The sequence below is a fragment of the Anopheles coustani genome, chromosome 3 (assembly GCF_943734705.1).
Source record: "Anopheles coustani chromosome 3, idAnoCousDA_361_x.2, whole genome shotgun sequence".
NCBI lineage: Eukaryota > Metazoa > Arthropoda > Insecta > Diptera > Culicidae > Anopheles > Anopheles coustani.
Window position 1 is genome coordinate 1,580,144 of NC_071288.1, and position 138,715 is coordinate 1,718,858.

The window sequence follows — 138,715 nt, forward strand, 5'->3', positions numbered from 1 at the left end:
ATGAAATGTTCTTGATAAAAATGTTCTTGAGAGCAAATCCCTTTTCCCTATTCTCCCTTCATATTCCAAATGATCCGGAAAGTAAGCGCTTAGCTACAAGAAAACTCCTACAGCTTGGAATGTGTTTGATCCTGAAAGAGGAACAACAAACAACGGAAAATCGTACGAAACAAGAAACGAATCGTCTCGAAGCGGATTTAGAACTATAAGAAAATCTGTGTTGGTCCAGGGTTTTGCGTGACGCTTGGCTTTCTTTCGATTTTTCCGACGCGAGGAAAAAGAAGAAAGAAAAAAAAAACCCCAGCGAAAGATAATAATGCGCCATCCAACCTAACGGTGGGTTCGGAAATCTGATGGAAGTGGTCACTGCTTATCATTTTGGTCAACAGTAGGAACGGCAAGGAATATCAGATGGCCTTGCGTCGTTACTTTTTTTTTTGAGACAGATCAAAGCATCATACGGTAATCCTTGGTGATTTATTGTGGATCATAAATATTATTCATTAATACGATAGTAATAAGAGGGAAAAAACATGAAACAAACTTACGCTCATTTGGCTCCCGTGCTTCCCGGGCTTTCGGACCATCGGCTCGGATGCCGGGAAGGACTTATCGCAACCCCAAAAACACCGGAACCCAAATCTCGGCCATCGCCACCCACGCCATCGTGTCCATTAGAATCTCATTCGCTTTAATGAGTGATTTTATCTTCTTTCATCGCTCCGCTCCGGAACTCCAAACCATCGCCAAACCAAGCTGTTTTTGGCGGTTCCTGCCGGTGTTGGCAGGATTTATGAATAAAGAATCACCACTGCTTATGGACCGGATGCTGCACGTCCCGCCAGAGAGCGACTTTCCCATCACACACAATAATCATCACTAGCGGTGGCTATATTGGCTTAGCGTTTGGTTCCCCTTGATTGATTGAACGCAAAAGGTAGATTATAACGGCAATGGACGCTTTACTTTGAAATAAGAACTGTTCGCAACACAATCCCCATGCATTGGCACCTTCGTTCGTTGCTTTAAGAAAAAGATCTTGTGAACGCCGCAAGTCGAAAAAAATGTATCAAGAGGAAGCAAAAATGTCGACCAGAAAAATCCCAACAACAATGAGCTCCTAAATCAACAAAACCATCGTTAATTAAGTCAACCCCTTTAGCCAATATTGTGTCTCAAAACGGTCACCAAACAATACCGGCGAAGGTGCTCAGCCAAAGTAAAATTCAAGGAAGAAGTAAGACCAAACAGAGAAAAAACAGCCACCCGGAACGGAGCAGTTGAATCCCTAAACCGAAGGGATTCGCTAAGTAACGGAAATAAATTCAAAGAAAATTAGACAGATTGCATCTCCCATTTCGAGTTTTTACCCGCCTTTCACAGTTTGATAAGATGAATCGGTTGTGAGGGTGGCCGGCGAATAGAAAAAAAAACTGGCCACCGAGTTGCCCGAAAAAACAATCCATCCAAACGGACGGCAGTGTCCTTTTGCAGTCGCGATGTTTCAACCCGCACCCATGTTTTTAGCTCTGCGCAGGCAAATGAGTAAATATCTTCTATTTTTTAATTGAAATACGAACCGCCTTCCCGGGAATAGCACAGAGCCTTTCGCTCAACATTGACCCAAGCTCCCGCCCAGGTTCGATGGGTTTTCCGCCTCGGAGTAAGGGGTCGGTTTATTTTTTATTGTTTTCAAACGCCTTCTATCAACCTCTTGGAGCATTTTGTTGTTCTTTGATATCGTTTTCTTTTGCCTCTCAAACAAACGGTTTCTTATAAGTCATCTTTGTTTTTTTTTGTTGTTCATCGTCGAGGAGAGTTCTCCATTTCTTTTCGCATCAGGGGGTTCGCAGGAAACGGTATTGAAGCCACCATTGCGGAACAAACCCCTTCAAACAACAAACTTCTTCGATCAACATGCATATTTGAGGTGTTTCTTCCAACTTTTCCGACTGTTGCAACTTCCCTTTCGTACAAGCATAAAAAACAACTTATTCCAGTGGGTGTGGAAGTGTTAAAATTCACTCTGGTTTTCATTAAATGTAAAAAAAACAAATTTCAATGCAAATAAAAGAAAATCGATCATCCTTGTGAGGTTTCATAATGAAAGAAAAAGTTTCTCTATGCGAAACATTTAGCATCATTCGGACTGTCGCTGACTTATTGCTTGGAGAGTGGAATTTACGTGTTGATTTCGTATAAACATATTTCATTGATCGAATAGGACAGTGTTCAAATTAATTGGATCGGTTTCGATGTGTTTTGTTTTCATCAAAGCTAAAATTGATCAATTAAGTCTCCAATTGAACTAATAAACATAGCCGCAACAGCATGGCTTGGAACGAGGTATGTTTGCGATGATTTTATCTTACCAACAAACCACAGTCCCAAACCCTCCAAAATTCCACTCCGCCGAACGATGTACCAACACTGAACACGTAACCATAGATTACAAGCTTGCGGCATGTATTTAATGCAAATACAAATCAATTACCTTCCAAAATAACCCCAAGGTGTTCAATTTTCTGCTCCTCTTTACAATATCGTCGCCATGGATGGGATTTTGTTGTGAGATCGACGTGTTGCTGCACGATTAGAGGCTACGTTGCTTGGTGAGTGTACGGCCCAACCTTCGTTTCTTCGAAGCAAACTGTTGGGGTGTCCACACAGATACTATCGCTCAAACCATGCATTGCGAGCATTCGCTGGAAAAGCGTCCTCCCCATGAAGGTGCATCGTATCTCCCAACAGCGTTCACCTGATGTATGATAAGTCATAGTAAGGCGCATATGGGTACAATGTAATTGGTTTTAATAGCCATATTTCCCACACTCCACAAAACTGGACACGGAAATTCGATACGCGCAAGGACATCGTGTTTCCCTCCGGTTATTTTGGGGATGGGAACTCGCAAATCCTGGTCGATTTTCAGAACCAGACCGACACTGGTTTCGATACTAAAGTGATATTGGTACTTTACGTCCTTGTAGGGCCATGTGTTTTATTTGTTCGTTTGACTGTTGGATGAAACTTGTGAAAATAATAGTGACAGTAGAATTATTGGAGAATGGAACAAAAGTATTAGTTGATATTCCATTTAGCAAGGTATACTAATAACGTGTAAGTCGTGCTGTAACAATTTCCAATTGTAACTATGTGTTTACAGAAAGCACGCTTCACTTATCCACCTTCTTCTCTCTCCCAAATCGTAAAATCGATATTCATCGTAAAACAAAATCATAATATTTGCTCTTTTGGTCGTTAAAACCATTTATTTTCCTGTTTCAGTTCACGAATACATGAAGGAAAAAACGAACCGTGAAATACACCTGGGCGCACGACATGCTTTTAACCCTTCAATAAGAGTGACACGACCATTTTCCGCATCGAGGGCGCCCGAGGGCTGATGAAAACTCGCGCCCACACATCGCTAAACGCGATGACCAGCCAAATGTTTGTTGATATCAGGAAATGTCATCAACGATGACCGGGTCGTCAACCCCTTTTCCGGGGTGTGTGCGTGGAAAACAGCGGAGAGTGAAAGTGAAAACAAAGCGGACGCCCAGTGATCCATGAGCCGGCGTTTATTCGCGAGACCTACCTACCTTCACCCCTTTAAGTGAATACGCTCTGGTGCCCAGTGAGCATTTCACTATTCTGGTGTGGTCTATTGACCGCAATTTTGGATTCTTATCAATCAATACAAATACCAAGTAAAGTGTCGAGTCCTAACCGGAATCCTAACTCCTTTACTTTTCCACCTGTCGATTGATATGCTCTCATTATTCGTCTTATGAATCAAGCTCACTCTCTCTTGTTCCTCGCTGTTACTTTCTCTCATCTAATTAAATTGTTGGCAGCCTCCACGTGGCTCCTTCCTCCACGGTTGCATACTTTTTCTCACACTACATAATCATGAGCGAATTATGCAAAGCCACCGAAAGCGTGCGTCTCGTGCTCGTGCCGGCTAATAAACGACAGTCTCATCTTATTAAATCCACACTCTCCCTGTTGCTTGTGCTAGCTCTCCCGCTTTCTGCCAATTAAACCCGGTGTGCACCGGTTTCGTTGTTGCTCCGGTGTGGAAGGGTGAAGGGGAAAAGTTCCCCGTTCCCCACCCGGGGGTGGAAAGCCGAGAAAACCCATTCGCAAATTTTAACTCTCATCAAAAGCCAGCGCTAGTTGTCCTGTTCTAGGACGTCGCGGTGAGACATTTATCAACCACGCCTCCTTACCGTGAACGGAGGGAGACTGGGGCAGACTTTGAGTTTTGGAAAGCTGGCTACTCGAAGGAGCAAACGCATGCAACCCACATGGAAGACGTGATCGACCGAAACGCTACGATCAAAATGTCCGAGGGGAACCACTGTCGAATGATCGTTCCTTTCGGTATGGCCCGTAATCAATGGGTAGAAATTGAATAATCGACCACGCCGTTTACTACAAGGCGGGAATGATCAATATTTTGCTCCGTGCAGCTCGCAAGTTGCAAGCTTCTTTATGCGATCCGGCTTAACGAGCCATAATTTGACTCCAACGTGGTCTCCGATCTAGAGCAACCTCTTATGTGGGATTATCGTCGATCAGGTCGACCAGTTTCGCGTCTCAGATCGTTCCGGCAGCATCGCACTTTACCGCCTCCGTTTGTGCTGCTCGGCGTGGAGTAGGGTAGAGTCTCGATCTCCTGTTGTTCGCTGAGGAGCGCGTCCCAGCACCAAAGCATAAGAAACACACCATGCAGGATTAAAAAGTGTACTAGTTTTGTAAAAGTTCTGTTGATAGTTACACACTTTTCTTAGTAGTTTTATTACGCACTAAACACCAGAAAATTCACCAAAATGGCAGGGCTGAATGTCGACGATGTGAAGGTGTCGCTACAAAAGTTTGGACTGTACGACTATGTGGTGTTTGTGCTTATGCTACTGAGCTGTGTAATGATTGGCATCTATTTTGGCTTCATGAAAAAGAAAGCCAAAAAGGGTGAAGCGGAGGCAGATTACTTAGTGGGAAATCGGCAGATGAAAATCATTCCAGTGTCGTTATCGTTGATAGCAAGGTAAAGGATTCAAGGAATTCAGCAAGGAATATTTTTCCCAACACGTGAAATTTTATCATGTAATACTATTTCATGTACAGCTTCATCTCGGGCATAACACTTCTTGGTACACCGACCGAAATTTATCTCTACGGAGTTCAGTACATGTACATCGTTGGCGGAGTTATAACCATGGGTTTCATCATGATGTACTTCTACCTGCCCGTGTTTCACAACCTAAAGCTAACCTCAACCTATCAAGTAAGCAGCTAAGGTTTCGGAGAAACAAGCACGGTTTATAAAATTTCCAATGTTTCGCTTTTTTGCAGTACCTTCAAACCCGGTTCGACAAACGAATGCGTCTGTTCGGTTCAATTCTTTTTACCTTGGCCACGGTAAGTCCATCGCACCAGCTGTTATGGCTGCGTTGTTGTAACCGCTTACAAGGTCAGTTCTAAATCAGAACACCACAACAATGGAACGGTACATCAACAGCGCAGAATAGCCGGGGATTTAGTGCGTCGCAGTCGGAAAATGGCAATTTTTCAATTTATTCCAATTGAGCCGCCTCCCTCAGGCCGCAGTCACTGGCCTCCGAGTGCGAGTCAAAACATAACCATCTTGCCGGTGACTTTCGGCAATCCTTAAGCGGACCGCATGGGCCAACAGCTAATTGCATGCGATGTTCACTAGCCCTGATTGCGCATTTAGACAACTGGAGATCATTCCCCCAAAATTCCTTCTCGTTCTTTGGCTCTCCACCAGATGGCGTGGCTGCCCATAGTGATCTACGTGCCGGCTTTAGCGTTCAACCAGGTGACGGGCATCAACGTGCACCTCATCACGCCGATCGTGTGTGTCATCTGCATTTTCTACACCTGCGTCGGTGGGCTGAAGGCCGTCGTGTGGACCGATGTTATCCAGACCGTGCTCATGTTCGGTGCGATGCTGCTGATTATCGTCAAAGGGACGTATGACGTGGGCGGTTTGTCGGTGGTGATGGAACGAGCCACAGCCAGCGGACGAATCGAAGGTCCGGATCTACGCTTCGATATAACTACACGCCACAATATCTACTCTTGCGTGATCGGCGGTGTCGTGTACTGGCTTAAATCGAACGCCGTCAGTCAGAACATGATCCAACGTTACCTGTCACTGCCTTCGTTGGCGGCGGCGAAGAAAGCACTCTGGACGTTCATCTTTGGAACGCTGGTGCTGCTCTTCCTCTGCTGCTACAGTGGACTGCTGATCTACGCCAAGTACTACGACTGCGATCCGCTCACAACAAAGCTGGCAAAGGCCAAGGATCAGCTGCTTCCGCTGCTAGTCATGGACACACTGGGAGACTTTCCGGGTCTTCCGGGGCTGTTCGTAGCTGGAGTTTTCTCGGCCGCCCTAAGCTCACTTTCAACCGGTTTGAACTCCATGTCTGCCGTGGTGTTGGAGGACTTTTTCAAACCATTCTCGAATCGTCCGCTGACGGAAAAACAAACCTCGTAAGTTATGCTCTACTTGTAGTACTCTACTGTAGACAGTAATATCTACTCCCTTGTAGGATCATCATGCGAGCCGTTGTTGCCGTATTTGGAGCAATCTGTGTAGTTCTTGTGCTGGTTGTCGAAAAACTTGGCTCAGTTCTGCAACTCTCGATGAGCCTTGGAAGCGTCAGCAATGGTCCACTACTTGGCATATTCACCTTAGGCGTGCTAATTCCATGGGCAAATGGAACGGTAACTAGAACCCAACCTCAAACCTCTGTACAACCTGCAATCTCACGTGTTTTTGAATTTCAGGGTGCAATTGTCGGTGGAGCAGTCGGACTGGCTGTTATGATATGGATCTGTCTTAAGGCACAGCTGGCCATTGCCAGTGGAGAAATGGCATTTGAACTGAAACCAGTTGATACGCAGGGCTGCAGTTATCACTTTATCGCCAGTGAACCGATGAGCATGCTTGCAATCAATACGACTGCTCCATCAATCGATTCTACACCAATGTAAGAATAGTGTTATGACATATTTGTCGTTTTATTAATCCTGTCTATTTCTCATTCCAATAGTGAACCAGAGTTTGCAATCTACCACATATCCTACCTGTGGTACACGATGATAGGAGCTCTGGTGACAATCATTGTGGCGGTCATAGTTTCCTTCATCGTAGGGGCTAACAATCCGGACGACATGAATCCGAATCTCTTCTCACCGTTCATACAACGCATCCTGACCCGGCGTCGGATAGCCGCTCGGACAGACCTTCAACTGATGACGGGAGGCATCAAAGAGTTTAGCCAGTGATTGATTCATGGATTGCGCGAATTCAATCTGGCTCGAAAAATGGCGATGAATTTTTCATCCCGTCATGCCCGGCTTGCCGAGAAATTAAACCACTTTGAAAAGTATGCAATCATCCAGTTGAATTGGGGTTTTCTTTTCCATCCAAGGCCTCATTCTCCCACAAGAATCTTGACAGGATAAAATAATACAGCGGGAGGAATAAAAAATATTCTCCAATTCTCGATACTCCAAAGAGAGAGAACAACCCTTTTTTTGCTACTACCACCATTTTTATCCACTTGCTAAGCAACTGTAGTCCTAGGGTTGACGGCCATGGCTGATGGCGGCTAACCAGATGACGGCACAGACCGGTGGCCAAGGTTGGCAGAAAGTGACAGCAGGGAACAACATCGGGTCCGAAAAAAAACTCCACACCCAATGGATGAAACAGAAAAAAAACAGTATCGCAACCTAAATTATTGAAAGATTTACTGCCTTGGCTTCCCCGCGGCTGGTTTGGCATTTCTTAGTGTCAGGCCCGAGCGGCGCACGGAAGTTGCCATAAAAGGGTTACAGGCAAATGAAACAAAACAAGAAAAACCCAACAACTTATCCAAAACCTCGTCACAGACCGTATTCGAAGTGTTTTGCTCGAAGCCACCGGCAGAAAATTGCTTCCTGTATAATTCTACCCATTTTACTCGCATTTTATTTTTCTTTTCCGCCACTTGGGTGAACGGGTTGTAGTGGAAAAAACTCGGAATCGTAAAAAAACGTACCGCATTGCAACGAAAACGCAGGAAAATCAAGGAACGCCCAAACTCCTAGGGAACGGCGGAGTGCAATAGCGAGAGAAAAAAAAAGTTTGCGTGTCATGAAGGAAGAAAAAACGCGATCCGAATTAAAAGTAAATATTTGATATTTCTTCTTCAACTCCTCCGAGGTCGACCGGCCAAAGGGGGTAAACTCCTAACGTTCTGCCATCAGCGCCTTTCAGCGTTGGGATCGGTTTCTGGTAAGGTTTCCACAGGCGGGGGGGTGGGGGAGAAAAAAAAGGAGTTAAAAAATCCAAACTTCAAATGAATCAAAGGGAAGTCCTACCGTGGCTAACTAGAAGCTGGCTAGAAAAATTTGGCCTGCCGAATCGGGCTCGCGTGGGAATGGGGGTGCAGCGGTGGGGGATCAAGCAAAAGGGTTACTGTTTTCACTTCACTCCCCCGGATTTGTCTCATTTGGCCGCCACTTGCCCGAAGCGGACCTTCGTCACGGTGCCAAGATAAAGTGCGACCGAGCGAAGGGCGGAAGAAAAAACAAACTCCAAAAAGCAACCAGAAGTCCGATAAAAGAAGAAAAATGGTAAATTTGTGGATTTTTTAAATTAAATTTTTATGATTTATTGTTAATTTCATTAATTAATTTATGCCCTTTTACGCCACTACTGGACCACGGCACGGAAAGCCATGGTATCTCAGTTATCATTAGGTTTCACCCCCGCCCCACACCCACATCCGAGAGTCGAAGGGGTGGGTGAGAAGAGTTTCGGGAAAATATTTTCTTTTTGCGGTTACTTAAGCGACCACCGGAAGGCATAAATCACAATACAAGATCTGTGATATGGATCCCGTTTGTTTGGGCACGATTAATATCTCGAGTTTTTTTTCCCTTTTCTATTACTTTCTTTCGAAAACGGTTCAACTTTTAATTCAAAATCCATGGATCGATGTATTCAATCCTATTTAAATAAAAAAAAGCATCCCATACCCTCCAATCATTTGCAAAACTATCGCAAATCAGAGCCTACTTTCACCATCAGATGCTCAAAACCGACCAATTATTAAACCATTACCCTTCTTTGTCATTTCGAGTGATTCGAACATTGGTTTGGGGCTCTTTTCACTCACTTATGAAACGTCCATAATCCATTTATTCTCAATACCGAAAATCCAAAACCGAGAAACCCAAAAGGAACATGGGTTGATTCGACATCTCAAGAAAATATCCCAGAAAACACACAAGAAAAACGATTTCGACTTCGAAGCGTCCGGTCGTGCGACCAAAACAATACACTACCGAGACGCCTACCGGTTCTCGGACCGGAGCGTGATCGGGAAAAAGTGAGTGTGAGTTTTTGTACGTAACCGCAACCGAACAAAACCAGAAGACCCTTTTCAACCGAAAGAAGGTTGCTATGAGCCAAGATCCTTTCCCATCCGGTCCATACACTCAACCCCCTAGAAACGCGGTACAATCTCGAGCGCATTAAGGTGGAACCTGCACGCCGTAGGATAGGACCAAGGCCAGAAAGGAGCGTTGCGGGGAACGAGAAGAGAACCGGGGGGGTCGGAAAGGAAAACTTTGACAATAAAAACCAAAACCCACAAACTTACAAGATGTTTTCTCGATCACACAAAAGTGTCCCACGTAGACGGGGAGGGACCGACTACTAACACACTTTGGGAAAACAAAAGAAAACGAACGGACCCGTTTGGAGCCAGATTTGTGGTAGCGTTTCTTTCGCAGTTGCTAGCTGGGGATATTATCGAACTACTTACACGATACCCCTACCTTTAAAACAGGTTTATATAGTAAAAAGGTGTGAATTGATTGTCGACTTTCCTAGCATAATTATCTGACGGTAAAGGAAAACAACATGTATTCGTTATGTAGGTTTGAACTGATAAAGAAATCACAATTCGACACATTTTTCAGAGATACATTTACTTCACTAATGCATGATCAAAGAAACAACTCATTGGAATTTCTCGTCACGTAACGATTAACGATACACTCTATTTCTTCATGATCTGCCATCATCTACCTTAAACGGGAAAACCTTAACGTCATTCCCATCTTACATCAGTGCTCTCTTCTTGTCTCCCAGTAACCGTAGCAGTTCAAACTTTGATAAAAGTTTGAACAACCACGCGGCATTTTACACAAGAGAACGAAAAAGCGACGATATATGCGACCGCAAATAACGTTACAAGAAAGAGAAAAGAAATTGAAAATAAAATTTCCTCCATAATGCTTTTGATGTGATTGAAAAATGAACAAACCTGAAATGAAACCCACGCCACGGACGATCAACTGGGGGAAAATCTGTCACCAGCGGGCGAAGAAGCTATCATCCGCCAAGGGCACCAACAGCGGAATTTGATGAACAGATAGGACACCCTTGTCCATAGACGGAAAGCCGAAGGAGCGGAACGAGAGTGAAAGCTGGTGATGAGCCTTCGCTTGTACCTTCGCATGTTGGTGCTTGGCAAGGGGAAAAAGAATAAAGGAAAAATCGTTTCATTCTCAGATTGATAGCAAACTAGGAAAGCCGGATGGTTTTATCGGCCTTAAAAGGATTGTTCTTGTCAGGTCGCGGGATTTAATTTTTTCCTCCCGTTCTCGTTTCATGAAGCGTTTCAATTTAAATATCGGAGCCATGTTCATCATCATCATCATCATTTGACGCAATACTGGTGGATTGGTGCATGCCCGACATCGGGCGAAATTTTTCATGTTTTGCTGAGTGAAAACAAATTCCCTAAAATCGTCCGCCAATCGCCCCGACGAAAGTAATAACGATTCAACTTTTCACCGGCATTCAGGCTTCCAATTACAAGGTAACCGCATTCGGTCGAAAACCAACGTTTGCATGTTCGTGATCGTGCGAGGCGAAAAACTCTACCTAGGTAGGGTGCAATTTCCGTTCTGCCATTCTTAAGTCTGTGATGTACGACTTCTTGGTTTTCTGTTTTCCACCAATCTCCAATGCCTATACGCCATCGTGGATGGTTTCGAACTTTGGTTTCGATCTAATTTAATTATCCACACAAACCATTCTTTCGTCGTATGCAAACCGATGCGCCAGGGGAAAAACCCGTCCAAAGTTTGAAGGCCGGCAATTTGTAGCATAATTTATGACAGTTCGATTTGCCTGTCGCTGTGTGTTTTTATTTTTCCTCCATTCTTTTTTGTTGTGCTGCCACCAAAGCCAGGCTAAATATCTGCAGCCTGAAAACGGTGGAAAACTTTTGCCCAAAATCCAAACCTACAGACAACGGACGACCCGAATGAATGTTACTGTCTACGGACAACTGAGCCAAATTTAGCTGTCAGTGTGTAATAATTACACGACGTTCGAGTTGCTAGCACCGAATTGGATGTTCCAAGGAGGTTTTATTTTATTATCTTCGACAAACTTGCTGATGGTATGATTATCCGTTACCGGAAAGTGCGGAAATTCAGTTTTTTAAGTTGTTTCTTTCAGAGTCCACTAGGACCAGAGGATGTAGGACATGGAAATCATACGAACTACTTCCAGGTGTTTGAAAAAGAAGAAATTGATGATAATATTTAAACAAAGCCAAATGAATAAAAACAAAACGAAAGAGACCTAACTTACGACGAGTAAAAAAGAACTTAACCCAGAGCTGCACGTCTGGAGTATTTTTAATCGCATCCAAAGACGAAAAACAGAGCGGGAGGAAATTTCACGATTTCCCATCTTTCCGGACCGAAACGCCATCTATCTCATCGAGCAGAAGAACGGCCATTTGCGAGCGGACATTAATAAAAAATTTAATTATGAATTTACATAAAAAATTATCAAATATCTTCAAATTACAGATAATATCTATAAATCATCCCGCTCAGAGAGGTTGCTATCAGTCCCCGAGGAGCCGTCGTCATTACTCCCACAACTCATGCTGGTCCGCGTCGGTTCTGGGGACACCGAGAGATTCTCTAAGGGCACAAGGAGGTATACTTCTTTTTTTTGCCGTTGCCTGCAGCAGTCTTTGGATATTTCTTCGGTGCCGACATCGTTCCTTCGGTTGGGCGTTTCGCGTGAATGACGTCCTGTGCTGGCTTTCTTTTTTCAGCTTCTCAGCGAAGCCGAGGGACTTGTCGCCGATGACATTGTCCACCGGAGGATCCCGAGAGAAAGCGAGTTTTTGTTTAAAAAAAAATGGACCAAAGACCCAAGGCCAAAGGGCAGAGTATCACGGAAAAATCACCTTCCATAGTCCTTCATTTCTTTATGATTTTCTACCATTCTTTTTTTATGGACCAATCAAACTGACAGCGGCGTCCCCTTTACGCGGGGAATGCCAAAGCAGCGAATGCCGTAAAGTCAAATGGCTTAAATTTAACGCTTGGACGCTTGGGGACACCTCACTCGCCGCTGCCATACCGCGGTCCCCGTTGGGGGTTTCCGTTGCAAAGATGGATGGAGATCAAAGAGTCGAGCGAAGGAAATCAACCATCGAACAAAAACATTCCGGAAGCCACACGGACGCGTGAAAAGGGTTTATCCACGTGACGTCCCTTACCGCCGTTTGGTTGGTTAAAATTAATTTATAATAAAATCAAATTAGAAAAACAACCACTCGGGGGGGCGGTTCGCGGACATACACAACGTCTCTCTAATGCCTACCGTGCAATGCCTATTCGTGTTTTAGAGCGAGCTTTCCCAGGGACCATTCCCTCCCAGGCGTTGGTTCATCGAACCGGTGGAACACAAATCAGCTGGGATTAGGTTTTCTTATTAGGTCCGAGGGATTGCAACTGCCGTAATCGAGCGAAGGATGGAGCCCAAACGCGACTACCACCGATGTGGCGATTCATGCGAAAAGGCAATCCAAAGCCAGTGCCACGTCACGAGAAAATGTCGTTGGAAGAACGTAAAACGTCTTAAGTGAAAACTAACGAGTTGTTAAAAACCCATAAACTGGTCCGAGCGAAGCGCTGGCCGAAGAAAAGCCTTCTGCCAGCAAACCGGAATGCACTGCCAACCAACACCAATGACCGTCTCGGAACCGCCTCATCTGTCACAACAGCGGCAGTGCGGTGTGGACCATCTTGTCCTGGCCGTAAGATATGAAACCGTAAGCCACCCATCAGATTATTTCCACCCTCCGTGTTTGACCGACTGGCCTGCCGCTTTCGAGTCGCTCTCCTCCCGCTCTTCCGATCCACATCGGTTTACGACGTCCCGAAAGAGCCACCATTCTTTGATGATCTCCGCTGTCGGGTAGTTAGTGGAGCGGCTGCAGCACAGCGATGGCCACGTAAGGCCGGTCCCGAAACCGTTGACAATTGCCCATGTGAGAATTCCCCGTTTTTATTGATATGGACCCGAACGCCACCGGACGGTACGGAATGATTGCCCACGCTTCGGTCGCGAATCTGTAGTTCCGGCTGGAAGTGAGGGGACAGCGAGGCTTGCGGGTAGTAAGCGCAGGCAAAATGTCACGAAGTGTTGTTAAAAAGAAATAAAACCTACGCTCGACCGACAGTTTTCCCTCGTCCCGGGGCCAAACCTTGGCCCTACCTGACAGAGGCTCTTCGGGGGTTTTATGTGATTATCGCACGTATTTTGGCATACGTCAAATTTTGCCAACAAAAATGTATCATTCATTTCCCGTGCTTCCGGCGGATGAAATAGGCAACGGAGACTGATACCGATACTGATGTACCTAATGTCATCACACATGGTTGCGTCTACTCTCTTTTCCGCAAATGTAGGTTGAACACGAGAGTAGTTCTTCTGAGATGACTTTGGTTGCGTAGTTCACCGTACAATGCAAATAAGAACACTTTCTGTACTCGCCGGTCTAGCTTTCATTCGAATATCATCAGATCTTGAAACAAAACAAATCACCGGAATAATAAAAGAGGAAAGAACTCAAGCTTGATTTGCTTTGGTGGTACAACGGACTCTAAACCCACCACACAGTTGGCCATCTAGCATTAGAGTCACTTCCATCAACCATTCGCTCAGTGGCAACGCTGGGGGAAATTTCTCCTCGTCCGCGATGTAATTGTAGATCGTGTAGTTTCCTTTTGGAAATGGGCAGGAGTCCTGCGGCGGGAGATTCGATGATTCCAACAGCGACGGATATATGGTGGCGTCCTTGGCAATGATCTGACATAGCGATCCATGTCCATCGACGAACTTGTGCTTCGCGCCCATGAAATCGATTTTGTATATCGTCCAATGAGCCTAACCGATGAGAAAGATAAAATCAACCTCTGTTTTGTCTAAAACCTACAGTTGAAGTTGAAGTACCTGCATCTCCGTGCCCGCATTTTGAAATACGGTGAAGGAACCAGCGATGCTGAAGGTGTTTTTCTGCTTGCGCGTCAAACGAATCGTGCCGTAGTCCACAAAATCTTCCCTTTCTCGCGGCATTGCCTCGAAGCTGTTCAGTATAACCTCATACATCTGTTGGTTCAAATGAGTACATACTTTTGAAATAAACCACAATCAGGTAGCAAGCGCTCGACAACTTACCATTCCATCCACTGCAACACAATAGAGCAGAACCCAACTACATAAAACCGCCAATAGGTAATTCATCTTTCACTGAACCTAACGAACTGTCCAAAACGTGTCGTCGTTCGCTGTTTTAAAACAACTCAACCGATCGTGATCGTCACGTCACGTTTTGATCTCATCTAACTGTGCCATGTTAACTAATTGCGTTGTCGTAAAATCTCACGGACGAAATGTTGTCGACGCAGTAATACACCTCGTAAAATGGGATCTACTCCTCCTACCCGGTTTATTTCAGAGTGTTCAAAACGAGATCACCACACGCGTTGTCTGCGCAGTCGGCGATAATGGTTCGTCACCGCCGGAAACATAGAGATTCCATTTCAAGAAAGGATTTCCCGTCTGATGCCATTTCTTTTCCAACACGAGAGAGAAAAAAAACACATCCACCACCGCCAAAGGAAGTCGATAAATCACCAGAAATAAATCATCTCCCCCATCCGGTTTCTTTTGCAGAAAGGATTTTCCACCCCGGTTCGAGCGATACCGCACGACGAAGGAGTTGGCATTTTAAAATCGGCACCCCGCGAAGAAAAAGGCACAAAAAAAGGAAGCAACTTCATTTATTTGGATTGGTTTTACATAAATTCCGCCTTCATCCTGCGCAAAAGTTGACGATTAGGGGTCGATGATATATTGGCAGCACTTTATAATGATTGGATTTGTGTCCGCGTCATCGACCGCGAGTATCTTTTCCAGGCGTTGGTTGTTGGGGAGGGGGCTGTAACACTCTCCACCCAAACGTGACTTGTTTGCGTGTTTGGGAGCGAGATGAGTCGGGTGGTCGGGTTTCTACCGATTGTGGGTGCGTGTTTTGCGCGCAACAAACGACCCAAGTTCATGCGAAGATGTCAGTGATTGTAATAAATAATAGATATTTCATCCGTTCCAAGTGGGGAGCTCATAACTCACCACTTTAGGCAGCGTGCAAGCGACGTTTCGAAGAAAACTGGCGAAAAACCGCCCCAACGCACACACTTCATTACGTCCGCCTCTTATTGTGTGCGTGGTCGGTGGAAATTCTTCCATGATGTCCTTTCTCTCGGTTCTCACCTGTCACAGTAAGGAACCCTCAGCCTTAACGGGGACGGCCTTCCTTTCGATGTTCCGAAGCTGTCAAAGCTCATTTTACCGAAATCCTTCGACGCTTCTTCACACATTAGCACTCGATTGTGTCTCCTTCTGGCAGATGCCACTCGACAGCGCCCTCCGGATGATGTATGGATTTCCGCAATACGATACGATTGCTTCACGCCAGCATACACAATCGAGCCTGCAGCCGGGCCGTATTTCATGTATTTATAGGATATGCGTACGATTTCGCACTATTTATGTACCCTACTTTTGATTTATTATGAGAACGAAAGGATGGAGCTTATCGGATTACGTCAAACAAAAAGAAAGCGAATGGACAATGCATTGGCCTACTTGGATAAAACAGATGCCTACACAAAGTACTGATGCTTCATTCGTATATGAAAACTCAAATAAGAAAGAAAAATACTTGCACCATTCTATTCTTGAGTTACATCAATCCAATAGACGGAACGAATGCAAAATAGAGAAACCAACGAACAAGTTTTCATTGATCAATAAATCAAACTCAAATTGCATAGTAAAATTGTTGATAAATATCAATACATTAAATCGCCATAAAACATCTCCTCCTCTTTACCGACCATTTTTTTCGCAATTCAATGACTGCCAAGTGGCCACAATTGGATAGCTTTAACTCAATTTGGCTTCCAGCTCAGTCCCAACCGAACCCCATCCGAACCGAACCGAACAACAACAACAAACGGTACAAGTGATGCCATATCCCACATACATCTTCGTATCGGTAACAAATCTCTTAACCCGCAAAAACACGTCTCTAAAAAAAGGTACGGCACACCCCGAAAAAAAACGGATGATAAACCATCTCCCCAAAGGCAGGCAGCTCGGACAGTTGTTCTTGTTCCGCCGCAATAAAAAAACGATTTTCCAATATCCTCCCAGTTCCGGCACATACGTTGTGGTAAGAAATCCTGTGTCTGGACGCAAATTTTCCACCACCGCTCCGTGCGTAAGATATGTGATCCGACTCAATTGCCCATTCAACCTCAACAAAGAAGAACTGTCGAATACTTCAAGCGTGGCGCGGCGTATCCTTTCCGGCCATTCTTTTGCTTTCTTTCTTGCTTGCTTGCTTGCTTTCGGGAGGGGTAGGAGACTCGGTCGGTGGCTATATTTTTATTTTCCCCCGATTTCCGTTTCCTTAATCCTTTTATATTTGGCGGAAAGCGGGCAAACAAAACCCAACGGGCACCTAACGAAAGAAAAGCCCTTCAGGCCCGGTGTCCTTTAGATCTCAAGTGGCAGATAGAACACCGATAGCATTGACGCTTTTCGCTTTTCGGTTCGATTCGGTTGGAGTTTTCGCATTTGTTTATACATTCACCCTCCACTAGCAAAAAAATCTCCTTGATCCGGAGTATTCGCTCGGTGGGAAGCGTGCGGTTTGATACAGTTTTCCGTGTGGGGGACGATTCTTTAAGGATTCCTCCTACGGGACGGTATTGATATGTAGAACATGTGAAATGAATATATTGTTTATTTTGCTTCCGCATCACACCTTCCTCCCTTATCGTGGCACGGAACTGCGATGGGCGATTTTTTGTTTGTTTCGTCAAAATTCCGAGGGTTGATTTCGCATTCTATTTTGGGGTACTTTTACGGAGGGTAGGAGTAATTGCTTGTATATACACACACGCAAAACGGTCCCTCGCGCGTTCATCACATATCGGAATCAGTTAACACAGTGCCCGCCAGCATCAACATCAACACACACGTGCATATGTTCGCTGCAGGAACCGTCCCGTGTTGAAGCGTAACGTCTTTTCCCGCACTCCGATGGCTGGAAAAACCTTCCGGCGTGGAAGGGAACGTGCCATAACTGGGACGATATGTTACTGTTTTAGCCCATTTTCTTCCCCCTAGCTGGGTGAATTTCAGTGGCTTTCGGATAGCAAAATGAAGCAAAAAAAGAAAAACCGATTCCCTATGGAATTGTGTCAATTTACTTCCAACTAACAACACACGAGATGATCATACGATTTGTGGCTACGTTGGGTAAAGTGATACGACTTTTGACACTTTATTCGCACCTGGAAGGATTGCCGTTTTAGTGCAATCGTCTTGCACACTCAACGGGATGCATTCCGTTGGAGGATTTGAAAAGAGCATCAGTAAAGAATTCATCTGCTTCAATACTTTTCTCACCCCTGGGCTAGAAAATTGATCGATTTAGCCAGCAGCAGCAGCTTAATGAGCCATTCGCATCAGACATAAGAACAAGGAAATACTCATATTTCGACGGCTTGCAGTTAATGGCTCATTCTTATCGTTCCGTTCCGGGACGCACACTTCCGACCCGAACGCTTTCCACGCCGTTCGCAATCATTCATCAAAAAGTCGTTATCTTTGAAATATTTCTTTTCTTTCACTTAATTTCCACCATATTGATGGTGAAGTCATAAAATTAATGTGCAATTTATGCATAAAACCGAAACAAGCGCTGCACAAAACGGAAGACGTGGAAAAAAAACACTCAAACCCGCACCAGATGACTAAGGCCCGGGTCGCGGTTTCACCCTCGTTGACGCCATTAAATTTCACAAACCATCGCAAATCTTCGAAATCATTCAACCATTGCCTCGCCATCGTGAAGAACGCGGGAGAACGCCACGAGAAAGCAGACGCCTCGCCTTCGTCGTCGTCGTCAATATCGTCTTAATCATTTTCTTTCTATTAAGCAATAATTTCTTCTTCCGTTTCGTCCCGTTTCATATCGTTTGATTTCATTTCATATTACTTGGTTTTCCCCGCTTGAAAGCCTTCATCTTTCATCCAGTGGTTTGAAAAAAGAAGAGAAATTGGCAGCTCGGAAAAATCCGCGATATGCACGATGGAGTCGAAGGACGGGAGGAGTTGAAAAGGGATTTCTTTTCCATAAATAGACTGTTCATTTGGCTGAGGAAGAATCACTTACGAGCATTAGAGAGCGTCGATCAACGTTCACAAGATACCGTATGGAGCCGAACAAGGAAGGGTGTCCTCCGGAAAGGGACGAACTCGTGGCGCCTCGTTGGGCTGGTGAAATTGAAAAATTTTCTACAGATAAATTATGCATGCTAAATTACCATACATAATAGATAAATAATGTATTCAATATTTATCCCGCAATATCAATTACCTCCTTTTCTTGAAAGTAGAGTTCCTCAAGTTCATTTCTCTACTATCACCCAAACCAGAGGTTACGGTTGAGTTCTTTTTTAAATAATCTCTTCCGTTTATAGAAAAAAGCGGAGTTTAAACATATTTCGCAAACTTCCGCCACGTTCTTCGCGAAAATTTGATACTAAAAAGAAATAAAATCATATAAAACATCGACTCGAAGCCAAGCGTTTTGCTTCACCTTCATCGCCACATTGAAACATGTTCATCTTGTTTGGTTGAAAGGAGCAGGAAACATCCAGCTTTCATGAGGCATGACGTTACCTCTTATAGAATTCCAGAAGATAGCATTTTACCCATTTTTCGAAGCCTTTGCTTCTCTTCAATCCCTTCTCAGTTTGTACCATTATCATTATTGGTATTTATGGGATTGTTTTATTTACATCATATTTAACCATAAACCTTTACATTTGTTACTTTGTTGTTGCTATAACATTTGTCTGTCACTTGGCACTTGCAAGTGCCTGCGAATTAACACATTTAACTCTCCGTCTTTGCTTAGAATGCTAAATACTTTGACTTCCCTGCTAATTTCAACAAACCCTTTCCATCCACAAGTGGACACAATTAAGTCCATTGTGTGTAAGCAGGCCGCACTCCGAAACGATGTTGTCTTTTATGTTTATGTTTTTAGAAATTAATTACATTTCAACTTTCACGTTTCCCTCGTGTGCATGTGTGTATCTTCCCCGCTCCAACCATATCTTACTTTTGAGCTACTGAAGAGCTCTATGTGACAAACTTATTCGGCCCGTGACGCCTCGGCTATCTTGTCTAGCAGTGAAACCCCTTGGAAAGGAGACTCCCAAGTCGGTCCTGTGGGCCTTTGGTGCACCGTTCATACTCCACATTGTGCTAACATAATTTACAACAGCTCGCACTTTTGACGCATCTCGGCGTACTGCCTGGAATGGGACTTCACAGTGGGAAAGTTAAAAAAAAGGACGTCACCTTTAGCCGCTGCTGGGACATCACACGAGTTGCGACTCACCCTACAGATCACTTCCTTTGGGGAGACTCGCCATCAGCAAACCTGATAAGACCCGTAGCTCAAGCTGCTTTTCTCACTCCCTCTTTTTAACGCGACCAGCAGAAGGACTCTAACCCCGCTTCTTAATAGATGGTCCTCGGAGGGGAACTGACGCTAGCCACAAGAATTTTAAATTATTTCCACCCTCCTAACTCTGCATGCGTTTTGACCACCTTACTCACACCGTCCTTCCTCTATCTTGTTTACCATAACTCCTGCGCCATAATTTTGGCACGAAAAAGTCCAGGGAGTTGTTAGAAAAAAGAGGATCTCTTTTGAAATAAAATAAGAAGATCGGGTCCCAACGCCGGTCACGTTTCTCCCAATGCTCGGACCACTTGATGGGTATACAAAGCTAAGCTCGACGATGTAAGGAAGCTGCGTACACGTCGCCTCCTTCTGCCCTGGCCACATGTTATCTAGCTATAACAATAGTAATATATTTTGCTCATATGCAATTTTAAATAATTGTAACGGTTGGAAGAATTTCACCTACTCAACCCCCCACGCTCCAATCCCTCCCACTCCTCATCCTTCCCCGCCGTTACAACCCATATGGTCTTCGCGAATCCTTTTGGACGGACCACGCGAATTTTAATTTCATTATTTCTCCAAACTGCTCGACACGGAACTCGCCGTAGCGTTTAATGCTCTCCCTGCTCGCCGAGGATCACATCCATATTACGTGCCCCTTATTATTATTATTATTACTATTTGCGTTTGCGATGCTCAGTGGACATTTAAAGAATTTTAAAAATTACAATCTCTTTGTACATGCAAAACAGATAAACGTGCGCGCCCCTGCTCCGGGTTTCCGACGATGCGTTTTGAGGCCCGAAGAGGAATGCCCAAGGGAGTGTTATACTCTTTTTCACTAACCTTCATGCTTTATCCGGTGCCAAAGTAAATGTTGCCGTTGGATGTTTTTTGTTGTTGTTGTTATTTGTTTTTGCTGTTGTGGTTGTTGTGAATTGTCAACGAAACCATCTTCCGGTTCGCTTTCCCTCAAAAGCAAAGGGCCCCAACTCACGGTGCCAACGCAGGCATTCCATTGCACTGGGCCCGAGACCTGGGTGTGTATCGTAATAATAATGTTTTATGTAATTATGCTTGTTTTTTAACTTTCTTCTCCCTTGATAGTACCGGCTTCCAGTGGGAGGCCACCTTGCTTTTAATTTATATTTTTATTTAATTCCTACCCAGATTTTCCGCCGGTTTCTCCTAACCGATCCACCTTCGAGCCGCGCGGATCCTTGTGGAGCCATTTCTCAAATCTATTCAGCCCTTTTTCACTTACTACACACACCTTTTCCAGCTTTCCCTGTCTGCTTTGTTCTCCTTATCATGTGTTCCGCGGTTGCGTTGCTACTTTTCTATATTTATCCTTTTAACATTTCAATCTACCCCGTTTTTTTTGTCTTTGTCGTCTTGCTTTTCCCACCCGCACCCGTGTTCCGTTTCCTGCGACACATACGGAACATGGCGCACATTTTGAAATCGCAGATGCGTGATGGCTTTTGCATTTTGCACGCTGCCGTTGATTACGTCCGTTTGCGCGCATCTTTTTTCGCACGACGTTGGCGAGAACGAAATTCATTTGTCCTGTCTGTTGCTTTTTATTCGTTTATCTTCGCCTGCAACGTGCGCAATACGTGAGCACGATGTTCCTTTTTCGAATATTGTAATTTCGCAACATTCATCTGACAGTTTCATATTTAGATAAGCATATTAAAAACAAACAAAACCAGAACACAGAGGCGTACCGCGATAGTAAGATCCTTTTTAAGGCCACCCTTTTCCTATCCTTTGACTTACGTCGTGGCCTTTCAAAATGCTTTTTCTTTTTGAGACTAAATACGTGACCATATTTCCACTTCAGGTCCTTGATGTTGAGAAAAAGAACACGTTTTGCGGAATATATTGCAAGAGATATAAAATAGAACAGTTTACATATTGGTAAACGGTTGGGACAACTCTGTGAGTGAATATCTTAGGTAGATAATTAGGTAGATTTGTTAATCTCACTATCCAGAGACAGCAACATTTGACGAATTTCTTCTTCGTCCACTTTGTCTATAACAGCCACATTGTGTTGTTCGGAATCGGTGACGTGATGTAGAATGGCCATCATTCCACGAGTAACACGTCCATTCAACTCGACCGTGGCCCGATATTTTACAACCGACTCCAATATGCTGCGATTCAGGAAAACGGCCGCAACGTACATATCGCACGGGGTCCATCCGTCTTCCTGGGCGTATACTTCCCATTCGACCTTATTGAGAACCCGGATGGCGGGGTTGGATGTTTTCATAAACGTCTCAAAGCGCCATCGGGTAGAAAACTGCGACATCAGTGAGACAACTGTTTCCCAGGGAAACACCTGTACGGTCATTGGGGAGTTGTTGAGAACGATGTGAGCGGCTTCCGGATCGGTGAAGAAGTTGAATTCCGCGGCAAAGGCTGTATTGCCAACACCATGCCGGTTTCCGCCCAGTATGTACAAGCTGGCTATCTTGTCCTTCACCTCGGGGTACATCTTATAAAGTAAGGCCACGTTCGTCAAGGGTCCAACAGCTAGAAGGGAAATTTGATTGGGATACTAAAACGAAAAGAAAGTATACAAGCTTACAAACTTCGACGCTGAGTGTTCGTTCTTACCCGCAGGAACAAATCCTTCATCTTATGGACCGCATGCTCTGGTGTTTGGATCCGTTTCACAGGCTTCATTCCAAAATCGACGTCCCCGAAACCATTTTCACCCCAGAAGTAATGGGAATCTTTCCGATCGGGAGGTGGCGTTATAAGTGGTTCCTTAGCACCAACATACACTGGCACATCGGTGCGGCCGAGGGCCTCCAGAATTCGCAGCACATTTACTTCAACGTCCTGCACCTGTGCATTCCCATGCGTGCAGGTTACGGCCTGGACGCAGATGTTGTACTTCTCTTCGTTCATCAGCAGCATCGTCAATGCCCAAGCGTCGTCTCCTCCGGCGTCCAAGTCCAAAATTACTCGACGAACTACACCAGGTGTCTTACCTTCTTCCAGCGGACACTTTGAAGCTGCAGAGCAGCTCGCTACAAAAGACGCCAGCAACAGCCACACCGAAGATGCCCAGCTTATTCGAACGACTTGATTCATCTGAAAGCCCAAAACCGAAACAAACCATGCCTCATTTCAGTTTCCGATGCTACAAATTGGACGTAATAAGCTATAAAATTTATTCCTCCGGATAAAAAAATGCCAGCAATTTATGAGCTAGACAAATATCAATTTCCCCTCGTTAAATTTTGTATTCCCTCGGTCGACATCGTTGGTCGGCCATCCCACCGGTCGTATCCTGATTATCATTAGTCCTTCGCCGCGGCGCCTGGTGGGGAAACGGAGAAGGCAAACAAATCTCAACCATCCCAAACGAACCTCCTTTCAGCCGTTTCGGGGGGAGGTGGGGGTGGCCCTCAAGTCCTACACGAAATCAACAATCTTTAGCTTACAGGAAACAAATTGAATTGATTTGATCTTTTCTCTCACAGGAACTTTTTTTTTCCTTCCAACCGTCGTCCCACTGTCCATCTCTTTTCAATCATAAATAATGTTGCCCTTTTTGACTTTTCGTTCCCTTCTCGATTCACACTCATCTTTGGGCGGACGGTTTTCCATCCGCATCCGTCGACAAACTCATGTGTCCTGCCTACCTTTTACCGAACCAACCAACCCCACCTTCTTCTCCGAGCCGAAGGATCCTCTCGAAACTGTGGCGAAGATGTTACACGACCGTACCTAATCTTCTATTCAGATTTTACACGATGACCTCATTGTAAATGCACCCTCGGGCTCGCTGTTCTGAGATATTACGGTTTTTTTATCGTACGCCGCCGAGAATCGGATCGGATTCCCTGTCCAATTCTGACCACTGTTTGACCTAGCACAGATTCCTGCCCTCGAAAAATCGGAATTGCTTGCCTGATAGCTGCCTTGCCATGTATTGCCGTTCCGTCTTTTCACGCTCCTTTAGATGGCACAAAGAATGGATGGTTTCCTCTCAGGAAAAGCCCACCGTTCTGAAAGATGCGAAACGATTTATTCACAAATCATAAATAATATCCTTAAGTGGGTTTATGATGTTGGTCTTTTTCGATCTGAATGAGAAATCAGTCGGTTGGAAACATTTGACTAATGGAACCGAGTGAAAACTGAAAGGAAGGAATCATATCAAAATTATGATTGATTTGATACGATATATCCAAAAGTCACGATGCTTGAAAGTAGCAAGGTTAGCAAACTCAATCAATTAGCAACCAGCTCAATCTATTTGTATTTGTTGTAAACAATTAAGACATTCTCCATTCTACACATTCAATTTTAAAAACATTACACTTTTCGTTACGAACACAAATTCGACTGACCTTCCTGATTTAGCACAAGACACAACCGATCGACACCTGTGGCACAATCCGACTGACTTTGGATTGCAACTTGTGCTAACATTACTTGTTTTTCTTGTAGCTATGTTGTTACCTTTGTTTTCTGTATGAATTTATTATCGTCTTGCTGCTCGTTTAAAAGCCGTTTTATTGTTCTTCTCTACTCTTCACCTACTGTTTGTTTTGCATGATAGGTTGACGTTGAGAATTAACTATTTCTTGCCTGTCGTCAGTGCTCGCGGGTTTATCGCTACTGTTCGTAACCTGTTTTGCTAAATATGGCCATAGAACAGGCACGCAGTCGTGCAGATGTTTTGAACCTATCGGACAAGAGTCGAACATTGAACTCATGGAAGGAAGTTCAAGATGTGATGACTGCTACTAACTGTTTGCAATCCAAGTAGGCGACTGTTTATCACATAACTGATAATTTAAGACATACACACATGATTGACTTGCATTAAGGACGGGTAGCTCAAAATATTGTATATTCCAAAATACTTTAATTTAATTATCTTTAATTATTTAATTTATTTTCTTTCACGATTTTCCTCTTTTGCCGATTCCTACATTTTCTTTCTTTTCCATTCAGTCGGCTACAATGACCACAGTGTATTGTCACGTCACACCTTATCTTGAAAAGCACTCACCTATGCCCTTAACGAATACTTGTTGTAGTTCTCGGTAGTTTTTCTCGTTTCGAAATTCCGTAGGCAAAAACAGAAAAACTTTCCTGCCTAGTGAAGCATTTACCCTGGCGCGCTGATTAACTTTCCACTTTCGCTATAATTTATTCACCTAAATCCACTATAATATCATGCGATGCTCAACCCGTTTCCGGTAGTTTCCAAGTTCCGGAGTGCTAAAGCATGGCTTTTCCGAGAGGTCTTCCGTGACTCTTCATCGCGTCGCTTCCGCCAACGGCCCTCCAACATCGCAACCAAACCGCGAGGACATGCTACAAATAAAAATGTGATTGCAATCCTCGGACCGGCAGCATCTTTGCCACCCGAAAGCCTACTCCTCGCGGCCCGCGGACGATGTTTATGGAAGGTCTTTTAATAAACCGCTCCCGTCTCTCTCACCTGGCGTCTCCCTGCAGCCACGAGCTCAACGTCACTTTACACACATAAACCACAATTAGCTCTTCCCCGCAATGATAATTGTGAATTATATGGTAATGTATTGCGCTCAGTTTTGGGTTTGGTCCACCCGACCGACCCCACGATCCTGCTTCCGAGGCACCAAACTTTCCACACCATTGGACATGATCGTCGCGAATCGGTACGCGCCCGATTTGCTGCTTTTTGCTGCCATCTTCAGAAGACCACAAATTAGTCAGCCTTTTTCCGGGGGGCCAAAACGTGCCAAAACTTTGGTAAGAAAATATCAAGAAGTGCGCGGCTCGAAAGGGTTAGGGGGTAAACATTAAAATAGGAATTAATTCACCCAGAGACTGGTTCGTCCGAGGTGCAAACCAGCAGATAGCTCCGTTCACCTTTCCTGGCCCGGTTGAAATAGACCAGATCGTTTCCGGTTTCCCCTAACCCGCGCGATCCTCCGAAACGGAAGAGAAAAACTCCAATCCGTGTCGGCCGCGACGTGGAAAGTAAATTAATTTATGCGCTTTTTTACCGAGAGCCAATGCTTCGAGCAGCGCGACCTTTGTGTTACGGCACATCGCTTCCGATGCGAGGAGAGTGGCCGCTTTACTTCCGGTCCGGAGTACTTGTCGGAGAACAGGCACAAGGCTCGTCTTGTGGGACCGCTAAAGCACCTGAAATAGCACCGACCGACGGATGACAGCGAAATGTTTTACCGCAGATTAACTCTTAATTGTATAAATACGTATGTATTATCGAGTTCAGTGCACACCTACTTTTCACTAAATTTATTTCACCACTCTTTTCAACCGAACAGAATTTCCAAGGAGTAGTTAAATCAATTTAACTGTACAATTTATGGATGTTTCTGAAAATGAAATATGACTTAATTTATAAAGAAGCACACTTTATTTGAGAAATTTCTTTTAGTAACCATCATTTCGTTGGGAACTTCTTCACGTCGTTCCTACTTTTTTATCCATTTCTAACATCGAATGATGTAGGGAACGGTGGAATAGTCACAGTAGGATTTCTACTGGTCGTAAATCCAGGTAAGGCCGTCACGGTGTACACTGGTAAAACGGTGGCAGGATAGGCATTCCCGTAGGACGAACCTCTGTTCCAATCACCGTCTCTGTCACCACGATAGTCGTCGTCTCCTCCTCTGCCACCATGATCGCCATCATGGTGAGCTACAGATGAATTCTGTGGGAGAGAGCATTTTTCCAATCTTCAAAAATACACAAAACTAAATTTGAACAACTCTTAACTTCTTACGATTAAAATGATGCCAAATACGAGAACGTAAAGTAACGAATCCATGATGGGATCTAGTTTGACTGACGTATGGGGATTGTAAAACCAATGGACAACTGCCCCTTTTATGAACGTGCAGTGCACTTGTTTATTTATTTTCATTTCCCACCACCTCCACTGCTGTGAAGCAAATTAAATTGTTCATTTTCTGGTAATTTTCGATAATTTGTCTTCCGGATGTTTCGGTTCGACGCGCAGCAACTCAACATCCACAATGGGTTCAATTTATCACCAGTTTATTCCACAAATTGACCCGTTTTGGCAAATAGTACCAACCAAGGCAAAAAGAAAAACACTGTCAACCCTCTCACCACCGGTCATCGCTCAAATGCACATCCGATGACGAGCAATTGCATTTGCATGACGTGAGGTCGAAACACACTCGAATCGAATATGCAAAAACCAATTAAGTGATTTAATTTTAAATCATGCATCATAAATCAAACTCCATTCGCTCATAATCAACTCGTGCCCATGAAATATTCATTCCACCACGGCCAATGTTGCGTCAATTCAATCAAACCCAATTCTGTCCGGTTCACACCAATGTTTGTCAGCATCGCATAAAAGAGAACAAGGGAGAACCACGGGATGAAGCTTGTCCTACCACCGGATTATCATTATAACCGAAACATGTACGGCGTCCGGCGACCCCAAACTTGGATTGGATTGAACTTGTTTTATTTATTTTAAATTTCTCACCTACTCCAAGCGTCACCCTCTCTGTGCAGATTTGGATGCAACGTGAAAAAAGTCGAAACGTGCATAAAAACACCGTGGCCAGCCGCTTTTCGATGCCAATGCCATCGGACAGTATATCACTCGGATGGAGAGGTAGATGTCAATGGCAGGAGATAGTAAAATATGCATATAACCATCGAATACAATAACCCCCTACTAGATCGGTCCCTCCGGTGGCGGTGCAATCGGTCGAACGGTCAGCACTCTGGGCTCTCGGATGTTACATATTTGATGCCCGATGGCAAACCAAACATTCGACACCCGGGGAGCGCACATTGAAAAAGCGAATCCCGACACCTAACTGACCGCAACGTGAGGACCAAGTGCGAGCTGCAAGGAGGAAGGTGGAGTTGGGGGCGAGAGGGAAGATGGGCAGATTGAAACGAGGAAATTGACACTCAAACCGATTCCCCAGCGGAAAGCAATGGCCAACGGAAAGCGAGCAACGATGACAACGTTTTCATCACGCCCCAGAGCTCGACGCTTTGCATACCTCGCAGGCGCATCGACAACGGATTGGATTCAAATATGCAATTATTTGCTCTTTTACCTTTCCCACCCTGTGACGATTCTGGGTTCGGTTTGGGCAGGAAATGCCTGTAGCGTACGGTGGTGGATGAATGGGACCATCTCCAATATTTTCCGGCAGCACGTAGCCACACATGAACCGAGCATTATCTGGCTTCCGCCAATCCTGAAAAGTCTCCTCTCGAGTGCCTGTGCACGCGTTGGAAAAAGGGTCGGGAAACGCTCTTGATCAAACCGCAGTTATTATTGATACACCCATAACCATGCACCGCGGCGGCACTGGCGGTGCATCCCGGCACTTCACTGTGAAACGATGGACATGCTCTATGTGAAGAGAAGGGAAAAACTAAAACACGAAAGATTGACTTGCAGGGCGACGGACGAAGCCAGGGATTGAAAACCGATTCGTTGGTCAACGAACGGTTCGTTTACCAATTTAAACCGGCCATGGATAGCATCCGTTGGGAGGTTTGCAATTTACAATCCACGCGTATCGTACCGTGCCAGAAAATTTGATTTGTCAGACGAAATTGGTAGCATCTGTTTCCTATTTTCCGATTCATTTCCCGTTTGGCAGTTCAGGTTCATTGTGACGTGACCAAGTGCACTTTTGTGCATTTCTGTTAGAGATTTCAGTTTCCCTGTGAGCTGAACCGTGTTTTCGAAACGTTATAAGTTAAATCAGACCTAAGCTAAAAGCTTATAAATTCAATTTATTTTAAGTATTCGTCAAATAACATTATATACTCAGGTAAAAAAAGCGATTTTTAAATAATGTTTAAAGCAAAGCTCTACTGTGAATTATGTTTTAGATATGTGAGCAAACAAATATTTATAGTTAGTACACATTGCACAATTAATTGCCGGATGTCTTATCGGTCGCACATTGCACGTGCGCACATTGCATCCGTAAGTTGCGGATACTAGTGACGCAATATCAGAAATTTCAAGTGGTTCGAGTGATTCATCATTCTATCAATAAATGGCAAAATTGAAGCAACACTTGTTCCAGTACTATTCGAGATAGCATCGAAGCAAGATGGCTCGTTTTACATTCCTTACAATTGCTGGTACAGTGCTCTTTGGAGCTCTCACCAATGCTGGTTCGTTTAGTGCAGTTTTCAATATCCAAATGTGATCGTTTATAATAATCATTTGTTCTTTTCGTTAATTTGACTAATTCAAGCTACCGACTGTCCCTATTGCTTTGGAGTGTGGGACTGTGATGCAGATCAAACGATTCCGAGTGTTCCCTGTACTGCCGCTCTTGTGAATGAAACGGTAGCCAGGTTGGCTAAAATTTATGTCAACCTCACTGAATATACCATTCCCACAACGGTGTATAGTTGTGTGAAGGTGGGGTTGGGACGTTCCAGTAAGTGTGCTCAGGCTTCCATGTTAACCAAGATAAAACCTTAAGAGAGGCATGCGTCTTTTTGTTTCTTTTTAGAAGGATCAGCCGACATATTTGCAGTACAAGGATGCACATCCGGCACGAAAAGCATTTGCGGAGAGGCCACGTGGGATTCTAGTGGCTATCTAAGTTGCTACTCTACTGCGGGTAATCAATCACTGCACGATCTCAGCGGGTCACAATCACTGCACGATCTAGGACACAGCGTGCTCACAGGTGTGCTACTGAGCGTTGCAGTTCTTATCAGTGCTTTCGCAATGTCAAGCTAAAGATAATCAAAGTTGCTTCTTATTCCGAGCAGCGTGCTTCTAATGCATTCGGCTTAAATAAACAACGCGTACGAGCAACAAACAAATCGATACCACGGCAATCGATACCCCCCTAGGGGCCACTTTATCGCTGTAGTCTTCGTAGTCATCCGAATAGTGATGTATGTTGCAGTTAGCCGGTTCGCACGTACTACAGGACATTGACTCTAAGATTTTGTCACAAAGCGGGATGCTCTTGTAGGTACACCCTTTCATGAAGTAGTCCTCCTGGCCACTCATTTTGAACTTGAAGCACTTAAACTGCGTCTTGTCAGCTTTCTCCACGTCGATGTTCTCGTTGAGGCGCGCAAAGATGTTCAAATATCGCTCGGCTAATTCCGTGTTGCATTGCATCGAGTCACCTTGGGTATCGCACGCATTTTCATCGCCTTGGGCAACACAGTGCATACATTGGTTATCCGATCCTAGCCAAATAATTATAAACTTAGTTAAGATACATCGGAAAGCCGATTTCAATGCTATCTTTCTGCTTACCGTTAACAATTTTTACCATGATTAAAATAGCGCAAAGAATCAATCCTGACAAAGCCATATCCTCTCAGGTGTTATTACTGTTGCTGGCTCGAAACGTGTCCGGCGAATGGTTCGTTCAACATATTTTTAAAATGAAAAAGTTGAAATGATAAAAAATGTACACCGCAATTATGGGAATCACCCACAGACCATCGTCCTTGAGAAGCTTTTCTGTAAATAACATTCGCTATCCAAACACACTACTTTGACAATGTGCATAGATATTTCATGAAAAATGTTTTTAAGTAAATTGTTTCCGATATCGAATCTATCAGGCAACATTTTCATAGACAACAAACCCCTGCAGTTCCCCATTTACTATTCTGTGCTGGAATAAATTTAATAAACTTGGACAATCTTTTCTATCCCATATAGCGAACACATTACAATAAACCATGTTCATTCCTTCCAACACTCCTTACGGCTACCCACGTGACAAAATGAACAGGTTCAAATTGCTTCCTCACTTAACTATGCATGGCAGGATGGAGTCAATCAGGCCAGACATGGAGGGTATGAAAATCGGAAATATTTTCGGCGATCCAGCGGTGCCGTGGATGGTTACTGTCTAATGCCTTCCCGTCCGAAGAGTTCCGTGCTTAGCACCATCTTATCGGAACAAACAAGGACGTGCAAGCGTTACGATGGAACGGTGGAAGTTCATCAGCGCACGCTTTCCGGCGTCGAATTCATATTAATAATTAAAATAATTAATTAGCCAAACAAAGGCAAACAGCGGCGTTCGGCCTGACCGAAGTCGAGAAAGGATAAGGAAACTCGATCCTTCCAATCGAACATTCCTTTTGCGCCACACACACACACACACACACATACACGCGGTGGTTGTGGCGGGAACTGGCACCTAGTCGCCACCACCGTAACCGCTATAACTCACCTCTGGTGTAACATTAGACACGCCGCTAGACAAAACTTTCCGCGGCTTTGCTCCGCCATTCCTTCGGCCGCCTAATACTTGCGTGTGTCCTTCGCTGGTCCTTCGGAGGAAGAAAACTAAACTCAAACAGACCTCCGCCGCCCGCCTTCGCCACACACTGCCCGGCTGTTGGACGCATGAAGAGCGCCCTCGGGAACCGTGTCATCGTCGTTGCTTTACCACCCGGTGCCCACCAGGAAACGCGCGAGGAATAGCATCCGCTCTTCCGGAGCAAAAATCAATTTAAGTCTATCGTAATTTATATGCGCTTTATCTTAACTAATCTCCAACTCTTAATTTGATATTATAAGAAACATAAACAACTTTAATAATATAATGTGGTTTAGGTTTGAGGTAGCCAGCAGAGAAAGTGCAAGACGCAGGACATACCTAGGAACACTCTATACACGGACACGTTTCGCCGAAACGCCCCAAACCCTACCGTTCCCATCGATCGGTGTGGAGCACGGGACACGGCCACGTGCTGGTGGTGTTTGCGTGTGTGTGTGGTGCTTCTTCGGGATGCATGATTGCGAAAAGGAGTTCGTTTCACCTTCCCAAGCCAACGGAAACAGGACAGGCAGGACAACGTCGCTCACAAGGCATCGCTTCCTCCACCGAAACCGGGCGGTGGGAAGGAAATTTATACGTTTCTTCCAACTTTTCACATATCCATCCGACCGCCGGGTAGGTGCCGGGTTGTTTATTCTTCGCACAAGACATACATTCAAAATTTTACACCAATTCGTCTTGGCATTGGCTCTCCAAGGTGAGTGGCGTACAGGATCGCACAAGACACCCCGCTCCTCTGCCTTCCACCCCAGGGAAGACGGTACAAATCACATCGGCCCAATAGACAGACGAGCAGTGTGTGGCCCTCGACTCTCTGCGGCTAGTTCCGGCCGCATTCTGGAATGGGATTCGCTTCGAACGTCTTATAAGATATAAATCGTTTCCGGCATTCTACCCCAGCGCCTGGAGAAGTCGAGTGTTGCTCGATCTGGACGTCTGGCAAACACTTGGGGGAGTGTGCCAACAAGCCAACATCCTGTGGGTGGGAAGCAATTTCGAGGCAATCGTGGTTTTAAAGTCTTTGACCAAATGCATACAATTGATTTGATTAATTCCGCCATTAGCTTTGCCAGGGCCATTAACCATTTCAATGGGGAATTATTTATGTTTGGCTCGAGAAAAATTGATCATCAGAGATGCTGAAGATCCCCTCTTTGAAATACTTTGTAAATATCGTGCAATGATTTCAGAAAATAATTTCAATTAATACAAACCAACTCATCTTCGCACTGGTTTAAGTGTCACCTGAACGACTGGGTTTTAACTATTCATATGTTTATCCTACAACAACCGACAGAACCCACGGCTGTCAAAATTAAACGCATGTGATTTTAAACAAATAACGACGGAATTAATTATCATCAACGTTCGAAACATTTTTCCCACCACATGAATCCCCCCACTAACACGTGCCCATAAAGTCTTTGGCATTCGAAACTATCATGAGTGAAGACGATGTTAGTGAAAAGCCAGATTGGAAGGAAGGTACCTTTGTTGTTCCAATTTCCCGATGGCATTCTAACAACAACAACAGCAACAACAACAGAACCTTCCTACCTTTCGGAAGGATTGAAAGCGTTTTCCCAATCTCGAGATTCACATCCTCGACATCCTTCACTCAACCCCTAGGCAAAAGGTATGATTCGCACGATCCGTGATTTTCTATTGAGGCATAAATAATTACTTATTATTATTACGAATCAACACAGCTCGACGAGCGAGGGCCTTGACTTGAGCCAACGTCTGGAGATTCGGTAGATCCTTCAACGCCGTACACATTGGTAGCTACCGGCGTCTTCATGTGCTCGCAATAGTTTACGTCTGGATCATTCACCACCCCGTCGGCTTCCCAGCCACGAACCGAACGAAGCAATCATAAACGACTCTTTCGAGGGCGTCCTGCTTGATGAAGTTATTCTTGGAAACCCCAAAGTCATAAATCAGCCGGGGCTGCTCCCAGGAAGAAGCTCCCATCGCCTTCGTATGGGCAGCGTTTGATGATTCTGGAAGATGAATGTCCCTGAAAATTGCGAAGGATGAATTCAGGATGTCCGGAACGGGACGTGCACTGCTTTTCGCAGGAAGAAAACGGTAACGATTCTTTCGATGCGATTCCTCGCCCCCTACCCAACGTGGTCCAATAGCGCCCAACGGAAGCAGCATGTGAGGCGTTTTGTTTGATCGGATTCGCAAGTGCCATCATCCGATTAGATCGTCCGGTGAAGCTGCCGAAATTCTGGCATTAGACAAACACATAATTCAAAGGTTCAGAAGGTACACGGACTTACGACAAACTTCCCGTACGTGGGAGAACTTCACTGAAGTATCGATGAAGAGATACTTATCGATGAGTAATAGGTGCTAGGTACAAAAGGAATAAAATATGCTTATCTCGAGTGATAGAATATTAAGTTTAGGAAAAAAGTAGGAACAAATATATTGAGTTATAAATAGATTCGAAAAATCAACTCAACTCAATAAAGTAGAAATATCATCATTGCTAGTTATATTTGCCCTCGATTTCTATAGAGTATTCGAATTTACTAGTCCAACAATCAAAACAGGTGCCTGTTATGCAGATGACGTGTGATGGTGTAGATTGGACGACACACTACTTGTCTTCGGCCGTGTGGCGTACGTGTCTCCATAGTGAATCGGGTGAATTTATAGAAAATTTAAATTACTTCTTTATCACAGGCCAACCGACGTCGAGTGTTGATGAATTTCACATCCTACGTCTAGGCGTTAGGCAAGGAGAAGGAATGAGACGCTAAGAAACCTTCCGTCGTGCAGGAACGCGAAAACTGAAGGGGTCGTTAGGTGAGAGTTTCACAATAAGGCGGTGCTGTCTAACAACCGAATCAGCCATCGAGCGAAAGTGTCCAAGGTACAGAGTGTTTGATGGGGAAAGGGGGATGTACATGGAGAGGGGCTAGAGCGCCGTAAAGATTCGCGTTGGTGATTCGGGAGAAAAAGGACGACGCCTGGATGTGCGAGATTTGATTTATGAATGCGATATTTGTTTAATAAATACAAACAAACTCCCAAAAACCAAACGCAAACTCAAGCACACCGACCGTCAATCTATCGTGTCACGTAAACCCCTTTCGAAGTTGCCTACAGGAACTATAGCCCAACCCTTCGTTCAAGGGTTCTTCCCGCGCACCGAGGTTGTCGGGGGGCATTCACCCTCCGCTCAACGCCATCATTATCAACATCAGCTTCCGAAATAAGCTGGAATATTTCATGTCCTTGAGTCGCATTAACGTTCACATTCCTGCGTCCCCCGTTGGGACCACCTTCTCAAGAACCGGTTGACTCTAAACCTTCGCCTCCTCATCCTCCTCCTCCTCCTCCTTGGGAGGGTTGTTTTATGCCGCATTGTTTTGATTGAATTTAATTATATGTTTATTGATTGAGCCAGTCTCGGTGCCTCGACCAGGGCCCCATCGAGCTATGCGTACGTCATAGCATCTTGTGAATAATGCCCAAGACCGACAGCACGACCAACCGCGAGTACTTTGGCGCAAACCTGCTTACGGGTCGCACAAAGTTAATCTTACACGTGGTCTTACGCAAAACGCCACTAATCGACAAAGTTCAAGTGTACGAAACATAATTGAGCTCGATATGAGGCGGTGGTAATTTGCAGAGTGGTGGCCGTATTACGAAATCACGCTTGACCCTTTGGTGTCACAAGCGTAACTAATTTTAAACCCTTCGAGCCTCTGGGGTGGCTCCATTTGAGCGACAATATGCACAGATCAAAACACTTTCACACATAAATACACACACACATGCCGGCGGACGAGTTGGAGCCTCGAATGGTGACGGGAGATTGTGCGATCGCGCAAGACAAGACACGAACTTCTGTAATTGTAATGGGGTGGTAATTTGTACTTCTTTTATTGATCCATCAGCTGTACGATGCGGCGACGTTGCGGGCTACAGAAACCACCACTAACGAGGCAAACATTAACGAGATCAGTGACCTGCCTGTTTCGACATCAGACGCTCCGCTGCCGGCCTCTAGCAAGGGAATGTTATTGCAGCGGTCCTCGCCATCGCAGGCTACACACTCGAGCGATCCTTGGAAGGCGGCGTGTGACAGGGAACAAAAGCGTCCCGCTCCTTCCAGCCGGTGCACGCACCCACGAACAAACAGAAACACGTGGCCACTCACGGAGGTGGCACGCACGTGGACGCACTCGTAGGTGTGGCGGGTCGTGGGGAGCGCGGTACGCAACGGGCGGATGAAGCTGGCCAGGCTACTGTTGGTCAATTGAACGGACTCTTCGTCGCACCTCACCACCGGTACGTCCCTTCCGAGCGAGCAATCCTCTTCCCCGTAACAAAAGTCACAATCGAGCGCGAGTCCTTGAAAGAGACGAGAGAAGACAAGTAAACAACATGCACCGATTAACTTCACCATCGCCGCACAGCCGACCATTGACCGAACAGGGCCACCAGCTGAAGAAGAGTGTTGCTAACCTGTTTTTGCCAGGGACATGAACAGCAATGGCGCCACGATGGTTGTCACAAAGGAGCGCATGGTGCTTCAGAGGAAACAAATCAGTCGCAGAAAAGAAATCACCCACAAAACAAGATCACTATCAAAGCAGGCGAAACGTGCGAACCAAGTCTCAAGCCGATCGAGTGCTACTTCAGCCCGCCTTCGAGACTCCGATATAAAGCTATTCCACCGGCAGTCAACCGTTGACTGAACGCAGTGAATGCGGTGAATGAAGTCGATCGGTGCACTGCCTGCAAACTGCATCGCACATTATTGACGTCATCGGTGGCGATCGTTGGTGTTGGTGCTATTTTCTCCAAAAGCACTAAATTGTGCAACTTACACGAGTTGTGCGAAGTACTTAATGCAAACTGCATAACCTACACCCAGCGCAAAACAGCCCGAAGAAAAGAGCAGGAGTGTGTATGCAATAAGGTGGAAATGCAACCGGAATATAAAAGATGTACATGATCGATCGATGAGTGCACTACAGGGCGGAGGGCTTGCATACTAAGAGGCCGGTAATGTGCAACCACTTTTTATGGTAGTACGTCATTCTGGTTTCAAAGGTTAATTGTGTACTTTTTACGCTACATGGATGCTTCTTTACATTTGAACATTTTAAAATTTAAATTATTGAAATATAACGTTATTGCGAGATAATGCATTTCGTGTCTACCAAACTCGCGAAAATATGTGATCTATAACAGCCATAACTCCAAAACCTCATATTTTTGTATATTTACGATTTTTCTAAATTTCGGTTTACTGTGCCAACATGCAAAGGCACTACTGTAAGCCATAATTCATGGTTTGAATATTTTATCATAAGAAATCGGTACCTTGGAGTACATACTTTACCTGTTCAATCGAAATTTGGTCACATTATTAAGTCATAACTGTCGTTTGGTTGACGAACGACGAACAACAGAACCCCCCGTGCACAAGCATAAGAATTCCGATCTTTTCACATTTCCTTTCTATAGGAGCGGAATATTCCATCCTAAGCGGAAAACCCATGCGGATGTGTACACTTTACAGCAGGATGGATTGATGATTGAGAGAAATGTTCAATTCCTGGCATCCACCCTCCGAAAACGATGACTGACAACAGGCACACTTTCCACGTACGGCATTGTCGAAGTGGGACGTTGACTAAAAATGACATCGGGGAGAAATAGATATGTTTTATGAATGCCGGCAGTAAAGTGACATCCTGCCCCTTGCTCGATGATTTTCTTTTTTTCATCTTTAGGCTGATAAATGGGCTCCCGAAAGAAAGAAAAATTGATACACTATGCGTAAGGAATAAATTTATGTGGCTCATCCAGGTTTCTACCGTTATCCATTTATGATGGCAAAAAGCACTCGGTAGGTTCTTAACGATTCTCGAACCTTACACCAATGTTCAACAGATAACAGTCAAACGATTCAACCCAAATTCAATAACATCTTTCTCCACATAGAAATCGAAAGTATGTACTTTACGAACGGCAACATTGGACAATGACAAATGGTTGCTGAATGAGAAAATTATACAAACACCATCATGTTTCATCTTTCGAATAATAATTAGTTGCATGAGGAAAAATAATTCTACGAAGATAAGGGTGTAATATTGTAAATGTATATATCAATGCGTTTATTCAAAATTATCGGGGAATGCCTACTACATAAATCAGTAATCAGCCACGTTTTTCTCCAAGATCTTTTGAATACAAATCACCGTAGTGCAAGTTGCAAATCAGCCAAGCCAGCAATAAGCCTTAACACCCTTGCAACGCAAATCATTTAAAACCTGTTTTATAATTACGCTTTTTATTCTAACGATATCCGTAATCGCCATACAATTTAGCTGATTACTTATTCACACTGATTAGGCCCGAGCAAATCAATCACGAATAAATAAAGAAAAATAAATTTTAAAATTATGAACCATAAATATAAAAGCTACCCTACTGTATGTGATATAACTGTGTTCAAATATATACCAATGTTCTTCTGTTTATTTCGATCACATGTCCTACTCACAAAAACAATAAATTATATAAAATTAATAAATAATAAACATTTTTCCACGTTTTTGCATTATCTTGAAAGTGGAACTAGGATAGGGGACTAAGTTAGTCCGTTCGTTCCACAAAGTTCGTGAGACGTGGGTTCGCGGAATCGTTGTTTTGACGTTCACACTCTTGATGAGTCCACCTGGAACGATACGATCCTTGTTCGCCGCGCTTGTTTTGTTTTGATTCAATTCGCACAGTCTTAGTTTCGTCGTGTAATTACCTGTATAATTGTGAAAAACGCGGAAATTGGTGACCTATCAGTGCTGCTTATTGAACAGAAAAACGAAGCAACTTAATATGGCTTCGAAAACGGACAGTTTTGGCTTCAATGCTACCAAAATGTTTCAAGTGGCCCGGGATTGTTTTCCCGACGACCATAAACATACGCAAAACTTGGTGGAATCGAAAGACGATATGTTGTTCGTGTGGAATGCAAAGAACTGTTGCATCATGGTGTTAAATTGGCGTGCCGCAACTTCTCATAAGCAGGAGCAACTGAATCATCAGGTAATGCGCATTAATTCCCTTTGAATTGTTAACCGGTCCTACATAACCTCTAAAATGGCCCATCCGCTAACACCAAACATTTTTGACAGCTGGTAAACGTAGAAAAAATGTTCGCCTTTCAGGTAAACACTAGCATTTCATTATTTAAGCACCTACAATTTGGATGACATTTTGTTCGCAACAGCAAGTTTCGATGCCGGCAGTTTATCAAATAATAATGGATTATTTATCGGTCTAATTAGCCTTTATGACCATAATCTTAAATTATATGCAATCGCAAAAGGAGTCCTTGTGGCACCCGCTTACGGACACGAATATCGGTGGTTCACTTCATTATGGTATGGTTTTTTCTTCCATCAGCGCCGATTTACATGTAGCTATGCTTACTTTTATTTTTTCATGCTGCTGATCCACCCCATTCTTTCCTCAAAATGGTGCACGGTTTTATCTCTCGCGGTCCTAAAAAGGAACCGAAAACGAATTTCCATTTCGTACCGCTAAGATTGCCCGACCTCCGCCCGAGTACTTCCATTCGGCATTTGAGCGAGAGCGATTTAAATTATAGGAAGGAAATTTTATTACGCTTTCCTTCCCGAACCGCGCACGGGTGGTCATAGAAAGAAAGTTTGATAATAATGGATTTTCTCGGTCCTCGTCGTTTCCCGCAGGAAGGTGCACAACACCGACTGCGATGCCGCGTGCCTATCCGTTCCGTTCCGGGGGTCGATTACTTAACTTTCGTTTTTTTTTCTTGCATCTATAGCGTTCTACCTCTTGGCCAAATTACCGAGCAGCAATGATTAACATTCATTCGCCTGAGGGTGATCACATTGGCTACTTTTTTGTCATTCTCGGTCTGCCAATCCATAAAAATGATATCATTTTCCTGGCGATGGCGGTTTCGCGCTTTAAGCAATGTGCCACCGGAGCCGTTACAACTTCGAACGTTTTTTGGGCTAACGATTCATGTGGGACGAGGGTAGTAGTGGCAAGGGAGAGATGAGAGTAACGTGATAAAAAAATAAAATGCGTTTTTGACCTACCGGCTAATAGAGCTGAAATTGCTGTAAAACAGGCATAAATCAGTTTAAAAATGATTTGTTTTGGTTTATCGTTACTATGAGACAAATATAACGATTCGGAAGATCTATTGCTAGGCACCTGGAAATATTACAGTTTTACTTTTATTCTAACAATTATTTAGTGATCGAGAGTTGTATCTTTTTATTTTTTCATGGTTTCGCATTCCTATCAGTAGATTAAAAAAATATTAATACATCCTTCATGATGATCTACGGTCCGTCGGAAAAAGTTTAACGTCCAATGCCGTGTGACAAATATGATGAAGGAAAACCAATTCATCTCAAAAATACATATTTTTTTAACTTTTCCCTCATCTAGTGACCTTGTGTGTTGCCTCGCAATGCCGTTACCTTTAAACCCTGGTGGGGAGAAGCGCAACTTATTTTATCATTCACAAATTTATGTCCCGGACGAGCGAATAGGCTGGAGGCTCATAAATTTTCATCCCCAACCCATTTATAAAATTATAACCCCCCAAGGTGTTTCTCTGCAGTCCAATGTTCCTCCATCCTCTATGGTCGGCTAAAAGGTAGTCGACATCCAGCGGAAAGCAGCGAACGTTACACAGCCACCATCCGGTGACCAAATCTTCACTCGCGTGAACTCATGCCGCGCTTTTGTGGCATGGCCATCAATATGCTTCGGGATGTGATAATGATTATGTCACGTCGATCATCAGATTTAGTGTGACATTAAAACGCACCGCGCGGTGTATACGGCGTCAAAAAGGCATTCTCCTTGGAAAAGCAATACGTTCCCGGGGTCTTCTCGGGCGGCCCATCGTGTTCGGGTCGATGAGCGGTGAGCGGGTCATAAAATCGTGGAAGCAGTAAAAACAAGCACTGACTACCGGCACCAGAAAGCCTTAATTACGGAAGTATTAAGAAATTTCGCAACTGCACTAATAATAGTATCTCAAAAGTATAAATTGTACCCACACTCATCGTAATAATAAAATAATTCCTTTTTCCCCCGAACCCCACACCCCCTTTGAAGGGCCACTCTCTCTCTCTCACAGCACTTCCGATTCCTGGAAGATAGTTCTGCACGTATTTCTTGATCACTAGAACGAGCCTGCCTTCGTCGAGCTGCGAAGGAAAAAACGGAACTTTTCCCATTTCTTACTCCTCTACGCCAACACACGCGCGCCCTACGAAGCGCCGACGCTGGCCCGAAAGAAGCTGCACCACTGTTCCGGATTTGTGGCTGGGCAGAGGAGTGCAACAAAGTGTGTATGAGAGAAAGAGAAAGAAAACGATACCAACTACCATCCAAACCTGCTGGTGGTGCCTGCTGTTGCTGGTAGTTCATTCTTTTTATAATATTTTAAAAATTATCACTCCACTTTTATGTTCCCTCTTTGCCGAAGTTTTGCGTCTCGATTCGCCGGCCTTGCAACGGCACACCGTGGCTGCATCTCCTCCGGACCGACCGGGTGGGCAACCGACCGATGAGCGAACCCCGGTCCTAGAAGCAGGCACCGAGCTTTGTCATGGGAATCCATTTCAACATCTTTGATATATTTACTGTCATCTTGCTGACTTCCTTTACCGTTGACAGTGTCTTTTCTTTTTTGGGGTGTTTAGGAAGTGGGAAGTTTCTGCAATGAGATACCTTTCTCGATGCAAGAGGAAGGATTCCCTTCTAGGGCACTTTTTTGGTATTCAGAATATGAAGGCTGAAGTGAAGCTAAGAGATTTTGTTCCATTCGTGTACGTTGTTGAAACGAACGAACATTCTACTCGTCGTTTGCAATAATTCATCGGGAGTTATATCCATTTACCACTCCTAGTGTATTTGACGTATCGATTGCCACGTCGTATTGACTCCTCATTGATCCATCAAGATAACTTCTTTTCATTTAGACCACTCTAATCCTCTTCTCCTACTTAGTTTCGAAACAGAAATACCTTTCGAAGAAAACCATTATTCCCATCCAACCATTTGGGAGGTTCGCTTACATAACTGTGTAAAAAGTTATCCGATTGTGGTCCCGCATGCCATCTCCCCCACGGTGCCAGCAAGGATTCTACAGAGTAGCTGCGAATCTAACTGCGGGAAAATTTATGACGATTGCCAACCCATCACCCACCTCCACCGCCTATCGCCTGCCTGTTGTTGGTATTGTCCTGCCAACGGTAGGCCGATTGCTGCTGTCCACATCCATCCCATTCGACAATGGCGCAGGAGTGGGGGCGTCGAAAATTGTATGAATTCGGTGGAGATATGTGTGAGCAACGATGCCGTACCGTGCGAGCGTGTTCCGTTCATCTTCAAGCACACACACTTTCTGTGGCGAGATCACTCGATGTCTAAAGCACATTTTTATTTGTAGACTAAAGCACACTCCACACGATACGGAACGAACGAAGGCGGCAGTGGTGGCAGCAGAAGACAAAGATGGACATCCTGCCACGGGACACGGAGTCGCTCGAATCGAGTGTTGAATAAGAAAGTAGTGATGGAAGCCGTTTGTCTTGAGGTTTCTTTTTATTTGCCTTCCGATTGTCACTGCTCGAGTTTATCATGTGTCCCCCGCTCTTACCAACCGCCATCGTGCCGTTGTTCGTGTTGGAAATTCGATGAGCTGAATGGATAAAGTCCGGACAAAGATTGGCTGAATGGAGCAGATTTCAGGAGCAACGTTGAAATGTCCCGCCACTCACATGTATGTGTGTGTATGTGGCTATGATTTTTGTGTATTTGATCCTCTGCTTACTGCTCCTGCTGCTGGAAAAGCGTGGCCACCGCCGGAGGTTTGCCGCACAATATCACATAGAACAAATACATCATAAAAGGGACGAACATTTATCCCACCGAATCACCGGAATATCCACCCTTCCTTGAACGGTCGCCTCCCCCCCTTTTCGTGCGAACTCACGGATCGAACTGCGCGCACGGAAGAGAAGAATTTTAAAAAGAAACCCTCCACTTGACAATGGTTTGACTCCGCCGTGGCTCCGGCCGTTCTTGGTGGTGGCCTTTTGAAAAGCGTAATCTTTTCCCGAGCTCTCCTTCGTAGTGTGGAGCAGACGGCGAGGGGGGGTTAGGCAATAAGACACAAAGACGGTTTGTGGCTGGAAACGGCCGGCAGTGGGAGTGAAAATTTGAAGACATCGCGCGCGTTGATTATTAGCTGGCTGGATGTGAGGGAAAAAGAAATAGATAAAAATGGTATTACAACCTATCATCAAACATTCAGCTCGAACAGCTCAACGTCGCACAGAACGGCCTAAGATTCCGTCACAGGGATGATGGTGGTGGTTATGTTTGATGGAAAGTTTCTAGCGCGTGTCCTTGTTAGGGTATGAACGAGGAAATATGTAGCTTCCTTGTGACGGTTGTGGCGTGGGACCACGGGCTTGTTTGTTGACATGCAAGATTTCATTCCCTTTGTTCGATGCTATGGGACAAAGATTTGAGATTAATTAATACATAGCTACTATCTTCCCCGTGGGTTTGTTGTTTGTTTGTTTGATAGCAAACCCCACGACACCCGTAAAAATGTAAAATTTCTACAGAGGAAAGGAAAGATCAGCATTAGGATTTTCGAATAAACGGAAGAAAATAATTCTTTCCCTTTGTGCGGAAAAAATATCAAACTGGTCTCGAATATTGCTTCTATGATTTAATTCCATTGGTCGCTAGCTTCACCAATTTATTTTAACTTTCGCAACGGACTTATCCGTTTTCATCTCTTCCCAGTAGATTCTTGCAGAGCCCATGAACGAGATGATAAAAACTTATCACTACCGACGGAGAGATGAAAACCCCCCTGTGGAGCAGTATCGCCTTGGTTTTTCGTCGGTTTTGTTTTTTTTTATAATGTGTACCTGTGCACAATAGTGAAGTCAATTTACATAAAAAGCCCCATTCGTTGTTAATATCTTTGCTGCATTTCGCTGAACCGAAAGATGCAGTCAAAGCGGTGTGCAATGGACGAAAATTGAAAACTCTCCTCCCGCTTTCGCAGAGAAAAGCACTCTCATTTCCTTCTCTAAACGATTCAACACCTACGAAAGGAAGGTAATAATCGTAAATATAGTCATTTTATTCGGTAACGAGCTGCACTACTGTTTCCCTTTCTCGCTCCCGTTGCCAAATTATTTTCCCCGAGACGGTTGGGAGAGAGAGCCCAAACCTAGGCCCTTCCCTAATAGCTATGCATGGCACAATGTTCTCAATCATCTATGCATCATCGACCGGCGCAGGAAAGGTCCTTGGTTGGTCCCGACACCTCCAAAATGCTCTGACATGATCCAATTTACTTTCGACCTATCGGTGGCCATCGCCGTCCGGACGCAAAAGGCTGGCGGTTCTGGTCATTTCGCTGGGCTCTTCCGTAACCGACTGCCGTACCACTGGCCTTTACCCGTGACGACGTTATGGAAAGTGATCCGCCTGATGTCTTCCTCATCATCTTCGACGTAGTAACATTTTTTGTTGCTGTTTTGTTTTCCCCTCTGATGTCCCTAACGATATAATGATCTATTATTATGATGATGGTCAACGTCACCTCAGGTCGAGAGTGCCTTCAGCTGCCACCACCAACTCCACCATCCATCAGTAGAGGTGGATTCGGCGGGTGGCCAATAAATGGAACCCACGGGAAAGAGCGGGGGGAAATAAAGGCCGGAAAGGCAGTCAAAATATGGCTCCTCTCTTATCTCCTTCGATCATCAAAAAAAAAAGCAGGTCGAGTCCGGGGTGTGATGTTTCTGATACGTATCCATCATCTATTAACCAATTTAATTCACAGGCCATTTGTCAAGGCTGATGGGTAAACATCTGTTACTACATCCGCTTCCGGGTGGATAATGGGCTGACGGCGGGATGGTTAGAGTGTTTTCCGCCTCTTTTTTATTATGCCCTGCTCGACGCGCCGTTCTGACGAAACGGCCGTGCCCCGTGTCGTGTCTCCTGGGAAACGGCAGTCCACTCAGTCTCCCGAGGAGGCATCGCGGAGGATGTTGATTTGATTTTCCCCCATCATCGTCGCACCGTCCGTTGATGGGCCTATTTATCGTTCACTACGAGCGGGATGCAGTGATATTGATGCTGGAGATCTGGAGGATTAGGTGTTCCGCTCGAAGGTGCTAATAAGGTTCCAATACATTTATTTCTAGCCCTTCACAATCAAACGTAATCCATAACAGTTATTCCACAAACGTATTTCCGCTGCAGTATATGTTTCACTGAAATGGTGGATAAAAATTCATGTATATTTGAATCATACAAACATTATACTGCTAAAAACACTGAAACATGCTGACAAAATGATTTCGCGATATAGACGCCTACTTTACCGTCGACCTTTTTCAGTCTAACGTCACATTTTCCTCCTGCGGTAAAGAATCCGGTGAACTTCGATGAAGTGGAAAATTCAAGTTTGTCGCGTCTTTTATGATAATGCCGTAATTTTGTGCTTCTCACACAGTTCGGCCCCGGTTCAAACGGAAACTCCTTGAGAGGCCCGGGCTTGCACTTCCGGGAATGAGTTTTCCCCGACGAAGCGCGTGGGTTTTGATGCTTTGTAATTTTATTTATTTCACTTCTTTTTTTCCCCTCTGTTTGTAGTTTTCAATTGCGAAGAGGATGATGTGTGTGCTCCAGTGGGCCGCTGAACGCGGCGCCAACATCAACGCGATTCGCTTTGGTGATTTTAGCATTCCAGCCATTGCTAAGAATCGTTTGTAATTTTTTTTCTCCCGTGGATGACGCACTGAAGTATGGACCGCTTGCGGTATTTCGCACGAATAGGACGGCCGGAGGGCGACGGTCTTGTCGCACTTGGCTGCTACAAATCTCTAACCGATTTATGATTATAATTATTGCCGACCGAGATCTCCGTCCGGTTCCGGTTTCCTGCAACGGCACGTTGGATCGGCCACGGAAAAGCCGCAACCGCGGGCACAACAACCGCAATGCCCACCACCACAAGGCCACCCCTCCCTCCTCGACGACGACGACGACAACGACGACGACGTGAGTGAGGGCCAAAGAAAAATCTACATGCGGAAGTCAAAGGAACCCGCAAGAGGCCTTCATGCATGCACAAGTACACACTCCTGCGGACGGCGTTCGTTTTCGCTCACTTTCCACGTTTTCGAACGACGAGTCTGACGAATATGTTCCTCGTGGTTTTCCCTACCCCTCGCCACCCCTCTCTCGATGCGTGCAAACCAAAAAAGGGAACCAATTCCATCTATACCAACTCGCATCCGCATTTCTTCGCGTTCACGAGAGAGGGTGCAAAAGGCCGCCAAACAAGAGTCACGACGGGTTTTTCTAGCATCGTCCCACGGGGTAGCAAAAAACCCCATCCGATCTTGCTTCTCTTTTCCTTCCGACAGAGATTCCCAACTCCCCCTCTTGTGGCAATGGGCGCTTTTTCTGCCACCTTTTTGATTCTCCGTGGTTGTTTTGTGTTTTTACCACTGGCCTGTTTGTTTGATGTATTTTTTGCACCACTCCTCTTGCTCGCCACCAGCAATTCTAGGCTTGGCCGAAGGTGCATACCATAGAGCAGCGACATGCGAAGAAAAGTGTTTTTCGCGCCACTTGAAAGTGCAGCCAGAACAGGTGTAATTATATTTTCCATTCATTTCTCATTTAAGTTTTTGTGTCCCGCACACACACACAACGTTTTCTGGCTTGTTTCATTATTGCTCCCCCAACGATTGTTGTTGTTGAGGCTGAATATCAGAGAAATTTCACTTCGATATTTTAGGCGAACCTTGTTTTGTTTTTTGTACTAGATTCAGATAAAATTATACCTTTGACGTGTAAACTCTATACCTTGTTGTTATTTTGTTTAAAACATAGAACACAAGACAAGCTGGAAAACGAAGAAATTATTCAAATGCAGTAAGGAAACTTTGCACAATTAGTATCCTCCTCCTGCCCACACTATAAGGATATTTTCACTTTACTTTTTAAAATTAAAAATACCAATCGTTCACAGGACCAGCGAAACGGAAGTCAATTGAAGGTGAAAACTTATTTACGATGGCGTGAATTCCCATTGGCAATTTGCGCCGCCGCCGCCGCTCGCTCCCCGCTTCGCTGCTGGGAAAAGTTCAAAAATAATTAATTTAGTTCCCGGTTGTTGCTATTGTTCACGGGCGAGTGCCGTTGGTTATTTATTCACCTGCATTTTATCATGAACTTTCTGTGCGAAGCGGGACAAAAAAAAATCTCATAACGAGGTGTGAAATTCAAACAAAATTAGAAAGGATTCATCAACACGGCCACGGTTCGGCGAACTCCGGGCGTGTTTCATGGGGTCGAACCGACAAGAGAGGAAAAAAAATCAAATAACACCCCAAAGGAGAAGATGATAGTCCTTTTGATGGCCTCTTCGGCAGCCCTTTTCCTCCTCAACCCGGCGGTAAAGAGTGGTACTTGGTGGCAGAAGTCGAGAAAGGCCGATTATTGGCTCCAGCAATGACTCGAACTAAACGAGACCATGTTACAGCAAGGAGAAGTGAAAAAAAGAAATGTAAATTTCGTGAAAATATTCCTCTTTGGAGAGGTAATGTTTTTTTTTCGTTCGTACACCTCCTCCGAGGGAAGCCTCCGGTGTCTCTGGAGGAATTGATCGTAGGAAAAGAGTTACCCAACGGATTCATCTCGGCTCGTGTCACCACGCAGAATGGTAGTTGTGCAAGAAAAGGGTGCATAAATTGGCATTCAAACGAAAGTAAAGCTATTTATTATTTTGTTAAGTGATACTAAATTGCATGGGATTTTTTTTACTACCCCCAAAACGATTGTTTTTCCGCAGGCCTTGTTACGGCGATAAACGATTCTGCTTCTTGATCATTACGTGCCGGTGTTTGACAATGGAAAATTCTTTCTAATTTCAGAGAGGCACGCACTTTGAGTGATTGAAATAATCTATTTACTTTGTAATTGAAACAATATCACTCCTCCTTGGCACTCCGTGGAGGAGTTTACTGGAAACCAAACGCAAACAAAAGGGGTTTGTAAAAAAAAGAGTCTTTCGTCACGGCGTCAATGTCATTTGAAGTGCCATTCAATATTATGCAGACTGACAAAGACGAAAATAAATAAAGTTTTACGACAAAATACGTTGCGAACGAAAACATTCTTTCGTCTGCAGATTCTTCTGAATCACGCAACTTTTCAACTTATCACACCGTTTACCGTACACTGCATGGTGCAATTTAACCGATTGTAAGTTTGTTATGTGGCCATTTATTTGGATTGTCACGCATCCGAATTAATGTGTTCGACTTGAATTTTGCCTCTAGTCAAGGAGTCATCAAATTGAACGATTCCGATGGCGACAGAGTCTAGTATTTGTCGTCTTATCGTCTCCAATATATTGTAAAACAACAAGCCCAACTCCCGAGATAAAATGTTTTTGCACGATATTATTGTAAAGACATTTTTTCTTCGCTCGCCTATATTACAGCAGAAAGATTCCCATGTGACGACTCCGAAACATTGCGGTTCATTCTTCGATATGACAGATTGGGAGGATTGTGAAGCCGTCATCGCAGTGGATCGCATAAAACGGAACTCATCGCATTCTTGCGGGGATTCCGTTGCTGTTAGCTAAGAAAAACAAATTTTTAATTGGGAATGTTCAGCTTGGATAATCACGACACGACGCGAAGGAAGCACCCGGTTCCGGTACCGGCATCCTGCGGGAACCATCCTGGCGTAACATACGTCCATAAAGCACACACACACACACACATTGAGCGGAAGAGAAGGCTAATTTCCCCGAAGCCGAATGTGCGGACAGATGTACGGCGCATACATAACGGCGAAGAGGAGCATGAGATATGCTTCTGATGATTACGTTGATGCTGGTGGGTTTATGTTGTTCTCTGCAACTTGAATTGAAGTGCGGGACGAGAAATGCGTTGGCGGGGAGGGAGCGCTGCGGTAGGAAGGGAAAAATGAAGTGAACAAATTTTCCGCTTTCTTTCCTGTTGCTTGTTTTTAGGTTTTTTTTTTACTCCTCCGCGTGCGAGTTTCCCAAGAACCACGATGATGATTTTAATTCGCCCAAATCAGTCGCCTCGTGCAAGCAGTGTTCCATATGATGAGGGTTCGCTTCGTGTCATCCCCAAATGCATCGCCAACTCGCTCCACTATTGGATCATCCTTCAGCACGGCGTGCCTAACCCTTGCGCCCCCCATCCCACCATCCAGCGACTATCAACAACGGGTCTTTTTAGTAGACGGGCATATACATTATCATAAATAATTTTCGAGTTTTCTGCACGCAAAAGGCATCCATCCACTCTCTCTTGACCAGGGTGGGAGTGGAAGGACACGGGAGGGGTGCGTTAGGTTGGGAGCGTAACTTAACTTGCTTCGGTTGGCTTCATGAAAGGCGCATAAAGATGAAAAAACGGGTGGCACCTGCAGGGTCCACCATCGCTCGTCACAAACGAATTCCGGCAGATGGAGACGCCCGGTGGCGCTTTCCATTGGAATAGTGCATTTCCTTCGCGCGGGACCGGCGCTGATGAGTTCCCGTTTCCATTTCCATTTCTGCACGCTGCCCTGATTTAGCCAAACCAACAACCATGGTTTTGTTTTTCGCTTTTTTTTTTTTAAGGTCAACAATAATAAAAATAGTAGGTTCAAACAAGCGGGATTGAGGGAAAAGAACCGCCACTCTTTCACCGTTGTTGTTCGTTGTTCGTTCCTCCTTGTCAGATGAACATCTCCACCTTCCGTTACCTTCTCCCTTCCCACGACTACTGCCTGCACCGGGGCGCATTTTCCATCGCGATGAATTATAAAAATTGTATGTCTTATCCTTAAGGCGAAGAAAGCAGACTTTTAATTCTAGGTTAATATAAGCGGCTCCCATGCACACAAACCGGCCAACGTTGGATTTTCCAACAGCAGTACCCGGTTCGAATATGCTGCGTCCTTCCTGCGCGGTCTCTTCGCCCCTTCGCCACCACCACCAGCAACAATGGATCGTATATGTTTATGCGGCGAAATTATAGACCAGAGCCGTAGGGCCTCCGTTGCGAGTGCGACCTAGCGACCGATTCCTCCCATTGCACCCAACCACCATGATAGGTTGTTAATGATAACAAAAAAAAAATCGACCTCGTGCTCCCCCCCAAATCCCCCTTTCCACCACGCGTCAGTGAAGAAACGGTCGCGAGGGGTCGGTGCTATTATGCTTCTGACAAAAAATCTGATAGGTGAACTTGTTTCTTGGCTAATAGGAGCTGATGTTTAGGTAGATGAATCCCGGTGCAATGTTCGCCGCGAGCGGTAGAAGGAGAAATTGTTAAATTGAGATAGGATCATACATTCCCTGGCTGTTCCCTGGCTGTCTGATTTTCCCTCTTCGTTGGTTGGTTCTTTTTAAAAGAATTTGATAGAGATAAGCTTACAGATAAGCACCTTGTTTCTTAAGACAATACTTGCTTTGAAAATGTATATAATAATTAATATCAAGCATGTATAGCTATTCAACGATTTGGTTTCAATTTATTTTATGCTACTTTAACCAATTTTATCAATGTCATTTGATTCATTCATTTTAATTGGTAATTTTGAAGTGAACTCAAAATGTTAACTCTTTTAGTGCGTGGTTTTTTTTTAAAGCACCCGTAAAAAAAAAGGATTCAACGGCGCAAGTTCCACCGGCACCGGCAATGGAGCGGGTTTTTCGGGCTCGCATACGCATACTATACTGTCTGCTCGTTCTTACTCCCTTGGGGAGCCTCTCCGGGTAATCGATCGATTTCACTCTCCCCCGCGCGTCGAAGGACATAAAATCGACATCCTAACCAATCGCTGATAAGTGTCAGCTCACGTCCCGGTGGATGCTGCCTGGGGATTGGTGGTCGCAGGAGAAAGCTACGAAAAGGGAAAATGTGAGAGAGTGAAAGAGAGAGGAAGAAGGAAAGAGAAGGTTGCTGTGAGAATTTTCCACTCCGTTGGGAAGTACAACAGTAGGCGAAGCTAAATCAATGATCGATTGGATTTCAATTTGCAAGCGATTTTCTCCTTCTGTGCGCGTTGTTCATTGGTCGGTTTGCAAACAGAAGGTTTTTCCGTCAATCAACAAATTTTCTAGAATCTAAAGACTTCAACGCCCGTGAAAGAGTGTTATCTGTCGCAATTCTTTGGCATCTATAAATGAGTTTATTACAAATGTTGAACAAGCAAACGACGTAGTCCAATTTCTTAAACATAAATATTAATGTTCGGGACTGCATGAATCAGCATTAAAATTTGCTTCATGAATTATTACACCTTACAAGACAAAAATGTGCTGCACAGTTTCGCGTCCGGGGAATTGTGTGACCGTCCAATGCGTCAAAAATCGTGAAGTTCCGAATTAAAATGTATTTCATTATGAGTAATGCTTCTGTCGAGCAGCAGCACACCACATCGAATTGGCTGCCCAATTGCCTCGGATGGCGCCTGCGGCGTCGAGCGAAAAAGCGGAAAAGCACCGGGGATGACAAATTTATTTCACCCGCGTTTCCAACACAACACTCAACACTCCAGAGAGAGAGACCCGCAACGACGAAAGCCCCAAAACACCACGCGCACACACCGGAGGCAATCGTCCATCGGACCCGGTTTGACCTCTATGCATAAATTATCGGCAAAAGTTTATCATTTTCCCTCCACTGTTGCGGAATACGTCTCCTGGGGACTGGGAACGGCGGCGACGGGAGAACACTCCCGATGGCGAATATGAGCTTAGATTCCACCGCGAGACCGAGGCGAACGAAACACATTTCTCCCACCGGTCCTGGCATTTTGATCGCGCACGATGCCACGGTTCGCACAATTCTTTAATGTGAATGGAAAATTAAAATAGCAGCTTAATTTTTATGGCCCGTTGTCGTTGCGCTCGGCAACGTTCGCCCAAGAAACGGCGGATCTTGGAACCATCCACGGGGTGAGGCACAAATAGATTGACTAATGTATATACATTATTTATATCGCTCTTTTTCGCTTTCTTTTTAGCGCCAGTATCGCTGCGCAGGAGAAAAAAAACGGAATATTTCTCCACAAACGGGAAAAAAATAAACCTAGGATTTAAAATCAATTTTTTCCGTTCCTTCAAGGGAAAACTCCACCCCTTATCCCACTGGAAAGCGCCGCGCCGCGGGGAGTTGCCCGAAGGGAACTAGGAAGAATGAAAAAAAAAACACGACTGAAAGTTCCCTGGAATGGGCAATTTTTTTTTGTCCCTTCTTTTGCATATCACGCCATTGCCTTCGATGGGCATTCGGCTGGAGGTAATGTAATTTTATCTAACTACCCTTGGCCAAGTTCCATCAAATTGAAACGAGGCACTGTATCAGTACTTCGGAGCGCCAGCGAAAGATAAATCGATGGCCGTGGCATAAGGAAGGCGATCTGCTTCCTTGTCGTGTGGCCATGTTTCCTTCCCGAAACGACACGGTAATGGAGATGTTAATATAGCGTAAAAGTATATCCTCCGAGCCCAAAAAGCGGAACAGGATGTGACAGGAAGGAGGAAAACGTGGGGCGTGAAAACGGGCACAGCGTAATAATCGAGCTTGGACACGGGAAGACAAAAATCATCATGCAAATGAACGGAGGAAAGGTGGCGGAGAGATGGAGGAAAAAAAATGAGGCCACGCGGAGAGACATCTCCATCGGCTTGATTGTATCGCTGGATCGGTAATCAAAATATTTGCGATGTTGGTCTGAACTCGCCCGGGTTAAGTGTACGGCGCTTGTCTCTATGAAGAGATAGATAATCAACTAATGGAGTTGTGACTATCATATATTTTTTTCCTATTGCTGAAATATGGTAGGCAACTGCTTCGATTCCTGTTACTGATCATGATTAATGTAATATAATTGAGTGTAATCAGTCTCTCATGGCAGCGTAGTATATTTCTTTTATAGATCCAGGTTGTTTTTTCCCTCTCGGTTTCTCGCGAATGTCAACGGAATAAAATGTTTTCGTTGGGCTCTGATAAATGCACTCCCATATTTCAGTTTGTAATGGAACGAAAACGAATTTTTCATGGCCCATTCAGGGCAAGTTATCAGCGCGGACGTCCAATGCCCCCGTTTCCAGCACTTTCCCAATTCGCCACCATTCCTTCAGTAATTGAATCGCCAGAGTTTTCTTTAATTACACGCCATTTTCTTTCAACAATGCGTTGAAATTTATTTTTTCTCCACCACTTTTTTGCGTCCGGGCTCCGGTGCGAATTCTGTCCGGGTTTCTACATCGATACAATTTCTCCCGCTTCGAACACAGTTTATTAGCAGTCTATATCTATTATTCATATTTATGGGCAAACATTAAAAAAAACAAGCCCTATCGAACGAGCTCCTCGGGTCCCGCGGCATTTCCCCCAGCGGGATGTCCTGCCAGCTGCCGCAAAAAAAGGATCCTCATTAATGAATTACGACCGCCGGGGTCGTTGGGGGTTGGCGGGCGGTGGATGAGTTTGTCGTTATAATTCAAAATTTTTATTGCCACCTCTTGTTCCGATTATGCTAAGACGCCGCTCAGGTCGGGGATCGGGCAAACGGAACACAGGGACTAGGGGGGGAGGGGAGGACGATGAAAATGGGAGAAAGTTCGGAAAAGTTGCGAACGGTAGAAAAGATTGCGAGGGAATTTGAATCGTTGTTTAATTACCAAACCCCGAACCGACATGCTCGCCGAGCCATCGGTATTAGATTGTCGTCGCGAAAGGTAGCGTTTGTCCCTGTCCCTATCCCTTTCCCCTTCCCCTGTTTGTTTTTTGTTATTGCTGCTAAATTTCTCATTCATTTCGAACACCCCACAGACGCTGATTCCATCGGCACCGCAGAACTACACGGTGGAAAAGATACTTCCATCCACGGACGGAACGTTCCTAGCGCTGGCCGGTACGAAGGGTTTCTCCATCATCGAATTGCCTCGGCGCTGGGGCCCGAACGGTCAGTACCAGAACGGAAAGGAGTGCATCATCTGTCGGTAAGTGGATCGCGGCGTCGCTGAAATCGGTTTTTGGAGGTATAATTGTTGTGCCGAGGGAGGTCATTTTGAAGTTTTGCGGCCGTGGAAAGGGAATAGACCGAGAGAATGAGAGAGAGGGTGTGAGTGTGTACACCAAGAATTAGCATAGAAAACCCATAACATTAATTCCCTTCGCGGCGCTACTACCGGCCCTTGGGCGAAAGAGTGGGAGTGTCCACTGGACTGGCCAGAACCCCGAGAGTCACGGTGAGGCTACCCTTTCGGTGTGACTCTGACTAAAGTGACTGCAAGGAGGACCAATGATGCTCCGCAAAAGTTGAGAATTCTTCCTCCCGCCCGGATGTCGAGGAAACCAGGAAACCGCCAAAAATTAATACCTAATAAGATTCAAGTGGACTTAATTTCTAGTTGTTTATTTTTATTTATAGTCCCGGGGAGTTTGCACGGAACGAATCTCTCGACTGTGTCGCCTTCGTGTGGAATGAGACGATGGCTTCGGAAAACACGATGTGCAAAAGGATTAGCGCAAATCTTGTTCCAGACAATTTGAAACGAAAGGATTTCCGCACGGATCCCGAGTTCCTCCTTCCGTCCGTTCACTCACACACACACGTTTCCTCTCGATACTGAATTACGTCTTCGTTGGTTTCGGTTTCGCATAAAGCGGCGGCAGCATTGCATCGCCACCCAGAAGTAAAACACATTTTCGACAAAAGAAAAACAACGAAAGTCAAACCGTCCGCCGCCCCTTCCGGAAGTCGGTGCCACCGTCGCACTTCGTGCACGTAGTGTGTGTGTGTGTGTCGGTGGGAAAAATCACTGGCGGGAGGTTCCCGTTTCGACGGTTTCGTCGGCAGAGCACGCGTTCCCGTCGCGCAACGGGAATGTTCATCTAAATTTCATTTGATTTAATTTTAATTAGATTTCTATGTTTAACTAGCAAAAGCTACCACACACACACACACACACATGCACACACTTGTCCAATCTCGTATAGGAACTTCTGATGTGTATCACAAAGGCACATCCGATATGTGAAAATTAAGTTCAGACTCTCGGTGCAAGCAAACGCTTACGTTTTTCCGATGCCCCGCCGAATCCCCTCAACCCTCTTTCCAATGGTGGGAGCGGAAAGTGTACCGTTCTTCCCACACCCCACTACTGGCTTTGAGGATTTTGTGTCAAAATCGACTCGAAGAACGATTAGCTTTCGGAAGCTTTCGAGCGAGTTCGTGAAACGAAACGGAAAACAACCTCAAACGAGCACAGTCGCACAAAACAAAAAATGAAAAGGTATATTTGACTTTGCCTCCAAAGTTTCCATTCGGTTGGTTGTAAATAATTGCACAGCGTGCTACGATTGAACGTTTTGCTTCGACACATAATATGAGTTTGAATAAAACATCATCCACCAGTCCTTGTTGCAGAGGAATATTAATGTACATCCACTTCATTTTTCAATTAAAAACTTTATTCCTTACTCGTAGAGTTCAAATGAAGTAAGTTAATCCACCTTGGATCCAATAATATCTAAACAAACCCACCTAAAATGGAGTTAAACAACTGCTCCCTCAATAGTCATTGAAATACCAACTCTTTTACCGATCATCCGCAGTTTCGCATGCCGCTACAAACATGTTCTAATTAAACAGTTCACTTCTTTTCAGATTGTCTCAAACAAATGGATACTTCCATAGCGAACTGTATATGCACAAGCTCTTAGACAATCAGAAACCGGCTGTAGTAATATGGCAGCGAATGCACCGCAGACACAAATCTCGAGCGCCGTTTGGAAATTGGAATGGACTACCGAGGTGTGGGACCCCGTTTGCGGTGTTGGTCCGTTTTGTTTGCCGTTTGCAATAGGGTATATTTCCCGTTGAGGCTGTGAGAGATAGTTCGAGAAATCGTTTTTTCGCGAGTTGGTTGGCGTTGGGCGTGCGAAACAGGAATCCGAACTTTTGCCTGGTAAACAATCGCAACCGGGCAAACAGCGAGAGAGAGAGAATGGTGCTGCCCCCCTACAAACAAGAGGTGGAACTAGCGAACGCCAAGGACAAACGGATACACAAGTTTTGGGATAAAATTTATTCCCCCGCATATCAAACTGCAAAATACTACTGCATAGCTATTATTAAAAGATTATAAAGAATGAAATTTTCCACACTCACAACAACAACAAGCTCCGAGCTCCGGGGGGCTCAGGTGAGCCATGTGGTGGGCTGCAGATTTTGGAGGAGGCCGTAGCATTAGTTGGGCTTCCCCCGGGACTGTTGGGACCAACAGTGCAAGCCCAATTTGCATTCCATTCTCGCCGAGCTGGGTTTATATTTTATGTGTGTATCTAGTAAAGCTTAGCTTCGTTAGTCATTGATGTAAAGAATAACTTTCGAACTTTGACGCTCGGCGGCCTTTTCTTTGTGTGTTGTGTCCAATGTTTTCGTTAAGCGGCAGGGGAAAGTATACTCTAGTCCTACCCGAACGTTCAACAACGGCGATAGATAATCCCTGCAACTGTACCGACTAGTCTCTGCAAAGTCCAATCGGATGAACTATCCGCAAGTACAACATTCCTTGTGAGTTCCTCCTCCCGGCTCCATGAGAGGAGGGAGGGGACCGATATTTTTCCACACAATTCCCCGGTTCTGCGCGCAGAGTCCGACTTCGAAGGGCTTTCGTGGTTTTGGTGGAAAATAATTCCGTTCCATGTTTTCTCCATATTCATTATGTATTTATGTTTCTGTATGGGATAATCTTTTATTTCGTACGGATGATATGGACCACACTCCGAACCCATGAACTGTGTGCGAAATTCGAAGCGCCCCCTCCGAAAGCGTTGAGCTAAATGCTTGAGATACACCTCGCGCCAGTCCGTACCCTTTCGAACCCCCTCGGAAACAGTCCCCGGTGTTGGATATTTGGAAATTCAAATCTAACCTCACACGATAGACCCGCCAACCAACACACTGACCATTTGTGTCCGGTGCAAGAACACGGTCGGACCCTCGAGGTCGGACGGAGACCGTTCCGCGACATCCACCGGACCAGGGTTCTTTTCCTTGCGTTCTTTCCGTTGCGCTTGAGTAAATGTGTATCTAGTAGCGCGGGGCTGCAAATGAATCCATTAGGAATCTGGAAGTGATTATTATAATTTCGCGAAGGTTTTCGGTTCCGGCGTGTTCAAGCGCGCGGTTTTGACCCTCCCCTCTCTCTCTCTCTCTCCCATCAAAAGCCCCAAGTTACGTTCGCTTAATTATTTAATCAAAGCAAATATATTAGGTGGAAAGATATGGAACGGAGCTACTTCCGAGGACGACGAGAGGATCCCTTTTGCGTGCACTGAGTTGTGCGTAAGCACAGATGCGTGGAGATGGCGGCACTGACGAACCCCTTTTACTTTCGTGTATGGTACGTTGGAAAAGGGATCCTTTTTCCGTTGACCATCCATCCAACGACTGACCGCACCGGGCCGAATACGTTGTCATCGTCCCCGTATCGGAAAGATGGGCGGTAAGGAACCGAACCGGCCGAGAGTTTGCGGGTGGAAAGGCAATGGGTGCTTTTAATATTTTATTTAGTGTTGTGCTTAATGAATCTTTTGGCGAGATTCATTCATATGAATCTTTTACCTAAGATTCATTCAGATGGATTCATGAATCTTTGCGGATTCGAATATTCAAAGCTTAATGAATTTTTCGAAACCTTAATGAATCTTCATGAATCTTTGATGGTTCTGTCGTGAATCTCCCCGATTCTGTCATAGGCGTGGGCAATGAGACCAAAAAAAAAAAAAAAAAAAGGTGGTCCCTCAACCGACTTTTGGTTGGTCATTTGGTGTGTCTTTGGGATTCATGAATCTCGCGGCGAAAGATTCATGAATCCCTTATAAGGCAGAGATTCATTCAGATTCATGAATCTGAATCCGATTTACACAACTCTAATTTTATTACATTTTATTTGTCTGCCAGTAATGAACGGGCGAAGGCCAACGGTAACGTATGACGACGCACGGTGTCTTCCTTTTACCCCTTTTTTTATCGCGCGTGTTTCTTTCGGAAGGTAGCTAGGATTTTCCTTTGGGCGAGGATAATTTATGTCCATTTATCGCAAGTCCGTTAAAAAAACGTAACCTTTCGTTTGCTCCGGTACCTTTTGCAACATTAGATAGTCATTCCGCGGCGACTGTATGTGCCTGTGTGTGCGTGTGTGTTTGTGACCGCTGGCAGGGTGGGTTTCCAATTTCAAACGATAGCCGGCCCGAGATCTGGCACACCGAAAAAAAAGAAACGGGCACAAAATGAAAGGATCATGATGATCAAACGTAATGGAAGTTTTTCTTTGATTCCCGAAAAATCCCTTTTGCGTGACCGTGGCAGGTAGTAGAAATTTTCCTACATGTGCCGCACCACCACCACCACCCCACCCCACCAAGCAGGCGCCAATGTGTTCCCTTTTTCCTCGGAAGGGGGTATGCGCGCAGCCTCACGTTTGCTTCATTTCTTCGCAACACAAACACGTTTTCTGGTGTTTCCGTTCCGTTGACCCGATGGTTGGTACGCGTTTCCCGAAAAAAGAACCCCGTGCAAGTCGTCGGTCGGTTTTGTGCAAATAAATCAAAAAAGAAATGCCCCACACTCGCTGATGCTGCGCCATTAAAAAGCGATTAAAAGCCATCATCTCTCGCGGGTCTAGGATATAGGCGGAAAAACACACTCACACACACACACAATCTTTCGCGTTCGTTGGTCCGTAACGTGGTGCGCCAGTATAAATATTTATTTCCTTCCCCGCACGGGGAACTGAAATCATATTAAACAGAAGTGAAACCTGTCGCACTTTCCTTCCTCCACCAATCGGGATTCATCCTAGGGCCAAGGGGGCCAGGTTGTTAGATCCTTCCGATCCCGGGACTGCCGTGGACCAAAAACCCTGCCCTGGATGGTCTCTCTGTGTGTGTGTTTCGGTGCGTTCGGTTCGCGAATTCCATGCGGTGTTTCACGGGGCGCAATTAAACACAAACGGTGTCGCCGACATTTTTACACAACTTACTCCATCCAAGATATTTGCCTTTTTCCCCCGTATCAAACGGTCCGTGCGATTTCGCGCCACGGTTGGTCAGACCCGGTGCCTCTCCGGGGTTGTTTGGGGTGATTTCTTTTTCTAAGCGCGCCACCTTCGTGCGCTGTTGTTTAAAGAAAAATAAGTCGAAGCTTGCTTCCAGCGGGAAAGCTACAGCTCTGGTGCCATTCTCCCTTCTGGTGCCACGGCTCGGTCGGTCGTCCAAACGACATGAATTATAATAATGTCTTTACCTGACTCAAAACTTCCTTAACTACGAGGGTTGCCTTTTAAGTTTCGGGATTTGGAAAAACTGGTGATGCAATCTGTTAATTAACAATTTTATCGTAAAGTTTGACGTTTTTGAGGTTATCCGTTCTCAGAACGTTTTGACATACGAACGCTATTTGTGTTGTTAAAAAAATGTTAAAAATGTCATTCGATACGAGTCTTTTTTGAGAGATCTTCGCTTCTTCAGGTGTTGAAAAACGTTGAAATCTCTGTTTATTTTTTACGTACGGGAATTAAAAGAAGTCATTTGGTGCTAGATCCAGGACTATATGGCGGATGATTCATCAAATCGATGTTTTGAGTACTCAAAAATGCAGTTTTTTGAGCCGATGTGTGAGAGCTCGCATTGTCGTGGTGACGGGTGATCCGTCGACAGCGGTTGAATTTTCTGATTTCTTGGAAGACAACTGGCAAACAATTGGTTGTGTACCACTCAGAATAGACTGTTCTGCGTTGTTCTAGAGGTTTGGTTGCGATATATCCAGTTTTTCCGAAAAAACATGCAACCATTTGCTTGGAAGTGCTTCTTGCGTGAACAACTTTGTTTGAATTCGGCTCATCTTGAAACACCCATACGGTCGATTGGAGTTTAGTTTCGGGCTCCTTGGCGTAAATCCACGACTCATCACCTGTCACGATCTTAAAGACGAGTTTTGAAGCACCGCAATCGTATTTTTCGAGCATTTTTTCCGACCAATTGACACGAGTCTTTTTTTGAGAGATTGACAAATTTTGTGGAATCCAACACCAGCAATTTTTTTTGACAGTTAAATGTTCATGCAATATTAAGTATGTGCTGGTCCCAGTAATACCTAAGGTTGTCTCTATCTCACAAAAAGTCACATGACGATCTTGCAATATCCGTTCACGCACAGCATCAATTGTTTTCAGAACGAAAACTGATTTTGGACGACCTTCACGAAATTCATCTTGAAGTGAACTCCGACCACGATTTAATTTTCCAAACCATCAATAAATACTGATCATAGATGGAGCTTCATCACCAAAAGTTGAATTAAGTTCATTCATGCAATACTGCTGTGTCAATTCACGTCGAAAGTTGCAAAAAATAATCGCATGAAAATTTCCACGACCCAATTCCACAATTTGGCGGACATTGACACTTTAAACATTTTTTTAACAACACAAAAAGCGCTCGTATGTCATAACGTTCTGAGTACGTATAACCTCAAAAACGTCAAACTTTACGATAAAATTGTTAGTTGGTAGATTGCATCACCAGTTTTTTCAAATCCCGAAACTTAAAAGGCAACCTACGTAATGTGTTCAGTTTGAAATTTATATTCCATACTGTACGTCCGACTCGTCGGTCGCCGAGATGCGATCGCGCTGCGCCAACTGCGATTATTTTTGCAATCTTTTAATATTGTTTGTCAGTTTAACCTTTTGTTTTGTGCAGCTGTATGCTTAGTTTACACGAAGCGCAAAGCAACCATTGCAAACGCTAAAATGCTGTCAGTTGGTCAGTCGACTGTCAAAATGTGCCCAAATGTGTTTTTCGGTCGGTGAGTGAAAAATTTGGGCAGCTTGTACAGAATGCAAGCGGATGGAAAATAGTTGTTTGTGATGATGTACAATGTTTGTTACTAATATTTCGGAGAATACATAAACTCTCTGCCGTTTTTTAACAGTTAACCACTTAAATCAACATAGAATGCGCTTTCATTTGCATTGGCTCACGAATAGTAACGTCTATTTTCTATCTTTTGCGCCTCGTTTAGACTAAGCAGTATCTTTTCCGAGACATTGTTTCATTTGCTTTCTGTTCTGTAGTTTGTTTTCAAAAGCAGGAAAATTTTACTCAATTCTCCAAACCTTTGCTTCGATCGTAGCTTTATCAACATACAAGCCCACCTTGGTGTCCTTAAAAACGTCCACGAAAAAATTAATCCATTATACACCTCCGGAAAACACAAACCCGCGCTCAGTCAATACGTACAGGGCCAACATATTTAATAATATGCTAATGAAATGAAACAGCGGGCTGATGCTGATGTGGCCCATCGCGATGGCACTCGCGCGGCATCGAAAAGGGCATGATGCTCATTACCACCGTCTTCGTCGGCTTCCGTTATCAGCGCCGGATACCGGTCTATTTCCCGACGAAAACATCGTTTCACTCTTCGTTCGACATCACTCTCCACTCACATGCGCCTTTTGTGAACCGCCACAACACACTGTCTTTTCCACAGTCGGCCTTTTGCTGTGTGTGTGTGTGTATGTTACTAATGGAAAGCCAGCCGAACGTGACTACCGGTGCGAGAGGAGTTTGGTGGGAAAAAAAGGTCCAAAAGCCATCGATGCCATCGGCAGCCGGGAAAAGCCGCGGTGTTTCGATGATGGTTACACACCCTTTACCCGCGGGACATTATCTACCGAAGCGACACATGAGTTGAACACTCCCCAATCCCTCCCCTGTCCTCGGAGAGTGTCACGTTTTTAAAATAATTTTTAAAGGGTTTTCCACCTTCGCCTTTGGGGCTTCGGGCGATGTCTTTTCGCTGGCGAGATGACAGATTCAACCGTCATGGAGGCGATAATCACCTTCACCTTGCACGCATACACCTGTTTTTGCTTTTGATAAGTGATAACCACCGCCATCATCACCACCAGCAGCATCCGACCCCCCTCTCGATCTTCGGTCTTCCGCTTGGTTCGGCTTTTTTAAGGAGGAGAGGATAATGTCCGCACCCAACCAACAACTCGTTCAATCGCAGCGAGGAATTTTTGGGCCATTTTTTAACACATTCCTGAAAGCAGCAAGCACACGAAAGTGCTCGCTTTCATGTGTCTTATCTTTGGGCTGGGAAGGGAAAAACTCGCACGAAACCCCTTTTTCCCGGTGCGTGCACGCATCATTGTAGGATGTGTTGTCAAGATGAAGATGATGATCAGGTTCGTTTCGGGCACGTTCGTATTGCCCCGCGGGGTGTGGAAAAGCCTGGTATGGTCGGTGGTGGGCGCCTTTTTATCAAAGAATCCGTTAAAAACCACCACCACCCCACCCCCACCCACGTCTTAGAAGATGAGCCACCAGAGAAGGCATACAGAAAAGAACGAGCAAACGGAGGAAAAATGGGATTCAATTAAAAATCTTCGCCCCGCAGGGCGAAAAGAAGTCATTTGTATACATGAAATTGTTCTTGTCCTCCCGGTGTACACCTGGGGACCGCCCACTCTCGCGCTCGCGCCGGCATTTTGCCAAGCCCGAGACAAGGCAGATGATGATGACGCGTGATGTCGTGTCACATGCGTGGAAAATGTGATTTTGTGGGTTTTTTGGGCGGGCGCAAAGGGCTTCGACTGGGGTCACCATATCGCACCGCTTGACTGGTAAAAGATCAAAAGAAGCGTTCGTTCTTACCCACCCCCCCCCCCCCCCCCCCTCTCTCCCTCCCTCCGGTCCCGCGGGGAAAGGACGATACGAACGAAGCGATATACGCCGCATGGAAGCCCACGGTTTGGGGAGACGGAGGCAGCACGAGGCGCAGGGAACGGGAAGGAAAATCTCTAATCTCTGATTACCAAACGACGAAACTTTAAATTAAAAATAATGTCACGGATCTGCGGAGCTCATTTCTTTTTGCGGGCCGTGACGTTCACGCGCGCGCCTCGGATATTGCGAGATTTTCCACCATCCACGTCTCAGGGCACCTTCGACCAACCCATTTCCCTCCCCCCTGGGGGCCTGCCATAGGTGGAACCCGGGGAATCATATTCAAATTTTTATCCATCAGTCAAAGTTTTCCCCGACTTTTCATATGCGTTGCGTTGTGCGTGTACGTTCGGCTTGTCACCATAATGTGGAAAGGAGTGTTCAGAGTGCGTGAGGGAAGACGGAGACTTTCGTTTATTTCATCATTTTTCTTGACTGGAAATTTATATATTCCCTTCGCCAGCATCCAACCGCGACCCCCTGTCCAGGATCACTTCCGTGAAACTTTACAAGAAACCGGGACGGTGAATTCACAGATAAATGAAACCGGACGGCCCCAGAGAGACCCTTTTCGGTCGCCGCTACGACGGCGGGACGCTAATTAAAAATAATATTTTCATTTAATTATAACAAATACCGGGGCATTGGATGTAACGACGAACGCACACGGCCAAAAGCCGACCGACCGACCGACCGGGCCGCTTTTCTGTGCGGATGGCCACCTTCTTTGCCGGATCCGGATTTCGATGGGTTTTCTTGGGCGACTTTCGCAGGCCGTTCCTTTGATGCGGGCAGCTGAACCACCATGCGGGGACAAGACACCATCTCGACCGGGGGCCATTTTTTTTGTCCAGCCGACGATGGTTTATGTCCTTCGGGAGGGGGAGGGGACGCTACATTGACTGACGGCGATAAATGACAATTCACCCGCATACAGTGATACGCATAAATTAAACCCTTTTTCAATCCGGCCTCGAGGAATTCCTCGGAGAATCGGAGATTAACTAGCGGTCATAAATTTGCAACCCTGTGTCGCGTAAGTGGCTATGTTTGCAAAATAGAAAACTTCCTTCCATATTTTTAGAAAATGCTGTACACTTTTCCAACATCGTACATTTCAATGACATATGGTCTGTACGTCCAAGGATCTCTCCACAAAGCAACTGTAACGAGGGTTGTCTTTGATCAGTTTGTTTTTTTTCCACCATTTAACGTCCATCCCTTCCAACAACGGCTAATTAATTACGTTACGCACAGCGCGGGACATCGTCCAACTGATGTCGAAAATGGATAAATAGAAAGACCAAAACCCCCCACAAAAAAAATGATCCGCTACAAAACGAAAGGGGTACAAACAAGCGCTGGAACTAAATTGAAAATCATAAAAAATCAGTATTTCTTCGGATGATCCTTCACGGAACGAAAAATTGCTGCCATCTCTCGCTGGCGAGAAGGGACGAAAAAAAAGAGCACCGCTTCACCCACTGTTTATAGGGAGGATAAGAAAAAAAATTATCTCCAAGACACGACAAGGAAAAATTACATGCAATTTACACACGTAAAACGCCGTACACTCGTCCAAGCGAAAAAAACGATGCCTCGGAGAGTGAAAAACAGACGGAAGTCGGCTTGTGGACGCCGCGATCAACGCCCGGTGACACGAAAGCCTCTGAGTTTTCCACCCCCCACCCACCGCCCTCTTCAAAAAAGGGTTAAGTATGAGGCGTTTTGTACACTTGAGCTTCTCCCGTTTTTTTTTTCGTTTTCCTCGCTGCACAGGACTCTTTTTTATTATTTCAGTCGTGGACGTTTCTGTTTTATCTAATATTTACCAATGCCCCCGCCATCCGGTTTATGCGTTCCGGTGCGTCAGTGTGTGTGTGTGTGTGTGCGTGGGCTTTTCGTTTGAACATTGATAATCCTCGTCGATTTCGGGGCCCACAGCAGCATCCCCTTTGCACAACTCGAAGGACACTTTCCGCATCAGCAGAAAGGATTGGAATGGTTAATCAGGAGGGAGTGCTTGGGTTTGGGGTGGGGTGCGTAAGGTGAGAAAAAATTAACCCTACTTTTCCGGCTCAGAGCTCAGAGGCCAGCCAGCCAGTAGTGAGTGCGGGATTTTATGTTGCCATAAAAGTTAACCCCATAAAATCCTTCATCCGGCAGGCGCTTCTTTCGTTGCGTGCAAAGTGCAATGAGTGAAAGTAACAAATTTTGAGTGGTAAAATCGCACCGGAGGAGGATTCTTGTTTTTTCTCGATTAAACCACACCCCTCCACCCACCCCGCCTAGCCGCCCGGTCGCCCGGTTGCGGTCCCAATTCCCATGGCGCACGGAGGTAGTCTTGTTTTTTTTTTCTTTCAATTTTATTAATCTTCCAGCAGCGGCTTTTGTCAGATTTTGGCCCTCCCCGTCCCTTCCACGCGGGACCCTTTCCCCAACCCCTTTGCCGCATGATGCAAAGTAGCTCGTGATTCGTGATTTATGGTGATGATCCCAAATCAGCGAAAATCCACTTCAGCATGGAAGCTGTGTGGTGTGTGTGGTTCCACGATGATGGCCTGCCTGCCAGGGGCCTGAATAAATAATAATCCGAACCGACGTGGGCGAGATGAGGCAACTTTCGGCAACTACTTCTTGCATGATCTGTCAACAGAGTGTAGGCCCGAATTACTCAACTTACGAAACGGCAACCGTCATGAACTCGGAGTTGGATTTTTTTTGTCTAATTCCCTTTGACTACTGCTCCTGTTAAGGTAAGTCGCGCCGCGCGCGGTCTCGTAAAAAAGACAATCAAAATTGGAATCAATTTTTCCCTCCCCAACGACGGCCTTTTGCTAATCGTTTTTCTTAATAAAACAAAACAGTACATGGTTATCTGGCGGTTGAACCCTTTTTCCATCCGTTTGCCGCTTTAGGAATCTTTGGAAAAAAAAAGAAAACCGAAACCAGAGCCCCGCCCGTTTGTCCACCCCACCGCTCTGCCTCTCACACACAAAAATCGTGCCTATGCATAAGCAAATTCAAGTAATCGACGCCATGAATCTCCGCGTTTCGGAGCGCTGCATCCAATGACAAAAATGTGGCCACCAAGGAACAAAAAAAGGAGGGCGGAAAAGGCAAAAGATGGGACGAATTTTTATCCCACAGAAGACCAAACTGCATTTCAACCCCTCGAGGGGGATGCTCGGGGATGACGTTGTACCAGGGCATGAATAAAAAATGCGACATTGTGCGAGGGCTGGATCCTCCGACCCCTCCTATGCTCTCCCTGTGTACCTTGTCCTTGTTTTTCACGGAAAAACCGCTGTTAAACATACCGCACTTCAAAAAAAAAAAAAAAAAAGGGAAAACCAGGGAATGACTTTGAACACGACCATAAATATGTGAATTTTTGTTAATCCTTGCCGCCACCCCCCGTCGGCAGGGGCACTCGAACCCTTTTCCTCGTTCCGTCGTTTGTTGGAAATTTTACTTATTCCGGAATGCAACTTTGTACCGGGCGGGGGTTTTTCTTTCGTGCTCGATCGAGAGGCTAATGGTAGGCCTCCGTCGTCGTCGTCGACCCTATCGCGCAATCATATTTCAGCAGACTTAGTGCCGCTGATTGATGGAGCGCCCCGGCCGTGCCCTTCCTGGGACTCTGCACCGTTTTCACTTCCCCGAGCGAAGGGTTTTACGACCGAAAAGACCGGGAGATTATCTTCTCCACAGGTTAGGGTTTGGTTTATTCGCTAACTGAAGCGTAAGCTGAACTCTGAGGCCTCGACGAGCGAATGGGGTAATTGCATGGCGAACTAGGCTAGGTAGATTTTAGAGATGCACCTTATTAGTCGGACATCTTGGCTTTGATAGCTACGGTGTGCTGCTTCCTCGGAGCAAAACTTTCACCGTTTTACGACCTCGGCTGTGTAAGTGAACTTACTTACTTTTTCCACCTTTCGCGAAAACAAATAAAGTCCCAAAAATTTCTTATGAAACCCATTTTTGTCCGCGCTCTCCGGAATATCTTCCTGTTTAATTATTGAACCGCAACATACCTAGGGCAATACTTTACTGTTTACAATGGTTCGCACAAAGCCCCGCGTCTACGCCAGGTGTTTGCTTTGGATCTGTGTGATAAAAACCACAAACGGAAGGAGGTTTTCTTTCACAAGAACGAGCAGCTCGATGTTATCGAGAGCCGCCACCCCCCCAGCCCTTTGATCGTGAGTGTGATCGTGGTTTTGGTTTGCTGGCAAATATGGTGAAATGAACCACCCTCGACAGTTGTCAAACGAATATGGCACGCCAAGCCGACGCCACCGTTTCGAAGGTATTAATTAAAATATGCTTCTCGCCTATCGAAGGAGAACAGTCGGAGCACATGAAAGCATGTGGCGGAGTATGGTTTTAATTTCACATCAGTGCAAATAATACATTCGAAATTGAACATGGCTAAAGAGAACTCGCTGCGTGGAATCGTAGGAAACTCTTAGCGCGTTTCCTCGTCGCACGGAAAATGAATCTAATAATAATCCTATTTTATGTTTCGAAAAATTTTCCTCGACCGCAAACTGGTGGTGGAAAAAGTGGGGATGATCAGTATTGCTGCGGGGGCGAAAGCGATACTTTGTACAAATCCGGTACCACGTTCCTTCCGAAGAGTTCCAGTGTCTTGACAAACCCCGAACCCGTTGGCAAACGGAAGTAAATGATCGTAAAATTAAAAGAGTTAAGTAAGTGGCCGACCCGAGGAGTGAAGCGAGCCGCCGCACCCGTTTCGAAAGTAGGATGTAAAATCCGGGTAACCCGCGAAGAAAGGATATGGCGGCGAACCCGGATGCCAAGATAAGACAAATTTATTCCGAGCTGAAACAAAAGATTCGGCAATCTTTGTGCTGATTTTTGGTTCCCGCTGAAGGAAAACCGGGTGCACCATAGTGAGATTTATTTCAAGTGTCATGCTGACTGGTTTAGGACCAGTTCACTGAAGGGAATGACTTCCTGTGCTACGTCCGGTTGCGAATAAAACTTTGGCTAATGTTATTCCGCCATTTTGGAGGTGGCAATTATTTGATGAACAAGACTATAATTGTATGATATGTGTTAAAGACACTAGTTGTTGATCTAAAATATTTCTCTCCTTTCATCTATAATAATTAATATTCACCGTTTAACAATCTTTCGTTTAACATCTCTGTGTTTTTATCGCTGAAAATGTTATTCAGTTAACTTCGTCGCCTGCTTTGCGGAAATCCTGCAATCGGTTACGAAAACTATCATCTAGCAACCAATGGAAACTTCACGACTGTGTTGCAGGGATCATATACTATCATCATCTGGCCCACTTGTAGTAGGTGTAGTAGTGCTGGTCCAAATAGACAAACGTTCGGCAAAGTGTACGCCTTCCCTTTGCTGGTGGCAACAAAAACTGGCAAACAGACAGAAGTCACCGTTTTGCTCGCAACGCCAAACCGAGCAGAAGCTATGAAATTATATGATATTTAATTTACCCCACCGCAAAATAATAATTGCAAAATTTACAATTAATTTAACTAGAAAATTCGCTCCCGGACCTCGGTGGTGCCGTTTCTGCCGTGCCCGAGCCCGGATGGCCTGACGCAGGAGCTGGCTTTTTACTTCTTCTGGCTCCCACGCTGTTGTTTCACTTGGATCTTCAGGTAATGGCGGCGGGTTCCGCCCGGTTCGGTCATGGTCGGCAACGACGGAACTGCCCTCGCTGTGGATGCTCGACCGCGCTTTACTCACCTTCGACCAAAATGGATGATCTGTTTCGAATGAACGAACTTTCCTGCGCGGGTCATTCCAGCAAACGCTTCCAAAAACCGGGAACCAGCCCCGTGGAGAAGAAAGCGGGCTTTCGCGAATTCCACCCAACCCTCACTCGTTTCGGTTAACTCTTTTTTCTTCCTCTACTCTTCTGCCCCGCCTTCAATGTTGCCCAAAATTTGTGTTCCAGGTCCCGACTTCCGACCGGGGCGATGTATTTATTATTCCATACAACCGCTTCCTCTCCGATTCATTCGTCCACCCCGGAGAACCTCGGTTGCTTTCGTTTTGCTGGCGTAGGGCATCCTGGTATTACGGCTTGTGCCGGTCCGGTGACCGAACACCAAAAAACCGGCCAGAGAGACCAACCGTTCATTTGAAGGCCGGTGAAGCAAATGAGAATGAAATATCATATTATTATTATTATTATTGCTCGTATTATATTTGCTTTCGGCCCCCGGGAGCGGGAGGCGGTCCTCTGACGGCAAATCCTAGTGATGATGATTGTGATGGCTTCTTTCGCGCACCGACCGGAAACAAACCCGATGAAATTATAATTGCGGAAATGCAGGTATCTGTCCGGGCAAGCTGACTATCAAGCCGGGGAACAGAAAGGGTGGTCGGTGGTAACGAATAGTTCTACCGTTCCCGGATTGTCCATTATGACCTCAAATAGTGTAGTGCAAATGAGGGCAACATAGGATTCTCCCTTCCCGGTTGATGAAGGTGGTGACCGTAATCGGAGTAGATTTGTGCTCTCGCCACAAATTTTGCCGCTGATACCGATGCAGTTCCAAGTTCGTGTAGGTCTCGCAATGCCTAAGAATTGCCTTTTTTTAAAGGAAAAGAATACAAACTGATTGTTCCAATCTAAGGCCGAGGCATAAGATGCTTCTGGAAGACGATTGCCGAAACACAAGAAAGCGGGGGGATCCCATCGGAAGACATGGTGATTGTAGACTCTAGTGAAGGTATTCTCATTTCGTCTTCTACCAAATCCTATCACTCTTCCTCACTCTCTCTCTCACTGAGTGTGCCATCCATCCTTTGGTCACGGGCTTCTGTTCTGTAATCTTGTTTAGGGCTGTATAATTTACCATTCCATCCCGTTCTTCTGCACATCCTCCTGGATTGCTGGAAAGTTTCGGAGTAGACAATTGTCAGTACTGGACATATTTATATCATTCTTATTTGTATCCTTTCCTGCATTCCTCCCCACCCTCGCGCCGTTGGCTTCCAAACGAATCCCCTTCAAAAATCCAATGTCTTCCCGAACACGGCACAATCTCCATGCAGGAGCTGCTGGAAAAGCTCATGGCGGAAAATATAAAATGCAAATTATTAGTAAAACTTTTTACCTTCAATAAATTGCGCCTGCACAGGAGGTAGTGAACGAATCTTCTCCTCCTGCATCGTCCGCACCGTGCACTGCACTGTGCTACAATTCAACGCTGTGTGTCGCTTTGAACGAGTCCCTACCGGCTCCTGCCTTCCATTTCCGTTTTAACTTTTAGCCAAAATCGAAGGAACGAGCATTTCTTCTCAAAAATCTTCTGTTTCGTTCGTTCTGTGGAGGAGTTTTTCCTTTTATCGAACCCACTCGAGCGTGCCGGGTGAAAAGCGCAGTGACTGAAGGAAAGCATGAAGGTACAATTTGGGATGAAATTTTGAGTTCTCCTGCTCGCTCGGTTATCTTCAAATTAGCTACGGACTTGGCTGGCCGTTTCCTGTTGCCATTCAAATCGGACCATTGTGTGTTACTAAATCCGATTTTTAGTGACACCCGAATCTGAGAGGACCGCGCTTGTCCCTCTCTTAATTATCCTTGCAACACTATTTCTTACCAAAAGTTTGACCAAAGTATCACGAACGAGTGGTTCCTTGTGCGAAACTAGACAACAAATGGAACACTTTTGGGCTTTGGGCGCGAGGTAAGGTTTGATAAAAACTTTTCCTCTCTCACACTATTTTGTGAAGGTGAGTTGTACGTAAGATTAAAGTTCGGTCAATTATTCGCTACTATCCCTCTTTTACACTTTGGAATCGAAAAGTATTCATTGCATTACTATCTGTAGGGATTGAGCCGGGCTAGATGAATATATAGAATATCAATAATAATGAACGAATTGATCGAAACTATAAACGAATAAATTTCGAATGCGAGGCAACGAAAAATTAAAAATGAAATCATTCGCCAGATAGTTGGCAACGAAATTTGGATAAGCGATGGCCTACTACTGAACCGAGATGGATTTACATATTGAAAAAGATGGAACAAAGTAGACATTGAAAAATGAAAACGATTGAACCATCAGTCTTGTGATTGATTTTGACGAGAGTGGATGGAGATTAGATTAAGAAAAGAAGCTAAGAGAGCTTCTAAAAATAATCGAATTTGGAATTTCATTTCATATATAGAGAATTCCAGTTAGTAACTAACTTGACATTTTTTTCCAGCAATTAAAAAGAGCAGTGGGGAGCCCGATTTTTAATTAGAACCTCCCCTTGTTTTCTCATAAAATGACATTCTTGAAAAAAAATTCAGCCAAAAGCAGTTGCAGCGTGTGGGTGAAAAATTACAATCTATCGAAATAACGATACCCCTCATTTACACGCGTACTTATAATCATTATCGTCGCGAGAGGAGCCCGAACGTAAATATTTCTCAACGGTGCCTCCCTTCTCCCTCCCCGCCCGTTCCCTATCCCTTCCGGCCCATTAGCGCTAAAAGCAAGTTCTCAAAAATTGTCTCACGTACCACAACTGGAACAGGGTACTAATCCCCTCCGGTGGGTTGTGCCTACGCAGCCAAAAACTGTACGACTGTCGGTGGGACATTCTCGACACCACTTCCGTTTACGCCTGGGAGGTGTTAAGATCACATTATCACCACCGCCCAACGTGGAGCCCCCCGATCTGGCAATCTGGCCCACCTTTCTGGCGCGGGAAGTATCCCACCCACCCAACGTCTTATGGACGGTGGACGCCGCCCGGGGAAGGTAAGGACTTCTTATAAACCGTCAACAAATAAATATTAGACACCAAAACAGCCAGCCGAAACGACGATTCCTCCCGCCGCCACATTATCCTGAAGCGGAAGAGGCTTACCCCTTTTTTCGCGAGATTCAATTTTCCCAGGAACGGGGAAGTCGGGGAGAAACGGACGGATGTGGCGGAGACCCTCGAGGGCACCATTGAGAAGCAACAACGTCTCGGAGCAGCGCCGTGGCGCGCGAACGCCATTAACGGCAACGATAATGGGGAATATTTTCGGAAAATTTGTAACACCTTCGAATAATTAGATTAATTCTCAACACATATTTGTCATTAGAAGAAATCATCATCACCTTTGCTGTCTTTGTTTTCCCTCTCGGGGGCCCCCGGGAAGGTGGTTGGTTTTGGTGGGTGTAAAAAATGGTAGTTGTGGGATTGGCCGGAAGCGAATGGTTCGTAATTTTTCTGGTTATAATTTACGCCACCATTTCAGCACCATTAGAGCAACAGCCCGACGCACGGCGATTAATAAATCAAAACCAGCGAAAAGAGCGTCGTACACACCATCGCGTGATACCAGAACCGAGGGCGCTGGGAAAACAGCTTTTAATTTTGGGGAAATTTTCCAATTGAGTCCACGACCCTCCAACCACTGTCCCAGCAGGCTTCATTGGAGCGAAAAATTAAAACGAATCCGTTTTCCTTTCCGTCCCAATCAAAAATGTTCAAGGTGCGCCTGTTTCGGACTCGCGGTTTTTCTTATCAGCCTCGGAAAGCGTTACCGTTCGGAATCTGTGAAAGTCGGACATAATTCAATTTACCGCCAAAAACCATAAGCAATGAGCGGGATAGAGCAGACATTCACAATCAAACTGCCCTCGGGCAACTGTTTTCCGGTGCGATATCCTTCATCGAATCGTGATGTGACCATGAAGTCTGTGCGGAAACTTTCACCGCAAGGGAAAATCAAGCAAAGAGCAAAACGAAACAAAAAGTAGGTGATGGTGAAATATATTTATGCACAACTCAATTAAAATTGAATAAAAATTCAATTCGGCTGAAGTCCGTAAAACTTTCAGCAGAGAAAGTGATTTTCTTTCGCCGTGTTTCCACTCCCGCCTGCTTTGTTTTTCTGGGCTGTTGACAATATCATAATAAGCAGGGGAATTGATAGGTTGTGTAGACATTTTTTTTCTCTTTAAAACAAAGCCAAATGAAAATGGACCAAATTTCCATCAACAACGGTACTCTGCAGCACCATTGAGAGGCTGACACGGCCCTACACGAGACGAGGGAGGAAGGACTTGACTGAATAAATTAAAAATTAATTTAAAAATCAATCATCAGAGCTTCCTGTTTTGCATCACCGCAGGCCAAAGGACCGCACAGGAAAAGAAAATGCTGAACAGAAAAACCTTTTGGAATAATTATTTTCAAACGCCCCGGTTGATGCAGGAATTCGTATCCGTCGCGTCTAGGGGTAATGAGAGCTTCCTGATAAATCTCGTGATAGCAGTGATTATTCGATTTCAAACCACAACCGGCGTTTTGTACGAACCGCCGGTAATGAACTGAATTTCTGATATCAGAGATATGCCTGAGCTGTCGCCGCCCGAGCAACGCTGACAGCTCCAGATGACCCAAAGGTCCATTAATATTCATAGTCTGCTATGCCGTGGCAACGATGTCAAGCTCGTCGACCAGCTTTCCCGCCCCGTCTCCCCAGCTCGATTGATTCTGAATCCAATTGTGCATCACTTAAAAATGTATGCTCTAGGACTTGGTGGAGGAGGAGGTTCGCACCTGCTTGGGTGCTGAGAATTCTCGATTCCTGCGTGACTTTGGTTATTTGCTATTCGATCATTAACAACACGCCCACCTTCGGATGTGTTGATGTGCCCGGCTTCAGCATATCAAGTGCCGATGCATAATGCAAGAGTATGGAGATTCTATGCTTTGTGCGTGTTTTGATTAGTATGTGTATACAAATTGAAACACTCACTTATCGAAGATTATTACTTTCTTTCGCAGTCATTAAACTTAAGTGTATCATAGAAATCTCATTCATGTTATGATAGAATAATTAATTACAATATCTGTTGTTTTTCGCTCTTGCTTTGTTTTTCCAACTCAACATAAACCTGTTGTCTCTCGACATCGATAATGCACAAATAAAGTAAATGTTCTTCCCGTAGCGAAACCAAATATTTGCCTGTTTTCCTTTTATGTTTCTTCATGCGATACAATATTTTTACCAACGTTCCGAACAAGAACCATCTCGTTTGCAATAAAGAAATGATCCGTTCGTTGCATGGTAAAAGTTTCGCGAAACCGAGACCGAGCCAAACAACCCCAAATTTGCAACTCAACTCCCATCCCACTTCTCGTAATCCCATTCCTTCAGTAACGGAAGACGAATTTTTCAAACAATTGAGATTGTCTTAACGTCATACTCCCTGCCCCTTCGTCGTTGGGCCACATTTCCCCCCCTCGTGTGCGGGTCTTTCTTTCGATGTTGACTCCCGTTTGTTTATTTTTTTTTCCACTGAACAAACAACATACGCTAAATTTTTGCAGCTCCCGTTTCAAACCAACGAACATACGATAACCGATGTTAAGATGGGAAAAAGGATCCACATCCACACAGGGAGCGTAAGAAATTCTCGCTCGAAAGGATGCTCACTTTGTTGTGTGCTATTCTTTTAATCACTCTTTTTGCCCTCTATTCCCAGTTCCCGTTCCACGGTGTTTGGTTCATTCTTCTTCCGCGCGACATTATACGAGCGTACAGCGTACGATTTTTATCCCGAACAAAATCTGACTCCCCAACGCGCGGCGGCGTAATCTGAAAAATCTCTCGCTGCAAGTATCTCGTGGCCCGGGCCCTTTCCCTTCATCCCATCCCATCCACCACCCCCTTCGGAGGCTGCTAAAAAACTGACAAACCAGTCACTCAGACACTTAGCTTGTCGTTTTTATCTCACAAGGAACGCGATCAACCGGGGGCACCGGGCTCAAGCTTCAAAGCAAAAGCGGGAAGCTCATTTGACGCGAAAGAGGAACCCTCCCGGTGTACGAACAAACAGACGTCCTTAGAATTGACATTCGGAACGAAGTGGGAAAAACCCCTTTCCGCACACAACCGAGAACGGGGCCAACACTTCGGTTGCGAAGACTTTGTCCTTACCTCGGGCGAACTGGTGGATCTCGTTTCCTATCTGACGTTCTTTCTTTCTTTCTTTGGCGATAGCCAATAAAAATAATCAACCCGCAAAACAAGTCGAACAAGTCGGCTGAAGAGAAATTATAATAAGTAGTGTGTGTATTTTTCCTTCCTTGCTCCACCGCAGACAAATTGAACCTCAATAATCAAGAGTGGGAAAGCGCGCGTTCAAGGACCAAAGACATTACCGACAGATACCATCCGGAGAGAGGACTCCGTTGGGGTGTGGGACGGTATGGCCTAATGGTGTTTGCATGTTGATTCGCACCCATTCCCGGACACTGCAACTAGCGTTAAAATAAAAGTGGAAGATTTGAAAGGTGAAAAAAGGGGGTAATATTTAGCGGGTTGAAAAAGTTCCTCCAGTTTGATCGTGTGGCATGGTTCAAGATAACCAGGCAACGATTGGGCCGTCGAGGCAAAGGAGGCTATGGTCGGACGGAATAACAACCCAACTGCAGGGATCCAAGGGATCAGTGAATTTTCCGGTTCAATCGAAGCAACTTCGATAAAGAAGCTGGCGCTACCACCAGCCAGCCTTCGACCAGGAAGTGCGCCGAGTTCTGCAGGGACTGGTAACAGGCAGCCGCATCAATTACGTCGCCTACGCGCCATCAGCAACTGTTGTTCGTTGAGGGAAAAACAGCGCAGCACACCAGATAGTAGGCCATGGTGTGCCGTTGGTGGACGGTAGAGGAGGCTCGGAAAATTATGCTAATTTACTGACGGATAGGAAAGGAACGAATTTACTATCCTTCCCGTTGGTGCTTTTCCCCCCTTCTTCTCATACGATTGATGGTGGTCTGGTTTGTTGTGTTGTTAATTCCCTTCCGGTTGCGGCTAAAAAGAAGTTCACTCTTATCCTTCGGCTTTGGACACTCCCGAACTCTTTCCCAACGCTGCATTATTTTTGGAATGGGGAAACTTTTGTTCGATGAAAGATCAACCCCTTTTTCTGCAAACGCTTCTGTCACATCGCGCGTCAAACCGGGCGTTTTGGGTTTTTTCTTCCGTCCTACCAACGGTAGTTTATTTTTGATAAAACTCATGCTCAACAGCTAACAAACTAAACGATCGAACTGGGAACTATAATGGGTGTTTATCTGAAAGAAAGAAAGGTAATGGTATTTAAAACTTGGGATTGTTGAAGGAAGGATCAAGCCGTGTAGAGGGAAAAGTTTCATTGGGTTAATTTATGAATTTATACATTCAACATACGGCATGTTTTTATGTGGACTTGCTAGGAGAAAAATGAAAATGTTGGACAATCTATTGAGCTAAAATATATATAGAAGTAAAAGTGCTATGTTGTTGCTAAAAATTTAATCACTTCATGTGGAGTGTTTTTGGAATGTTCTTTGAAAATCTTTCCCCTCTCACATCAGCGGTAAAAGGCTTAAAAATCATCGACGTTGTTTTAATTGAGCACATTAGATTATTTGATCTGCGTCAAGTAATTAGCTTATTTTAAATAATCCAATCATAACAGTAAACATGAAAATTTGCATATTTTAATAAAATTTTACCAAATCGCTGACTGCGCGATGCTTGCTGCCTTTTTTACGAGCCGGAGGGCTCACCTTGAACCGTGAGCTTTCTCGTTCGGTGTAAAATAGGTAGAAAGGCAGTATTCTCAACCCCTTTTGGCGCCAATAAAAGAGTTGCGAACGTCTTTCGCACTCCTGTGGTGGTGGGTGCTGGTGGTTTTGGTGGGTCGTTCAATGGTCACACCCTTCTTCCTCACGTTTTTCCGCCGTGATAGATGCGGTCCACCCGGAGGACACGTCTTCGGAACAACTTATTTTCACCACAAGCACGCCTCCATTGCCTTCGCTTTATGGCTTATGAATTTGCAGCACCACGCATGTTCACAGTGGCAAGCTCTCTGCCGTCGGGAAAGGGAATCCTTGGCCGAGGCTGGCATTTCCGACAAGTGCCCCCGTATCTCCGAGGTGCAAATCTTGATACGAAATGAATTTTAATACTTTTTATAAAGTTTAGAAATTAACACTTTTCGCTCACAACCTTCCTCGGCGGGAGACAAGGGCAAGGGTAGATCTCCCCAGCATAAGCGCCCGTAATCAATACCCTCAGCAGCGGGAATGCGATGGAAACCCGTTTTCCTACCGGGTGGCGGGAAAATTAATCCAACGTCAGTGGCAAACCCGTCGACTGCCGATGACTTCCAGAACAGTTGCGTTTGCTGATTATGCAGTTTTGAATAAATTTCCCATTTTCCACCACGATTGCAACTTACTCATCGGATGTGTTTTGAGAGTTGAGCTTTCTTTTCGCCCCCTCAGCCTACATTAGAAGCGCATCTTCGGCGACTGGAGAACCCGGAGAATGATTACAAGGACGACGCCACCAACATCTCACAGTAAATCGATCTCGCGATTTGAGAAGACGCTGCTTCCCTCATTGAAAAATCCACGACCAATTAAGGAAACCTTCTAAATTCGTTCCGCATCCCAACGCAACTGTTTCAGTCTTTAGCCGTTGGAAAATGGAAAAGGGTGAACCTCCCACGCACCGGTAGCAATCAGAAACCAGCGTGAGCTCAACCCGGAAAACACACACCGGCAATGATGATCCTGCCCGGAAGAGTTGGAGAGAAAACGCGGACTATCGCCCATCGCGACAACGGGGAGTTCCACACAAAAAAAAGGAATGAAACGAAAGCCATAACGGTCGAACAACAGTTTCCCGTCCAACGTTCCGCAGCAACCCCCACCCTCCCTGGTCCGTGGTTCACCCTTTTGGGGGCGGTGGGATAATTTTAAATTTTTATTGTCACCGATTTGGTTTCATTGCTTTGGTTTGCGGGCTTATCTTCGCCAGCGCAGAAGTCCACGGGCCGCTCGTGGCGTCGCCGTTTGCCAAAAGTCATCGTCATCGTCGTCGTCGTCGTCGTCGTCGCTGCCATTATCGACCACAACAACAAGTCCCGGTGATGTTTGCTAAGCCCCCGGGAAAAGCGATGGAAAGGGCGTGGGCTAACGGCGGGAGGCGGCGTTTAATGACGACCACTATCGACGAACCTGACACGTTTTTCTGCCAAACATTTACCTTGGCCACTCCGGCATCTCCGGCGAAAGTGTTACGTTTGGAATTAAAATAGGTACTTATAGCAGCCTCCGCGACGCTCGAAGCCGTGGAATGGATGACGAGCGAGATAATAATCGTTCGGCAGTGTTTTTCGCTGAAAAATGGTCACGATTATTGCTGTGTAATATCGTTAGCAAACGCGCGCGGCACCTGCCGAACTGCTCGGCGGGGTATTGGTTTCGAACAAGGCGTTTGATTAATTTTTTACGACGATTGTTATTGCTTCCTCTTAGCGAGCCGACTCAAGGACGACTTCGCGTTTCCTAATGATCAACATTTTAACTAATACCAACCCAACCTATTACCAAACATCAACCATCGCCTGCTTCTGCACAGGTAACAAATGAAGGCCAATTTTTAAGCACTTCAGCGCCTACTATAATACAAACATGTTTAATCTGATACGGTTGAAAATATAAGAACCTCCAAAGAAACCGTTCACCCACCACCAAATCAATGATTCTTACGACGGTCCGGTCCACTGAAGCGGCGCACAGGTTTACAAGTTAACCCATTTCATTAAATTGTATTTAGAAAAATACATCGGGAGTGTTATTTTATCACCCCAAGTTAGCATCTTCCAGATGCTCACGACCAAAGACAGGCAAACGCTTACGCTTACGCTAAGAGTCCGTTCTGAAAATCCTTTAGATACACATTCGGTTTCACCCAGCACAGATGATGATCCGACGAAGGTGGGCAAGAAGTGGCCATAAATTTGTTTTTCTTACCACAAAAAAAGAACGCAAAAAAAATTCTCCTTCCTCTAAGGTTGGCCTTTCTTGCCCCTTTCCTTCCAATGGCACTTGATCGAGGCTCCAAAAAATAAGGTAATATCCAAAAAATATCCACCCATCTTAGCATGCGGTGAGGTACATTTGGAACACGGTTTGTGGTTACATTTGAAAAAAGGGACTTTTCTTACCAGCTGGGAAAGAAAATCGCTGTCTCTTAAGTATAGCATTGATGTGCCTGGCACGTGTACACACGGTGACCAACAGTTGGATCTCGCAAATATATTTGTACAACATGAAACATAAGTAGACGGGAGGGATCAAGACCGGATGCCTTAGGCCACGTGACGGCCGAGGGGGGGGGAGAAAAACAAGTCCAAAAGCTAAATCTCTACGCAGGGAAAAATTCAAATTGACAAAAAATACTTCCGTCCGCCGCCCAAGACCAACGTGCATCGCAGCGTCTCATGCTCTTAAGGTTTTATCCTTTCATTATACCCGCCCTTACCCGGTTTTGCCAACTCGCGCCCGCCGAAGTCAACCCGGTTTTTTTTTTTTGTCGTCCCGGGTCCAACCTCTCGAACAATAATTCCCATATTTTAATGTGTGTATTTTTTAAGCGGATACGATTTCATACAAATTCTCTTTATCGCATGTCCGGTGTACCATCCCCGGGTTGTTTCAGCCGGTTTCGCGACCGGCTCCCCCCCTGCTCCTAACCACGTTAACTCTCTGATCCTTTCTTCGAACTCTTTCCGGTTTTAAGGATGTCCTTGTTTTTCGCTCCCGCACAAAACCGAGAGTGACCCGACCGAAAAGAATTAGCGAGTGCGGTGGTGGTAGGAGGGAGACACAATGTTAAGGATAAGTATAGGTAGTTGGGTCTTTTTTTGTTTTTTCGAATTATTCCCCCACCCCCCTCCCGCTGCGGCACGTCCTTGGGTATTATTTATTTTCGGTGGCTTCCCATCATCAGATTAAAATATATTTCTAACTGACTCGCCATTGCGCTGTGTGCAAGCTCACCAAATATGTCCCGTTGCCGTTGGTTTCCTTGTTCGGTTGGGTTCAAAATAAAAACCGCCCGAAAAAAACAAAGTTACCCATGACTCGAAATCATGGTAGGGTTGGACACCAATGCTGCCGAAAGATAAAACAAGTGGAAAAATCACTTTCCATCGGTTAGGCTGGCGATGGTGGAAAAAAAATGTCGACAATCCCCAAGCTGTGGCGGGAGCGGGAACCGGGAATGTATGATGGCCGGTTTGTTTCTCAGGGATAGGCAAGGGTCAAATTTACCGCCCGCGCGGTATTTCTTTCGCCAAGCGTTGGCCAAATGAAAAATACGACAACATCTCGTTTTTACCCATCGACCGAACCCCGCGGGCGCACCCGAAACCGGCAGTCGACAATAACATGAGTAATATATACACATTTTCCCACTGCAAATATAGAAAAATGAGCACAAGAAATGTTAAGCACAAGCACAAGCAGGGGAGTGCAAAAATACACCCAGTATGAAGCTCTATCGTTTTTCCTTTTTGCGGGAGGGGGGGGGGTTTGCTCTTTTCCCCTTTCGTCATCGGATCGGAAGGTGGTCAGAGGGGGGGAAGGGTGGACGCCGTTTTGGATTAGTAGGGAAAAGGGAGCAGCAGCACCCGGAATACACGATGCGGTAATGATACGCGACGCCGAATGTAGGATTTTTCCTTGCAAAATTATCTACTGCGACTCACTTTCCCTCGTCTCACCCTTTCCTCCCTGCCGCAGCGGAGATTTTGTATCAACTCTAAGTGGATGAGGCGCTAAAAAAGAAAACAAACGCAACCGTAATGTATTATTATATATTTTTTTGGGTTTTAAATTGTAAAAATTAAAACGGGCGGCGACTCGCACCCTTGGCCAAAAAAAACGGACGGAGGACGAGCAGGTGACATGTGTGGATAAAATGAATTACACCATTGGAAAATGTGATAGCACCGCCGCCGCGTTGGGTGGCCAAAAAAGTCTTCGCAAAACCGACGGAAAAGTGTTGGCAAAGTTGGAACGGAAAGGACACAGTCACGCGCGGCATAAGCGATTTCGATGGTGGACCTTTGTCGCATACATCGTTCTTTTCTCTTCGTTTTTTTTTTTCGCCACTGTGGCTCTACCTTATGTTGAAAGGTATAGTACGCGGATTTCGGTGGCCGAAGGATACGGCCAGCAGAAGAAAAAAAATGGCAACAGACCAAAAAGGAGGGCATAAGAGGCTTTGTATTAATTTAAACATGTTATATTAATACTTTTTGCTGGACGATTTTATCGTTTTCCCTTCCGGTTTTTCTCCGCAACGAAATAAAGCATTGCACGAGGGAGAGGGAAGTGGCCGAACGGAAGGGGAGAGCGAGTGTGTGCCTTGTGACCGGATTGTTTTATTGTTACCCAGATTCTGCGGATCTTGCAGTCAGCCACTCAAAGTGTGGGGAGCTGGATTGGCCCCATCGTATATACGATTACCTCTCCGCCGGATCCAATCCGATCCCGGCCTCGGTCAAGCGATACGACGATGACGACGACGACGATGACTACGACGGTGCGCTTGTACTTCTCAAGTTTGGGGAATTAGGGATACAAATGAATATTAACGTGTCCGAAGCGGGTTCCCGCAGGGGTGGCGCGGAAGACATGGCGAGAAGGCCACTCCACTTTGATTAGTGCCCCGGTACAGCGCATAAAGGTTGTAGATCAGTGTAAATGGGAAGTGGAAACCAAAGACACATCCCGAGAATACGAACGAGGGTCCAGTTGTCCGGAAAGGATTCCTTTTTTTCGGTCATTCTCTCACCCCGTCCTCCGCAGTGGGAAATGGTAGTACTTTTTAATTTTGCTAAATTATAATATACCACTTTTCCCACATGCTTCGCTCCCGCGGGCACACAGATATGAAAGAGTTCGACTGCCCCGTTGCCGGTTTGTCGACCGCCCGTGGTCGGATGCACGGAAAAGTCCATAACTGTGCAGCCAGTCCACTATTCCGTACGTGAGTTACATCCGGTGTGTGACTTTTCAGTACTCTCTTTTTTTTTTTTTGCATGGATGATTAAAACAAACGATCAACGAGGAATAGTTAACGTTACCACCTCGCCAAGCATTATAAAATTAATTGCGCGAAAACTAACAGTTAAATTGATGTTCTGTCCATGAGAAAAAGAAAAAACAACTCGGAACATTTTTGTTTGGTTTTACAGATTCAACCAGGATGGTTCTGATGTATCAAAGAATAAGACGCTTTTTAAATAAACATGGTCGAGGCTTAACCACAAATTACAGCAAACGGTACAAACAACCAGCATTTTGTCAACAAAATCCACACGGAGCTAAACCCTCCGAAAGTGTGAAATGATTGGACACGCAAATGTACAACCGATGTTCTCTTCGAATGCAACCACTCGGGCCGATCCGCGGGTCGATCCAAGTTTCACGGGAAACCCATTCCGGTACCCGGTGCCTCACCACTTTCCGGTTGGAGTTAATGAAACGAACGTCCCACATAACGCGCGCGAAACGAAAGCACCAGGGAATGGTAAAGTACAACGGATTTTCCTTTGGGCCGGAAAAAGGATATGGGCTTCCCTGCCACGACGAGGTGTTGTTTATAGATTTTTATTAACATTTGAATTTATAAATTAATTTGAAGAAAATGCAAAATACATGTCCCGAGCCCGAGGGTGTGTATGCTGGTAAAAAGTTTTCGATTTATTTGACTAGGTGTATAACACACACACCCATACGGTTAGGACAGAATTGTTTCACTCAGTTCTATCGGTTGGTTGTTTTTTTGTAACAATCCTTCGCTGCAAAAGAGAGAATATGATTTACTTGGAGTGTGCGTTTCGGGTTTATGGATTCACAATTTTCCCTTTTATATTCCCAAATGCAAAGTCTCGAGCGTGTGTGTTGGGAGATTAGGGCACTTTTGGTTTTGGGAACAACGTGAAGGAATGGGAGAAGCGACGTTTCACAAAAAAAAAACAGTGGATGGTGTTCTTCAAGGGACTAATTATAGCCTACTGTATCTCTATGTTTACACGCGGTTTGTGAACTGTCACTATTATTACCATTTATCGAAGTTTAAATTTCAAAATGAAACACTCAGAAATGTAGGCTTATCATATCTAAACACTCTCCCTTATCTTCTTGCCTGTTTTTCCACAGCTCGTACAATCCCGATGAACATCTGTTTAACGAATTTGCAACGATTGAGCTGCTGCAAATCCGTTGGCATCCGGCCTCTCCGACCGATTCCCACCTACTCGCCCTGCTGTCGGACAACTCAATAAGGTACAGTCCATAGGAAATTCCGAAACCGAACCGAAGCCTTGGACTTTTGGATGGAGTTGGTTCGCGTTCTTGAAAGCGAAGGGGCGGCAAACCCCCGGAAGACCGTATGCATATTCTGCAAAACCTCAAAAACCGAACCGAACCATTTATGTCAGCACACCTCAAGCCAGGTCAAACACCCCAACCGAAAGCGACCGGTTCGTGACGATACTGTCCGACCTTCTCCGGGCGTTTGTTGGAATGCCTCGAAGCGGACCAGTTCCGTCCCCGATCCCGATTCCGTGAAAGGGTGGTGGAGGCCGAAAACAACAGCAAACAGAAAAATTATAGCTAACCCTTCGTCGCCTCCCTTTCCTTCCGCAGAGTATACGACGTGGACACGCTGCGCCATGTATGGCGCATTGGGCCGACACCTACACCGCAGGCCGCCGTCACTATTAGCGGGGGCGGTAAGGGTGGCAGCAAACAGCAGCCTTCGTTCGGATCGCCGGGAAGCAGCACCATCTCGTCGAAGCTCGCCTATCTCAACAGCCTGGGCGATACGGCTGTTGATTTTGACATTGCTCCGCCACGTGTGGTTTCTTCCGCTACCGGTGGTGGTGGTGGTGGTGCGAGTGGCGACGTAACGACGTTCTCACCCACGACAACAACGCTCCTGTCAACGTCGTCAACGGTCACCGCATCGGCGAAGCAGCAACCCGCAACGCCAAAGGAGGGTTCCACGCTGCTGCTGCACGTACGTTTCGGAAAACTTGGTCTATTTGCTTGGAACGGGAAAGGAAGGAAAATGTTTCCGAACGACTTCATCCGGGTGCAATACGATGATGATGCACCTGGGCTGACCCGCAATCATGGTCACCGCATCGTCGTCTTTCCAATGCATTTTCTATCCACTTTCATTAACTCATCCGTAGCTCGTTCGGGTGCTCGTTGATGTAGTATTCGTCCACTCCCCCTGAATATTGCCTTCATTTTGTTGTGCCCGTCAACGTTATGTTTGCCAACATTCACCAACATGCATTTTGATGCAGGGACTCATTTTGGTTGTTTTTTTTCTTCTTCCATCCACCAGGATTCTTTGATCGCACAAAAAAATAAAAAGAACGCCGGTGGCGCAAAGGTTGAGTGGCCAATAGTGATCCTCCGGGGTGACGGCAATGTGTATGTACTTTGCGCCGGCATCGACACCAATCGTCCGAAGCTTCAGGGACCGATTTCGATTCAGCCCCAGGTGGACGATAACTACGGGCTCGATTCGTGTTCGCTCATCGTCATCCCGACGCTTCCACCGACGGTCATCATCGCGGAGAGCACGGGCAAAACGCACCACGCCCTGTTCATCGATGAACCGCTGGGGGACGCGAGCCGTGGTGCCTCGCAATCGTACGAACTCGGGGACAGCAATCTGTCCATCTATCCGTGCGAATGGTACCTGCACGTGCTGGAAACGGTCGAGCTCGAGCTCGGGCTGCCCACCGTCGAGGAAACGCGTGGCGTGGCGGAAAAGGGTTACTCCTGTCCGCTGCACCTCAAACGCGACCCACTCAACGAATCGCGCTACTTCGTGTACCACAATGCTGGCCTGCATGCCGTCACGCTGGACTTTACCCACCAACTGTACGAATTCGTCGAGCAGCAGGAGGAAGAGGGTGGCGACGAGCTGACCGACCGGTACCCACTGTTTTGTACGCAAAGCCGTGCCGAGTACGTTGTCTGCACGAAGGCTCTGCAGAACGCAAACCCAAATGCAGTGCTGGGATTTACCCTGCTGCAGTCTCCCTCCGGCTTGGTCCTGTTCTTGGCGTCCGGACAGGTCGTTTCGCTCGATCTGATAACCGATCCGAGTCTGATACGCAAATGGGCACTCACGGGCAGTGGAAAGACGCTGGCCAACGGTGTGATTGAGTCACCAATAAAAAATGTAAGTTCCATGGATGCCTAAAATCGACCACATTGGTATTGATGTTTACTTCCCTTTCGTCCGTAGCTATTGAAGGATTCCTTCTCGAAGCGCATCCAAACCATTCTCAAGTCTGGCCTCACGCAACCCATACTGAAGCTGGACCAGTCCAGCGAGCCAACGCCGCAGGAAGCGTTCGAGCTGCTGACCCAGGCGACGCGAATGCTCCGTGAACACTACTTCGTGCGCCACGAGAAGGCCCGCCAGGAAATCGAAAAACGCGAGCACGTCCTTCGGCTGCTCAAGCAGCAGCAGCTGAACGACATCGAGGAACTGCAGGCGGAAAAGCTGAAGATACGGGCCACGGCCGAACGGCTTGCGGAAAACTACGAAGATCTGTGCGACAAACAAAATACCTTATTCAAAAGGTAAGACGAGCTAATTCTTTGAAAGTATGGTCATGACGCGCCACGCGTGTTCATGTTTCGCTGTCAATAGGGTAAACGGAAGGGGGAAAAGTATGCGCCACCAGCTGTCAATGATCGGTAATAACTCAATTATCGTGTATCAAGGTATTTTTTACCATCCTTCGCGAGCGTCCGTTTTAAGAACGAGAAATGTAAACGCCACCGGCTGCTTTGATTCCTTTACTCGGTATTACGTAACGCACACATATTTGAAACGACTCACATTAGCAAAAAAAACATCACAGGGCGCCTAGCGAAGCCTTATGCACTCGTTGTGCATCGCAATGTCTTAAGGTGCATTCGTTGCATTTGAAAGCCTATTTTTCTTGAAAATATACTAGCAAGCAATGGAAAAGGGGTGTTTGCTTGAGGCGATTTTTAACTCAATTAGAGTCCGCGAGAGACGAGAAAAGGTGTCCTATAAAAGGTACACCACGGAACCGAAACAAATTGAGTCGCTCTTGGTTCTTTGCAGCCGTTGCAACGTTAGCTTTCAACCATAAGTCTGAAGTAGTTCGAGTAACATCGATTTTCTTCAGCTTATTGGAACCAAAACGTGAAAAGTGAGAAAAGTGTGTTTCACAACAATTACCAACACTGCAACAACTACATATCCTTTGCAGTAGAAGAACCATCACCGAGACATTACTGGTAAGTCACCTCTACTTCCTGGCTGGTCCATGCTCGAGGGACTTCTTATGACGATTCTTTTTCTACCTACAGAATCAACGATGGCAGCTTTTGTTGAACCGCATTTCGATGCCTGGACCCAGGGTGCTGGAAACATGACGGTGGTGGACAAGGTCCCTCCGGAGATGCTCCACATGGTGCACCCCCACTGGAACCAGTTCCCGCCTATGAATCCGCTGTGGCATTCCATCCTGGGTTTCGCCATCTTCATGCTCGGAATGATCTCGATGACTGGTAACGGTTGTGTGATGTACATCTTCACGAACACCAAGTCACTCCGTACCCCATCCAACTTGCTGGTGGTCAATTTGGCCTTCTCCGACTTCTTCATGATGTTTACCATGGGACCGCCGATGGTGATCAACTGCTGGCACGAGACCTGGTCCTTTGGGCCGTTCGCTTGCGAGCTCTACGCTATGCTTGGATCGCTGTTCGGCTGTGCCTCGATCTGGACCATGACCATGATTGCGTTTGACCGATACAACGTCATCGTGAAGGGTCTTTCGGGCAAGCCGATGACCAACAACGGTGCTCTGCTGCGAATCTTCGGTGTGTGGGTCTTCGCTCTCTTCTGGACCCTTGCCCCGCTGTTCGGATGGAACCGGTATGTGCCGGAGGGTAACATGACCGCTTGCGGAACCGACTACCTGACCCAGACGTGGCTGAGCCGATCGTACATCATCATCTACGCCGTGTTCGTGTACTGGTTGCCTCTGCTGACCATCATCTACTCGTACACCTTCATCCTGAAGGCTGTGTCGGCTCACGAGAAGAACATGCGCGAACAGGCCAAGAAGATGAACGTCGCCTCGCTGCGCACGCAGGAAGCCCAGAACACCAGCACTGAGATGAAGCTGGCCAAGGTCGCCCTGGTCACCATCTCGCTGTGGTTCATGGCCTGGACGCCGTACTTGGTCATCAACTTCACTGGCATCTTCAAGGCTGCACCCATCAGCCCGCTGGCCACCATCTGGGGCTCGCTGTTCGCCAAGGCCAACGCCGTCTACAACCCGATTGTGTACGGCATCAGCCATCCGAAGTATCGCGCTGCTTTGTACCAGAAGTTCCCGTCGCTATCGTGCCAGGATGCTACTCCAGTTGACGATGCACAGTCGGTGGCCACGCAAGGCACGGAAGAGAAAGCATAAGCACCTAGTGATATCCCGAGGGACCCGATGATCGTTGACCGATAGCTGACGAACTGTTTAGTATTTTAGTTTGAGGAAGCAATAAACTTTTTAACGTCCTCTTGTCCTTTCGACGAGTAGGCGGGAAAGTGAACAAAGAGTGTATTTTTTAATTTTCCATCCCATCAATACGAGAGGTATCTTTAACATCGACTTGTTTGTATTTTTCTTATCAAACCAGAGCGCAAGAGGTAGTACGTTTGGCGACACTGCGCCTCCCGAAGGGTTCATACTCCGAGAAGAAATTTTCCGAAATGATCTCCAAGGTCAAACAATCGGTTACCACGCTGCAGAAAAATGTCGATCAGGCGAAGCAGAAGATTAACATCCAGCAAGTGCAGCTAGAGTCGAAGAAAAAGTCCACAAAGGAGAAACCATTCTCACTGCCGGTGAAGCAGGAAGAAATCATAAAGCAAATCATCGGCGAAATGTAAGTATCGGGGGTGGACTTTTGCAAGTGAATGGTAAAATGTTCTAACGATAATTTTCCTTTCTGCTCTTCCATCCAGGTACACTCAAATCGATACAAACGTTAAGGACGTCAAGAAGATGAATAACATTCTTAACCTTTCTTAGTTGACGAAACCATAGTTTTAAGCGTTCGATGCGTTCATCGCTTTACCCTTTCTTTTTTATTGAATTTGGATTAGATCGTCTTACTTAATACAAACTGCTCTTTTTCTACCGACACATTTGTAGTAGTTTTTGCTGAAAATCCACATGAAAGGGAGTAGAAAGAAAATGATTAAAGCTAGATTAATAGAACTCCATTTCGTTGAAAAATCATAACAGATAAATAAAAACTCCGTTTCACTTGTAATTTTTGAGATCCTTCAAGCTAAATACATCCTTTTCATCTCCAATCCATGCCATTTAAATTGTAACTGTTATGTCCTGTACAAAGCTTAGAACATCCTTCCTAGAGTAGAGGAAAAGTCGACGGAGATCCTTTTACAATCAACTTTTATTTTTGGGGTTTTTGAAAAAAGCTTCCGTGGTGAAATATTTCATACCTCTGAAAGCTTTCAGTTGGGAGGAAAGATTGATACGTAATGGAATTTTCACGAAATGCAACATCCTTTTTGGACAACCGCGTTCGCCAAAGGCTCCTAGTTTCAGTACAATCAGCCTAAAAGGTGCAGTCAACGCGCTACTCGTGCCTTAATCAGCTTACAAGGGTAAGTTATCTTAATACTTCAGACGGATTCAATCACCCCGTACTCACAGGCACCACGAGTCGTTTCGGAGTTACTTACGACTTATATCGTGTATCGACAAACGGCTTTCTTTCTTAAAAACGATCAGTAATTAGACTAAAGTGTGATTAATAAGTGATGCCAACTCAATATGTTCTAGGAAAATATGTATGTATGTACTATAACACTTCTTCTTCTTCTTAACTTCGTCGAGGATTTACTCCAGTACGGCTATTGAATCCAGCTTCCTGGGCCTTCGCAAGCTAACCTGGAGACATAGACCTCTTTAGGTTAAGGACTGGCAACTAAAGGCCATATGTCCTGATTTTCTGTGGTTTTCGATTTTCTGTAGGCGTCGCCTTTTGACTGCCACCATGCGGCCAGGAGCACTGCTAGCCAACCACGCTAGTACGCAGTCAAAATGCGGCTGTTCACCCGCCGTAACGAAAGGAATATTTCCTTCCGTTTGTCAGATCGCACGAAACTCGTGATCCGCTTGATTACTCAAACAGCACGAGATGTGCGTCGGCTAGGATTTCTCTGACTTGAGCTCCAGCTCGGCGGCACCACGCGGCCGTGCCTAAGATAACCTTACTTTTCAGCTAACCCTTTCAGGACCCTCGTGCACTGCTAACCATCCGCTCTGATGCGACGCCGAACTGGAACTGATGTACTATAACACAACTTTCGCCCTAATATTTCATCCATCTTTCAGCTGCCCTAATATCAAATGACTTTCAGCAGCGATTTGTTCAAATGGTCGATTTCTAAGCCAATTCTTAGGCCAAGAAACTTTAGGAAAGAGTTAAGTGTAAAATAAGGATCTCTTTAATTTCTACTCATTTTTTTTTTTTTTAATTACAGTGGCCAGTTTTGTTCCAGCGAGATCATCGGAACGGTATAGTTTGATTGGAACCTAGGTCCAATACCTAGCTATAGAAACCAGATTGTCATTACAGCCCTCTTTTACTTTCAGATCCATATTTCCGCCTCTTTCCAATGAATTCCCTTAGAAAAACATTATTAGATGGATAATATTTTGTTGAACAAAATTGTAACAAAACCTTTCATTTAACTGGCTCATTTAAAAATCTGTTCATTTAAAAGCTATAAACAAACTTGCTCTTCCAGCTAGAAATATCAACTAGGTCTCTCTGTCTTCTTCCCGCCCAGTCAAATTTCTCAACAGCCTCTTCAGTGTTGATCAGTTTGCCGAGTGAGGCGGTTGATTTCGGAGACGGTCGTGCATGTTTTGTAAAAAAATTACCTGAAAGTGTTCAATTTTTAAACAGTGTAAATCCAGAAGAGATTAAAAACACTTAGCAAATGGTTATCGAACGGTTTTAATTGAAGCGATTCGTGTTCCTCATTTCCATACTCACTCTCAAAGTTAAAACGTGTGCAGGTGAAAGGTCGAGTTGCGGCGTCAATGGTATAACATTTCGTTTGGTCCAAGCCAAATTAAACGCAGCACCGAAAATAATGGCTTTCGCACTACTGCGAACCTGTGGCGCCCGGCAGGCATTGCCGTTGTTTGAACGGCAACTAAAAGTGCTTTCCTCAACCCTAGCCTTTTCCGGTGAATCTTCCGCAGCTGTGGAAAAGGTAAGCTAACCTCCATCTTTAAAAATGGGGTTGAATATGAAATTCGTGAAAAAATACTGCGTCATATAGTGCAGGATGTGGCTTTCAAAACATCGTTTTGAACTACACCCTATTGGGTTAATTGAACAAGTGATTAATGTATCAAAGAATAGATTATTTGTTTGCTTCACACGTTGTTGTCTATTAAAATGTGTTCGACACCATCCAAAACAATATACAAACAATGTGGACCCAAACAAAAATCCTCCGCGGGTTCAACAATAACGCCGGAGCATGCGCATTAAAGACGTCTTCAGCTTAATGTGGCGACGTGCGTATTAACGCACCACTGCACCGTTCGATGTTTTTTTTTTTCCTCGGCTTCCTCAGCCTGATTGATGGTGCACCGCGGTGGAACCACTCGACGGAGGTCAAACAAAATCCACAAGCACCACAACAACGGAGCATGTTATTGAGCATTCTCAAAATATGATATCCGTCTGGTTTTGGTGGCCTGCCCAAAATGTTGTTATGTCATGCTTCAGTGTGCTCCGTGCGGGCAGCCATGTGCTGCGTCGCTAACACGCACATAATTTATTGTACCCGGCTACCACCAGCAACATAGGAGCATGGGAGAAAAAAGGGCCTGCAGACCCTTTTCCAGACGGTCTCGTGACACCCGAATTATGCTGTAATACCGTCCGGGAGAGCAGCGAGCTCGCGTAACGTTTCCCTATGCATTTACGGTGAAAGGTTTCTCCTTTAATCATGCATCGAAATCTTCCCCGGCATGTTGATAAGCAAACGCTCAAACCATGCGGTCGTCTTATCCATCGCTCTAGTTTTCTGAGTAAGTTTCTCTTGTCTACATGAGCGTTCGTTCTATGCTGGCCTACTTTGTGCTGCTGGTGTTGACATGGTGATAATGATTCGTGTGCACTTTGTTGCACCCGAAAACGGCCTGCAGGGTTCTTCTCGCTGGAGGTACATAAAGTATCGGTTTGTGGGTATTCGGTGCCACCTTCTTCCTGCACTTATTGGGCTTTACCTGTTTTTTTACTGTGGTTCGGCGAAATCATTCTACCTGTGAGTTAACCTCCTTTTGTGTCCCTTCTCCGCAGACTCCCTACAAAAAGGATGCAACGCTGAAAACCAGTCCATTCTGCAAGACTTTCCTGTCCACCTCGGTTAGAAAGTACTCCAAGAAAACGGCCGCACCAGAGCGGGCGTACGACAGTGATGACGATTCGGATTCGGACGACGAACGGGACAGAACTCCGCGTCGCCAACGCAAAGAGCGGGTAAGTGTAGCGGGCGCTGATGGCCACGAGCCCTCATCAGACGACCAAGAACAAGCGATCACAGCGTTCGTTTTTCGTGCTGCCACGTTCTCAAGGTCTACAAGATCTAACGCGCAAGATCCCGATCGCCTCAGCGAGGCCAACCTACGGCGTCTCGAAGGAGACACAAAACACAAACACACGCAGAGAGTACACGAAACAAATTTGGCATGTTTTTGATGCATCGAATGAGCCCTAAGCCCTGCGGTGATCTGTTGGCTAATTTCAATATAAATAGAAATGAAAAATCTATCGCATACGACCAACAAATGGAGGTTCATGTAAAAAAGTAATGAACACTTTGATTAAGAAAAGATGCAGTTTCGTAAGCTAAAGCCAAGGCCTGGTTCCGATTTGGGCCGTTTCTGATTCTTACTATCGCATTATAAATTCTACCATCGCTCGGCCAACGTCCGTTTCATCCGTCTGTGTGATGGTAATGTTCCACAAACGAATCGTTTATGATGATTGGACGGGTCTCGCGCCCCCTTCACTGTTTTTGGAGTCCATACGATCTTCCACCGGTTGGTGCGCTTCAATCCGTCCCTACCATGCCTGATTTCGGGGCTCATTATCAAAACTTTGCCAGCATCTGTTGGCGAAAAAAAATAGTCAAGTTATTCAAACCGCAATAACACATACTGTTGCAATTTTTAAGCCGCGTAAGGTGGTGTGTGAGCGATCCGCGGTTTTTGGAGATTGTGAACTCGCGACTTGCAGCGACTCCGCGGTCTCTCGGAACACGAAAACAAACGGGCGACACAAAGAAGCAACATTTTTTGAAACAAATTCTTTCCTTCTGCCACGAACACACATGTTTTCTCACAGCAACCCAATCGGCGTTTTATGCTTTGAAACTTCAGGTGTATTCGTGTTTTTTAAACTGTTGTTGATTATGCCATGATGGTCGACAATCTTAAATCGGTGAACCTGAACGGATGTTTTTTGTGAATCTCCTATTCACACCGATCTTTATGTAATACGAAATGAGCCACAAAAACAAGTGACACGGACGTTCGATGAAAACTTCAGTTTTGTATTTTAAAAATAAAAATAAAAGATAACCTTAACCTGTGCTTTACTTCATCTATACTAACGCACTAACTTCTAACTTCTAAAACGTTTCAAATCAGGTCTTACAATATTCAGGAAGGAAATGGGTATTTTTTTTACATTTTACGATACAATAAACATTTCACTTGACATACACATTTTATTTATTTGTACGCATCTCGATCATCTTTTTCAGGGTAATTCCGAGTTCTGGCGCCGCAAGATGCGCACACTGCATGGTGTGATGGACGTCAACAAGGATGGTGTGATTTCATACGATGATTTTATGCTTCTGACCGAAAAGTTTGCATCCCTCGGCCATCTGGATGCGAAGGCCAAGAACGAGTTCCGTGACATTATGAGGGTATGGTAGATGAAGCACAGACGAGAAACAAACATATTCTGTTTCTTATTTGAACAAATGTTTATTTACTCTCCATTCATTTTAGACCACGTGGGAACAACAGTGGGGTGAAATAACGCCCTACAATCTAGTCACCGTCGAACAATACTTAACCGAAATGCACCATGTCGTTAATGATAAGGATCTAAAAAAGAAAGTGCACCGTTTTCTGCCATACCTGTACAAGGTAAGCTTAAATTCGTCGGGTCATGGTCATGAGGGGGTTGAAGAGGCGTTACGAGTAATGTTCGATTTTTTTCCCCCTCTCTCTCTCTATCCACTCCCCGACACTTCATCCTTCGTAGGCAGTTGACAAAGATCGGTCGGGATCGATCTCGCTGAATGAGTTCAAGCTGTTTTTCCGCTGTCTGGGCCTGACGGAAGAGAATGCTGCCGTTTCGTTTGCCGTGATCGATAAAAATGGCGACGGACAGATTACGCTGGATGAATTTGTCAAGCTGGGCAAGGATTTCTTCGTCAGTGAAAAAGAAACGCACGTGTCGCGAATGTTCTGGGGTCCGCTGGTAGATCATTGAGCCGGTCGCTCGTTGTGAAGCGTAAACGTTTTAAAAGTTTGTATCTTGTGTAGCGACAGAATTAACTAACTAGCTGTAAACCGTGATGAGTGTTTTAGGGGGTAAAATATGGAGATGTTTTCTCAGTAGATTTCTTCACAATAATTTTTCCTTGCATCCAGGCGTTTCTATCCACTTTTTACCTTTCATAACCGATCTGGATTACATACATGACGATCAGCTACATTGACCAAGGTATTGTTCTTGGCCATCAAATCCTATCCAGTATCATGCATGGATACATTTTATTTGAGAGAATATCATTTGTGATAAAGCAATAAAATGTATTTTGAATACGACAAAAAATCTACTGTTTCTTAACCGTTGGTTCTTTCTTTGGTTTGTACCATGAGCCAGCTGAGTGGTGGTGATGTAATCCTTTCCCGAGTAGTTAATGGAAGTGCTTACGAATTGTTTGATTTCAACTTTCAATTTCAAATTTTGCAACATTGTTCGATTTCTACGAACCGAGAGACTGGTTTCGGTGTTCCCGGGCTTTGGTTGGCTTTAGTTGATTTCGGTGTTTTAGTGGTTGTCGGATTCCGAGTCTCAGGTGCTTTACTAGTAGTTGGTGTCTCGGTCCTTTGATCGTAGGTTCCATCAGTGCTCTGTTCATACCATGATCAAAGCTTCGAACGGAGCAATTTTGTTAGTCGGTTGGAGCATCCAACATCATTCAGCAACATTCTCAATATTCTTCAGCTCGAATAGAATACATAAATATGTTCTGTTTAAACGGAACGTAGAATAATAGCGGATAGGTAACATTTTGCTTGATATAGATGATTTAGTTTATTTTGCAACAGTAAGGTAACTTGTTTTTCATTACAGTGTTTCTTAAATCACCTTTAAAACGGTTTGAACGTGAAAACTTTCATTGTTGTTTGAACGGTGAAATTATTGGGCTTGGTTGTTTGAGGCGAGAAGATGTTGGGCTTGGTTGTTTGAGGCACGAAGGTAAAGGGCTTGGTTGTTTGAGGCACGATAGAAACGGATTGTGGTCTTCCTTCAGCGGCATTCTGAAACCATGTACACATGTTGAAAAATTGCGTTCAAGCTAAACTTGCCAGTTTCCTTGTACCGACGTACTACATACCAATAAGAGCAGGGCTGCCCCTAATACAATGTTTAGCAGGTAGAGCTTCATCTCGTACACGATTTATTCACTGTAGAAGATACTGAACCTTCTAATCATCAGATGTGTCTTTATATAGTCATCAACACGTACCGTCTCAACCATATGGCCTCATTTTGTTATGGCAGACTTGACAAAACAAACATGCAACTGTCTGGGAATTGTACTTGAGATATACGGTGCAAATGAGGGTGTATTATGCTCCTATTATTGCTCCTTTCTAACAAGTGATGTTACAATCATTCATGTTATAAAAACGACGATTTTTAATCTGCATAGCAGTGGGAACTCTTGGCTCTGGTGAACGGGTCATCTGGGTTGCTCGGGGTTGCTCGGGGTTACCGGGTTGCCCCGAACAGTGATCTGTAATGATCCAACAACAAAGTACACCGAAGCACGTTAGCTATTATATGTTAATCCCTATCGAGACGATCAGCCTCAGCACGAACTTCGATCGAATTCTTCTTGGTCATGACTGTCCTTTTTAAAGGGCCTACTAGACCTTTACCCTTTGTGCACGTGGATAGTCAGTCTCCTCTCGTTCAAGGGAAGGTCCGGGTCTCGGTTGGGATTCGAACCCACGCCATCAAGGTGGTGAGCCCCAGCATTCTTGGGCCGATTTTTTAATCCGGCCGCGGGTCGAATTGAGCTGTTAATTTTAATACAAATCACGCCACAAGTTTACTTCCTTTTACGTGTTATGCATGAACGTTTACAGTTCAATTCGATCGGATTAATTGGATCGAAGTCCGTACTGAGGCTAGATATACACATAAAAGTATCACGATCGCGATGTTAAGGATGACGAACTACATTTGTTCGTAGCATTTGATTCTCTCGATCAGAACAATCACTTTATACACACCCCTACCGATGATTTGCCATGCTGGTTTCCGGAAATCCCGTTGCAAAATAAGCAGAATCTTCCTCGTATTATTCTCCTAACCTTCTCCTGAACAAGGTTGTGTTACGATGTCTGCAATGTTTGCACAACAACAGGGATGCATATATGCACAGATGGCCACTTCGAAGTAGACCGCCTATGTGGACCTGTTCATACTCTACCGTTCGGTTGCATAACAACTTTTCGAAGGTATAAAGCAAAGGAACAAATGAAACTGCATTCTATGGTATAAAGAAAGGTACATAATAATATTTATCCAACAAACGGCCAGGGTGGCAATTTAAACGACTCCTTGAATAATTATGTTATTTCGAAACATAGCAATTTTCAGTTGATACATTTCGTGAGTTTATTAATAATAATAATCGACGTTCATCCCATCCCATAACGGATTTACTGGTACATTGTGACGTCTTAGTAGGATCTGGTTGTCGCTTAGTTGGAGCAAGGACCACACCAGCCTTGTTGGTACTATTGGAGTTGGAGTGTAGGTTGGAGGTAGTGTTGTAGTTTGTGTGTAGGTTGGATCTAATGTTGTTGTGGTTGTTGTAGGTAATGTTGTAGTTGTTGTAGGTAATGTTGTAGTTGTTGTAGGTAATGTTGTAGTTGTTGGGGGGTTGGTTTGGGTTGGAGGTAATGTTGTCCTTGTTGTAGTTGTTGGGGGGTTGGTTTGGGTTGTAGGTAATGTTGTAGTTGTTGGAGGGTTGGTTGTGGTTGGAGGTAATGTTGTCCTTGTTGGAGCTAGTGTAGTGGCTGGAGCTAGTGTGGTGGTGGTTGGGATTGGAGCTAGTGTTGTTGTCCTCGTTGTCTGCCCTTCGGCGACACTCTGAAAAACGGTAAATATATCGCATGGTTCAGTAAACAGTTTTTTCACCAATCATAACACACACGTTTAGTTTCTTTGGCCACTTACCACAAAGAGCAGGACCACTCCGAGGAGCAGAAGGAAGTAAGTACACTTCATCTTGTTGTCAATAGGTCTCTCTTTGATTGAAACTGATCGTCTTCGGGAAAGCTTCTTTTTATACAAACTTTTACGATTCTGCGAACCCGTCAAAATCACGTGGTATTTGCGTGGAATTCCACATCTTTCAACTTCACCGTAGCTTCAACGTTTTGCAAAACAACACAGATGCGTATATGCACAAGTGGCCGCTTCGTTGTGGATGCTATGCATGCCTCTGTTCTCCTTTCTGAAGATTTTGTCTCAATCGTTTTACATCAAACCTACATATAGCACCGAACGGTATTAAACACATGATGGTCAGCTACATAGAAAAACCTACTTTCAGTTAAATCGATAACTTCAGGAGATGGCTCCAGTTATTTTCACTTCCGAGTCTCAAATGGATTTCCAAAGCGTTAGGGTAAAGATTATGCAAACAAGGCCTATGCCATAAGTGAAACTGTTGATGAAGGTATAAAAGGTGAAAGTGAATCTGTGAATGTCCTTAAAACTATATCGTTGCCATTAGTAGATGGGTCTAGAAAGTTCCAATTTCATGGCCTTCTTTAGTGCTATAATGAAAACCATCGTTTTGAGACAGACATGATTGGAAGTACCGAAGACGATGCTAACTGTCTCGTCGCTTTACCAGACAAAAGGTAAACAACACTTTGGAAAAAAGCGAAAAAATGGCTAGCCGCGTCGTTTCGTTTCCGTGCATCGTCTCGTGAAATCGTGAAACTGCTTTGTGAAGTATAAAGAAAGGTACATAAAGATGTCTATATAAATATTACAAATCAAACTGTTTCGAAAGGTATATAAAGATATTTATACCAAAAACAAAAATAGCAAATTTCAGTTGACAAATTTAATGAGTTTATTCATAACCAACCATCATATCATCCCACAACTGGCTTCGTGGGAGTTGGTGCAGGCTTAGTTGGAGCTGGTGTCGGCTTAGTTGGAGCTGGTGTGGTCTTTGTTGGAGGTGGTGGTGGCTTAGTTGGAGTTGGTGTGGTCCTTGGAGCTGGTGTTGGCTTCGTAGGGTTCGTTTGCTGTCCTTCGGCGACACTCTGAAAAACGGTAAATATATCGCATGATGCGATAAACAGTTTTTTCACCAATCGTACCAATCAATACACGTTTAATTTCTTTGACCACTTACCACAAAGAGCAGGATCGCTCCAAGCAGAAAAAGGAAGAAAGTACACTTCATCTTGCTGTCAATTGGTCTCTCTTTCATTGAAACTGATCATCATCTAACGGAAAATGTCCTTATATACCAATCTGTACCTTTCTGCATACCGGTCAACAGCACGTGGTCATTGCGTGGATCCTTCGTGCGCCAGCTGGAATAAGTAAAACATTTGTCTAAACAACACGTCACTGCAACTCGAATAAAATGTGTCACCCATTGTAATATCAGCAACTGTTTTAACCGTTCCTTGAGCGCGATTGGCGAGAATATTCCAATATCGTCATCAAAGTCTCTCTAAGCAAAAAAAATTGCAATATCATGGCGCAAGGGCATTTGTGTTATAGAGAGTTCTAGAAACAAAATTGGATGAAATAGGGTGCTATGGGGGGTTTCAACGTTTTGCAAAACAGTAGAAATGATTATACGCCCTTGTCGCCACTTCATTGTCGATAAAACCGTTCTGCGCTTTACTGGCACCATACAACAATGCAATACTATAAGGATTTTGCTAGTGTTGTGCCTTTTGAATCTTTAGACGAGATTCATTCATATGAGTCCTTCACTTAAGATTAATTCAAATCGATTCATGAATCTTTTGGGATTAGAATCTTAAAACATTGACGAATCTTTCAAAACCATAGTGAATCATTTACGAGTCTTCCACGAATCTTCACGATTCTTTCATTGGCGTAGATTGGGCGAACAAAAAATAACAGGGAATCTCTCCTCATTTTCTGGGCTTTCCTATTCTATTATTGCATCTTTATGTGCATCTTTTGGATTCATTAATCTCTAAAACGAAGCAAAGAGTCATTCAGGTTGATGAATCTGAATCGGAATTGCATAACTCCAGTTTTAGCAAATGGTACTTGAGCTCTGATGATATCATCTTCATCCAGGTGGTACTCAATGGCCTACTATTCCTCTGCTTCATAGGAGAATGTCCTTACAATTAAATCGTTACCATTAGTAGATGGATCTAGAAGGTTCCGATTCCTAGTCTTGAATGACCTCCTTTTGCGCTATATTGAAAGCCTTCGCTGCGAGACAATTGCTTAGTTTAGAAAATTTCAAATGCATATTATGAAAAATCACAAACCCATTTGGTCTAGTTTCAGTATATATAAAAAATTACATTTTATCAGCTTCAAAATTTACTACAATGTTACAAATGAAAAGGTATAAAGAAAGGTACATAAAGATAAATATCTAAATATTACAAATCGAGGATGGTAAAACAAACTGACTTCTTGAACAATTATGTTATTTCGAAAAATAGCCAATTTCCGTTGTTAAATTTCACGAGTTTATTCATAACCAACCATCATCTCATCTCATAACTGGCTTTATACAGGCTTAGTTGGAGCTGGTGTCGGCTTAGTTGGCGCTGGTGTGGTCTTTGTTGGAGGTGGTGTAGTCCTTGTTGGAGATGGTGTGGTCTTTGTTGGAGGTGGTGTAGTCCTTGTTGGAGATGGTGTGGTCTTTGTTGGAGGTGGTGTAGTCCTTGTTGGAGATGGTGTGGTCTTCGTTTGCTGTCCGTCGGCGACACTCTGAAAAATGGTAAATATATCGCATGGTTCGGTAAACAGTTTTTTCACCAATCATAACACACCCATTTAAGTTTCTTGGAACACTTACCACAAAGAGCAGAACCGCTCCGAGGAACAGAAGGAAGTACGTACACTTCATCTTGTTTTGAATTGGTCTCTCTCTGATTGAAACTGATCTTCCTCCTCGGAAACGCTTCTTTTTATACTAACTTTTACCATTCTGCGGACCACGTCAAAATCGCGTGGCCTTAGCGTGGAACGTTCGTCCGTCCGTTCTAACGGGAAGGAGGTAAACATTTGTACAAACAATTCAACTGGGAATGTATGCTATACTGCCATTTTAAAAACATGTTCAAGCGTGAATTTATAATATAGGGTGATGCAATTCTGTTTCAAAGGTGAAGAAACAATTCGCTGGAATCTCAAATCTGCAGATTGTATTGAAACTGATCAACAGAAAGATGATATTTGATTTTTTTATGAGACTACTATTTGGTCGAAACATTTGTTGAAACTTTGGTCGAAATATTTAGTGAAACGTTTTCCAAAACAATATTTGCACTTCGAATACAAGAACGATGTATCTCATTCACCTTCAAGTGTTCTTTTAGATTGGAAAGAATTTTGCAATATCATGGACATAAGGACATTTACTTTATAGTAATTTAAGAACAAACTTGGAAGAAAGAGATTCGAGATCCATGAAAGAGAGTTCAGTCCAGAAAAGTTAGACAACTTAACGAAAAAAGTGAAAGAGGAATTTCACTCTTTATCATTTAAATCGTTGACCCCATTGGTAGGGCGTGCACACCAGATCGACGGTTTAAATTCCGCGTTCGAAAATAATATGCCATTGCGTACACCAAACTATACTAATCCTAAGTAGGATATCCCAAAAAGATCTTACCAGACATGCAGAAAAACCATTCTGCTAAAAACTACCCCTTTTCAAAGTAAAAAAATCTTTCAACTTCTTGTTTTTTCCAAGAACAGATTTGTTTAACCCTAGCTACAATGTTTGCAAAACGTTCGTAGGCTTTCCTTTCTGAAGATTTTGTCCCAATAGTATTACATTTTCACGTTCGCAAAATGACATGTAATTTTCAATTGAAGCTTTGTCTTTCATTCTTTATATGTATACCAACTTGTACCGAATATTCGAAAAAGTATCAGCAACATCCGGTTGGAGACAATTTTGCCACAACGAACATGGTTTAACGAACATTATTTTATAGAGTTTGTGCTACAAACAATGCCAAAAAAAACAAATTTTATAGAGTTTGTTAGTATACCTAAAAATTGCACTGAACACAGGAAAAAGAAGTTTGTCCCGGCCTGCTACTCCACTTCAAGGAAAATACACCGACACCATTAACGCCATTCCATTCGATAACCTTATTCGATCAACTTATTTAAGTGTAAAATGCTGTATAAAATAATTTTTTACATGCCGTTCTTTGCAGCAGCACATCACTAATTTCATCTTTAAAAAAAAACTTCTTTTCCTCTATTCAATCAGTGCAACTTTTAAAATACACAATTTTATTGAACATTCAATTTTTTATACTAAAAATTAGCATTATGTTGTTATGTTGTTGTATTCTAAGCTTATTAAAACTGGAATCGTCGAATTCTAAGAAAGTGGGCACTTTATAAGTCGTGTTAGCATGACAGTCTCGATGGTTCTTTCGAATCTATTTCGCCTCACTATACCACCCAAATAAAACAAAATAATATTCGTTTCAACAGTTCATAGTAAAAGTATTTTTACTATTTATTTTTATTATGGTTCCTGCATTTTTATTCGCGGACCATTTGACTCATGTTCACACGCTGTCGTCAGCGGATTCAACGGACTCAACTCCATCAACGACCTCAACGGATGCAACATCTGGGCGCTTAGTTCCCTTGGTTCCTCTGGTTCCTCTGGTTCCCCGGGTGTGGGTAGTTTCGCCTTCGACGGTTGTTTTCTTTCCGCCACGATCGCCGTGGACGGCAGCAACGTTCTGTAAAAATAATGTATTCAACGTTACTCCAAGTACAGTGTTAGTAATAGTAGCGTTGTACATACCACGAACAGCAGGATTGCTGCAACAATAACGAGGAAGAACGATAGCTTCATGATGATGCTTTGGGTGGTGCTGTGAGCGAATAATTTAATTCAACTGAACTACGGCGCTTTTATATACAAAATACGCAATGTTGGCCCGTGTACGGAGGTGTACAATCCGTTCTAAACAAACAGTTAACACAAGTGCGCAATGCGCAGTAAAGGTATGGAATAGGTTCGTCCATGTGCCAGTAATGTGTAGGATGCGCCGTGATTAGGATGTTGCTTCACGGAGCAATTGGAATTAATTTTTCAGGATTAGTTATATATTTTACAACCAACTAACTTAAAACTGCTCTACCTTAAATTGACCTTAACTAACTTAAATTGATCGAAAACGAAACAAGCTTATTCGCTTTATCTTTCCCCGTAACCTGTTCCTTCTGTGGTATGTATTTCCTAGTCCTCCTAAGCTATTCTTTACACTATTGTAAAAACTCGACATCGTCAAGCATTTTCACACAATCTGTGTAATGAACGCATTTTCCTTGGATGTCCCGCACATGTCCTCCGATACAAACACAACGGTTTAATCGCACGATCGGACAGAGTTGACCGTAGGTGCCACAGGACTTTCCACAAGCCGCACCAAACTGCGCGTACGTTTCATTTATCGGACATTTTGTACGACCCTCGGGCGCCCCACGGTTGGCCAAGTGAATCCACGGGTATAATCGTGTAAGTAAGTTCCTTCGCCCGTTGGTAGTTGGGATCCACGGAGTGTACGCTTGGTGCAGCTTGGTGTAGAGCAGTGAGCCGCAAGAAAACGCGAGCATCACGGAAATGATAATTCCTACAATGATGTTGCACTTGATCACGCGGTCCATTTTAGACTGGGTAGCAATTCCAACGCATTGCTTTGCTAGCACTTATCACCCGCTGGTAAATTACATTTTAATACACTCCATTTAGCCAATCAAAAAGTGATTTCCAAAGTTCGTCAAACATATTACTGGTCAAATGTTATCGTTAGCAAACGTGGCTGGTGTTTTGAGCACTCATGACTTTCTATTAAAAATCACATAAGTTTATGTCGAGTTGGTACAACGGTTGGTAGACAAATCGACAATTTTTTATTTTTCTTTCCTTCTCCATTCGAGCATGGACACATTTTCATGAAAATTTAAACACACCATCAAACGCCTTCACTGGAGAAAATGGAGTCACGAGCCGGTTTCGAGGACGGACCCGAAATGAAGATTTGATTTTATGTGTTCGCTTGGAAAATTGAACGAAATCGATTTATCCACCAGTTCCGGCGTGGAGCGTGCCTCACGGGGGCTCTTATTTTCGGCATGCCTCAAACGTCGAGCAGCGTGTACGTAACAGGTAGGATACTCTTTATTTCTTCGTTCCATTTAGTTTCTTTACTCCATGCTTGGTTAACACTTTTTTCTAACGCTACACAATCGGGAATGTTGGCTCGAGCGCTCACCTTTAAGGAGCGGTTCGTTGGACGCGTGTAGTCAACGGGGCGAACGCTCAAATGCATACATCAATAGCTTCCGGTTTTGTAGTGAATCTCGATGCCCATCCATGCCGTGACAGGGTGTGTAATGTAGTGCCGCCGCCGTACAAAAGGACACCTACTGTGGGAGGGGGGAGTCGTTCCAGCGCCGAAAGGATTAGGGAATCGCATACACAAAAACACATCGGAGGACGAACATGGAAAGGCCGAAAAGACGGTGGTCGTCCTTTCACACGGCACTTGTCTGGTCCTGTCGTGAGGCCGGTTCTCGCTCGCGGTGACTAATACTAGTCGGGGTGGAGCGGTGCACGTTCAGCAGTCATACGACCACGTCCCGGCTTTGCGTCGCCGGCTGGCCCCCGTTGCTCTCGAGGAACGGGTGCGTCACGATGTCGGGGAAGAAGCGGCTCAGATAGCACTGCACCGCAAAGATGACATCGTGGTTGGCGAAGCAGAACAGACACGACACGCACAGGCCTTGCAGGCTGATGAGGAGTGCGGCCCCGATCTGGTAGTACCGCTCGAGCTGGCATCCCTTATCCGGCCTAAAGGGCAACAGGATGTGCTGTAGCCCAAACAGTGGAATCTTTCGTGGAACGGAGAAAGAGAGAGAGGGAGGGGGGAGAAAAAGGCAAAAATAAATACCATCAAACACGTTTGGCACTTCGAACCTTATTAAACCACGTCGAAAAACGATTTTCGAGGTTCACCAAATCGCAAACTTACGAGTATGAGGGTTGCCCTGGTGGCTTTGCGCAGCCCTAGCGGGGCGGGATGGGGTGACGTGGAGTTAAGCTTCGTGAGCAGTACCCGCACCACGTTGATAAGGAAAATCAGCGAGGCTACCAGGGAGCAGCAAACCGGGACCGTCAGCAACCACATGGCGTGGCTTTCGTCCATCCAGCAGCTGGGGAAAAGGCAGAGAAAGGAGAGGAAACGTGAGGCTACAATAAGCTGTACTGCCCTCCCGGGGCATTTTCCAATGCCGAATTTTCCAACGCCCACATGACAATGAAATTGATTCCACTCTTGACACTTCAACACCCAATCAATTAAGGGATGTTATGGCTCATAATCCATCATGCCTCGGGACCTGGGCGCTCCACTCTGACGTGCGCGAACGATAAAATCTCAATTTTATTATTATTTATCACAAAAACCTGGTCCTTGCAGCACATCCTGGCACTGCCGAACCGGGTTGTTGTTTGTTTCCCGAAACGAAAACCGCTCGAACTTGGCCGGTCTGCCTTTCCGAAGCACACCGAATCCGAATCCATTCTAAATCGTATCGCAAAAACGGAGAAAAAAAACATGGTGAAGTAGTGTTGTGTCGTAAAATACTTACTGGTCCGTATCGTGTGGCTGCGCGTTCCGGACGAGGGCGTACAGGGACACCAGCAGCACCGGCAATATCCAGCCGATCGTGGCGAACCAACGCATTGCGACAATATCCTTGATGAAGACCTTTTTTACAAGACCGTGCCACGTTTGTTTTGTTAGGCATCGGTTTCGTTGTAGAGGGAAAAACAAGCGAAGAAAAGAAAACGGAATCGAATGGAATTACAAGGGAGTTGTAAGGAACGTTCGGAGTTCAGACGAATCAATCAGACGAGTGCAAAAAACCGCAGCTACGCAAAGACACGTCGCTCGCCTCAGGGATGGCATTGGTTCCTTGTTATTCCTGTACCGAAGCGGCTGACTTTCGTGGAAGAAATCGAGTATCGAGTGTATCGGTGAAGTCGATATCAGCGTGGCAACAGGCTAACAACCATCAATCTATAGGAACCACCGTTCCGATGCTCCGATGGCCGGCGCCCGGTGGTCAGAACTTGACTCAATAACGTCCACCAGCCGGTTGTGGTGTTGGTGTGTTTGTTCGACTTCCTAATCGAAGAGAAAATGGGCCCCAATGAGGAAATGACCCCGTTCTAGCATCCATCGACGAAGGTGATCCTGTACCGAGGCAATTGATTTTCCTTTCTCCGCCAGCTTCAACGGACGACGGAAGGTTGGCTAAAGCTGAGGTGAAAATGTTGGTTGGACTTGCCATAGCATCGGACGGGAAAGGGGGTTTCTCTTGCGACAAAATTAATTTCACAGTGACTGTGTAACACTGTGTGTTAACCCTAGACCTCCTACGACCACAAGGGGCAATAGTTATACGAAAACTTTTCTCGTCAAACAGCTATATGATACCACAAATTGGTCAACTTCCATGGTTTCCAAAAATGGCCCTTTAAGGTAGATCGACTGGTGGTTGCTTTGATTGATATTGATCAAGGTTCGGAAACATCAAGTTAACCCCGTTCAGCCCCTGACCCCTGACGTCAATCACATCGTACAAGCATACTTACAATAACGAGCACCAGGTGCAGATGTAAGCCTTCGCAGAACATCCAGAAGTAATTGACCAGCATCAGGTAGTGGAGTAATATGTGCAACCCGACGCACCAGCCCTGAAAGAAAAACACGTGGTGATTAGAGAAGAGGGTGATTTGTTAATGGCAGGAACGGTGGGATCTATTAACCGGAAGCCTCATTCCTCCGCATCGAACGAAATAATGAATCATATCCGAGTTAAGCAAACACTGCGCGCTCTTCAGACTCCGGTCTAATGTTTTTGTAATGAGATAAATTTAAATATCCTTCTGGCACGAGGTAACGGTAGCCTTCATTTAATGTCATTTCATCAAGACTATGCTATTCGTTTTAGGATAGTGAACATTTTCCCAGAAGCGAAATATTATTTCTAGCAACATTTCTATTAGAAGCCTACTCCGCATTACGTAACGAAAATCCCCACAAAACTCAGGACCAAATTTTGCCACATTTACGCATTTTCCATTGTTCATCCGATCCAAGCTAACCTGTTGCAAACGAACGCAGTGCGATGGACCAGTTTTCCATCCAAGGACGCCATGGTCTCTGCTGAATCTACAACACCTCAACACGTGCTGCAGCTGGGTCAACGTCGGCCACACGCTTTGCAAATATTGCCAGCAGCGCCAGCGAGTGTTTCCGGCATCGGCCAAAAAATGACACGACACCCAAACCAAACGGTGAAACGTGCGCATCGTGTTGTATCTACATTCGACCGGGAACAACCAGCTCTGGTGCTAAGTGTGTTGGGTGGGCTATCGCCACGGACGGCGAAAGAAACCGGCCCTAAACAATGCCATTTTTAAGCCCATCCTTCTGGCGAGATAGAGCAGGGTTTTGGTTTTCTAAATTCGCCGACGAAATTTGACCAGCAAAGTAAGTGTTAGTTTTTTGTTTCCCCTTTCTGATGCGTGCATTTTTTTCCGTGATATAAAAGTATTATTTCAAGCAAGGAGTAAAAGGTGAGAAACTTGTGCGACAAAGTGCATTAATCCAATATCATAGTACACTGCTTGAAACATTAAATTCTAATAAACATGTTAATTCGCATGTTCATTTGCTTTGATCTTGTGTTTGGAAGCGCAACTAATTGGTTTCAAATGCAGTCAACGCTATTTACATAAAAAAACATCAATCTGATTAAGCAATTGCTTCCTGTCGGGATGCGAACCAAACCCGTGTGTTTTGGATCGAAATGGACGCATTTTACAACAACCGCATGCAATCGAAATACATTATGTTGCTAATGAGTGTTTAAACCAATAATGCATGCTTTTGTTCTTGACTACGTTGTTCTGGGTTTCGACGAATGTGCGTGTTATTTTTAACGAAACACTTTCCAAATTAACCACGTTCGATATTTTCCGTGCTGGAATGCTCATTAACAGTGAGAAACGTGTAACAACAGAATATTAAATCCGATGCTAATTCCTACAGCGTTGCTATAATAACTCGTGTGTTACATTGTTCATTCAATTTTTCATCCGAACTGTTGCTTCATATTAATAATATGATAACGAATATCTGTGGCTCATAATTCTTTCTGCTTGCACGGCCTTTTCCAGAGCACGCGCTGTTGTCCACCTTATTTGTATCATTTTAATAGGAACATTTCCACCAGGACTTTGTGTTTCACCGGTGGTAAACATGAAGGAATGGAGTACAATACAAGTTTATAAATAAATTAACAAGGTAAATGCAATGAAACGAGAATTCCGTTGCCTTCTCCACGCCAAGTTTAGCTTTTTCTCTGCTGCTCATTGCGATGCCGCACAGGAATCCGTAAACTTTCCCCGTTTTCCATATTCTTTCGTTTTCCACGCTGTTGCTCTTTGAGCTTAAAGTAATACAATGCTGTGTTGCAACTTTTCCCGGTACCAGACATCACGAAGGCGGAACAAGCTTTCGTCGACATGGCAATACTGAGACTGCCTTGTTTACAATCACCCTCTTTTTAGTTGTTGAGCCTTTCTTACTTCCAAGGGAAGGCATCTTACACCTTTCCCTGGGTCGTTGTTAACGTTTTCCAAAATTTTCCATTTCCACGTGCTCCGTTAGGACACATTGCGCTCCCTTGAGGACTGATCGAAATTTCTATTTTCCATTAACGCAAAGCCGTAAGACGACCCTTTAATCAGACCGGTGAATCAGGAAAAACGCACTCCAACAAATACTATTCCCCTTAGTGGTTTTGAATGAACCATCGAGCAAAAAGGGATTGTCGAGGACAAACAAACCACATTGACCCAGAATGCAACTCTTTAAACAACGGGAAAGCAACATCTCGCCTCCAATTTCCTACTTACCACGTTTGCTTTCAGCACGTCCGGATCTTCCACGACGAATTTGTACCACACGATCCAAAACATACAGCTCAGTGCCAATGAGGTGAATAAATGGATGTGTATCCGTATGCGGGTGCATTTTAATGTCCTACGGGGGAAAACCAATGAAAAATGAAGAAAAAAAAACTCTCGTCAAGTGTAGTATCCGGATGGAGATGGAAAATAAAAACTCCATGCCCTGTGGACCGTTTGTTTCATTTTTCACCCTTGGAAAAGTTTTTCAATTTCCTCTGCTTTCGCGCCCGGGAATCGTCCCGGCTTTGTATGAATATTTAACGGTGTCATGTGAATGGCACATTTATCCCTCGCCTCGTCGCCCCTTTATCTAAGCTTTCCCGACCGAATGGACAGGAGCTGCGATGTCTCTGCTCTCTGAAGCTTAATTTCCTCAAGTGGCCATCATCTTCCAGCACAACGGGATCTCCACTTTTCACAAGCACATATCACTTAACCGTGACATTTCGACAAAGTGCAGACTTTCGCTTGTGTTTTCGACCGTGGAAAAGCTTTCCAAACTGTAGAGTGCTCCGGCTGGCCGCCATTACGGATCTTTGCTTGGTTGAAATGTGAAGATTGATTAAGTGACAACAAGCACCTGACACTCATCCGAGCTGCACAATACACTTGGTTCCAATCATTCGGGGCGTTTTGGGTTCTATTGGAACCTTAAAAATATAATCCAAATTTGTTCAAATTGTTCCGCGTCTTGATACGTGATAAAACAAAAAACAATAATTTTACTAAAATAACAAAACAAAATTAAGTGAATGAGAAAGTATTTTTTCTAATGTCCAACAAGAACCAGTTGTTAATAACAATGTAAAGATCAACTTAAAGCGGATTGAGCTCATGTGGGTGGCCGGATATGCATTCCATATACACACCGGCACAAAAATGAAATGACCCCCACAACTGTGGTCATCCCTCTCAAAACGCCAGCTGGCGAACAATCCATCTAAGAGACATCAGACAAACAATCCGTACCGCGACAAGAAATCAGTTATCATCAATCATCCTCAAATGGTGCCATCACTAACGATGATATCATTCTGTGGACTTTTCGTTCTTTTTGATGCGCTCTCTCCCAACCTCGCAATAACCACGCTCCACGCTCAATCTCGTTTCATTTTTATGTTACTGACAAATTCGTCCCTTGAATCAATCATCACCAAAACGCAACAGCGGGCGGGTCAGAACGAAAAAAACCGAGACAACCCGTGCATCCATGTGGTAAACTTTCTCATTTTCTTCTACAGTGCTTTCCGGACAAGTTGTTGCCCCCTATCGGGTGATGGCAATAATTTCCATACCTATCCATAATTCATGAAATTTACTCAGACAAATTGTTGCTTGTACATCTTGCTGCAGAGATTCGGCCGAGGAAGAAATGCGTGGCACGAGTGAGAAAAGTCACCAAAAACCAGTCTAGTGATTCGGTTCGAAAATGAAAAACGACCTAGTTATTTTTCCGAAGTGGAGTCATCCTTACCTGAAGCTGTTGAAAATACACAGCGATATTATTAACGTCAGAAAAGACACAGAGTATCCGCCGATGTAAATGTCGTTTACCAAACGTCGTAACTGGAATGTAAAATTATATTATTGTTTTACAATAAAAAATCGTCTAATTCAATTATTATGTTTTGTAAATGTCGCAAACTATATAAAATTAATCTGTTCTCTAAATGTTTCAATTTCTTCCCTCACTAAAATAAACTTCCAATCAAATGGTTGACACGATATTGTGCTGGGCTGTTTCGCTCGATTACCATTGCGTAGTGCGTGACAAACAAATAAATTCGTATCACCTCGTGGACTTAACCGGTTGGTTGACGCTATCGTATCGTCTCTGATTTGGTTGTTGTTGTTGTTGTTGGAACATTGTGTGGCAGTTGATAAGACCTCATCAAAACGACAATCGCAAAGTATGACTGAGTAATAAGACGAACGCAACGCCTCGGACCACCCCGTTTCGGGCGTATTTTATCCACTCCAATGTCAACACGCGACCGAACATCGTACCGTTTCGACGATAGCCTGGTTGGTAGTCGTTGTAAATGAGATTAAACTTATAGTGAACCGACTGATAGGGTTGCATGAACCACAACTAAGTAATTTGGGACGAAACCTAAGTTGTGGGGGAGTGAACAGAGTGTGTACGAGGGATGGAGAGACGACAACATCATTAGTCATGTTGTCAATTTATCTTTATCAATGTCGGAACACCTATGAGAAATTATTCAGTGTAGTCTGGAGAAGAGTGTGACAAACAGCGGAGGGCCACGAGATGGATCGGTTTTGGTGAGAATGATTGTTTTTTAATTATCTTTTCATGTACCATGCATGTCCGATGCACGGTTCTAATGACATACGAGTGTAAATTATGATCGGAGTGGAGATGAACGAACGAATGGAAGAAAAAAAAATGCTCATCATAACTCGGAGGAAAACATTGACCGCACACTTCGTCCCTCACCTGCATGTCTTCCGTATCGACGCAGTTCGTGTAGTTGGACCATTCCCGTCCGGACAGTGGATGGACGAACCAGGAACCATTTTCATGACATCTGCAAAATAAAACACATCTCGTTCCATAATTGTCCTGACCAATTGTAAATACTAATTTCCCTGTGGCAAACACTAAACCACTCGACAATGGTGTGGTGTCGACATGGAAACTTGAAATGTTGGATACTTACGTCCGATAGGCCAACCGACGATGGTCGAAACCGAGCACAAACTTTGGACAAAAATTTTCCGCCACCGTTCCGGCAGGGGTTGGCTCCCAGCAAGACCATCCGTCGAAGCGTCGGGGACAGAACTTTTCGTTGCCTACAAAAGATAACAATATACACAAACACCTTTAAACATGACACCTTCAAATGGAGCGTTGGTGGCACTCGGGAATGTGCGACTCCTTGGGAGCCATGGGTAATGCATAAGACATGTTTCCGTTTCCAATGGTTGAAAGCAGTCCCATTTCAAATACTATTTGGAGCGCACATTCCAAAGCACCTAATGTTATACTTGACTCGTGAACATTCTTTTGCCTTCCCTTACAACTCCAAATTACTGCAAGTACAGGCCACGTTTCTTTTAAAAGGCGAAACGCTTTCGAAAGACCACTAAAAACCACAACACATTCTAAGAACATCATTTCGCAGACCAAAAAAATGTAATTTGTTTCCTAGACTGGAGCATTGTTTTTCACACGTTGTTTTTTTTTTGTTCCACCATGCCGCTGATTAAAATAAATGTTTTCGGTGCTCAGTACAAGTGAAATAAATCTAAATAAAACCTTTTCGTTACGCAACCGGAAAAGGAAAAAATGGAAACCTTTCGAAGTACACGAATGCGAATCCAGAAATAAATTATCCCTGCTATACCCGAATGCCGACAGGGACCGTAATTTCTCTCCAAAAGTTCATTCTACGCACTCCGACATAAGCTTATTACATGATACAATAAATCACGCCAAGTATGTGGCTGTGGTTCATTCATCGAATGTGCAAAAAAGTATGTTCGCTGATAACGCACTTCAGAAGGAATAAATCCATCCATTATTGAGCTGATCCCTTTTGTTTGACTTTTGCCAAGGTACCACGTGTTGCAACAAACACCATGCGTCTCCATTATATGAAAGGGAAAGAGAAAACATAAGAGATATGCAGCTGAGAGGGCAATAGAGAAAGATAAAACTTAATTTGATCAATCTTACACAAAGTTCTAATGCTGTTATAGAGATTCCAGGAAGCGTTAACTTATGACCCAACGCTTAGAGAGAAAGTTATTTAAGTCCTATTATTCTAAGGAACTTTTTTGTTTCCCAAGGACAACAACAGCTAAGTGCTTTCTTGAGTCGTGATTCAGTTTCATCTCATGAAACGGAAATCAATTTCAGTTTTGTTGAGTCATTTTTTATCAATTCGATGAGTATGCACCCGCCCAACCCACAGTCCTCAGCCGCCTTCAACCGCCAGCTTGAAGACGAGACATCTATAGGACGGCTCGGAAGATGTCTTTCGCGCGTTCTCAACTGCACACTTGACTGGTGTGCAAGACTTTTCGCCTCGACTTAAGTTGAGCTGTAACTCAATTTTGCCGCTATTCCGTTCCGTGGCCATCCCACCGTAAAGCAGGCACCTTTCATACCCGATTAGCTCCTGATGGCGCTGAACGCGTTTTCTTTCACTGGTTTCCCCGAGGTGCGAGGTCGGCGCAAGGTTCAGTTCTTCGTAGCAGCCAATTACCGCTACGTCAAAGTTTGGCGCTTGGTAAATTCGTTCGGAAAAGTTTTGAGGTATTTACCTCAAGCAACTGCCACCAGAGAATTTGTTTTGCCCAAGCAGTATTCTCATCCAACAACCAGTTTAATCTACGAGATTTGAGTTACAAATTACTTTTCATTTGACCAGATTTTCTTCTTCGATTATCTTTTCTGCAGTAATTGAAATTATTTTTCACACAAGCTCTGTATTTATAACTAACAAATTTAAAACTACTGAATCCACTATGGAAATGTTATGCTACCAAATTGTATTCGAACGATCAGACAAAATTGTGCTTTTGATATGATGCATTCGACAACAGTTAATAGAGAAGAAAATAGCAATTACTCACCAACCGGCTCCCATGGCTTCTCTGTAACATTGGAACGCAAACAGGTATAATACAGATGTCGCATCAGATCTGCCGGACTTTCGAACTCCAGTCTATCGAACTGGATTCGCTCATCCTGCCGATTATCCGCCGTCTGCCCTTCGCCACCAATGTCGTCCAACGCGCTGAAGAGGCTCTCGTTTGCTGTAAAGGCACAAAAAAGAAGAAAAAAAACCCAGTCAACACGTACTTCTCGCGCGTCATGTAGGAAATTGGATCAATCCAACTTAATTCGATATCCCAACACACTCCGGAGCTTAAATAACTGTACTTGCCTTCTCCTTTTTTTATCGGTAAGCGTGAAAATCAGAAGCTCCACTTGAATGTCAGCCAGCTCTATTATCAGTTTATGTCAGGGTAGAATGCAGAGTCGACTAATATTATGACTCGTTAGCACGCCGATATCGAACAGTTTGCCACCATTCGATTGGAAGCTCTACATTTCAAAGGAAAAGTCCACCTTTGATATCTGTGACATTGTACCATGCTTCAATAGTGTCGGTAAGTGATGAACGAACTATAAGATACTCGACATTCTACGTTATTTTCTGCACCGTTGGTTGTTTGGGAACATCATTTTTAAAAGGAAAATAGAATTCAGCACAAAGTATCAGCACGCTCATGTTACATACGCAAGCTTCTCTCCGGTACATACTGTCAACATGTTTTATGCTTTTCTTAAAAATATCTCCACTAGACACGTTTTACTACGCGAGTAATTGGAACAGTAAATTGAATTGTGTAACTCGATTTCGCCAGTATCACACATCAGTGAACCAGATACGGAGTGTCACTATCGGTGCAAGCTGTGCGATAATAATCAATCGTCATTAAAATGTTAATCAAATCCAAGAGCGAGCAAATAGATCAGCAAGATCCATTTCGGCTTTACGACACAGTAAACATAGTTTACTACTTCTCGAATCGTTGGAACATTGTTTATTTGATATGCTTCCAATGTAGTGAATATTGAATGAACGTGTACCTCAAACGAGACAACAAATTGTATGACCGAGAGGTTCATAATCTACGATACTAGGCGCCGTTCATTTTTTCGGGTGAATAGCATGTAGTATTAATGCATGAACACATTTAGTATTCGGTAACACGCAACACGTGGCAGTTCAAGTACGACGAGAGACGCATGAGACTGGAATCAACCGTAAACGAATTACTCAATTCGCTTCAAAGGATAATCCCGATCAGGGAAGATAATAATCCTCATCAGGAATGTATGTTCTAGGACTCTCTTTATTTTCTAACAGCACCTTTTTCCGTTCCCTGAGGATCTAGGATTTATAAATATGAGGAAACCATATCCTGAACACAGGATTAATACCCCCACACTCCCACCAAATGCCAACCAGCTTCCCTTACTACTGGTTACTGCCCTTATCAGCAAGGATTAGGTAGCCCAATTTTGTCACTATATCAAGCCGTTTTTTGGCGTGAAGAATTCCAATGTTTTCTGCGTAATGGTTTCCTTCAGTATGATTAATGTTTTTTATTCCGCCGTTACTAAAGCATGCGAACAAAAGTGATACGAAAATACGAAATGCGAAAAGTGATACGCTGGTGTCATTTTTCTCACCAAAAGCAAACATTCCTTGGATGATTACATCGCATTCCATACCAGAAGACCGTAAATATGTCATTTTTGGAAATTGTTCTTTGGTAAAGGCATTTTCAAGTACAGTATTGTAGTGTTTCATATTTACTTTTCACAACAGGTAGGTAAACAATAATTCAAGTTTAAAGGTAGGTAAACAGTTGCAAACCAAAAAGTATCAAAATAATGTCCTAGAAAAGCGGTCCAAAAATATCTATCCCGTTTCAAAACCCCTTTAACAGACGTTAACTTTGAAATCACCTTTGACCTCCTTCTAGTAAAGGTCGTAAAACACGGATTCAACGGAAAGCGCAATTCGATACGGTAGCTTCCGGAACGTTGGCCTGCCTGTCCTTAAGGGACTGGACCGTTAGTTGCAAATCTCGGGAAACATTAAACTGTCACCTACAGCTTACCACCTATGTGTGACCTATGGTATGGTAGAGAGCAAGTTTTGAAATTTGAGAAATGTTGAATGTTATGTATTGTTGCACAGCATTTTATATATTAATACAAAACACAAAAAAACTACGAAACAATAGAAAAGAAACAGTGTTTACTAAAACGCTCCGCAAAAAACGCCTCGACCGTAAATACGTAACGCGAAAACAAACACATTTAGTATCGGTCGTGCCGGAAATTGATGACCATCGTTCATGTTTAAAAGAGTAGGCAAAATATTGCCATTAGAAATACGATATCACCACCGTTGTTTGGTAATCCAAGATACCCCGCCACTGCCATACTCTGCGATAAGCTGAATTGATCCGACTGATGGCCTATCGTACTGGTTAACCTGTTTTACCCCGCTGGCTTGTGAAAGAACATCAATAAGTTCCATAACGAATTCTTTTCCATGGCAAAGATTTTCATTATCAGTGCTATAGTGGAAAAATTATTTATTTTATGAATTTTTATTACCAAACAATGATCTCATCCAGCAGGCCGTTTGTAGTTTTCAAAAGTCAATAAAAATGCAAATGCGTATCTTTATAAATATTTAATTTCGGACACCCATTGACGGTGCAATTTATAATTCAAATATTTACCATTGCCAACATTAGCTTCCATCGGCTCCAAAGTGTCTCGGATCATCTCCACACCACATAAATACTTTTCCGGCAACGTACGGCCCGATACGGGGGGACAGATTAATGTTTGCACATTCAATTATTCTCTTTCCACGCTTGGCTCCGAAAGCTTTCTGAATAATTTATCCTTCGCTAACTCGCCACACTGTTGCTTTCGGGGACGTTTGATTCCGTCGATATACGATCAAACTTAATATTACCACCGGACACAAGTGTAGATGACTTCACACTACGCACCGCCAGCAGCTGTTGCTCTAATCCTGTGAGTCAGCTGTTTTGTGGACGCCTAGCATCACACACTCGAAAACCGGACTGACACAATGATTAGACGAACCAAATTACGGTCTTCCACTTGATCGTCCATCAGTCAAACACGCATTGCCACCAACTATCACAATTCACATTCCACACCGACCAGCCCGTTATCAACAATTGATAGTTCCGCAGCAGATTCGTCTCAATTTACCATTTCCACCGGTTGCGTTCCAGTCCGATCCGAAGGCATTCAACAGCCGTCCGCGACTGCCAGCCATACCAGCAGGACAATGCTGGTAACGCCATGCTCAGCTCCCCAAATCGGGGATTGAATCGGTCCGCCGAACAGCCGAACGCTTCAGTCGTCGGTGCCATGGCAACCGGCGGTGATGGGGTTGACCGGCATCTTGTCTACGGAGAGAACGTCACAAACACATGGAGCATTTGGAGCTCCAGGCTGAGAAATCCACTGGTCAGAGAGTGGCTCCAAGCATCGAGCGGTATTTGAACATAAGGATGTGCATATCCAAAACAGAAGCATGCTGCTACATCCTTTTTTGTTATGGTTGTTTAACCGAGTTTTTATTTTATTGCAACCTACTTTAGAAACCTGATGAAATGAATCCAAGTGTTCACTTTAGACATCATTTAAGTAAGACCAGCAAACATTTTTACAACAAAATAGAAAAAATACATTACATTCACCTCAGGTACTACTACAGTAGTAAAATTTGAAGATTGTGATCTAATTGGAAATTTCGAAGAATTAGATACTTTTCATATTCATAACATTTTATTTGAAACATTACTTTTGAAATATTTCGAATCTATCTTTCGCCTGACAATGAATCATATACCTGCATCACAATCACCATTACTTATAGAAATTTATATCTTATCAAGCACTCGCCAAGTGTGGTTGGTGGTGATAAGATTGGTCCGTCTGGGTAGAGCATTGACGATAGCGACAGTTTTTCGTAGCGTCTCGATAACGTTGCATCATCAGTGTAGCTTGGAGTTTCAAAATTTGTAAAAAAAACCCTCCAAATGACGACTCAACACAGGCTGATTTCACTTTTAGTGGTGTTTTATATTTTTCAAGCTGGTAATTATTCCATACCGGTACGGGTTGACAACCACTGACATTCAAACGCTTAGTTCCAGTTGCCTCCTCGTTGTCCTGCTTCTCGTGCAACCACGACGAGGGTGACGATGTGTGCGAAGAAAGTCTCATCGAATGTGATGCCAGTTCCGCCTCGGTCGACATGTTGCGGGTGTTGGCATTCAAACCGACCGTCCAGATGATACAGACGTCGGATTTCCGCTGCTTCGAGCTGATCGTCGAAGAGACCGGTGATCGTCGGTATCGGATTCGCGGCTGTTCGTACGATTCGATGGACGTGTGCCAGGGGGAAACACGTATCGGGGTGCAGGCGGGATGCAGATGGTGTAACGATCGCGATGGGTGCAACTCGGCCGGAAGCCTTCGAGTGAGTTTGCTTGTGCTTGGTGGATTATTAGTGGCAGGATTTACTAAGCAACTCATGTGATGCATTGTAAGCAACTTTTAAACGAGTCATGTTTCGAAATTCCTGAAAATCCACCCTCGGTTAATACTTTTCTTGATGGAATTGTAGCAGGATTATCAAATGTGCCGCAATAGACGTTATCATCTGTAATTAGACACTTGTGTTATCAGAGGATGTATTGGAGAATATACGCAGGCGATTACCGTGAATAAAAAGCGACGATCAACGTCAAATAATCCACAAATGTTGATATCGAAACTACGATGAAGGTAATCAATCTTCATAGCTTCAATCTAAAAGGAGAAAACAAAACTTACATCTCACAACAGAAAAAATGGAGTGTAAATACATTTCTCACCAATCTTTCGACGCCAGCGTCGTGTAAAAGGGGAACACGCTGCAAAAGCATAGAGAACGATGTTCTAGCTTTCGCAGTGTAATAACATGGCCCATAGATCATGAAGTACAGCTGGGTACCTTGGTACATTAGAAAACAAAGGAAGTGTTTGTATATAGTCATCATAGATATACCTTCGTGAAGATCCTCGTCGTACACTAAGTACATGTAAAATAGCTGAAGAAAAGTCACACGGTGAGTATTGGGGATGCAAACTGGGTTACAAAATTTACCGTGTAGAGTATAGCAAAAAATGACCAACTGTACTGTTGCAGCAGAGGAATTTCCATCAACTTCACAAATGTCTGAACTGTTTTCGCTACAGCCCAATGATCTTCCCAGTATGTAACTATTTCTTTCACATAATTTGTCGAATTTTCATTCGCACCTTCCTTCGACTGGCAACCGACTTTCACACCATGTGATCGATTTTTGTGATACGTTCGACACGGGTCGGCATGTTCCAATGCTTCCTTTAATGTTTTATTCAGAGCATTGAAGCATCCAACGGCCGCAAAAATAACCACCAGGAAAAAATTGTTCTGTATTGCCACCAACCATATGATGAAAAAGTGGCAAAACTTCGGCAACTGCTCCCAACCCAAAGGACCAGGAGATAGCACTGTAATCGCAAAATATGCACCGAGTATAATGAACAAGTGATCAAGCAGTAGCACCTTCGCACAAAATCCTTTCATCATGAGATTATCCTTCTCGTCTATAACGAAGCTCCCTTTTTGATTTTTGAACTGCTTTTTAATTATTAAACTATTCAAAAGCACAACAACTCGCTTTCGATGGTGTATTATTATGCAGTTCGATGCAACCACGAATAGTACCATACAGGTAGACTGTACTCCTAGGAGGCACCGGTTCATTGTTGAAGTTGTAGTGGCTAGGACGTACAACGCGTGGGCACTACTGACTATAGCGTACAAAATCGTGAATGTGATGCTGTACCAGCAGTATACCATACTTTGTTCGTAATGATTTTCCAAAAACCTGAACTTGAATGGCTGCATCCCGCAAAAGGTTAAAATTGCTGTTAACACAACAAAAGCGATCTTTTCGATGCGCATTCTACAGTATTGCCATTCTAACTTGCTACTGTTTATCACGCAACATTGGAAGGCACTTGGAATGCTATTTTTAATTAAACTTAGAACCACTCGAGGTAATGACACAACATCAACAACGGCTGAGAAATGCATGGAACACATCAATTTCAATAAGTATATTCACGCCTCTACCGTTTGCCGCCAAATTACGCTTCCTTATTTAAAATATTACCATGCATAGTTTAAATGCAGTAAATTGCTCATCATTTAAAATCCAAACCATCCACGTAACATTGCGTTAGCAGTAAGTTATGTGGAAATTTTCAACATAAACCTCTTCAACAAAATTAAAGACTTATAGAACAACAGTTATAGAATTTTACAACACAAAATGTGTTGCAATCAATTCTCATTAGTTTTCTGAAACTATAAACTGATTGAGACATATTGATTTGAAAAGTAGCAAACGATGCCAGGGAAAGCGTGTCATAGACGTTAGGGTTTACAGGAATGCACACGAGAGATTATGATTTTCTCTTTCATTGCGTACTCTCGATCTTATGCTCTCTCAAATGCACTTGGGAGCAAAACAGATGATATCATCCCCCCTAAACGACCAAAGTGGTTTTAATGTTTAGGTAAGTTCATAATGTACGTGCTGCACACGATATTTACTACAGGAATCTTTTTGGTAAAATCCCAAATGAAGCCCCCTCCCAGCCTAAATCACTGTCGTGGCTACACCATTTGTGAGCGGATGTACATAAAGGTTTGCAATGGGTGAAACAATTGGCGTTGTGTGAAGCGTTTGAATTGAATGTCTCGTTAAATTAAAGATTAAGGTTATACTGGACAGGATGTACAACATGAACTCCCTCATGCATAACATTCATGAGTTTATGAAAATTCGGCTACCCAATCAAACTAGGGGGGCGGTCTCATTTCAAACTCATTTCAGCAGTCCAACTCATTGGTTTATGCTGTCCACCTTGCCTAGTTCAAACGATTAGTTCAAATCATTACAGCTTCTAACGGAAATTCAAACGGTTCAAATATTCAAAATGAATTGATGTGCCACCTATTGCAAAACTTTCAGGCGCAAACGTAGAAAAAACGGCGTCGATGTGGCGAGTAGGAAGCCTCATTGTGGGATTTTACCTAGTATTGCGTTATTTTATGCACACTCCTGCCACATTGGCGATACTTTGGCAAACATAACTTTCTCTTTCTTTATTTGGAAATCTTATCTTATCTTATCTTTCGTTCTGAACTTCGAACTTCGGTTCTCTTTCAACATTCTTCCACATTCGTACCTCTGCTCTAGACGGTGAAGCAGTGTCGCTGGCAAAATATTTAGTTGCTTCTTCTGAAGGTTAATAACATCACAAAACAACAATGAAATTGATCATTTTGGGTCTCTGTATTCTGCTGGGATGCATTCATGGTAAGTTTTTTGCGAAACATTCGTTTAATTAACGCAACAGCCAGCATAACAACTAACGTGTGTTTCATTTTAGCTACACAAGCCTTGCGCTGCATGCAGGGATTGGACGTTGAAAATGAAATCGTAGATGAGTCTGATAAGCTCAAATTAATCGAATGTACTTTTGTTAATGCCACCATCTCAGCAGGAAGGTTGTTATTGTTGAAACCAAACACTTTTTCGTTGCCATCAACCGAATATAAGTGCTTCCATTTGGGCTACGAACACGTGGAGCGACGTAATGAAACGGCCATCCTGAAGGGTTGCATCTACAAGAATCAGGATGTGTGCAATGGCAAGTTCAACCAACATGATATTAGAGAGGTATTCTGCAGTCAGTGTAATGAGGACGAGTGCAATTCGTCTATTCGCTTTACATCGGACTGGAAGATTGTGGGTCTAACCATGTTCGCCATACTAGCCTACCTCATGCAGTAAGTTTAACAAACCGCTCTACGAGCAGCATATTAACCTCAAGCAATACGAAAACATTCCTACAATATTAGATGTTTAGTATTTTAACTAACCAAACTAACTCAGAAAAACGAACGCCTTCGACGGGCACGGAAGTAATCAGAAAAAACAGGTAAACAAGTGCTGCCAATATTTACACAAAACCGCGTATCGCAATAGTTACACATTGAAGTTATTCAAGTGACCTCATGCTAGCATCCAGGAAACCAAAGCCTTATGCGAAAACATTGTATGCATCTCTTATCTCGAATGTTTAAGTAGGGGGCCTACAAAATGAACAATATTTTTAGAAGAAGATTACTAACGCATGTTTCAATGTTTAGGTAAGTTCATAATGTACGTGCAGCACACGGTATTTGTTACAGGGATCTTTTAAATTACATGACAGGTTATTGTGAGAAATTAAAGTTCAGTATGTTGCCTACATTCTGGTGGATATCATTAGAATAGAGAAAAGGATTAATGAAAAAGATTAACGAAAAGGGAATTAGGAACTAAGTCAAATGAATATAAAGTAACGCACATGAACTATATTTGACAGAATAATAAACGGTAGCAAACTGGAGCTCAAGGTGTAAGGTTACCTTACTTCACGAAGACCATCCGAAATTTCTTACAATTATCATTCTTTAGTAAGCATGTCTGAAACACCAAAGAAAAAGATATTTACTGCATTTGTAATATACTTTTATGAACAAGTTCTCAATAAAAACGCGTAGGCTAACTGTGGAAGAACTTATTATGTATGTCATTGAAATAATTTAAAAATAGTATGGCGTTATTTTATGCACACTCCTGACTCATTGGAAATACTTTGGCAAACATACCTCTCTCTTTCTTTATTTGCAAAAAATATCTTTCGTTCTGACTAGCGAACTGCGGTTCTCTTTCAACATTCTTCCGCATTCGTACCTCTGCTCTAGACGGTGAAGCAGTGTCGCTGGCAAAATATTTAGTTGCTTCTTCTGAAGGTTAATAACATCACAAAACAACAATGAAATTGATCATTTTGGGTCTCTGTATTCTCCTGACCAGCATTTGTGGTAGGTTTTTTCCTGCGAAACGTTCGTTTGATTAACACAACAGCATAACAATTAACGTGTGTGTAATTTCATTTTAGCTACACAAGCCTTGCGCTGCATGCAGGGGGTGAATTATTCAAATATAATCGTAGATGAGTGGAAAAAGCCCGAATTCATCGAATGTACTTTAGTTTATGCTACCATCTCAGCAGTAAGGTTGTTAGAGTTGAAACCAAACACTGTTTCGTTGCCATCAACCGAATACAAGTGCTTCCATTTGGGCTACGAAGACGTAAAGCGACGTTATGAAACGGCCATCGTGAAGGGTTGCATCTACAAGAATCAGGATGTGTGCAGTGCCAAGTTCAAGAAACCTACTATCAGAGAGGTATTCTGTAGTCAGTGTAATGAGGACGGGTGCAATTCGTCTATTCGCTTTGCATCAGACTGGGTCTAACCATGTTCGCCATACTAGCCTACCTCATGCAGTAAGTTTAACAAACCGCTCTACGAGCAGCATATTAACCTCAAGCAATACGAAAACATTCCTACAATATTAGATGTTTAGTATTTTAACGAACCAAACTAACTCAGGAAAACGTACGCCTTCGACGGACACGGAAGTGTTCAGCATAAACAGGCAAACAAGTGATGCCAATATTTACACAAAACAGCGTATCGCAATAGTTACACATTGAAGTTATTCAAGTGACCTCATGCTAGCTTCCAGAAAACCAAAGCCTTATGCGAAAACATTGTATGAATCTCTTATCTCGAATGTTTAACTAGGAGGCCAACAAAAGTAACGAGATTACTAACACTATTAGTTGGCTTTTTGCCTCCATCGTGGTAATCAAGAGAACAGTTTACAAATACTAAGAGTAGTAACAGAAAATATTTTCTACACATTGGGAGCTATAAGTCAACAAAGCTGTTTGACGGTTTCCAAAATCAAATGGATAAGTTTTGTTTTTTCAATCAACATTGAAAGGCACTCGGATTGCTATTTTTAATTAATCTTAAAACCACTCGGAATAATTACACAACATAAACTACGACTGAGAATTGCATTTTAATATGTAAAGCGCAATATGTAAACACATAAATTTCAATAAGTATATTCACGCCTCTACCGTTTGCGCCAAATTACGCTTCCTTATTCAAAATATTACCCTACATAGTTTAAATGCAGCGAATTGCTCACCATTTAAAATCCAAACCTTTAACTTAACATTGCATTAGCAGTAAGTTATGTGAAAATTTTCAAAACGAAACTTTTTAATAAAATTAAAGACAAATTTATAGAACTTACAACACAAAATGTATTGCATTCCATTCAACGCACATTAATTTTCTGAAACTATAAACTGGTTGAGACAAATTAATTTGAAAAGTAGCAAACGATGCCAGGGAAAGCGTGTCATAGACGTTAGAGTTTACAGGAATGCACACGAGAGATTCAGATTCGCTCTTTCATTGTGTACTCCCGATCTTATGCTCTCTCAAATGTACTTGGAAGCAAAACAGGTGATATGTATCATCCACCCTTAGGGTGGAACCACGACCAAAGTGGTTTTAATGTTTAGGTGAGTTCACAATGTACGTGCTTCATACGATATTTGGGACAAGAATCTTTTGAATTACATGATTGATTATCAGTCTTTAGTAAGCATGGCAAGAAAATTATATTTGCTGCATTTGTGACAAAAAAGAAACAACATTTTAAAGAAACGTATATCAAAAAGGCGAGTGAAAATAATAATATACTTTTATGAACAAGTTCTCAATAAAAACGTGTTGGCTAACTGTGGAAGAACTCATCATGTATGTCATTGAAATAATTTAAAAATAGTATGTATTGCGTTATTTTATGCACACTCCTGACACTTTGGAGATACTTTGGCAAACATATCTTTCTCTTTCTTGATTTGCAAAAATCATGTTGACAAGCGATCTTCGGTTCTCTTTCAACATTCTTCCCCATTGAACGAATACTCTACACAGTGAAGCTGTGTCACTAGCAAAATATTTAGTTTCTTCTTCTGAAGGTTGATAACATCACAAAACAACAATGAAATTGATCATTTTGAGTCTCTGTATTCTCCTGACCAACATTTATGGTAGGTTTTTTTCTGCGAAACGATCGTTTGATTAACACAACAGCATAACAAATGTGTATTAATTTCATTTCAGCTACACAAGCCTTGCGGTGCATGCAGGGGGGGAAGTTTACAGACGGATCCATAAGTTTGGTATGGGGAAGGCACGAAATCACCGAATGCAACATGGCTTCTACTGCCATCTCAGCAATAAATTTGTTGCTGATAAAACCAAGCACTGTTTCGTTTCCGTCAGACGAATACAAGTGCTACCATCTGCGCTACGAAGACGTGAATAAAATAGCGGGCATCTTCAAGGGTTGTATCTACAAGAATCAGGACGTGTGCGATGGCGTGTACAAGGGCGATACTTTCACTGAGGTATTCTGCAGTCAGTGTAATGAGGACGAGTGCAATTCGTCCATTCGCTTTGCATCGGACTGGAAGATTCTGAGTTTAACCATGTTCGCCATCCTAACCTACCTCATGCAGTAAGTTTAACAAAACGCTCTACGAGCATCATATTAACCTCAAGCAATTCGAAAACATTCTTACAATATTAGAAGTGTAGAATTTTAACGAACTAAACTAACTCAGAAAAACGAACAAGTGATGCCAATATTTACAAAAAAACAGCGTATCGCAATAGTTACACATCGAAGTTATTTAAGTGACCTCAAGCCAGCTTCCAGATAAGCCTTATGTGAGAACGTTGCATGAATCTCTTATCTCGAATGTTTCACTCAGAGGCCTACAAAATGAACAAGAATACTAACGCAACTGGTTGGCTTTTTGCCTCCATCGTGGTAATCAAGAGAACATTTTTCAAACACTTAGAGTACCGACAGAAAGTATGTTCTAAACATTCGGAGCTATTATTCGACAAAACTGGTTGACAGTTGCCAAAATCAAATGGTCATTACATATTTAGGCGTTGACTGCAACAAAAAAAGTTTTTTATTACTAGAGTTTCGTGATAAATTTGTTTTTCCAATCAACATTGGAAGGCACTCGGCTGTTTTGCTATTGCTATTTTTAATTAAACTAGGAACCATTCGGAGTAATGACACAACATAAACAACGGCTGAGAAATGTATTTTAATATGTAAAGCCGGGTCCCTGAAATAGGTTAGCGATAAGTAGAGTTATTCAGGCCACATGGTCGCAGTAAAATTGTGACTCACACAGAAAACCAGAATAGTCACAGAAAATCAGGACATATGGCCATAATAGCCGGTGCTTAATTCAATAGAGGTATGCCTCCAGGTTAGCTTGCGAAGGCCCAGGAAGCTGGATTCAAAAGCCTTACTGGACTAAATCCTCCTTGAAGAAGAAGAAGAAGAATAAGAATAAGAAGAAGAAGAAGAAAAAGAAGAAGAAGAATATGTAAAGCGTTACCTCACGAATACGGAACACATCAATTTCAATAAGTATATTCACGCCTCTACCGTTTGCCGCCAAATCACGTTGTCTTATTTAAAATATTACAACAAAACGTTTAAATGCAGCAAATTGCTCACCATTCAAAATCAAAACCTTCCATGTAACAGTTATGTGAAAAATTTCAAAACAAAACTCTTCAACAAAATTAAAGACTTATAGAGCCCAATTTATAGAACTTGCAACACAAAATGTATTGCATTCCATTCAATTCTCATTAGTTTTCTGAAACTCTAAACTGATTGAGACATATTGATTTGAAAAGTTACAAACGCCGCATACGAAAGCGTGTCATAGACTTTATGGTTTACAGCAGAGGTGTCAAACATGCGGCCCACAAACCCTTTGAAATAATTCATGGAAAGTTTTAAACCATATGAGCAAGGATTTTATATAGATTTTTCGAGATAAGCTAATAAATCGGATGAACTATTAGTAGCAGTGTATATTATTATAAACGATGCAACGGCCTGTACTGTGACAATCAGCAACGTTTCAAGTCCTGAATTGCTGAGATCCAGAGAATGTGTTTTGAATTGCCAAAACCTGTCAATTACCTGACATGAAACAGAACATGTATGTTTGATTAATTAATGGGTTTCAGCACGCAGCGGGAAGTGTTTTTTGTTACCACTGTTGTAACGGAGAATAAGGCCGCGGTTTTTTTTAACGTAACGTGCAAGTGATACCAAATCAAAGTTCATTTTTTAAATATTCGATCTGAGTTCGATACAACAAAAAGATCGTTAGTTATCCGTGATCATAGTTCTGATTCATTCTTAAAACAAGTTGTTCAAGATAAAAAGCTCCTCAAAAATCGATAAAACGATTGCGGCTAATTTAATTTGATTTTGAATAATTCGAAATGAGGTTTTTATAGAATGCACTTCGTTCAGCTTAAGATTTGTCTTAGAAACATTTCATTGGTAACGGTCAGGCACAATAACTCCGTCGTAAGCGGATTGAAGACATTCAATCGTTTTCCAAATTCTACCGAAATCATATCAAGTTTATTTAAGCATATTTTGCAATTTAACACTATTGTGCTTTTTAGTAGAGAGTTAAGTTAAATAAAAGCTCATAATTACTATAGCCGCGGGGTTCGCAACAGCCGAGCGGTAGCACCGGTTAGAAATCCTTTTTTGGGAGGAGATGCGGCCCGCGAGGACAACTGAGTTTAACGTTAGTGGTTTACAGCAATGCTCTCGTAGCTTATGATTTTCACTTCCATTGCATACTCTCGATCTTATGCTCTCTCAAATACTCTTGGGAGCAAAACAGATGATATCATCCACCCTAAACGACCAAAGTGATTTTAATGTTTAGGTAAGTTCATAATGTACGTGCTTCATACGATATTTGGGACAAGAGTCTTTTGAATTACATGATTGATTATCAGTCTTTAGTAAGCATGTCTGAAACATCAAAGAAAATTATATTTACTCCATTTGTGACAAAAAAGAAACAACATTTTAAGGAAACGTACATGACAAAGGCGAGTGTAAGTAACAATATACTTTTATGAAAAAGTTCTCAACAAAAACGTGTTAGTTAACTGTGGAAGAACTTATAATGTACGGCAGGGAATATATTTAAAAATAGTATTACCATATTTTATGCACACTCCTGCCATACTCTAAATACTTTGGCCAGCATTCCTATCTCTTTCTTTATTTGCAAACAATCTCTTTCGTTGTTTTCGGTTCTCTTTCATCCGATTCCGCATTCGTTCCTCTGCTCTAGACGGTGAAGCTGTGTCGCTTGGAAAATATTTATTTTCTTCTTCTGAAGGTAAATAAAATCACAAAACAACAATGAAATTGATCATTTTGGGTCTCTGTATTCTGCTGGGATGCATTCATGGTAAGTTTTTTGCGAAACGTTCGTTTGATTAACGCAATATCATAACAAATGTGTATTAATTTCATTTCAGCTACACAAGCCTTGCGCTGCATGCAGGGGTTGGAGGTTGAAAATGGAAACGAAAAGAAGCAGGAGAAGCCCGCGAACCCCGAATTCACCGAATGTACTGTAACTTCTACTGCCCTCTCAGCAGCTAGTTTGTTGCTGGTGAAATCAAACACTATTTCCTTTCCATCATCCGAATATAAGTGCTACCATCTGCGCTACGAAGAAAAGAATACTAAAGTGGCCACCATCGTGAAGGGTTGCATCTACAAGAGTCAGGACGTGTGCGATGGCAAGTTCAAGACCGATACTGTCAGCGAGGTATTCTGCAGTCAGTGTAATGAGGACGAGTGCAATTCGTCTATTCGCTTTGCATCGGACTGGAAGATTCTGGGTCTAACCATGTTCGCCATACTAGCCTACCTCATGCAATAAGTTTAACAAAACGCTCTACGAGCAGCATATTAACCTCAAGCAATTTGAAAACATTGGTACAATATTAGAAGTGTAGTGTTTTAACGAACCAAACTAACTCAGGAAAACGTACGCCTTTGCCGGATACGGAAGTGTTCAGCAAAAACACCCAAACTAGTACTTGCAATATTTACACATATCAACGTATCTCAATAGTTCAACATTGAAGTTATTCAAGTGACCTCAAGCTAGCTTCCAGAAAACCAAAGCCTTATGCGAAAACATTGTATGAATCTCTTATCTCGAATGTTTAACTAGGAGGCCTACAAAAGTAACGAGAATACTAACACAATTGGTTGGTTTTTTGCCTCCATCATGGTAATCAAGAGAACAGTTTACAAATACTTAGAGTAGTGACAGCAAATAGATCATAAACATTATCCGTATTGCACGTTTTCTTCGGTCCAATGTTTTACCAATGTAGTGTGGCTTCTTTTTTGTAATGCTTCGAGTGAAAAAACCGCAATAAATTCCCCATCAACAGACCGTTATGGCATGTTGACGTAATACCGTCGCCTAGTCATTTCCATTTTAAAACCAACCCATGACGTAATCCGAAACATGTGCAAATTAGCAGTCCAACCCTAGCCCTGCTAATCTTCACTGTCTTCTTGGCGAGCTGACGACATTTTCTTTACTTTGTGCCTTTGTTGGAAGTAAGATTGGTTTTATTATTGCTATCCATATTTCTCGATGTGAAATTGCACCAATATTATCAAATAACTCGTCACAGTTGCTATTATCTAGGGAGAAAAAAGATAATATTATTGTGATTTTTGTCAATTATGGATCAATACTCACACCAAATAATAGTCCTCGATTTAGAGTGTACATTTTGTAGATACTGATAGAATAGTTCCGGTGCAGACAATCGATGGTGATTAGTTCTAGCTGGAAACAGAATAATCTATTATAGACCCCTTCTAACTGAGGACAAATCATGCGATCGTACCAACTGATCTATCTCGGCTTCGCACCAATGGTTGCCGACAGCGAGCATAACAGGAAGCATCTCTTTCGAGCGGCCAGTGCACGAAGCCGGTATTTGTACACCGAAATAAAGTTGACTGACAAGATACAGGAAGAATGTTACGGAGTTCAGATACTTCCCACCATCCTCCAGATCGAATCCATTTCTCGTTTCTCCCATCGTCGAGATGTAAAGGTAGTATACCTGCAATCGATTCGAGCTACTTTCATCGCTATCCAGTTTTGTTTGTTTTTTCCAAACATTCTTACCGACACAATTATCATGAAAAAGTACCAACAGTGCAGTAGCAAAACCGGTAAACTCAGGGCAACCATGAAATTAGATTCAAAAGATGATTTTTTACAGTGCGTCCTAAACAATTGCATCAATTCCGCAGACGCATTCTCTATAGGCATCCTATCTGCTCCTGCAACCTCACAGGCCATATTTACCAGCCTGCAGTTTATGTACTTTTGAATGGAGTTACAGATCATTAGGCCCATAAGATTGAAATTCATCACCATTGTAATGATGTACCGGAAAGCGAGGAACATTAAACAAAAAGCCACCTCTAACATACTGCCGGCATCGTATAACACATAATACATGAATACTGAAAAAAATAATAGAAGCACATCGAAGCAAACCATTTTCACAGTTAAAACCCTTATGTATTCCTCCTTTGCCGATCCGTAACACTTTTCCCTTTGCACAGTTCTGCGTAGAGCGAACAACTCGTTCAAAAATATACACATTTCATCACCTTGCCGTAGTAGTGTCACGTTCACCAATAACAGAAAAATGTATATGAAACATAATTGCATAGCGATCATATAATTTGCGATAGCTACATATTCACTGTTATAGCTAATGTATAAGGCAGTGAACAGTATTGGAGCGCCAACAGCGAATGAAACGGTCATCACTGCACAGTAAAAACTATCCCTGTTGTTTCGGGAAAAACATTGTTTATCTGAATCGTATCGTATTGGCAAGATGCCAAGTACGCGTAAAAAATGCGAGAGAAACGTTTCTAGCCACATCGTGCAAGTTATTACTCCGTTGCAACGACACTAAAGTCGTTGGGAACAAGTTTGCTATCAGTTATTCATTTTTAATGAAACAGCAAATGGCTAATGACAAAGTCATTAATCAAAAGTGTCTTCCTTATTCGAATATTCAATGTCTAATCATATTTATTGTGCATCCAACGATAAACATGTTTGCGAAACCTCACTAGCAATATAGCAATTTGTAAATGACTAATAATCCCTACAATGTCGATTCATTCGATAAGTTTTACATGAGAATATACACCATCCTTAACTATCATTGTTAATCGACATCCTGCATATGAAACTGCACTAGAATGATGACATAACTCGTCATAGTTGCGATCATCTGCAACGATAGAAAATAAGAGCTTAGTGCACGTTCAGTGTTCCATGTTAACAAACGATGGGGAAGCCTTACTCCAAACAACAGACTGCGATTGATCGCATACATTCCGTAGTTTGTAATGTCATAATTTCGTCCCAAAGAATCGATCATGCACACTTCGAGCTATAAAAACGTATGAAAAAATCAAACACTTTTCAAACTCCGTCGCTTTACATTTACATTACCAAGCAGTCCACGTGACGCTGAAACCTTTGTCGTTTGATGCTATTTAATATTCGAAGCATTTTCTTACCCCGACCGGTGACTATCGAAGGAATTAACACCATACTATAAAGCTGAGCACATTGGTACAGTAAAAATATTATCGGGTTCGTATAGGCCCTAATGTCTTCTATTCCGATACCTTGCTTTATTCCTGTTAAAACAGATACGTACATATAAAACACCTGAAAATAGGCAACCTCGAGATTATCATGAAATCAAACACAAAAAAATACCGTCTGAAGAACGATAACCTACCGAGTATATGATCATGAAAAAATACCACGAATTTAACATAAGCACGGGTAGATTCATTAACATCGTAAATTCACTTTTTAAAAGCATATTGTTACAATGATTGATGTACGCGTGTTTCAGAACATCAACCGCTTCTTCTTCCAACCTAACACTCGACGCAGGCGTGTAGCTATCAAAAGTTTTCACAATTCTATTGATCTTACAGTGCGATACGTCACAGACCATCAGCACCAATAGAAAGAAGTTTTGTACCATCGTAATTAAATAGATCATACAGAAAAATATCAATAAACCCACTTTTTGAACGCTGGTCGATTGCGTTGGATCAAATAAGAGGAATATGAGCATTGATATTGACAGAAGCACTATATCCATCACCAAGAGTTTGAGGAAAAATAAAATGATTGGCTTAGAGTCCAATAATGTATATTTTACTTTCCCTTCCAGGGCTTGCCGTAAAGCGAATATTTCATTCAGTATGCGTTGCAATAAGTCCCTTTTCCATATCAATAAACATTTTACCATGACCACAAATGCGTAAATAAAAATAAACTGGATTGCCATAAGCATATTGCTGATCGGATCATTCAGCTCTTGGTTCCTTATAAACACAATAACGCAGGTGATTGGTAAAATGATCACAATAATCAACGTCATAGAAACACTGTACAGCAACACGCGTTTGCTGCACGAAAATTCCCCGCTTCTTCTATCGAATGCTAATGGAAGTATTCCACAAATAAGAAAGATATCCAAAATGACTGCTTCCAAGAAAGCAGACCAACGGCCAGACTGCATTGTAAGATATTAAACTGCTACCTCGTCAAGTGCTCAAGCTAGACTGCTTTGGCCACGTGCACTTACTATCAGATGCTCAACAATTATTAATTCATTTGTGAAAATACAACATGATGGTATTGCTGTTCTTGATTCGATCGGTGGTACTATCTTTCCTGGTGGTGTAATTATGTAAATTCGGCATAAATTCACTCCTAAAGAAGGCATTTTTGCTACGTCATTTTTCGAATTTCTTACAGCTCGGTTTATCATGCATAGCGTGGCGATCGTCAGTATAAGCAAAAAGAAATGCAGCAACAAAGTGAAGAAACATATTGCACCGAAAAACAAATATGATCGATAGCCGACGGTACTTTTTTCTATTTTTAAATAAGAATATATTGAAGTAAACCGAGTCGATGCGAGTATATTTCATCCAACAAATGGTGCAACGTGTGCCTATTTCGAATCGATATGCATTTTATACCAACTGGGAACGTGTACACGAAAATAAACCGAATTATAATAAGAAAATTTCTTATCTGTTCATCAGCCTCATAGTTTCTTTGGTACAGCATTACAAAAGTTATATACTAGTAACCACCATTAGAACGGTAATGAAAACACTCTACATGAAAACATATTTTCTGTTCGATAATGTCCCTTTCCTACCATCGACTGCTAGCGGAAGTACACCGTAAGCGAGATACCTTCAAAGTGACTCTTTCCAGCAGACTATACCAACCCCACGGCTGCATTGCGGAATACTACATAGCTTATTTGTAAGTTTGATGGATTCCGTGTTAACGAACGCCCCTGTCCACTAATTATCAAATGGTCATCACTTTTTAACACAAACGGTACATCGATCAACAAATGTGCATGCGCATATCCTGCGATCTACGGTATTGGTATTTCTTTTATTCCTGGAGGTAGAATTGCACTAATATAATCATGTAACTGGTCGTACTAGCAACAATCTGTGAAACGGTAATTTTCGTCAGTGGGAAATATGATGATGACTTCTTTCTTAACTTTATTACTCACGGAAAAAAGCATTGTGTTGTCTATTGTGTACAACCCTTTGATGCGAACGGTATAGTCCCGACTCAGGTACTCGATTGTGAGTAGCTCAACCTAGACGAACGAAAAACAAGCAAATTAAAAGCAGATAATTAAATAGAGTACACCATACCTCCTAATTTGGAGCAGAAGAATAAATATGATATACCGCTTGATCGTTCGTATCGTCCACCATCCTGTTCGTGGAGCATGACAAAGATTGAATGATAGAGCGTGCACTTTCTGTAAACTTCTGGGACGCTGTGACCATATAATAAATCTGTCCTACTTCGCTTACAAGGAAAGTAATTGGATTTGCGATGTTAAAATGTCCTCCACTACGCATATCCTGCACCACGCTAGTGTAAGTGTAGAAGACCTGTAAAACAAATGAAATCAATTCGCAATCGAAGTATCGGTAGAACACTTGGTTATCACACGCACCGCAAAAACTACGACGAAAAAGTACCACAAGTTAAGCAGTAGCAACGGTATGCTCAGAATCTCCAACATGCCCTGCACGGTAACGGTGGTGTCGGTATGCTGAAGGTACAGTTTGACGATTTCGTTCGGGGTTTTAGTGCCCTGCATAATCTCAACAACTCGAACATTTATCTGACAATAAATATGCTCCGCCCGGTACAAGACCGCCAGAAGAAAGTTGACGGTCATGTTCATGGTGCTCACTAGCATCATGTTACCATATCCCACGATCATATTCCATAGGGTACGTCCTTGCATCGGGTTAAAAAAGGCCCCACATATGATCAACATGGCAAAATCAAAGACGATCACTTTAAACCAAAGAAGTCGTGCTAACCTTTTCTCAAACAAAGAGACATCTGTGTGTAGAGACGTTTTCTCACGCAGGTGTAATATGGAATTCAGCAGGTGCATTAGCTTACCACATTGGGTAATGGCTTCGAAACGGGATAGAAGGACCACAGAGTACGTGAAGACAAATTGCATCACTATCATGTAGTTGACCAAAGGGGTGCTCGGATGCATTACACTTCCAATTCCGTTCCAATAAATGAGTGGGGCGAATATTGCGTATAGTACACTCAGAAAAACGCAAGCCCAGTAGTATACTATACTTTCCACAAAACGACCCGATGTTGCATTGAGTCGAAATGGCATCATGCCACACACCATCAACAGCCAAATAAAACACTTCTCCGAAGTCAGCATTCTAACGTGAGGATGCATTCCTAGTCACCCGAAGATGATTAACTTCTGCCTGCAGCTAATGATACAACTGAACGGACAAAAAACCACTCCATCCAGTCGAGTGCCTTGGACAGGCCAAGTTCATTTTGTAAATTACTAAGCACTGTGACTCATCTCTTGTCTGAAATGAAACGGTCCTCGGGAACCAGACGGTTAGATAATAAATTTGTAATTAGCTCCTTTACCTGACCAACTGTCGCTCCAGAGAGCTCCAAAGCACCCCGGGTTAGTAGATGGGTAGTATTGGCTTAATTATGTTTTCAAAAGTGGCCCGACTTTGCCTCTATGCTTTTTATTTCTTTCTCTCGTTGCTGGGTTTCATTCCTTTTACACTGAATACTACAGAAACGTTACCCAGGTTTCAGAGAAGCAAACTTAAATTCCGATGCTGTCTAGTGATCGCCATGACTACGGTTCTCTTAGTGTTCCTCGGAATTTACACCATTCTCCGAACAGTTTCATTGCCCGAGTTGAACCTTGTACGGTATTTTGTGTATGTGGAATTATTTATTCGTTACGCAACCATAGTAACCAGTTTCTATCAGATACTGATTAACGAAAAGAAGCTTTACCACACCGCAAACCAATTCATTTTGGTAGTGCACCAACTTTCGGTTGGTCAATGGCAAACAAAATCCCTTCGGAAGGTGTATCTTCTCGCTTTTAAAGTGTTTTGCATTGATGCGTGCTTGTGTATTCTGTTGACCATTAACAATGTAAGCCACATCGAATACAGTTTTCAGACGTATCGAACGGTCAATGTATACATGGTCATGGTGAGCGCTCAGGTTACGAACGTCGTGCTGCTTGTGCTAATTTTAGGTGCGCATGGCTACGGTGAAGTAATTGATCAGCTAGATCAAACGGTTAACCAATTACGTTGCTTTGAATTTAACTGCTCCTACTGGCAGAAAAGAAAGGTTTCCCGGCATCGCCTTTGCTGTGACGCTAGCGACAGTATCCTTCGTCTGAACACATTGCACAATGCCATTACGGAAATCGTACAGAGCGTGTTCAAAGTACTTCAAATACTGATCCTACTAACAAATCTCAACCAGTTTGTCGTGATACTATCTAGAGTAAGCTAATGGGCAGTTTTGATAAAGGGCATCATATTCTCAAGAGTCCATACTACACAGCTTTACTTCATCTTCGTGCCGGTGATTCAGCAATGGCAGCATGGTTTGCAATTCGAACGAATCTTCAACTCCTTGGTGTTCGTTAGTTTCGAAATAGTGCAATGTTATTTCCTCACGCTTGGATCGAGCGTTATGGCAAAGCAGGTACACTTAACATACTTCTCTATGAAAGCTTTACACTTTGTATTAAAATCTGTTTTATTATCAAGGCCCGTAAACCTGGGTTTGTGCTGAACGTCTACATTAACGCGCATTTGGACGTACGAACCGAACAAAGTATGGACATTTTCGAACTGGCGTTGCTGACAACGGAAAGCAAAGTACAAATTGCCGGCATGTACACGATGGATTTACTGTTTTTATATTCGGTAAGGATTAAAATTCAAAATTGTCAATTTTTGCTACAAATTTTTATTTTTCTTTTAGCTAGCCACAACTGCCACAACCTATTTACTTGTGCTGGTACAATTTCAATTAAATATGCCTTAATTGTAGGGGAACTGGGGAACGAAAACGATTTCTTTTTCAATTAATGGTGTGTATTCTACTATCATTAAATATGAAGTCTTGTCTCGTTTTTCATTGTTTACACAACGATAAAAACATATGTTCTATTATGCAACGGTTCGATTGGTGGGATGTTATTTCTAAATAGAAAGTACTCTAATTGATTAAACTAGTCTTATCGAGTCGATATCGAGAGAGACTGTGGTAATTTGGATGAGTAGTTTAAAAAAACCGTAGTTAGTGTATTTCAAAATGTTTACGAACGCCGTTCAGCTTCTAGTCAAGCACATCGCCCGACTGTACGGAATACTACCGTTCTCGTTCGATAAGAATATATTCAAACTGTCCCGCGGTTGGCTTTGGTACAGCCGAATGATCTCACTGACCTTGGTAGTACTGTACGGCTTTTCATATGTTATAATTTTACGGAATCCCAACATGGTACTAGTCCCATTAAGCTTTCATCTAATAGTGGTTCAGTTTGCCCTTAATTGTGCCATTTCAATTACGCTTTATCTGCAAGTGCTCTTAAATCCTTGTAGGCTGTTGAGAGTTGTCAATAACATCGAGAAATGTAAGGAAGCAATTCAGAAATGTACTTTCATCTCGAACCACAGTCTATCGACGAAACTAGGACGCAGACTTGTAGTTAAGATGATCCTGGTGGACTTCCTGATTTGCTTCCCAATGTACGCAGAGTTCATGTGGTATGAACGTGATGCAGGACTGGTATTTCTTTTAAGTTTCACGTTCAATACCGTTGCCATCATGCACCTCGTAGCGACGGCCAACATTGTCCAGTACGCCTTAATGTGGGGTAACTGTCTTTATCGCCACATTAATGAACGCATAGAGCACCTCATCGGTAGCATGCGCCAAATGGACGACAGTGACGAATATTGGAGCGGATCCAACGCCGAGAAGCGATATATTTTCAATCACATCTGTCGGCATCTGAATATACTGCGTGGTCAACATTACACCCTCACGGAAAGCATTAGGGACATGACCCGATTCTACAATCTTCCCCTGGCGCTAATCATGTCCAACCAATTCATAATAATTATTTCGGAGGTAAGCCAACACAGATGATACTTCCGCGTATATTTCATTCATTTTTAACGCGCATATGCGCATATCAAAGCACACTACGAAAATATCCTAGCACTTCCGGTTGCTGTTTTCGACCAGTTGAAAAAGAACGTCACACCAAGGTGGTATTTTAGACCATGTTGTTTCAACAATTAGCCAGTTTACTGCTTCAGTATAACCTCTGTGTAGTGCGGTTTTTCGGATTTCTCCCGCTCACCTACATTGGACAGTTTGAAAATTTTCATGAGAACAAAAAGCTCACAGTTTGGTCCCGCGGACTTGCGTTGACACTGATTTGTATCTATCCGATCATTTACACTATGCTCATACCCCAGATCCCATACCCCAAGCTTCCACTCGTATACTATCTCGTATGGTTACAATGTTCTCTGTACTATGTGGTGTTTGTGTTAGCCTATGCTAGGCTTCTTCCGGCCAGAAAGATGCTTTGTAAAATGTTTAACAACACGGTGCTCATCTACCGGGAACTAGCTAGCGACCGGTGGTCTGATAACGAATCGAGTATAACGGAAAGAAACATTCTCAAAATGGGTCTCAAAATCGTATTCGTTGATGCACTACTAAGTGGTTTGCTCTGCTTATACTTTGGAAAATACTTCTACCACGATAAGCTATCCGGGTTTTGTTGGACGTTGAACATCATGGCCGTTTGGCAGAGTGCTAATCTGAACAATTTTGTGTTATCAGTACTTTACACCTCTGTACGTTTGTTAAGCATGGTAAATAGCAGCATGAAACACTATGTACACCGAATCGCACATTCTACGCTCGAAGCGAATAGTACTTTATCGAGCGAACCGTTGCGCAGGATATGCATTATGCACCACCAGATTACCGTCAATGTTAAACAATTTGTTCGCATTGTCGATCATCCTTTGGCTTGCATGCTTCTTGTACATTTTGTAATGGTCGTTACTGAGGTACGAGGCTCTATTCTATGTATGTTACTTAATTTCAATTCACTGAAACACAATTTCAATTTGAAGCTTTTCTACGCCTATACATCATTCATCCAAGACATGCGGTCCGGAAACGATGTTCAGATAGAAAAATACATAAGTTCCATCATATTGGCCGCATTCGAAGGATTTCAATTCTACTTTATTATATCAGCATGTGCCGAAATCACCGAACAGGTTGGTGTACGTTTTCATTTTCGCGTTAACCATATTAGCAATCAATATTCCTTTTGTAGGCAGAAAAAATGGGATTATTGATTAATGAATTCCTTCAAATAGATGCTGGCGTTGCAGTGGACCGTTGCGTGAGTGTTAACGGTATGGCAGAGAATACAAATTTATTTCTACCGCAGAAATTACACATTCTCTTCCAGATTGAAACGTTCACCATCGAACTTTTGCATCAGGATTTTAAAATCGACAACTGTGGATTATACAACATCGACTATACTCTGATGTTTTCAGTAAGTAACTTCAACGATGTTTTTTTCGATTGTGCTCAAACTCTAGCCAATTCATTCCAGATGATTGCAACCATGACAAGTTACTTAATAATGTTGGTACAGTTTCAGCTGGCCGAAGTTTAACGTTCCATACTGCACTGCAAAACTTTTTTCACAAGAGCAATATGTATATGTATGAACAATATAAATAAACCACAAAAAATGATTTTAATGTGTTGAGATGATGAAATCTTTATTTCAACATTTCTAAAAGTATTAATACATTTTGAATCATTACAATTCTTGAAGCGACCGTTCTATCTACTGAAACTAAATAAACAAGAATTTATTGATTGACTCATCTAAATCTGCTTTTTATTCGTATCGATAAATTTATAGAAGAAGATTAAAAAACAAGTAATTTTAAAACAAACACGTATTATCGGAACTGTTGAAGAGCCCTTTCTTTTTTAGTTGCTTTTCCAAATTTCCTATACTCCATCGCGTCTATCAACAAAAATATAATTTTGCCTTCGTTGCGACAGTCAGTATATGAAAAATAAGGTAAAAAAAACTTAGTAAAGAGCTCTAGCTTCAGGCCGAAAACCATTTGCCATTAGTCTGCGAAGTATAGTGTGATTATAGAAAACATACATTTAAATGTCTGCGCTTCATGAATTTTTTCTGATCTTGGCAATGTACTTCGTCTGCGTAAGCGCGCTGCTGCCCTGGGTCGGGTCCATCATCCTCGACCAATCCGTAACTCCAACGACGAATCCCATCTTTCGCATCTTTTTCTGCGCTTTCTGTTCCTCCACATCAGCCCAGCGAACACGCTTCCGCTTGCGTCCGGCATTCGCCTCGTCATCGTCACTGCCATCGTCCAGCTGTAGGTAGTCTTCTAGGGTTGGGGGACGTCGCAGGGGTTTACTGGTGCCATCGAGCCTCGCTGAAGGAATAACAAAGACGGTAAAACATTGTCGTTCATTTACTGCCTACTCGCGGTCCTCTAGCACTCCTCCTTATTACAACATGCAAATTAGTAATCGTACAGTAGGTTAGGTCACTTAAAGATAGAGGATTCGAACGTTTTGCAGCTGATTGGAGCTGAAAGTTTGCGTTCCACCCTAGTTACTTAAGCTTAATAATGTAAGTATCGTAATTAATACCAACCTAAATTCTGCTCACTGACGTCGTTGTCCCATTTACTCGCGAACAAGTCACACTATATGCGCACATAATTTTTACCATCGGTAAGTTAAGAAAAAATGCTGTGATTATGACGAAACTCGTACATGGTGTTGACAGTTGTTGAAAAAAGTGGTACACTCTGCTTTGCTCGAATTACTCGAGGATAGCAAGACTCCATATATCACATAATATATGTTCATTTGATAAGTAGAGTAGAATACAGATACATGACCATCATACATATTGGTGGATATTGTGATAAAAATATAGAAGAAGAAAAACAGAACTACACCAAATTTCACCTACAGTCGAACGGTTTTCAAATGCACTCAAAAAAATAATCAATCATATCCAATGTTCAAATCAATGAGGGCATCGGAAATCCATCTTATATCTCACCTCAGCTGTACTATCCGCGGAATCATCGTTAGCTTCGTCGAGTAATACAGGTGCCTGAAAGTGTATTTACGAAAAATAACGATTAGCCGATTATGTGCACAACCCATTAAACAAACAGGAGACTGCAGACGTCGCTAATTGGTTTCAAATTCCTACATGTTCCGGCTGGTTCCTGCCCAGCTCCTCGTTCGACTCTTCCTCGGGTGCAGCAAGATCCATATCCGCCACCGTCGTATCGGTATCCTGCTGTTCTACATCTGAAAACAGTCCATTGAAGTTGATCTGCACATGCTCGTCGGGAGCCATGGCCCAACTGTCGGCATACGCTTGTATTTCTGCCGCCGTCCGATTGTGTACGTTTTGCCGGGCACAAACATCGACATCTGTTTGCAGCGTACAAGTGTAGACCTGTTTGAACAACAGAAAAAAGAGTAAATGTGATGTCTCTGCTATGCCTCCAAAGAGCTGTTCTTATCAATTCATTACCCACCTTAAATCCATTGCTTCTAGCATAATTATGAAATTCACAATAATACCCCAGCCGATGGTTACAACAGTCAACGATAACGAAATTAAACAGCCGTTCGGAAATGGTTCTCTTAAACGCCTTCAAGAGATTCTGAATGTATACCTCTTCCATTTCCTC

General features: G+C 43.7%; 17 protein-coding genes across 19 annotated transcripts in view; 10 read left to right on the forward strand and 7 right to left on the reverse strand.

The window, feature by feature from the left end:
- Positions 1-4,751: 4,751 nt before the first annotated feature.
- LOC131271792 (sodium-coupled monocarboxylate transporter 1-like) lies at positions 4,752-7,514 on the forward strand. Its single transcript, XM_058273330.1, has 7 exons — positions 4,752-5,056; positions 5,137-5,296; positions 5,365-5,430; positions 5,801-6,531; positions 6,591-6,765; positions 6,829-7,031; positions 7,095-7,514. The coding sequence occupies exons 1-7, from the start codon at positions 4,839-4,841 to the stop codon at positions 7,327-7,329; spliced, it is 1,788 nt and encodes a 595-aa protein (XP_058129313.1). The 5' UTR covers positions 4,752-4,838; the 3' UTR covers positions 7,330-7,514.
- Positions 7,515-13,987: 6,473 nt separating this feature from the next.
- Positions 13,988-14,662, reverse strand: LOC131260048 (uncharacterized). Its single transcript, XM_058261700.1, has 3 exons — positions 14,597-14,662; positions 14,372-14,527; positions 13,988-14,305 (listed from the first exon to the last, which is right to left on the reverse strand). The coding sequence occupies exons 1-3, from the start codon at positions 14,660-14,662 to the stop codon at positions 13,988-13,990; spliced, it is 540 nt and encodes a 179-aa protein (XP_058117683.1).
- A 7,283-nt stretch (positions 14,663-21,945) lies between these two features.
- Positions 21,946-26,657, reverse strand: LOC131260051 (pyrimidine-specific ribonucleoside hydrolase RihA-like). The gene is made up of 3 exons (XM_058261704.1): positions 26,589-26,657; positions 22,605-23,087; positions 21,946-22,545 (listed from the first exon to the last, which is right to left on the reverse strand). Exons 1-3 carry the CDS (start codon positions 26,655-26,657, stop codon positions 21,946-21,948), a joined length of 1,152 nt encoding a protein of 383 aa, XP_058117687.1.
- Positions 26,658-29,079: 2,422 nt separating this feature from the next.
- On the forward strand, positions 29,080-29,822 carry LOC131259316 (uncharacterized). Its single transcript, XM_058260774.1, has 3 exons — positions 29,080-29,162; positions 29,246-29,434; positions 29,510-29,822. Exons 1-3 carry the CDS (start codon positions 29,099-29,101, stop codon positions 29,740-29,742), a joined length of 486 nt encoding a protein of 161 aa, XP_058116757.1. The 5' UTR covers positions 29,080-29,098; the 3' UTR covers positions 29,743-29,822.
- Positions 29,823-35,216: 5,394 nt separating this feature from the next.
- On the reverse strand, positions 35,217-35,924 carry LOC131259156 (uncharacterized). Its single transcript, XM_058260583.1, has 2 exons — positions 35,813-35,924; positions 35,217-35,698 (listed from the first exon to the last, which is right to left on the reverse strand). The coding sequence occupies exons 1-2, from the start codon at positions 35,871-35,873 to the stop codon at positions 35,238-35,240; spliced, it is 522 nt and encodes a 173-aa protein (XP_058116566.1). The 5' UTR covers positions 35,874-35,924; the 3' UTR covers positions 35,217-35,237.
- Positions 35,925-38,155: 2,231 nt separating this feature from the next.
- On the forward strand, positions 38,156-87,363 carry LOC131272868 (nuclear pore complex protein Nup88). The gene is made up of 8 exons (XM_058274740.1): positions 38,156-38,407; positions 53,299-53,468; positions 82,306-82,431; positions 82,795-83,167; positions 83,504-84,352; positions 84,419-84,759; positions 86,857-87,105; positions 87,185-87,363. The coding sequence occupies exons 1-8, from the start codon at positions 38,198-38,200 to the stop codon at positions 87,249-87,251; spliced, it is 2,385 nt and encodes a 794-aa protein (XP_058130723.1). The 5' UTR covers positions 38,156-38,197; the 3' UTR covers positions 87,252-87,363.
- LOC131272869 (opsin-1-like) lies at positions 82,900-86,773 on the forward strand. Of its 2 annotated transcripts, none has more exons than XM_058274742.1 (2): positions 82,900-82,908; positions 85,572-86,773. In XM_058274742.1, the coding sequence occupies exon 2, from the start codon at positions 85,584-85,586 to the stop codon at positions 86,634-86,636; it is 1,053 nt and encodes a 350-aa protein (XP_058130725.1). In that variant the 5' UTR covers positions 82,900-82,908; positions 85,572-85,583; the 3' UTR covers positions 86,637-86,773. The 2 variants fall into 2 exon arrangements, with proteins under 2 accessions (XP_058130725.1, XP_058130724.1); XM_058274741.1 differs by lacking the exon at positions 82,900-82,908 and adding an exon at positions 85,268-85,449 and having other exon boundaries at positions 85,522-86,773.
- A 1,990-nt stretch (positions 87,364-89,353) lies between the features above and the next one.
- LOC131260057 (sarcoplasmic calcium-binding protein) lies at positions 89,354-93,120 on the forward strand. The gene is made up of 5 exons (XM_058261718.1): positions 89,354-89,476; positions 90,577-90,756; positions 92,045-92,212; positions 92,298-92,438; positions 92,557-93,120. The coding sequence occupies exons 1-5, from the start codon at positions 89,354-89,356 to the stop codon at positions 92,785-92,787; spliced, it is 843 nt and encodes a 280-aa protein (XP_058117701.1). The 3' UTR covers positions 92,788-93,120.
- Positions 93,121-102,456: 9,336 nt separating this feature from the next.
- On the reverse strand, positions 102,457-114,753 carry LOC131260064 (calcitonin gene-related peptide type 1 receptor). Its single transcript, XM_058261724.1, has 10 exons — positions 114,687-114,753; positions 111,482-111,664; positions 109,561-109,693; positions 109,338-109,428; positions 108,351-108,442; positions 106,823-106,949; positions 104,492-104,593; positions 103,483-103,601; positions 102,864-103,044; positions 102,457-102,723 (listed from the first exon to the last, which is right to left on the reverse strand). The coding sequence occupies exons 1-10, from the start codon at positions 114,751-114,753 to the stop codon at positions 102,457-102,459; spliced, it is 1,362 nt and encodes a 453-aa protein (XP_058117707.1).
- A 769-nt stretch (positions 114,754-115,522) lies between these two features.
- LOC131260067 (uncharacterized) lies at positions 115,523-116,225 on the forward strand. The gene is made up of 2 exons (XM_058261728.1): positions 115,523-115,580; positions 115,634-116,225. Exons 1-2 carry the CDS (start codon positions 115,523-115,525, stop codon positions 116,023-116,025), a joined length of 450 nt encoding a protein of 149 aa, XP_058117711.1. The 3' UTR covers positions 116,026-116,225.
- Positions 116,226-122,509: 6,284 nt separating this feature from the next.
- LOC131260069 (uncharacterized) lies at positions 122,510-123,290 on the forward strand. Its single transcript, XM_058261730.1, has 2 exons — positions 122,510-122,558; positions 122,632-123,290. The coding sequence occupies exons 1-2, from the start codon at positions 122,510-122,512 to the stop codon at positions 123,030-123,032; spliced, it is 450 nt and encodes a 149-aa protein (XP_058117713.1). The 3' UTR covers positions 123,033-123,290.
- Positions 123,291-125,701: 2,411 nt separating this feature from the next.
- Positions 125,702-126,873, forward strand: LOC131272772 (uncharacterized). The gene is made up of 2 exons (XM_058274624.1): positions 125,702-125,840; positions 125,911-126,873. The coding sequence occupies exons 1-2, from the start codon at positions 125,792-125,794 to the stop codon at positions 126,318-126,320; spliced, it is 459 nt and encodes a 152-aa protein (XP_058130607.1). The 5' UTR covers positions 125,702-125,791; the 3' UTR covers positions 126,321-126,873.
- Positions 126,874-128,599: 1,726 nt separating this feature from the next.
- LOC131260073 (gustatory and pheromone receptor 39a-like) lies at positions 128,600-129,336 on the reverse strand. The gene is made up of 4 exons (XM_058261734.1): positions 129,250-129,336; positions 128,955-129,176; positions 128,803-128,892; positions 128,600-128,730 (listed from the first exon to the last, which is right to left on the reverse strand). The coding sequence occupies exons 1-4, from the start codon at positions 129,334-129,336 to the stop codon at positions 128,665-128,667; spliced, it is 465 nt and encodes a 154-aa protein (XP_058117717.1). The 3' UTR covers positions 128,600-128,664.
- Positions 129,337-130,912: 1,576 nt separating this feature from the next.
- On the reverse strand, positions 130,913-132,279 carry LOC131260076 (uncharacterized). The gene is made up of 3 exons (XM_058261735.1): positions 131,533-132,279; positions 131,258-131,467; positions 130,913-131,163 (listed from the first exon to the last, which is right to left on the reverse strand). Exons 1-3 carry the CDS (start codon positions 132,277-132,279, stop codon positions 130,996-130,998), a joined length of 1,125 nt encoding a protein of 374 aa, XP_058117718.1. The 3' UTR covers positions 130,913-130,995.
- A 443-nt stretch (positions 132,280-132,722) lies between these two features.
- On the forward strand, positions 132,723-133,946 carry LOC131260079 (gustatory receptor for bitter taste 66a-like). Its single transcript, XM_058261740.1, has 5 exons — positions 132,723-132,802; positions 133,055-133,397; positions 133,458-133,601; positions 133,667-133,825; positions 133,884-133,946. The coding sequence occupies exons 1-5, from the start codon at positions 132,723-132,725 to the stop codon at positions 133,944-133,946; spliced, it is 789 nt and encodes a 262-aa protein (XP_058117723.1).
- A 1,949-nt stretch (positions 133,947-135,895) lies between these two features.
- On the forward strand, positions 135,896-136,623 carry LOC131260091 (putative gustatory receptor 28b). The gene is made up of 5 exons (XM_058261753.1): positions 135,896-135,997; positions 136,064-136,213; positions 136,273-136,341; positions 136,411-136,500; positions 136,561-136,623. Exons 1-5 carry the CDS (start codon positions 135,896-135,898, stop codon positions 136,621-136,623), a joined length of 474 nt encoding a protein of 157 aa, XP_058117736.1.
- A 172-nt stretch (positions 136,624-136,795) lies between these two features.
- The window catches only part of LOC131258815 (uncharacterized), a 5,160-nt gene continuing 3,240 nt past the window's right edge, over positions 136,796-138,715 (reverse strand). The window contains exons 3-7 of one of the 2 annotated variants that reach the window (XM_058260194.1): positions 138,560-138,715; positions 138,226-138,477; positions 138,070-138,123; positions 137,653-137,704; positions 136,796-137,428 (exon numbers count right to left, since the gene is read on the reverse strand). The exon at positions 138,560-138,715 is cut by the window's right edge and continues 839 nt beyond it. In XM_058260194.1, the coding sequence (XP_058116177.1) occupies positions 137,151-137,428; positions 137,653-137,704; positions 138,070-138,123; positions 138,226-138,477; positions 138,560-138,715 (792 nt within the window). In that variant the 3' untranslated portion in view covers positions 136,796-137,150. The remainder of the gene's footprint in view (positions 137,429-137,652; positions 137,705-138,069; positions 138,124-138,225; positions 138,478-138,559) is intronic. The other variant, XM_058260195.1, reaches the window with a different exon arrangement.

Coding starts and splice junctions, on each gene's coding strand:
- LOC131259316 (XM_058260774.1), top strand. CDS start 29,099: ATGGCTCGTTTTACATTCCTTACAATTGCTGGTACAGTGCTCTTTGGA. Junction 29,163..29,245: donor TGGAGCTCTCACCAATGCTG/GTTCGTTTAGTG, acceptor GACTAATTCAAG/CTACCGACTGTCCCTATTGC. Junction 29,435..29,509: donor GGTGGGGTTGGGACGTTCCA/GTAAGTGTGCTC, acceptor GTTTCTTTTTAG/AAGGATCAGCCGACATATTT.
- LOC131260069 (XM_058261730.1), top strand. CDS start 122,510: ATGAAATTGATCATTTTGAGTCTCTGTATTCTCCTGACCAACATTTAT. Junction 122,559..122,631: donor TCTCCTGACCAACATTTATG/GTAGGTTTTTTT, acceptor ATTTCATTTCAG/CTACACAAGCCTTGCGGTGC.
- LOC131260057 (XM_058261718.1), top strand. CDS start 89,354: ATGGCTTTCGCACTACTGCGAACCTGTGGCGCCCGGCAGGCATTGCCG. Junction 89,477..90,576: donor CTTCCGCAGCTGTGGAAAAG/GTAAGCTAACCT, acceptor CCTTCTCCGCAG/ACTCCCTACAAAAAGGATGC. Junction 90,757..92,044: donor GTCGCCAACGCAAAGAGCGG/GTAAGTGTAGCG, acceptor CATCTTTTTCAG/GGTAATTCCGAGTTCTGGCG.
- LOC131260091 (XM_058261753.1), top strand. CDS start 135,896: ATGCACCACCAGATTACCGTCAATGTTAAACAATTTGTTCGCATTGTC. Junction 136,342..136,410: donor GCGTTGCAGTGGACCGTTGC/GTGAGTGTTAAC, acceptor ATTCTCTTCCAG/ATTGAAACGTTCACCATCGA. Junction 136,501..136,560: donor ACTATACTCTGATGTTTTCA/GTAAGTAACTTC, acceptor AATTCATTCCAG/ATGATTGCAACCATGACAAG.
- LOC131271792 (XM_058273330.1), top strand. CDS start 4,839: ATGGCAGGGCTGAATGTCGACGATGTGAAGGTGTCGCTACAAAAGTTT. Junction 5,297..5,364: donor AGCTAACCTCAACCTATCAA/GTAAGCAGCTAA, acceptor GCTTTTTTGCAG/TACCTTCAAACCCGGTTCGA. Junction 6,532..6,590: donor CTGACGGAAAAACAAACCTC/GTAAGTTATGCT, acceptor ACTCCCTTGTAG/GATCATCATGCGAGCCGTTG.
- LOC131260067 (XM_058261728.1), top strand. CDS start 115,523: ATGACGACTCAACACAGGCTGATTTCACTTTTAGTGGTGTTTTATATT. Junction 115,581..115,633: donor GTTTTATATTTTTCAAGCTG/GTAATTATTCCA, acceptor TCAAACGCTTAG/TTCCAGTTGCCTCCTCGTTG.
- LOC131260079 (XM_058261740.1), top strand. CDS start 132,723: ATGACTACGGTTCTCTTAGTGTTCCTCGGAATTTACACCATTCTCCGA. Junction 132,803..133,054: donor CCCGAGTTGAACCTTGTACG/GTATTTTGTGTA, acceptor CATCGAATACAG/TTTTCAGACGTATCGAACGG. Junction 133,602..133,666: donor CGAGCGTTATGGCAAAGCAG/GTACACTTAACA, acceptor TTTATTATCAAG/GCCCGTAAACCTGGGTTTGT.
- LOC131260048 (XM_058261700.1), bottom strand. CDS start 14,662: ATGAATTACCTATTGGCGGTTTTATGTAGTTGGGTTCTGCTCTATTGT. Junction 14,528..14,596: donor GTGTTGCAGTGGATGGAATG/GTAAGTTGTCGA, acceptor TTGAACCAACAG/ATGTATGAGGTTATACTGAA. Junction 14,306..14,371: donor ATGCGGGCACGGAGATGCAG/GTACTTCAACTT, acceptor CTCATCGGTTAG/GCTCATTGGACGATATACAA.
- LOC131259156 (XM_058260583.1), bottom strand. CDS start 35,873: ATGCGCTCCTTTGTGACAACCATCGTGGCGCCATTGCTGTTCATGTCC. Junction 35,699..35,812: donor CATGTCCCTGGCAAAAACAG/GTTAGCAACACT, acceptor GTCTCTTTCAAG/GACTCGCGCTCGATTGTGAC.
- LOC131272772 (XM_058274624.1), top strand. CDS start 125,792: ATGAAATTGATCATTTTGGGTCTCTGTATTCTGCTGGGATGCATTCAT. Junction 125,841..125,910: donor TCTGCTGGGATGCATTCATG/GTAAGTTTTTTG, acceptor ATTTCATTTCAG/CTACACAAGCCTTGCGCTGC.
- LOC131260076 (XM_058261735.1), bottom strand. CDS start 132,279: ATGCTGACTTCGGAGAAGTGTTTTATTTGGCTGTTGATGGTGTGTGGC. Junction 131,468..131,532: donor TTTTCGTCGTAGTTTTTGCG/GTGCGTGTGATA, acceptor TTTGTTTTACAG/GTCTTCTACACTTACACTAG. Junction 131,164..131,257: donor ACGATACGAACGATCAAGCG/GTATATCATATT, acceptor TCGTTCGTCTAG/GTTGAGCTACTCACAATCGA.
- LOC131272868 (XM_058274740.1), top strand. CDS start 38,198: ATGGCTTCGAAAACGGACAGTTTTGGCTTCAATGCTACCAAAATGTTT. Junction 82,432..82,794: donor CTGTCGGACAACTCAATAAG/GTACAGTCCATA, acceptor TTCCTTCCGCAG/AGTATACGACGTGGACACGC. Junction 84,353..84,418: donor TTGAGTCACCAATAAAAAAT/GTAAGTTCCATG, acceptor TTTCGTCCGTAG/CTATTGAAGGATTCCTTCTC.
- LOC131260051 (XM_058261704.1), bottom strand. CDS start 26,657: ATGGCGATCATGGTGGCAGAGGAGGAGACGACGACTATCGTGGTGACA. Junction 23,088..26,588: donor AGACGGTGATTGGAACAGAG/GTTCGTCCTACG, acceptor TTGGGCTTTCAG/ATGAATCAAGTCGTTCGAAT. Junction 22,546..22,604: donor TGAAGGATTTGTTCCTGCGG/GTAAGAACGAAC, acceptor TTTTCGTTTTAG/TATCCCAATCAAATTTCCCT.
- LOC131272869 (XM_058274741.1), top strand. CDS start 85,530: ATGGCAGCTTTTGTTGAACCGCATTTCGATGCCTGGACCCAGGGTGCT.
- LOC131260073 (XM_058261734.1), bottom strand. CDS start 129,336: ATGCTTTTAAAAAGTGAATTTACGATGTTAATGAATCTACCCGTGCTT. Junction 129,177..129,249: donor TTTTCATGATCATATACTCG/GTAGGTTATCGT, acceptor GCCTATTTTCAG/GTGTTTTATATGTACGTATC. Junction 128,893..128,954: donor AGCGTCACGTGGACTGCTTG/GTAATGTAAATG, acceptor ACGTTTTTATAG/CTCGAAGTGTGCATGATCGA.
- LOC131260064 (XM_058261724.1), bottom strand. CDS start 114,753: ATGGCTGGCAGTCGCGGACGGCTGTTGAATGCCTTCGGATCGGACTGG. Junction 108,443..109,337: donor TCGATACGGAAGACATGCAG/GTGAGGGACGAA, acceptor TTTACATTCCAG/TTACGACGTTTGGTAAACGA. Junction 102,724..102,863: donor CCAGGGCAACCCTCATACTC/GTAAGTTTGCGA, acceptor GTTCCACGAAAG/ATTCCACTGTTTGGGCTACA.